Source organism: Amphiura filiformis, chromosome 7 (assembly GCF_039555335.1).
Source record: "Amphiura filiformis chromosome 7, Afil_fr2py, whole genome shotgun sequence".
NCBI lineage: Eukaryota > Metazoa > Echinodermata > Ophiuroidea > Amphilepidida > Amphiuridae > Amphiura > Amphiura filiformis.
Window position 1 is genome coordinate 11,557,862 of NC_092634.1, and position 118,149 is coordinate 11,676,010.

A 118,149-nucleotide genomic window follows, 5' to 3' on the forward strand; every position below is an offset into this window, starting at 1 on the left:
AAGGGGAAAATCTTCTGATGACCATTTCATGATTAAGCCCAGGATCGAGTCATATCGAGTTATTTGACTTTGCCCACGCCCAGTTGAGTTGAGTATTCTTTTTGTAGATGTAGATAAATGTTTCCGAAAAAGACTATAAAAATATCAGTACGTGTCCGATGTGTTCAAAATCTGTTACATTTTGAAGGTATTCAAATTGGTTCAGATTTAAAGGGCTATATAGGCCTACCTTTTCATAATAATTATATGGATATCATATCATAAACGTGTAATGAATGACAAATACTAGTAGCCTAATCATTAACTTTCAAAACGCAAAAATCAGCCCACTACATCAGACAGAAGAAATGTTCTATGAACATGATGAAGATGGTACACTGTGTCTTAATATCTTCCGATCTCGTATAAGAACCCGTTTTTGGTTTTCTGACTTCGTAAAGTCAAACGCGGTATTCCACAAGGATCCGCACTTGGACCTCATGGTTATACAACAACTAAAGTTCTTCTTCAAAGCATATTCCAAGATCATGTGCAATATTTATTTTGCCAGCACAGGACTTGACTGTAAAATGCACATTTTGATCAAGAATGATGATGATGATGATGATGATGATGATGATGATGATGATGATGATGATGATGATGATGATGATGATGATTCTTGTTCATGATGATGATGATGATGTGATGTCGATGATGATGGTGTTAGTGATGGCGATGAAGCCGACGAATGATGATGCATGATGATGATGATGGGTAGCACCAAGCACAACGATACTACCGAACGTTATTTATTACTCAAATATTAATTTTGGAATGTGTGTATTTTTGCATAAATCTTAATTTTTGCCACCATAAAATTCAAAACTTTACTTCAGCACTTGGGATGCGCTCAGGTGAGCATCTCGTAAATACGCCCCAAGACGCTTTCGCCCAATATGCATCACTATGCGACTTTACCAAAGCGATGAAAATAGAAAAATATTTAATTGAAACAATAAAAATTAATTACAGCAGCCAACTCATGCTGCTGTTGATGATGGTTATCTCGCAAAAACGGAGACTTGCTCAATTGTTCCATCAACAAGGTGTTTTTGCTACCAAAATTATAAAAGAGAGGCACATATAAATGCCTGAGGGTTCGAAGACGGTTCCTCTACGCATGCTCGTTCCCAAAGTGTCGGTATAGTGTGTATGTTTTAATGCAAGGCCACTTTACGTACACATGGACGGACACTTATATGGCATTGTACACACGTTTATATTGTTACCATTGGTGGTGCTAATTACCCTCTATCTGGTGTATTGATACGGCATTGTAACCCCAGTGACATTATTCGCACATGTATGATTTTAAGGAGACAAACCGAGGAACGGGAGAATTAATCAAGTTATCTTATGCGTCAGATATGAGATCTAAAGGAAGGGCCCGTAAACTCGCCAAAAGTAAGTCACTTTGATTTCATATTGATTTTTGTCTAAACCGATGAAAAAGTTTTCCGTAGATTTGTCGTATCATCGCCAGTGACAGCGAAAAGTGGCGAAACGAATGCGGGGACGATAGCGATAGTGAAATGCTTGAACACTCGTCTCGCTTTTACGCATACATAAATGTACCGTTGTAAAAAAGATGCATGCTTTCTTGCAGTAGTAATAGCTGACTTTTTGTGCCAGCTATGTAGGAAATTAGGAATAAGTCCAAAGGCCAATTCGAGCAAAATATTGTTTTTCATAACAATAACAAAGTGTAAGTCATACATGATGATTTGACATGTAGGGCTTGTGATGGGAACACATGGACATATTGCACGGGTCTTCGGGCTGGTGGACCTGCCTTTGCGGGCAGGTGTGTTTGCATACGGTGGTAGCAAAATTTGGGCGGACGCTTCTCAGGTGTTTTTGTTGCCATTTCGGAACATTTTCTCAAAAACTTACAATTTATTTCCGTGGATATCAAATTAGAAATGTATGGCAGATAATCATTGTTTTTAATATGGTCTAGAAGGAGAACCTCTTGAAAAATTAATGAATCGATAAGCAATTAATAACTTTCGTAATAATTATTATACCACTTTAATACCAGGTACGAACCACCATGCTAATCACATCGTTATGACGTTTTGGAAGTGTGATTGATGACCGGCATTTATCATGCATCGGAAATGATCAAAAAACATCATTATATTATCTATCATTTTTTATTGGCATTTAAGATTTCTATAGGAACAGTATTATAAATGATGTACATCTATATACAAATGCTGGCCTTTATAAAAGAAAGCTATTAGAAATTGTCCTTTTATCATTCAGAGAAAAATGATGTCCCTTTTAGGTGTCCTTGATGGCACGTTAATATCTAAAGTGATCGAAATTGATGAACTATAAAACCAAGATGTCCTTTTCAAAATAGAAAATGCATTGAATGTATAGAAAATTAAGAATACAATACATGACACAAATGATATAAAGGGTAATTAAATTAGTTCACAGTTACACTATTAGTAATTTATTTAAAAGCGTAATTTTGGCGGTAAATTTGGGAATCATCATCACCAATTATCATAAATATGAATGGTGGTAAAAAATGTTCGCTGTCATGGAAAAACCAAGTGACATGCAACTTGCAAGATTTTCATATATATTGCTGTAGTTGCTGTTGATGTTGCTGTAGTTGTTACAGTGATGTTGCTCTCTCCCTCTCCCTCTCCCCTATCACTAATCACTAATCTCCTCTATCCAGAACTGTTTGCATCATCTTGAAGTCTACTTTCTATGAAAATACGCTTGAAATTGGAGCTATATACATGTAGATATTAATTGTTCATTTGGTGAATATAGTCTTGGTAACATTATTGTTGATAAATACAGAAGTACACCATGGGACCGTTTGCATGTGTAATATAATAAACGTGAAACCACGTAGGCATTTTACCAAGAAATATGTCTTATTATACGACATAATATTTCTGTTTCATTCAACATTCATGTTCAATGTTGCTTTGTCAGAAATTATTGCCCAAACTCGAAACATTTTACCCAGAACTTGTTTATAAATAAGTTCTGGGTAAAATTCTTCCGAGTTTGGGCAATAGTATTAACTGTTTTATATCATCTTTTGTTGCATAATATTAATTCGATTCTGTGCATTTCTATCTTTTTCTGCAAATCTGTAAGCTGACCATGTAGTATATATGAACTGACTTTATACATTTATTATTACCACGATGATGATCAGAATGATGATAATAATAATTATCACTATGGTAATGGATTATATCCATTGAATGTTGAAACTATTGATGATGGTGACAATAATGATGAAGATGATGTTGATGATGATCACTTAGATGATAATTAAGAGGATGATAATGATGACATTCCTAATGACTATTCTGTTCTCCTTTCTGATGCTGATGCTGTTGATGACACATACAAAAATGATGATGATGATGGTGATGATGATGATGATGATGATGATGATGTGATGGTGTGATGATGATGAGCAAATGGATCATGGATGATCATGGTGGAGGATAAGGAGAAGGAGGAGGAAGTTGATGATGATTTTGGTGATGGTGATATATGATGATGAACCCTAAATGATCATATTTGAATAATTTGCATAATATTTAAGTCCTATTCCTGTCCTATAAATTTGAGCCCCTGGAGGCATTACCCCCATGGCACTGGATGTAGTCAACCGTGAGTTCGTGTGTTCAATGTGTTTATTAATATGACGATGTAATCACCAATTATGAATAGCGTTATTAAATATTGGCGAGAAATATGATTATTTAATATATATGACTCTTTGATAAGAGCCCAACGACGCTTGCCATATTACACGCTTGCCGAGTGTCAGTGGTGGGAGGAGCATTGCGCCCGCTGCATAAGCTGAAACTTTTTTCCGCATGCTTCAACTGATAATTATTCCTTGATGCCCATTCATGGGTGTTCAAATTGAGGCAAAACCAGTGACAATTAGTCAAATATTAACCCTTTATCAATAGGAATTAAACAATTAACATTGATCTGATCGCCTAGATCATTTTTTTTGTCTCCATAAGTCAACATTGATACCCTCTACACTTTATGAAATTTCATTCTTTTTAAATCGTGACCCCGATATAGGGGAACAAAAGAGTCGTATTTGCTTTTAATTTACTTTTTAATTTTATTTTAAGTAGAAAGACATTCATGGTGTATTTTTGTATTAAATAAAACCAGTGGGAAAAAGGTTTGTTTATCAATAATATGAATAATGGGGAAATAATGAAAAGAAAAACATGAGAAGCATCTCTCATCATGTGGGGATGATGATTACATGCCTGCATTGATCATGTCTGTCTTTGCCGCGAGGTAAGGATGAAAACACTTATCAGCCTTCTTAATAATAACTTTGACTAAAAAATATCTTCTATATCATGATTTATAGACTTGTGAACATCTTTCATTTTGGTAGCAGAGGGGAGAAAATTGAATGCTTTCCTCTGTCGCCTTCACGCGCTTGTCTCGGAGTAGCACCCGTGTTGTGAAGGAACTACGGTGTGTGGCAAGACCAAGCATGGTCGAGTGTGCATTTTGTAACTCGACCCGAAAAGGAAGGGGGTGTAGGGGGAAGAAGAGATGCTCTCTGTTTTTACGGTTAATGAAGAGCTGACGGGATAAGAGGGGATACGGGAAATATTGCTTTGTTCATACTATAAGGTTGCTTATCCGTTTGTAAGTGTGATACATCCGCCTGGCCTAATATAGTGAAAATTAAACTGAGCCTGTGCTGCAGGCACCCCCAGTCATGTTTTTCATAAAGGTAGCGACCCAGGTCATTTGAACTATGAAAGCATTATAGGAATATATAGTATCAACTTAGCCATTTCTAACGAGGAACTTAATCCAATGACTAATTGGGGTATTTTGAAATGAACATGACCAATAATAAAATGCATTCAGACAGTCATATTTAAACCCAATACTTGCTAGTATAGAGTTGACAAGGATATAGACATTTCAATTTTTACTAAATTATAGCCTACACCTTTCATTATGTTACGTTAAACCCATTGTAATGGTTTGTAGTGGCATAGCCATGGCAAGGGGGAGCGGAACCCCCTGTAGGACACCTTGGAGTGGGGACCATGATGGCCCCCCTTCGTTGGGATGCTAGCCGCCATTTTGGATTTTTATTTGACCTTATCAAACTTTGTCCCCTTGTATAAAAAAACGTTGCCTTACCCCACATAGCCCCCGGAAAAATCCTAGATACTCAACTGATGGTTTGAAATAGGGACTTTTAACTGGACGTTTGATGAAGAAGGTTTTGTTATAAGTTCATGGCTTGTTTAAGGATTCATGAGATGAGATTTCAAGCGAGATTCAAAACTGTTTGATACTAGTAGTAGTAGTCCCAATTCTATTGAATATTTATGTTGAACTGTTTGCAGTATAAAATCTGATTATCTGAATATCTTTAGACTATTTGAAAACAACATTTGTTTGAGACAGCGTGCTAAATTTGATAACAGATTTGTGAAAGTCTGCTCCTCTGTTTTGACATATCTTGTCTCATTTGAAAAAGAATAATAAATTTATTACCATCCTATTTTTATGGCGGGGTATTCAAGTTCATGTCTCGCCATGAGATCTACATAACACACGCTTCCCCCGTCCCACACTGGATCACCTGTTGCACACAGCCGTCAGTTGTTTGTCTCCAATGCAATAAGATGAACTCTCAATTGACAATAATAAATTTTAACCATTCTATAGCAACGTCACAGATCTTTTCTAAATTTCTACGATGTTTGAATGTTTATGAAATTAGCTGACTCTGAGACTGTGACAAAATATATAAATAATTTGTATGAACAAATTATGAGTTTATATTCAATGTTTGGCGGTGTTTTGACTATCTTTACTCAGTACTATTTAACAGTTTCTGTTAACTCCACTATTCTTCCCGTCCGCCATATATTCAGGTTTCGAGATAGCTTAGCTATTTTTCTCGTGATCATGTGCCCCCAAGGAAATGGTGTCGGCAGTAGACCGGTTACTCCCTAGCCGATTGTCATGGTACAAACATCGCATCTAGTTACCCCATTGCATTGTCATTCCATCCTATCAATTTGCTCACTTTTTCGTGCCCTCTCCGCCACCCGAAAAAAACACATCTTTTTTTTTCTGATGCTCTATAAAAACTGAGAAAGTTGTGCAGTATTTTAGCAACCGGCTGGCTGAGAAAGGAATGTTGAGGAATTATTGGAGTGGGGGAGAGAGATTTTCGACTTGGCTGCTGAGATTTTGGGATCGGTAGCTAGCTCGTGTTATAGGCAGGTGAAAAGTGAGATGATACTGGAGTTGTTTACAAGTTCACTGTCATGACGGACATGTTGGAAGGATCCATTGATGTTTTCTCAGTGGGAGACAAGACTAGAAATAATCCTCACAAGCTCTCAGACATTCTGAGGCAAAAATCGGCAGCCATTTCGATCAGTGCAGTTTGAAAATTTGAGGTAATTATACTCACCCAGAACTGTCATAAGCTTATTCAACATCATAATCATGATTCACTGTGCATGTTAGTACGTGTTTAGACTTTAATGCAGCAATTGTATCCTGATTGTTTTACAGCCTGAGGGTGCTCAATGTCCTTATAAACATCAGAGTCTAGGGAATTGACCCCAATATAAGGACATGCTTAGCCTGTGGCCAAGTCCTTAAAGCCCATTTAAGTGTACTTTGTACAAATCCTGACTTCCTTGTCCAGTTAAGTCTTCGTCAACAACTAAAAACAACTATGCCCCAAAACATAAAATGCCCAAAATTATATATTTTACTACTAATAGTACTTTTCCATACTGATATATTTGATCAGACTGGCTCAAAATTTGATACAAAAAATTGGAAAAATTATAACAAAGCAATAAAAAAAGTTCAAGAAATAAATGCAGAGAACTTGTAAAGTTTAGTACATCTTGAGGGCATATGTATAGGATACCGAACAGGAAATACCCCGGTTTTGCTCCTTTTCGCCTCATTAAGAATATTTGCTGCGGGCTACTCTGAGGATTATCGGAGGGACAACCACAGGGACCTATAGGTTCTACTTTTCTTCAGTTTTAAAGCTTAACTATATTGTTTCAAATTCTACAATTTGAGTAAAACTTTTATGATTGTGGCTGCGTGTACTGTTGGGTCAGGTATATTGTAGCCTGATTAGCTGACTGACACCCTCTGGCTTGATGGTAAATAAGCTATCATTAAGGTTCTTGTAAGTTGTGTAATTATAATCCCATGTTTCAAATATAAGCCCGCAACATTGTGCCCACAAATTGACTGAAATTCGCCAGCGAAGTGCAGTGGTTATGTAACTCCCTAGTAACTGGATCACACACCTTTTGGAATTGATAGTACATGTCATAGACTATGTTGCGATCATTTCGATCGTGGTGCAGAACTCAAAAGTGTGATGCAGTTGGCATAGTGATAATCAGATTACACATAACACTTCGCTGGCGAACAGGCTGTAATGTTGCAGATGTTCTTCGCTCCTCCTAGACCCGCCATTGGAAATGCTCATACATCACTATAGTTGTAGGCCCTTTAACATTTAACTTTGAGGATTCCACATAATCTTTGATGGCTGGGACTTGTAAACATTCATAATTTATCAAATTGATGCTTACTTGCTACGCCTACATTCAAACATAAGTTTTTGATCAAAAACTTGTTCACAAAATTGAAAAAAAATTGTCTTTCCCCAAGCCAGGCGCCTGCATGTAAAGTTGATTGTACAGACAATCTACAAAGACCATCTTAGTGTGAATCTTCCATGTAATTGTTTCAATGTGTGAAAAGTTACTTGTCATTCTCCAAAAATAAGCGTTGCAAATTCTCTTCAATTATCCTAGTCAAAACTTAACTGTTTCCGACATCTTTAGCAAGACATACCCCACCTAAATCCATGCAATGCACCCATATTTCAAATCCTTTAATAAACTGGTAATAACAAGATAATAACTAAACATCAGCTTAATCCTACCATTAAACCCCATTAACCTAGTAGTAACTGGTACCGAGCTAATGGGGAAATCAACACTTATCAATCCTTCAACTAGAGTTAGCACTACCTGGACAGGGGCTTAACTGGAGTTAAGATAGATGCAAGCCTTTCCTTCCGATCTACCAGTCCAGGAAACTATCGTAAGGCACTGGAGGAAATCGCACTGATTTGCCACTTGTCAAGTTGGTGTCTGTATATCAGCGTTATCTCTGCAGACTCTTGAACAACCAATGAAAAACAGCAGCTTTTCGTCAGGGGGTAGTTCTTAGTGAAAAGGTGGTACGGAATGTGCCGCAGATGCATTTTTTGCCTTTTTGGTATAATAAGTTGCAATTTTTTGAAATTTGGCTGAGAGATAGGTAGGATGGTTTTTTTCTCCAAATTTTCCACCAAATTTTGGAAGTAGGGGCAGATTTTTCAGTAAAGTTTTAGCACATTTGCTGAACATTTTCCAGAATGTTGCAAATTTACCACAAGTTTGAACAGAAATAATTGAAAATTAGTGTATTTTTGGGTCTCTTTTTTGTAAAAAATTGGGTATATTTGGGGGTATGGTTTGAAATCCCAGTCACATTTCCCTACCTAAACTAAATCGAGAACCCCCCAGCCAGGCTTTTCACTAGCTCCTGATCAATTTAGTTGTTGAAAACTGTCCACCAGAGAGTCACCATAAAATTTATTTTGAGAACAAAATTATTAGCAATAGTGGAACTTCAAGATGAATTTAGGAAAATGAATTATAATTTTTCAAAATTAATTTATATTTGGAAGAGAATCAGTAAAAATAAATATGCTGGATATTAAGAAGTCAAAGTTGAAAAGGATGTTTTTAAAGGGATGTTAAGATAAATTAAAAATGGAAATACTTGTATACTAAAAACTTAATAATATTATTATTTTTATGCAAATTGTCTAATATTTGCTGATTTACAAAATTGTACAAAATTGCATCGGTTCCTTACCGCATTGGTTACATTATGAGAAGTCAGCCATAATTTTAAAATATTGAACTGAGCAGGATGCAATTTGAAAATTTGTGAGAAGTCACTGTAAATCCAGAAATCTAGCCGACTTTATTAATATGTATACAATCAAGAAAAGTGAAAAGTCACCACATTAAAAAGTGATTTTGAAAAATGGAGTCTCGTCTAAAATTGCCTACCCCTAATTATCCAGTCAGTGCATTCAGCAGAAAATACTGATGAATTTATTTCATATCTCGTTACATTGACCTTCTAAACATGGCTGCCAATGTAGTAATGTGAATATTATGTGGAACAGGAAAAGTATAATTCAGGCTACTTAATGTGCTTAACATGCTTAAGGAGCTTGCCGTTTTATAAGGAGTCGTATCAGGCAGGAGCTGTGAGAGGCTTCTCCTTGATTTTTCTGTGATCTAGTTTTAGCACCACAGAATTTGACACATATTGGCCTAAAATCAAATGACAATAAACACTAAGTTAAGGAATCAAGAATATGTGTCAATCCCATTACCATACACTCAGGAGGGGGCAAACATGGATGTGCCACAAACATAGGTTGCATTTTCGGCAATTTGCTATATTTAATAATCAACTAATTACAAGACCTCTTCTGCATTGAGGCTGGCCTTCCCTTTTAAAGGGAATTTTTTATTAAGACCAATTTTGGAATATGGATGGGTCATTTTGTACAAAAACTGTAGCCCATTTTTGTCAAACTGTAGCCAAAGTTTATGAAATTTTTGGAAAATAAAACTTTGGGAATTTGCATTAAATTTGGCTGAAAATTTTGAGGTTCATAGCAATGGGTCCAAATTTCTGGGCAAATTATGATATTGATGGATCCCCTGGCTGAAATTTGATACACTTTTGATACACCACTTTTGATACGTATGAAAAATGTATGAAAAAAAGGTATTTGAATTGGAACCCTCATTTCATACACTTTTATGTATCAAAACTGTATCAAATTAACATTGCATACACATTTTATACATATCAAAAGTGTATCAAATGCCAAGATAATGTATCAAAAAAGTATCAAATGAAATGTATCCTTTCATTTCATACATATTTGATACATAATTATATCAAAAGTGTATCCAATATGTAACTGTATCAAATCAGGGTTCCAATTTAAACTGTATCAAATGAGTGTTGACATTTTTATCCTTTCATTTCATACACATTTCATACATAATTTATATCAAAAGTGTATCGAATATGTAACTGTATCAAATCAGGGTTCCAATTTAAACTGTATCAAATTAGCGTTGAAATAATTAACCTTTCATTTCATACACATTTCATACATAATTTATATCAAAAGTGTATCGAATATGTAACTGTATCAAATCAGGGTTCCAATTTAAACTGTATCAAATTAGCGTTCAAATTTTATCCTTCCTTTCATATCATACACATTTCATACATAATTATATCAAAAGTGTATGAAAAATGTAACTGTATCAAATCAGGGTTCCAATTTAAACTGTATCAAATTAGTGTTGAATTTTTATCCTTTCATTTCATACACATTTCATACATAATTTATATCAAAAGTGTATCGAATATGTAACTGTATCAAATCAGGGTTCCAATTTAAACTGTATCAAATTAGCGTTGAAATTTTTATCCTTTCATTTCATACACATTTCATACATAATTTATATCAAAAGTGTATCGAATATGTAACTGTATCAAATCAGGGTTCCAATTTAAACTGTATCAAATTAGTGTTGAATTTTTATCCTTTCATTTCATACACATTTCATACATAATTTATATCAAAAGTGTATGAAATATGTAACTGTATCAAATAAGCGTTCCAATTTAAACTGTATCAAATTAGCGTTCAAATTGTATCCTTTCATTTCATACACATTTCATACATAATTATATCAAAAGTGTATGAAATATGTAACTGTATCAAATCAGGGTTCCAATTTAAACTGTATCAAATTAGCGTTGAAATTTTTATCCTTTCGTTTCATACACATTTCATACATAATTTATATCAAAAGTGTATCGAATATGTAACTGTATCAAATCAGGGTTCCAATTTAAACTGTATCAAATTAGCGTTGAAATTTTTATCCTTTCATTTCATACACATTTCATACACAATTTATATCAAAAGTGTATGAAATATGTAACTGTATCAAATCAGGGTTCCAATTTAAACTGTATCAAATTAGCTTTCAAATTTTATCCTTTCATTTCATACACATTTCATACATAATTGTATCAAAAGTGTATGAAATATGTAACTGTATCAAATCAGGGTTCCAATTTAAACTGTATCAAATTAGTGTTGAAATTTTTATCCTTTCATTTCATACACATTTCATACATAATTTATATCAAAAGTGTATCGAATATGTTACTGTATCAAATCAGCGTTCCAATTTAAACTGTATCAAATTAGCATTGAAATTTCGATCCTTTCATTTCATACACATTTCATACATAATTATATCAAAAGTGTATCAAATATGTCATTGTCACTGAAATCATTGTTCCAATTTAAACTATCAAATTAGCATTAAAATTCTTATCCTTACATTTTATACACATTTTATACATAATTATATCAAAAGTGTATCAAATATGCTACTGTATCAAATCAGCGTTCCAATTCTAATGCTGGCCAGCGGGACCGCCCTATTTTTGATACATGCCATTTGATACACTTTTGATATAGTGTTTTTGATACACTTTTGATAGTTTTTTATACACTTTTGATAGCTTTTTGATACACTTTTGATAGTTTTTTGATATACTTTTGATACAGTTTTTGATACACTTTTGATACAGTTTTTATACACTTTTGATACAGTTTTTTATACACTTTTGATACAGTTTTTCAAATTTCAAAATTGGTCCAATCAAGCTTAAAAACAACAAGCAAACATTAATGACCCCAAAGTGACGGGGTCAAAGGTCAAATTTTGAAATTAGTCTAATCAAGCTCAAATTCAACACTGCCCTCTACTGCCAATGCTGACCTCTAGCACTTTCCCCCATCACGGAGCAGCTCAATGCACTTTCCCCTATCAACGTTCAACATTACAACACAATAGGATAAATGTGTGAGAAACCCAACCAAAATGAAACATACATACACTGTACATCAGAGGGCCTGCTTGGAAAGCAGTGCTTGTCACTGAAGTTGTTACCCTCAATAAAGAGACAAAAAAGGCTACCAATAACAAAAAGATCTACTATACAGGCATGTGCTATATTCATGCTTAATACATATATACAATATACATAGAGGCCCTATATATAATATATAGTAAGCTTACCTTATCAGAACAAAGTCAGATATTTCCTCTTTAATCACAGTCCCTGATTACAACTACATTGTAACCTAATGTGCAGTCTACAAGCATGTTTGTATCTTCATCATGATAAATAAAACACCATAATTTGCTCTAAAATACAGTACATTTCCAAATGCAAATCCTGGTGTTAACTGCATGCATGCCACATGGGCAAATTGGAAAATGATGAGTCATTATCTAGACATGTGATCAGTTATTGATACAGTTTTGATACACTACAAAAGGTCAGTTTATGAAAGCCCAATTTGATACACTTTTGATATACCTCTAGCCACCCAAAATAAACTAAGTCCAATTTAATACGCTTTTGATACACTGTAGGCAGCCAGAATTTGACCAAGTCCAATTTGATACACATTTGATATACCTCTAGCCACCAAAAATTAACTAAGTTCAATTTGATACACTTTACATACACTAAAAACAGGCAAAGTCCAATTTAATACACTTTTGATACACTGTATGCAGCCAGAATTTGACTAAGTCCAATTTGATATACTTTTGATATACATCTAGCACCAAAAAGTTAATTTTGATACACTTTACATACACTGAAAAACTGCAAAGTCCAATTTGACACACTTTTGATACACCACAAGCATGGCCAAAATTAACTAAGTTCAAATTCGATACACTTTTGATACATTTTTGATACAGTTAGGTGGTATTTGATACAGTTTTGATACCCTATATTTTCAGTTGATACATTTTCAATACACCCTTTGTATATCAAAACTGTATCAAATTGCCGTTTGATACAGTTTTAATACACTTTGATACACTTTTGATACACTTCTTGCTGTATAGAATTTCTGCTAGGGTCCACTTTCAAATTGTCAGTGGCACACCCCCTACTCAAATCAAACTTGAGTACCCCCCCCCCCCCCTGGCGTTGAAAACTTTCAAAGATCCACAATGGATTTGACCCAACAGATGAGGTGTTCATAAGCACAGTTGTAAGCAAGCAAGATATTTTGCTAGCTTCTTTGCTTACAGACTTGAATCAGTTTTGTTTCTAACTTATCTTGCTATAATAACTATAAGTATGACTCAATTCAATATCAAATATCAAGGCCTATGATACATTACCAGGCATTTTCCAGAATTTTGATCTTCCATTTATTGAAAGTTTGTTACCAAAGCTTGTCTTTAGTTAGATCAATATCATGAAATCAGAAAATCATGTCAATGAAAAATAGTGTTAACTTATCACCCGATATTCTTCATATTAGCGTTGGCTCATTGTTGACACTAATCATTCATTTTGGTTCGTCAAGTCAAGTTAATCAATAATCGCTGCTCATTGTTTCTTTGATTTCATCCCCAAATTTCAAATTTGATCCCGATTTTCCATTTTTCAGTACCAATATTTGAATGTCACTACTCATCAATCATCTTGATTTCCCATTGACTTTATTCCAGATTGTATGAGATAAGCATGCAACAATAACAATACATAAACCGTATGTCTTTTTAGCTAGCACACAAACCTATCACTAGCATCAGTAGCTTCTCGTTATATGCGTGTATTTTGTGCGGGGCTAATGACTGCAGAGTGCACCACACTGTAGCTATCTCATCGGTGATCTGCTCTATCTTGCAGGTGTTTCATGAGGGGTTTTGTTCGCTAAGCGGGTACAATTAACCTATGGGAGTATGCATGAAATTATGACAGGAAAAGTTGGTGTACCATCCTTTGTTTCTTGCAAAGATGTCCCAATTGATGGTTGTCTTTGTTGGAGTCTCTGCTCTAGGGTTTGGATATAATTTTAATTAGGGGAGGGGAGGGGAGGGGAGGTGATCAAAGGATTTGTTGATATTTCATCAGCAAGGTGTTTAAATAGAATCTTCTGTACATGTAATGTTTGAATGTCTAAGGCTGTGACTTGGGCATGGAACTTTGTGCCTTCTTCTGAATGTGCTAATAAGAAATGCTCAGTATGCTGAAAGCCATAGTTCATATGAAAGCTCATGAGCTATTCCAGTTGAAATCCATACACCCCCTGTGGAAGACAAGACTTAAATCTCCAACACAGGCAGTGTAGATTTCAAATGGAGTTACTCTTCTGTCAGGTAACCCCATTTGAAATTCACACTCACTGTCTGGAAGATTAAGGTCATATCTTCCATAGGGGTGTATGGGATTCAACTGGAATAACCCATTCTGCAGGTCCATTGATCCTAAGATTCATTCTAAAGCTAGATTCTGAACACAAATTCAAAAGGTTAATTATTTAAGTGGTTCATTATTTAAAAATCTTATTAATTTAAAGGTTCATTATTCAGCAGAAGGTTCATTTACTTCATAATCATTTATTATCCAGAAAGCTCATTGTGATGATGATAACACTATAAATTTGAGCTAATTTGAAAGTTTGTTATTCAGAAAGTATTTAAAGGTTCATTAAAAGAAGGTTCCAAATTTCAGGATAACATGCCTAATGATTAATATAGACTTCGTCAACAACTTGTCTGTCTAGTCTTATCTTGAACTATTAATTCTTAGTGTAACTTTTAATGGTTTGACTGTATTATTCTAGGTTCTGAATCCCAGGGTCTGAATATACCTATCTGTATTCACATGTCATTTTCGGAATAGATGTCTAAGTTAAATACCCTGTAATTTTGATAATAAAATTCACCTGCACATGGTTTGCTATCTAAAAAGCAATTTATTAATGTCAATTTTGTCAAATGCTTTTTGCCGAAAGCAAAACAATTGATAAAACAGTTGCAGAAAGTTCATGGCAATGATAACAGTGCTTACACTTCATTTACTGAGCATTATGGATGCTATATTGCAGATAATTAAACCAATTTACTATCTGTAATCATGATAATAAGATTCTTAATAGACTAGCAGCTTCTAAAAATCAGTTTTGCCAGGTAAATACACCCAACCTGGATTGGAAGGAGCCCAATTTGTTGATTGACATTGGTTTGAATTTCTACCAGATATTTGAATTTTTAAAGTTAGAAATGTATGTGGAAGAGCAGAATTGATCATGTAATGACGCCGCAATGGCCCAAATGTGAGAGTCATTTTCCAGATACTAAAACAAAATCAAAACTGCATAAAAAGTTGTTCAGATGTGTCACTTGGGCTCTTTCTTTACTACCCGTGGCAAAGCAAGTCACGCATTAAGGATTCACCCATTTAATCTATTACTATCTTCAATTTGTGACCACTATTGTGTGAAATATCTTCAATTTATACTTCCTTTAGTGTGCATAGATCTGTATCCCATTTCGATTTAGCCTCACAAATTCAGTGTCGCATTCTTAGAGAGATTCAATGGACCTAGGACTCGGTTTTACACAAACGAATAAAAACAGACTAACTTAATTGATTTTGAACACAAAGCTTCCCTGTCTTCTTTACAAAATGACGATACATTACTCCAATGGTAATAAATCACCCCTGCTTTGACATGCAAGAATAGTTCGTGATTGCAACGGGACTTTTCGCTGGCGTAAGTTAGGATTCGTATGGATTGTTTGTATTTGTTATTATCGAGATCAGTTTCATTTAAAATCATGATTCATCATTCATTTCTGCAACAATGCTTTCCCTAATTGTACTAATTATTATAATCTGTTCAATTTCAATTGGCATGATACTCTTATTTTTCATTGTAAAGAATTCTGAATTCTGCTGGTGCCTTCTCTATTGCTTTCAGAACAGACACTTTAGATACCTCAAAAATTCATAAATTTTAATTTGTTATTTGATATTTTCTTTCATTAGTTCATGTATTGTCTACCTTTGATTAGTTCCTGTCCTTGGTGGGTAATCTTTTTTCTGTTTCAAAAGATTTTGTTTTTCTGAAAACACAAAAAGAATTTCACTTGACATTGTAGGTAGTATTGGGTATTTGTCCCTTCTCATCTTTTAGACCCGATACTGAATACCTGAGCCTTCAAAACGTGGGTGGCGTAAGAAAACATCATGATCTTTCCACGATTCAATATAGCGGAGTCTTTTGTTTTGATCTTCTCTGATTGGTGAATGTAATTGTGTGTACATTAACTGTCTCCTTACCATCTCTAGAGGTCAAGGGTCACATGCGAGAGAGGATGACACTTGGTTGAAAGTGATGATGTTTAGGCGGCCATCTAAATGCTTTTTGATGAGAGATGGGCTCTTATTACCAAACCTGTTGATCTCATTTTACTCACACTATGGATCACAATGGTCTCATCCCAATGGCATAGTTCAATAACCTCAATTAAACAATCATAGTGTAAAATTTGACCCCAAGTTGCAGAGTATGAGTTTTTGTACCCAAATTGTCAAAGGTCATTCAATGAATGTGCAAATGTATTGGGGTTAACTAACTGTGGCCTTATAGATGAGCATATAGTGGATCCTAGCGTCAGAGTCTGGCTTAGTTGATGAAACAAGAGGGATTCATTACTGTACATCGTTGTAACTCCTTAGGTAATTGATAATGGTATTATGTTTAGACTTAAATTAAGAGAAAGTTTTTGAACTTGAGAGGTTTCCAGTTCAGAGATTGGTATTTCAGAATCAATTTGGGCTTATCTAGTAGAATGGTAATCTGCGCAGTTCCTATGCTTAATTAGATTGATGTTATCGGAGCGTAGAGTGCTTGACTGAGCATAGGATATGGACAACATTGGAATTATATTATGACTTCTTTATTTAGAAACGGACAACATGATTTCATGTTTGTAGAGTTACACTCTGTGAAAAAAGGGTTCTAAAGTATTCTTAACCCCATGAGAACTACCTACCAATTGGCTAAAAAGAAGTTATCATTATCAACTGGACCAATCAGGAACATTGTTAGAATAATTTCACCATGCAAAAAGTTGGGGTGAATTATTTGCAAAGCTCCATTCTGATTGGTTATTAAAATGAAGTTATCATTGAATTGACCAATCAGAGGTAATGTTAAATCGGCAGGTAGTGCTCAGGGGGTAAGCTGTCCTGTAGTAGAACTGTAAATGGTGCTACAAAGAACTGAAAAGGGTACTGGAAAGGCTAGAAAGAAGCATTTTAGACCTGACAAGTTCTGAAGTGTCAGAAAGAACTATTTTTGGGTTCTTTCCATTTTCAAGAACCTTTTTTTCTTAGGGGTTCTACATACAGGACAGCCAAGAACCATTTTTCTAAAGAGTATACATGATATCACTAACAAACATGAACTATTATGGGCAGACTTTTAGCTGTGGGTGATTCCAAAGTGTGTTCTTGGAACTGTTTTGATAAAAAAGTGCTTTATGTATACATTGATTGGTTGTTTGAGTACATGGACCATGGACAGAGACATGGGTGAATCCTTAATGCATGGCTTGCTTTGCTACGGTACCTGGTATATGTAGAAAGAGTCCAAGTGTGTGATTACAAAACACAACATTAAAGTTTTCGTACACTGCAGCCTGCAGTCGTATAGGTTCCCAAGACGATTTTCCACAATTTTAGCATGCTGCCAAATGGCAAACTTTCCCTCCAAAAACCAATATTTCTCTGGAAGAAGCTTCCTGATTTCCACACTTTCTTCCAGGCCTAAAACGTGTACATCCATATAAAATGTTTGTATACAATTTAACCTTAACTGCAACCACTGTGTGTGGACATTTGTAGGTATCTTGCACTGAACACTCACAAAATCCTTGACTATGTGTCGTTTCCTGAGACTCTTTACATTTCCTGTGCGTTCCCCTTCATCATTTTAATGTTTCCGCACTGTACCATAATTCCTGACATTTTGCATATCTCCCCAGAGTCTCTGGTGCTTTGTGACTGAATGGAGTACGAGCGAGACAGAAGCTGGTTGACTGCAGAGATTTACATCAAAAGCGGTTTTGCTTCAGTGCAATTTTCTGAAGTTTTTAGTCCAATTTTCCAGGAAAACACGTTTTCATGCATTCATAGCTTTAAATTGCTACTTTATCAATTCTTATTTCTGCATAAATTTATTTGCACTGAAAGACAATTTGAAATAGTTTGAATTCAATTTTGTATGAAAATTCAAACTTGTTCATCACTCATAGCGCTATTTTTTATTATTATAGGTTAGGATTAAAATGTTGGCTTGTCCACACCTTTGTCACCATGCATAGGCATCAATCTGGGGGTACAGAGGGACGTGTCCACTCCCAGTCCCCCACCCCACCCACCCATTTTCAGGCACTTTTTGACAATTTAGGCTGAACCCGCCCCACATTTTAAGACCGGTTTCACGCTAATACCCCATTGTATGATACAGAGTGCATAGCAGTATTCTTCAACTTCACTTTAGCAAGTACTGAAACAATAGCAAACATTGATGTGGTATTTGCAAAGAAATATTTCTTCCAATCCTTGACATGTTCTGATTCATATGGACAAACAATTGACACAATTGTCTTATTCTACAGAACAAGCTAATTGTTCAATTTCTGTGAAAGGGGGAAATAGGAATACATGTGGGGAAGTTCTAAAAGATGAATATGACCGACTGTGACTGACAAACAAACACAGACAGACAAATACTGTCATTTTGCTGTGTGGTTCTGATGTAGCCGCAGTTTGTAGCCCTCACAGACTTAGCGAGCGTCTAGTGCGAGGAACCGAGTGCGTAAGACGCAACCTCTCTGGATAGTATACTGATAGCAACGGAGCCCGAAAATAGTGCTAATTCTGATGTTGGTTGTGTATGTTTTGGTTTTGGTACTCTTTGGTACAAGGGATGAGACTTGTTGGGACACATATAATTGATGATCAACAGGGAGAAACATCTTCAAGATTGCTCAATTCCCTGCTCAATTCACTTTCAAAACAATCAATTCAATGCCATGTTCCAATATCTGTGATGCCATGCCATGTTTGCCTCCATCCATGCAATGCCAAGTTCAGTGTCTTGCAATAGGAAGAAGCCAATCCAAAACATTTAAATTCAATTTATTGTCCCAATATTGTTTCCACCCAACAACCATGACAACAGCAAGTGGTATTTCCACATATTTGGACAATTTACGACTATCATTTTGATGCTGATGAGAAAAGAAAACTGGCTAACATTGTCCCTCACAAATTATGAACTTGGCTGTGAGACAGGTGTATAGCAATAGAGTGAATTGATGACAGATTGAATGCCTCTCTCATGTCTGCAGTCAATGTGTGGGATGATTTATAACTGGGATGATATTTCATGTACAGTATCATTGTCATGTGCAACAGGTAGCTGCTTTTGGTATCTTGGTACCTGTATGATAATTTAATCACTCATAATCCTGACAAGTTTACTCCTCACAGATTGCAGTTCCTGGTACCATTTTAACTTGTGTTGAATGCATCCTATTTTATCAAGCTCACTAAAACTTACTCGACTTAGGATTTTAGAGGGTTAGCATTTTCATTGAAAATGTGAGGCAATGATGTCCCATTGTATTGGACTAGGCCTACAATATTTGTAACTGTACTTTAGGCCAAACAGCCAGAGTGATTTGAAGGCCTACTGCTCCTTGAATTACTTAGTACATGGATGTATGTAAAATATTTGTGTCAAATATAACATATTGGTATACAAAAATAGTAAATTTTATTGTATTCCACATTGAACAACACACTTGACTCTCCTACAGCAGTGTTTATCCAACTCTCTTGATCAATGGAACTGCTACCAGAGGATGGAGTTATTGAACTGCGCAGGGTAGAGTACTAATGTGTCCTCTCTAAAGTTTGTAGCATGTGCTTTAACATGAAAAGTAAGTCAGAGGCTATTTAGATTCTGTGCTATAATAACGTTGGCGTGCACATCAGCCACTTTCACTGTTGATCATATGGACTAAAACCAACAATGTGGACAAATTTCCAGAAAATATTAACAAAATACACCATTCAAGGCATCCGATTCATCAACATGAAGGCGTGGACCTAAAAATAAGCAAACTAAAGAGATGCGATTTCAAATATTGTGGTTGGAGCCCAGCACACATAACACTGTTTGGTAACTCTTCCTCCTCACCAACTTTCTACTTTCAAAGCTAATATTTAGAAAACAGATAAGAGAAAAGAAGGGAGAGTGTTTGACTTGCAGACAGGGCCAAGCCGAAACTCAAACAATACTGCAGTGAAGAGAGGGTTGGAAGAAAAGTTTGAAACCATAGACAACAGGAAACAGCTTGAAGAAGTGCACTAAAATGTTTCCATAATCCTATTGTTTGATGGCAAAATATTGACTTATTTCTTTATGCAGACCCATTTGGGTTTGCGATGACACCCATGGAAATGAAAGGAGGGGTGCAATAGTGATGCCACATTGAATGCTCAAACATTGAGTGAGTTACATGTACATGTATGCTCAAAGATGCATGCCACTATGGGCAGAGTGGGCAAGTCAAATTGCAGAATTTGATGGTATACTGTTTTGACATTATAATCATTCAAATTTATTCAGAATTTTTAGACTTAAAATTTTCAAGTTGGAGTTAGAAATGGAGTCAAAAGTAATTTAGTTTGAAAACGTGCATGGAAGTTAGAAGGAGCCATTGAAGATCAGATTGAACCTTCAGGGTGATTCTTAAAGTCAGATGAATCTAGACTATCATTAAGTGAATAAACTTAACCTTGGGGTCCTTTCACAGACACTTTGTCCACCCTGAAGATATACCACTCTTAGCCGGTTACCCCTGAACTTCTCCCCCTTCCTTTTATAGTCCTAAACCTTGAAGATACTTGAATGTTACTCAATCCTGACTACTGTAAACTTATTAATTAACCTTGGGGTCCTTTCACAGACACTTTGTCCACCCTGAAGATATACCACTCTTAGCCAGTTACCCCTGAACTTCTCCCTTCCTATATCAAAATCCTTGAAGATCCCTGTTACTCAAGTTCATAACCTTCCAACACCTTTTGTTCCATGACACTTGATCCAGTCAAACTGTTCAAAATCTTCAAACATTCAACAAACCAAACAACAAAACATAAGCCTAAAGCAAAGTTTGCTCTTTTCATCAAAATCTACCCCTCTTTTCTTCCAAAGCCACACATCAAGAAGTTCATACCGGAAGAAAGACCAGCGCTTCAAGAAGATTCTTTAAATAAGGTCCCTGACTCTGATTGCAGAGCTGATTAAGGTGCACAAAAGATACCCATTATCACAACAATAGAGTGATCAAGAATGTTTTGTCCTCATTCACCTCAAGTTTAAGCTTAAACAATTACCTCAATGAAATTTTATTCTTCTCTTTTGATTACTTTAGCTGATAATGTTTGGGTGTCACTTATTTCTGTCAAAAGTTTGTCAAATTATACCAAGGGTCAGTAAGCACTTCACACATCCATGTACCTTTTCAAGTTCAATGTGTTTTGTAGACTCTGGCTAAACTTGAATGGCCTTAGGGTATAATCCCAAGGGTGTAATCAGCTGTGTCAAGAGTCTAGTCCAGTAGTATTCTGGATTGATGAGTTTATGTAGTCTTCTGTTTTTGACAAGTTTGCGAAATTATTTTTCTGCAAAAGCTATTACTTGTGATGAGTTTTGTTGGTTTTATTGATATTATCAAGAACATGATGAAATTTTGTGGTTAATGGTTCATTACCAGAAGAGATTTTATAATCAGATTTGTTGCCAAATTTAATAAAAACATCACATTCCTGAAAGAATTGAATTTGTAAAAGAATTATGATAATAGGAGACAGGAATCAGTTGTTTTGGATTTAATATGTTATATTAGTTTAAAAAGATGGCCCTACAGACACATGTTCAAAAAATTAAAGTAATTATTTCACCATCTTTGCTTCACTTTCAATTTTAATATGACATAATTTAATTTAAATTGTTATTTTGTCAGCTTGCTTTTGCTTGTATTGTTTTGCTCACTTTCCCAATAAAGATGAATGAAATAAAGAAATGTTTGCTAACTGGTTCTTTTCACCATCTTATCAAAACTTTTCAGACTCATCAGTCAAAGATGTCACTATTCAACAAGCATATGCATATTAACGAAGATGCTTGTAGGGCAAACATCACTGAACATAATGGTCTTGTAATTGTATTAAAACAGTATTCATTTAGAAAACAGTATTGATTTCAGCATTCATAGATGTAAATCAAGTTCAAACACATAATGAATACTAAGTGGTTGCTATTTGGCAGCCATGAACCCAGTGAATGTCCCCAGTGACCATGTCGCAATTGGAGCATTGTCTCAGCTATTGTTTCATTTATATACTCATACATCAGGGCGCAGTTCTTTAACCCCAATATGTTTGCACATTCACAGAATGACCTTTGAATATGTTAGGTACAAAACTCATACTCAACAACTTGAGGTCAAATTTTGAGCTTTAATGTTACATTGAGGCTAATGAGCTTTGCCTTTGGATATGAGAATATGTTGTGGTAGTATTCATGATGATTTGATGGAGAAACATGATGGTGTTTGGTCAGTGCCCTGCCTGCCCCCAGGAAGGTCTATTAAGATCGTGCACCTTTTACACAAACTTCTTTCACATTTTAATGAATTGATTTGTAGTGACGATGAGTTAAATGCTTTTTGTTTTGACTAAAATGTTTTATGTTTGTTTTAGTTTCTTTATGCAAATTTTAGCCATAGTAATCAATCAATTCAAAATGGCTGACATTCTGAATCCCAATCATGGTTTACTCATTTTCATTTTCAACTTAAAAATTCTGATTATTTTTCATCATATTCTACTAGAAAGGAAAAATAGTAAAGTCAACAAAAATGACCGACCTAGTTTTAATAAATTTAGAGTTCATTTACAGTGTCTCAACACCTAAATGTAAAATAACCAACAAATTACACAAAGACCTCTAATATTAGTTCTTTTTCACCCCCATTTGGGCTTGTTTCTGATTAAATGACTATTTACAATTATTATATAGCTCTTAATAAAACACCCCACGGGCTTAAGTTGTTGTTGTAACTTAGCTGAAGTCATTTTCATAAAAAGGGTAATCAGAGAGAACAAGTAGCATATTTAAGCTTAACTTGGGTTAATTTGCATCGAAAAAATTTGTTCTGGATCAGTGTGTGAATTGAACTGATTTCATACTTTGATGAGCAGAACACGACCTGGCCTTATGCATGTGTATAAATAGCACCATGTATACTCTATGATATCTACATTTGTATCTTGTTAACTTAAAATGAATAATTTTCATGTGATTGACTATCGATACATATTGAAGAAAAGAAGCAAATTTCCATAAGATTGTAAACAGATCTATCAAAGTCAGACACATGCAAGAATTACTAGGTAAATCAACAAAATACATGTGTTAAGTCAGGGGTGTGAGAGTAGACTGTGTACTGCCTGTTTCAGCATAGACTTTCGGTTATAATTATATAAAACTATGTGACAGTGAATGTCCATTCACCCAGCGAAAGGGTGCATTCTGTTTTTGCGGAAATATGACCTGTAGTATCCACAAATAAAAAATAAATAGCATTATATCAAATCCATCATTACACTTCACATGGAAACATCATTGTCCCAGTCCATCCCTTTTTAAAGGGATTTTTTATTAAATACCCTACCATTTCAACATCTACTTCAAGTGTAAATCTTTGGTCATATACACTGTTTATTAAAATGCTTTTATACAAAACGCATTATTTCTTTCTAATAATGTCATGTGTGCATCGATCCACTTCAATTTTAATTTTATTTCAATGATTAAAAATCTAAGAGCAAACAAATGCACACCCCAACATACAAAATTGTTTTATGAAATCCTAAAAACATCTCCAAATGGAAAAGTCAACAAAATGTAGAAAAACAACACAACCAAATATTTGCCTCAAAAACATATCTTTTATTTATCACACGGCACTCAAATAATATGGTACTTCCGAAAATCTCCCGGCTTAACCTTCTTTACACCTCATACACAATATATTCAAGTCTTTGTATTGTTTTGATGTTCAGAAACCCAGTTAATTGCACTTGGATGAAGTCTTTATCTAACACACTAACTAACCAAGGCTACACTCTGCCGTTGTTTCCTGATCTCACATTTTTTGAAAAACACTGAAGCAGAAAATGATCTTATCAACTTGGTGGTGAGTTAGCACCTGGAATTCCTACGTATTCGGCAGATGAAAAAACAATTTCTAGCACTATTTTGAAAAGGACAATAACTATAGACAGTTGGTGTCATGCAATTTTAAATTATCAAAAGATTATCAACAATAGGATTATAGCGTATATGATAATATAGTTTGGCGCATGCATTGGAATGACTTTGAGCTTGTACTTGTTGAGGACCAGCCAAAAAGCCACAGTGTTTTGAATAGATATATGCGGGCAGGTTTTCTTTTCAAAAACTTTGAAGCGTAAAATGATTTTATCAACTACTTAAATGTAGATGCGACCGGCAGATGAACAAACAACAAATTTTTTGGCAATTTATTTGGTATATGGTTATTCAAGGTGAAGACAAGTTCAGAATTGTGTGGTGTCAAAAAGAAATAATATGTTGTATGATTGAGTACCTTCTTCCTGACAATAGTGTAGATATGTCTCATTACAAATGATTAAGTTGTTAATTATATTGGTGCGATAAAAATCTATGTGTGTTGGGAACCGTTTATTCTTAAATTGAGCAGTAAAGTAATCCATTTTAACTTGTGTGACAAGAAAAGAAACTAATGTTAGTGTATTCCTATGAGAACTTTAAAATGCTGTGTTTGAATTCCACACTATGCCAGTGTGTGGATCCCACTCTATACTGAAAAAGTACATAATTTAGGAGTATGGTACTGTCTTTTTAAAGACAATTCTTGTTTTATTCTTGTTTCAAATTTATTCTGCTCTGCTCATGAGGCACAACATCATACTTCCAAGAAGACACAGAATTTAATGGAAATGTTTTTCTTCATAGGGGGTGTAGTATTTTCTGGAATAGCCCAACGCATGCATGCTGAGCAGACAGCAACTTTACTCCTGGAATATTGCATATCACTATTTTTATGCATATTTAAGAAAGACCAATTGTTATTATTTCCCTTGAGTGGACTCAATCGCTAGACAAACTTGACTCCCTCATAGTCTGCTCATACACGCACATGGCATACTTATTTTCTATCATTTTTGTGTACCATGATTAACCTTCTGAAATCAACTGCCACATATTCAATTTTTGGAGAAAAATTTTCAGAATTTTGAATTTTTTTGATATTTTTGATACATAAATGGAAAAATTGGAAAATATATAAGAATAAGAACAAACAGTTTTAGTATAGGTTCAGTAGTTTTTTCAATTTTGCGGATTTTCGTGAAAAAATCATTGACAATGTGATGAAATATTGGTACATGCCAGAGAAGATATCTTACACTTCCCACAATGCATTTCTTCCATATCAATTTTCTGTACTGATTTGCTATCTAGTGCAACATGGTCGATAGTGACAAAAAGTACCTCAATGAACAGAGCACATCCAGATCTTGCAGCTTCTTGCAAAATATGTTTATTTCTTGACTAAAGGCCCATGTTTAGCCAGTCTATTCTTAACATGAAAACAAAGGATACCTGTACAAAGTAATAGGAGTGTCATTTACTGTAATGAGGTGATGCATCATATTGCAAAGGATTCTGGGAAGGGTAAGATATCTTCTCTGGATACATGTATGCAAAGCATCAATATTGAGAGAATTTGTACGTAATCCCTATGGAATGTCTACCAAATTGTACATTGGACAATACAGTCCTGTGCTATGTACAGATCCATTTCCTTGAAGGAAACAAGAAACATGACAATCTGCAATCAGACATTGCTAAAGAGACTCGCTCTTCAGAGTTAATTTCCTGATCTTGTCGTCAAAGTGGATAAGATACAAAATCAGTTAAGCATCTGATTTTGGATTTTTTTCAGGGGATGGTAACTTTATAGGCTATGATGTTTTTAGTAGGACATTATTGTAATGAGATATGGGTTGTTGTTGGTGATGGAGGATCATGAAATGGCAAAATGTGGATTTCAGACATTTTCTCAAAACCTCATGAAGATCATTTTGGTTGTGAAGATCATTTCGGTCATGAAGATCATTTTGGTCATCAAGTCATACAAATTTTCAAACTAGTTTATACAATACATGTAGGCCTATGTCTTGTGCTTGCCTTACACATAGGATTGGATTTAGCTGTTTAACAACCCCTCTGAACATGCTGCATAACAGAGTTCCCATTGGTTTCATCTCAACTACAGATATGTTCTACTGGGATCAATATATTTTGAAACTGATTTATAAGAATATTGAAGCCTACAGGTTTTGGTATCTGTAAATTTGTACACTGGACAGCTCCCCACTGAAAGACAGCACACTCTTGTGGTTCATCAGTCCAACTGCAAATGTACAACAGGGAGAGTTAAATTGATCAATGCTACAAATTTTAAAAATGAGTGGACAACCTGCTCCTTCTGCTCCAGATGGAGTTCTTACTGGGGACTGTCTGTGCTCTGCACAAATCCTTCAAGTACAAGCTCTTTGAAAAGAGGACACCAGTTCTGAATCTCCTGATAAAAGTACAGATTAAACATGTCTTACATTGTCAATCTTTTTGTCCTGTACCTCAATCATCAAATTCATGTCAATTAAACAAGAACCAAATGATGTAATAAGTACAGTATTTCATTTAAAATACAGGAAAAACATAATGTAAGGATTTAGATATTACTGATTTGCAGACAATCAGTATGAAATTAAGTGGGTAGATAAATTGCTTATGACAGGTAGAGGAAATGAGAGAAATGTAGAACTAGAGTCAATAGATTCTGAGTACAAGCCGCCGGCAGTAAATATAGGGGAAGGTGGGGCATAACGGACCCCCGGGGCAAAACGGAACCACCTGGAAAAATAGGCCTTCGCAATACTGCCGTCTATGCAAATTATATTGAGGAACACAAGTATGGCTACGAGGATTTACAACAAAAATTTTATCTGAAGCAATCCACTGACATTCGAGTAAGATCGAGTCAAAAAATTACAACCCGTCTGGTGTAAGATATGTAGGCTAGATGTTTAATGCGCTGAAATTTTACTTCATTAATATCGGATTCCCAAATAATTGTGTATATTGTAAACACGAAGGTACTAGCCATGAGCTGTATTAAGTGCATGGCCTATATGCTACGATGTATTATGCATGCAACCTATTTCTAAAAAATCGGGTATGGGGCAAAGCGGAGTGTGGGGCATAACGGAACAGGGTTCGCGTTTTTGCCCCGGGCGCTTTTGTCCCACAGATGGGTTCCGTTTTGCCCCAATTGGACATAACTTGTCTTCACTCAAGGAAATGTGTAGGCGTTATCTAGGGGCCTACTCGAACATGGTAAACACTTCGCTGAAACATAGACATATAACTAGACCTACAGATAGAATTAATGATTAAAAGTTAACCACTTACTCCACAGAGATGGTAGGCCTACTGAATATTTCTTTCTGATCAAATATTGGTCATACATATTATAGGCCTACTAGGCCTATAAGAAGTTAACTACTCACTCCACAGAGATGGTAGGCCCACTTAATATTGTAACTGAATATAGGCCTACATATAACTAGGCCTAGGGCCTACCGATGGAACAACTGATATAAGTTTACACCCAGGGTGCCGCTTTTGCCCCATAGGGGTTCCGTTTTGCCCCGATAGTGGGGCAAAACGGGTTTTTGTTGTTGAAAATATTTCTTCATTTTTATAAAAAATTGTAAGATTCAAGTTAATGGTATATTAAAGGTAAATACAAACTTCAACTGAACATATAATTTTTACAGTCATATTACTTATGGTGACGTCACAGAGCATCCTCAAAGTTAAGTGTTCCGTTATGCCCCACCTTCCCCTAACATTAATGGGTCAATTTTGACCAATTTCAAAATTTGACCTTCGACCCTAAACTTTGACCCCGGGGTTCTTCAAAATTTTGTACGGGGTGTGCCACGCAGACTTTCGGATGCTGACTTTCTCTATACCTACTTTTTGCTGTTTTTGCTACCCATCAGTAGGCCTATACCAATTTTCAAGAAAAAGCACCCAAAAAGCACCCACATTTGCCATAATTGGGCGCTTTAAGTGCAATTTTTCCAACATGCGCCCAATTGGGCGCATTGGTCTCCGCTGATAACCCACCCATCGATATACCAAAATTGCTGAAAAGGTACCCCAAAACCGTGGCACATCCCCGTATACCTTCAACCAGGAAGAACCCCCGGCTTTGACCGTCACCATTGACTTTTTGTTTTGTCTCACTAAGGTCTATCATATGCAGCATTCAGATTTGCCATACCTCGCTGTTTGAAATTTTACACATTTTGACCTTTTGACCCCAAGTACAAAGAGGTCACCATTGACTTTTTGTTTTGTCTTACTAAGGTCTATCCTATGCAGCACTCAGATTTGCCATACCTCGCCTGTTTCAAATTTTACACATTTTGACCTTTTGACCCCAAAGTAAGCATTGTACAAAGAGGTCACCATTGACTTTTTGTTTTGTCTCAGTAAGGTCTATCATATGCAGCACTCAGATTTGCCATACCTCGTTGTTTCAAATTATACACATTTTGACCTTTTGACCCCAAAGTAAACATTGTACAAAGATGTCACCATTGACTTTTTATTTTGTCTCACTAAGGTCTATCATATACAGCACTTAGATTTGCTATACCTCGTTGTTTGAAATTTTACACATTTTGACCTTTTGACCCCAAAGTAAACATTGTACAAGGAGGTCACCATTGACTTTTTGTTTTGTCTCACTAAGGTCTATCATATGCAGCACTATAACTTGACATATCTTGTTGTTCAAATTTAGTTTGTATTGCATACGGGGTCAAAGGTCAAGCAATGGTCAAGCTGTGAACACCCTGAATACCCATGCCACTAGTGACCAACATGTATTAATTAGAGTCAAGCATTTTGTTTGTAGAAGAAGAGGCAGATTGCCAGAAAGAAAGAAAGAAAGAATTAGCGTAGAACAGAACAAGCCGACTTTGTCGTCGGCTTGTAAAAATGGCTGAAGCATGGTCTAATGGGAGTTGCTTGCATGCAGAAATGACTGAAAACTCAACCAAAATCACTATCATTTGAATACTGTAGAATGTCAAGTTGCTGACTAGTAGTACTTTGTGAAGTTATGTTCAAGTTTCTGTTTATAAATCATCATAATGAGAGAAGGTATGTAGGCATTTTATTTGAATGTTGCAACTTTTGTAATTTTGTTACTTTTTTTTCAGAAAGTGTGTGTCAAAATGTTCACTATTGTATCGATGAAAATGCATGATTTTATCACAGCTTGTTGTTGACTGGGCTGGTATCCAGTTATTGGCAAAGTTATTCTTTCAAAGTAAGCCATAGAAGATCATAATTTTACAAATTTTGGGTAAGAATTTGATCCTTTGGACACTTTTGCATGTGAACTTCTTTGTATAGTAAACCAATTGGAAACCACACAGTGACTGAACATGTAGGTCTATACACTGAATAATTATATAATTATGTACAAATGGTTCATCTTTATATCAGGACAATTTGGCTCATCACAAACATAACTGGTTTTATCTATTGTGCACTTGTGGGTATTTACTAATAATAGAATTAGAATCCATTCTAATGATTGCAATGAGCAATATTTGTAGTGCCACAGCACAGATATCACATTCTGATTTCTGGGATGTGCCTTTGAGCTCATTTTATAGGATGTTTCTTTTAGATATAACACTGCCTACAAAGACAATACAACAGGCATAGCCAATGTAGTCAATTCCCAGTGTTATTTGTAGGGGAAATTGTTGTGTACCATCATGCGCCATTGAGGCGTACACTTAGCCGACATCCTTCGCTTACGAGTTTTGTTTTGCCAAGCCTTTCATCACCCCTACCTCAGCTCACTGTTCCTGGCCTGGGGCATAGGAAAAGTTTCTCTTTTGGGAAGAGCCAAGCTTACTTTATTTTGCAATCACCCTCGACTGCCCTTTGCACTCTTTGAATCGCCTGAAAATAAAGCGTACTACTACTTGGCACTTAGCTAGTAGTATCTATACTAGTGCTGAGGCTATACCTACTTGTACAATGATGTCTGTTTTGTTTTCAAAGACACTGGAAACGGAATGATCCCGGCTAAGAATATACTACACAGCCAGGAAAGGGGTAGCCTATTTAGCTATTTAGGGATAGACAGATCTTGTTACTTGAATAACAACAAATAATTATAGGTTAATAAATGGCATTATGGTTTCAGTTTTTCCCTGTTAGCACCCTTTATTATTATATTTAGCAGTGTTATAACTTGATCCAAAAAGTCAAAGGTATGCCCCCGCTATTTGGATAGAATCACGCCATGTTGGCTTAATTCAGCCTGGGTTCCTATTCTTTTTCCTTTTATCTTCCATTGTTGACTTTACTGGTACTCTATCCTTAAGAGAGTTCTGTTTTGTACAGGTATATTTACATAGAAAAGTAAAGGTTTATTAGTCTCCCACAAAGTCATGGCAGTTACTGTGTTGTTTCACCAAACATATTAGGATTTTGATGGAGACTATTAGAAAGTGGGTGTGTTATCATGTCCTATTTGCCATAGTCAATAAGAGGTGAATTTTAAAAAGTTTTGGACAAGAGGCGAGCTTGGGAAGGTAAATATTGGTTGGTTTAATGCTATCACATAACAATAGCACATCTTTGGCGATGAATTCTGGTTTGGTTTGCATTGCCATATCAATCAAATTTGTGCGCATTAAATTTTCAATTTCACTGTTGAATCAAAGGATAGACTTTTGGTCGATATTTATCTTTGTGCATAATTAGGAGTTTAAAAACCACATTCATGTAAAGTTCTTAATCCTAAGGGTTCTTCAGTATCCGCAAAATTCTAGTTACAATCTAATCAAATTGATGAAATTGTTTCAAATCAATATGTTAATTGAAGCCAAGTTTGATTAAAATTTTCAAAGCATTAAAAATGTCTAAACTTTTATTTTTCAAAATCCACTTGTTTATGCATACCATGCAAACAAGATATTTTGTTAGTTCTTCATCGAGGACCAATTCAAAATCCCACTTCTTCTCAACTAACCAGGTCAGACAATTCTGAAAGGTATCATACAAGTTTGCTTGATGAAATATTCACTATTTACACAAAGAAAAAAATTCAAACATTAAGAATCCCCAGAGACCCATATCATATTGATAAACTGGTATCATATCTTGATCTGCAGAATTCATCAGGCTTGGCTTTGTCCAGTTTCAGCTCATCAGAAAGAGAAATACTCTGCTTGACCTTATTACGTGTCATGGCTACAATTAAAACTTTGTTCTTTATGCAAATAATGACTAGAATGATGATTGTTCAAAATTGTAAATTATACCAAATGACCCAATTTTGTGAACCATTAATACCAAATGGACAAAGAATGAGAATAATGAATTCGCCCCCTCTTAATACTGTGGGGTATAAAGCTTATGATGATGATGTAAAAACCATCACATTTTTGTGTGTGGATCTGGATGGACATGATGATTCAGATAATATTTTCTTGGAATATTTAAGGAGGTGTACAACATTTATGAACCCTGGGGGAGTGTAAAATGGGGAGGGGTAATAATTTTGGTGAAAGAAGGGGCAAGCAATTTTTAGCAAGTTGAAAGAATACGAAGAATGGCCAGCAATTTTGGCACACATGCATGGGGCACCCTAACATAGTAACATGATAGTTGATACATTCTAAAAGGCTTAGTAAAACAGTATGGAAAATATTTTCCTGCTTGATTTGCAAATTGGGATTTAATACAAAAATTTGGCATGTTCAGAGGGGGGGGGGCAAATATTTTTTGGCAGGCAGGCTGATATGGGGAGCAAGCAATTTCTGGCACACCATTTGGACATTTTACCCCCCCCCCCCTCCTGTTCATAATACTCAGGGCAAAGTCTGGAGTCAACTCCACATAATTTTGCACCAGCTTACATTCAAGACACACTGGGAGTGGAGTCAAAATTATTATGATCAAAAAGTTATGCAACTTGTTGAATGCACTTGACCTACCAACCAATCAACATGATCAATGTGCATTCAAACTGGATATGACATGCTAGCAGAAATCAGCAATAAATGTTGCCCACATTGTGTTCTTCTTGAGGATGGAAGTGGTCACCTCATGTAACCCCAAAGCCAAAACAACAGCAGATTTCATTATGATAAACTGCTTTGTTTCAATGTCATCATAAAACTAGTTACAGGTAGGGAAACAAAAATGATATTTATGATAGGACCTTCATCTGGAATCAAGTACATGAGGTTATTGACTTTTCTCATCCTAATTTCTAAGATCTGCACACACATCTTTCAGCAGGGATGCAGAGCAGCAGTGGAAGGCTGTGTTGCCAAAAATAGTGTCTACCTTTTCTTTATTTTTACTTAAAAGCAGCCCAAAATGTGCAATAAGACTTAAAAATGTTGATACTGTTTTTACCTGAATCAGAAAGAGTGAATTGGGTTGAAAATATTTCAAATTCATGCAATTTAATAACTCAAATGGGTTGAAATTTGAAACATTTTTGACAGAAATTGTTTAGAAAGCGCCCAATTGGGCTCACAATGACATAGCTGGCAATACTGTCTAGATAACAAACCCACAACCTGATTGCACAGAGCAAGTCCAACTGTTTGTCCAATTAATTTTATTGCCCCAAATCATTGGCAGTGATCTTCATGGTGCCAATTTAGGATGACCTTAACTTGACCTTGTTGGGAGGACACAACATTGCCTCCAGCATAGTTGCTTCCTATTCTCTTTAAAAGTAAATACAAAATTTGATTTTCCCCCTTACAAACTAAATGTTTTACGTTTTTGCTAATTTTATGTACAATTATGACTTGAATTAATGACATAAACCTATCTCTCAGTCACAAAATAATTCTTCCAAAAAAGATCTTCATCAAATAGACTAAACTTGGGCTTTGGTATCTCAAAGGAGTTTTGATGTTTAAGTATGATGGAAAGAAGAATTTCATCTTCCATACTAGTTATTTTTTGGAGTCCAAAGTAATTTGCACGTCATGAATTTTAAAGGTCATTATAAATGTGATATGCCAGCAAGTGTTTAAAAATTGCTTTATACTATTATATCAATGTTTTCGCCCTCGCCAACTAACAAACTTATTAATCAACCAAAAATTATCACCAATTATGATATTATCACCCAATTCACCTGTATTAATAAAAAAGAAGCAATGCAAACAGACGATATTTGAAGATCAAGAAATGATAGTTATTATAGCAGATTACCAGTGGTTTATCGGAATCTGGTGTTGACAGGCTCTCGGTTTCTGTGTGTTTTGTCATTATGAACAAGATAACAGGTAGCTAAAAGAGATAATTTGCTCTATTGTTGATGTATCTGTTGAAGCGTTATCAATTGAAGCGTGTTAATTATTTATTCTTCCTCATCTGCTGAAAGAACAAAAAGAATTTTGAAATGTTGTGTGGAAAATTAGTTCATTTCCAAATTTTGGATAAATTGTAAACATGATTCAGTTTTGATTCAAGGATTTATCAGACGGTATCGACTGCTTCAAATAATCGTGCTTACATATATTTACATTTATTTGAAGATATCATAAATTTGAAATTAGCTTCTATTAATTGATTTACAAAAGTTTTTTTGCCAAATGTGATATAAAATATCCGTAATTCTTCAAATTTCCTTTCAAACACGGATGTACCCAGCCGAAATAGCCTATTATCTGTTCATATTTACACATCCAGTTTCTGTTACGTAGAGAGAAGAAGTGCACGCGACACTCATCGCTCGTTATCTTATCTAGGTAGGGTTACAAACCATCTCAATATTGTACGCATACACGCCTTATTGATTGTCTTGTTAAGTGGATCCGGATTCACTGCAGCGCAACTGTCGGCCAGCGGCTATAAGATCGTATGCACTTGTTGGCGTTGTCGTTATCTAAGCATACGTGTTATCTAGCGGCTGTGTGTGTTTTAGAGTCGCGGGGATGTACTACGATGAGTCAATATGGTTTTCAATATTGATAGACAGATGCGTAGTGGTTTGATACATGGATACTTGTATTGAGCATGTTGAGGGTAGATTGACACAAGACTTGTTGGCATTATCAAACAAATTACTGGATGATTTTGGGCTAAGCGTCCTATACCAATGTCATGATCAGGGCCATAGCAAACCCGCAGCTGGGGAGGTCATGGCTGTCCCACTTTTTGAGAAATTTGTTATGGTCTTCTTTAAATCTTTATTTCAATTTTGGCGCATATTTGAATTTTGGCTGCCCCACATTTTGATGGCCATCCTACATTTTTTTAACTTTCTTGCTACTGCCCTGGTTGTGATCAGAATCATGCACATTTTTTCCAAATTAATGTTTCTATACAGGTGGACAGGTCTACACACATGTTATTTTATTTCAGGATTACACAATGATGTATTTTTTTTCAATATCAACTTTTGTTTAAAATTTCCAGATTTTTGGAAGTTTAAAGCTAAATAAATATCTTCCATTTTTTGCAAAAAAGTTATACATTGTTTATACCATAGGGCTACCACTGTTAGGCTCCCACACATTTACATATTTTATTTGCCAAATCGGGATCCAATCAACATAATCATATCAGCGAAGCATAAAAATGATTAGGGGAGAGCAATGCGGAATTTCAAGTTTATAATAATATGATAACAATAGTAGCTTTATATGAAGTTGCACATTTGGCAGCAAAACATGCCCCAGATTACACCAACAAAAGAATTTGACATACCTGTACTGTTTGGCAGTGATGCCATTTAGTGCTTTACCCGCACAATTGGGTTACTTTGGAAAAACATACCATGCCTCAGAAAATGATATTGGGTCCTGCCAAAGAATGGGCAACTTTTACAAGTTTTAAGGTGATATACTTTCTGATGATCAATTCCTTTGATTTTAAAGTGTTTTTAATCATATGTTTATTGATCGATCTCAATCAAGCAATCACCCACCCAATTTCTTAGTTTAATGCATTTGAAGCACCCAAATATTTATGGATCGTTTTGGGTGATATTTCCTTTGAATATAAATTATGCCTCTTGACTGAACACCTTCATCGCCACCTTGATGTAGTGCTTGCCGCACCTTGATTTAGTGCTTGCCGCACTTTGGGCTGAAAATTTCTGGCAACTGTGCCATTTGGTACACAATCATATTGGGTTGCTGTTTAGAGGTGTTAAAATAAACCAGGGTGACTACCTGTTGTTGTCAATGCACTTTATTAGCTAATTCTAGCATACTTGTCATCAAAATTTGTTCTCAATTCATTTCATTTTATGTGATAAGAAATGAGTTTTGACACGCATAGTTTACCAATTACAAAACAATATCATCAGGTATTGCACAGGAAAGTAACTCACGAATGGTACACATTTATTGTTCACAAGCGAAAGCATTTTTAATATCCAGCGTGGTGTCCTTATTTTCCGTTTTCCTTATTCCAATATGGCAAATTTGAATCTGTTTGAGATGTGCTTGAAGTTAATATAGAATTGATGGTACATGAATTGGAAGGGTTCAAAACAAAGATATTATACACAAAGACTTTAATTGAGACAAAACATTTTGCAGACTATTCCATTTTTGCTCTAAGTTGTCAGTTGTAGATGGCAAAAGATATTTCACTCTCTATAGATGTAAACAAGAAATGTCTTTGAAAAAGACAACATCATGGATGAAGTTCATGTTTCATAATTTTACATTGACAAGCACTTGGAATGCTAGTAATTTTTTGTGTGTGACACTAATAATGACACAACTAACCGGATGGGAAATATCATTGCCACCAATGACATACTGGGAAATTCTCAGGAATTTTCATGTTAAAAGCTAGATTAAAAATGCGGGAAAAAAATTAGAAATAGGACAGAGGGTAGGTCTGTACTTTTTTTGTCAATTTTATCTTCCCTAATCAGTTAATAAGATTTGTATCAGAATTCAACACCATTCCATACAGTTTTGGATCCTGCAATGTTATGTATTGTCTGCTGTATTCCTGAATAGAAAACCTGACAAGATGTGTGTTGATTTTAATACTTCAGGGTCTGGATCAACAGGTTTTATTTTGAAAGCCAACAAAACCAGGTTATGTGAGATTAGATATCTGGTCATCAGAAGCTTAACATTTCACAAGTTTCTATTTCTTTTTGGTGTAAATAGTTTCCTGCACTTAAAAGTGTACTAAACAAATACAATATTTGTTGGTATTTGAGTTGGGATCAGTAAAATGCTATTCAACATGTTCAAGTTCAACCAATTATAAGAAAAATGTCAATGATCAGTGAGGAGCAGGGCTCAAAATAAGACTAAATGTATCCTCTGGTTCATGGGTCTTGTCTTTGACCAGAGCTGAGGGACTAATCTCACATCAACCAGGAGCTGATAAAAGTAAAACACATTGTGTGACTTTCTGAAGATGATCACAAGTGAAATGGAATAACCCATTGCAGTTTCAGCAAAGACAAAATGATCCTTGTCTCCTGCTTATTTACAGCTTGGCAAGGATTTGAACCAGGGGTCTTATTACTTTTCAGATCAAAATGGTTCAAAATGTGAGCTTGGAACTGTTTGAGCTTGTAAAATATTACCAGATTGAAAAAAGAAGAGTTGTTATCATTTCGCAAAGATTAATAGTAAAATTCTGCCCCTGGACTTGACACAGTCTCTTATAGAGGAAGCTTTGTTAATATCCATGTCATTATCAGTGTAAATTGACAATACAACAATGGTGTCAGTTGATGCGTCTTATCAACCACTCAATTTGAGAGATAAAAACATGGAATTTGTATTCTTGTCATCAAATTTTCATTTTGTTTCCTCATCCTCCACACACTCTGATGATGCTGTAAAGTCAGTGCAGTGTTAAAAATTAACCTGGATCCGCCCGGTACGCATTAAGTTTCTGCTTGCAACTTGCAAGATGGAGTTTTGAAGCCTGAATACCCAAAACTGTTTGTTAGCTTCAATTTTTTTCAAGCAAATGATGTTTATATTGATCACCCAATTCAAAGATTGCAATGTATAATTATCAAATAACTTTTTATCAGTACAGTTATCATTATTTCATATCATTATCAATATTTGAGGTCAACTAAATCAGCTGCGATCAGCAGTGAGTGAATCAAGTTATCCGGCATGATAAAAGAGACCTTATTTTAAAGGGGGGAAGTTGGGTCAGATTTGTAACTCAAGGACCAATTTTTGCCAGATTTGGCCTAATTTTGACTCCATTTAGTATTCAATTAAGACAAATGACATACAAATTAAATGCAGGCAATTTTGATATTTTAAATAATGCTTTTTGGGGTGATATTTTGATGAGCAGATACCCTTCTATCATACATGATTATAATGTCTTCAGCCTATACATGTCTCCTTTTGCTCTGTTGAAATTTTGCTGCTTTTCTCTTTTCAACATGCACTTACCAAATGGCACTACGTATGTTGAGGGTTATTCACAGCTGGCAGATGGGTCTGTGAGTGTAGCATCAGTAGCAAATAGACAGGGAGGATATGTACATCCATTAAGTATGTCTTATCTCATTTCCACTTTTGTCTCTGCTAATCGCTGCATTACGCCTGATGAATGGCTTATGGATGTTGATGGCACTACACCAATAGAGAGATATGGTGTCTGAGTGAAAGGGGGTAATGTGCTATAGCTGCTGTATTTTATAATTGAAACCAAGGAGTTGATGTGCACATCCTCAGTGCACAGTTCAGCATGCGCAATCACAATGTTTACATCGACAAAGAGCCTAAGTGACTTTTGAAAGGATTCTGGGAATTTAGGTGTTTGGAGATTAGAAATAGGTATTTGGAGCTAACAAGATCTCAGATTTGTGCCTAAAAATTAATCAACATTTTACATTTCGGGTGAAATTTTATGTACAAATGACAGGCAAACTACTAAAATTAAATTATGATCTGCAGGGGAATTTCAGCATCCACACTGTTTTACTTGCCCCCTCCCTTATCTGATCCTGGATCCATTTCTATGTGGAGTGCCACCTCTTGAAATCATGTCCCAATGATGAGCACTTTTTAAATGTACTGAAGGCAGCTATTATTTGAGCACCTATTCCCATTGCAGCACATGATAGGGTGTGATAAATGTTTCTCACTATTACAGCGATGAGTGCTAGGGGATTTAGGAATGCTTGTCAGAATCACAGAGTAAATTATCACTGTCTTGTCATACTTAGATACTAGTAGAGATAAAACGCTGTCAATTTGATAAAAGATGATACAAATAGAAAAGCAAATTTTGACAAAATCAAAAGGGTGGGTTTCAGATTATGTGTCAGCAGACATTGGGCGGTGCAGGCAGTGATGGAACCAGAACTTTTCTTCTGCTGTGATGCAATAGATAAAGGAGAGAAGAAAAATTTACATGCTTGATTCATGGATGGGGTGGCATTGGGTTTATTTGCTAAAATTGGGTTTATTTGCTAAAAAATATTGGCTGTTTTGGTGTTTTAGTGTAAGAAGTTACAGTTATAGTCTATAAAGTAAAAAAGTTTTCATATTGTTGGATTTTAAAAAAGTTCCAGGGACTGAATGCTTCACATTCTCTTTTTGGGTGCAGGATTTTCTAGGGAATGATCAATGATGTTTGATTTTTCAATTCCTGAAAGCTTTATTTACTAGAGCATCAGTTACATAAGCGGATGGGCTTGGGTTTAGAAGCAAAATTGATAGGGTTCTCAATATCTTAAAATTTGAAAAGCAATTGACATAAAAGTTGGTACTTTGTAAGTGTATCTGTTTTTATCTGAAGCCTATAACTACTACTTATTATTAGCTGAAATACAATAAATTTTCTTGATGTTCTGATAAAGATAAAAAGGGATACACTGATGAGTTGAGGAAATAAGAACAAATTAGGCCTGGCTGTCTGCTGTATATAGTGGTTTCTTTATTGCTTTCACCAGTAATTGAACCACAAATATCCATGACATGACCCATATTAGGAATTCAATAAATTTCCCCCCAAAATATTGAATATTTTCCCAAGAACTGTCAAATGGATACTCATTTAAAATACATTTGGTGCTAATGGGTGCTAATATCACATTTTTATGATAAATTTTGAAAATAATTTGACAATTTTGTCATAAAAGTGGTGTGGCATTTCTGTCTGCATAATTATGCTTTTATGCTTGAGAAGGTTAATGACATCATAGGCCTAGTTTAGTCTTCAGTGATCTCAAAGAATAGAGCCTCAAAATAAATTGAACCATTCTGTGGGTCAAGTTTTCCATTATGGATCCATGACCTTCCTTATTATAGTCCTTTACCTGGCTTTTATTCCATTTGATTTACCTGTATTGTATGTGATCAGTAACACTGCTCAAATTAAAGATACAAAGAAATGTACAAAAGAACCGATACCCATGCTTATCGCTTTTGAGTCACTAATTATTTTTGTCCGTTACAAAAATACCAAGGTGAATTTCTAAAACTGAATACAATACAGTGAATAAACAAATCCCACTACATTTTCATTTGCTTTGATCAGTAAAGAAAAAGAAAGAAAGAGGAGAATCGGTAAATCAAGTTCGGGAGATTACAAGTTAGACATTTTGATTGTAAACCATTCAAAACTTTGGCCAAGTTCTGTCCGGGCGTTGAGAAATCACCGCTATTGTGTCGGAGAGGTTATTGCCCAAAAACTATGTCAGCAAATCTTTTGAGCTGCTATTCAAGTTTTGTTAATTCTGCGAGTGATGTAGTGATTCATTGCAAGTTAACAATCGGCTTGTTATTCTTCCGTAATATTCTGATGAAATAATCTCTTTCTATAGATTTGAATACCAGACGACAAACAATCTATTTTTCTTATCATGGTGGTGCGAGAGGATGGAGGGAATTCATAGAGAATCAGATATGAAGTTCATTGCTCTTTACCGGTATGGGAACCAAAACTTTAAAAAGTTTTTAGTAGTCTCGTAAGTTGGACTTATAAGACCATGATACACCTGTATTGAGTTTTAGCGCCACCTCTCATCACAGCTTTCTGCCCTAAGCGTACAACATGAACACCCGACATGAACCACCCTTTTAATATGGAAGCGATGTTGTAACACTACAGTGCAAAAATGTACATTTTGTAAGACTAAAAATTGGCTATTCCTGCTAAAATCCATACACCCCCCGTGGAAGACATGACCTTAATCTTCCACCCAAGGAGTGTGAATTTCAAATGGGGCTACCAAAATGGGTGACTCCATTTGTAATCTACACCCCCTGTGTGAGCATGGTGTGAGAGATTAAGGTCATGTCTTCCATAGGGGTGTATGGATTTCAACTGGAATAGCCCAATATATGGCTTCTATGACCACACCCTTACCATACTAGTCACTAGTCTACCCACCCACAGTAGGAAATCCCTGCACAGATCATGTAGATGAGCACTGGACAAGGATGAAGCTGCAGATCAAAATAGATCTCCTTTTGGTTATTCGCTAATTTGATATTGATGGAATAAGACAACCTCAAGATATTTGTAAGCTTGCCTCTTGTGAAAGACCACATGTAACCGGGGTATTCAAAAATAAATAAACAAATGTTAATGAGACAATCAAAAAAATTTATACTTTTTGACAAGATACTGATAGACTTTCTCACTTAACTCTCTCCATGCGGTGTCGACTGCAGACGACAAATTAAAAAAAAAAAAATTAAAAAAATTCTGAATTGTTTTTTTTCATTACCATATTTGAAATCAGCATGAAAAATGCAAGAAAATGAGTACAAACAAGCCTAGTATTGGTTCAGTGGTTCTTTAGATAGCTCTTAATATTTTGAGAAAATATTTCAAAACTTGGATTTTTTATGTTGAAGGCTATGGCTAGCACGCAGAGTATTAAGCTTAAAAGTTCTTTCCCTTGGTTCAGATGTATTCTATCCAAGTTACATATTCTATTTGACCTGCAAAGCATACTAGAAGCAAGAATTCACTAGGATCCACAACATGCTCATCAATCAGGGGAACAGTTCTTAAACCCCAATACATTTGTACATTCATTGAATAATGACCTTTGAAGATTTGGGTACAAAAACTCATATTCTGCAACTTGAGGTCAAATTTTGCACTATGATTATGTAATTGAGGTTATTGGACTATGCCATTGGGATGAGGCTCTTGTGGTCCATAGTGATTTGCACAACTTAAACAGCCTTGAAAACTTACTGCAAGATTCAACAAATCACAAACAAGATTCCTGATCAATGCTATTTTTATGAAAAAAAGGACAAAATAAGAGAAAAGAAAGTCTGGGAGTGAAGCACAACATGGGATGGCGGTTTGCATGTTTTGAATAGATGTTCAACCTAAACCTGCAAGACTGGCCTAAGGGTATCGAGAAAAAGCATCAATAGTCGGGCGAGAACCGACAACAGAGAAATTGCTCACTCGCCAAAATGATACTGAAATTGCACAATAGCATTGAATTGTTGATTTAATGAAGCAACGCGTGCCCGTTTACCCAACCACCCTTGTAAGTTTTATATGCGGCTCTTCCGTGCATTCTTCTTCAACCATCCAATCTTGTTTCCATAAATATCGCTTCTATTTAGCGACAAACACAAATAGGTTTTCCTGAGACATGTGCCCAACCTGTAGAGTCGATAATTAAACCTCGTTGTAGCGTGGAAAATCATCACTCAGGGCATTATTCTCTCACTTTCTCTCTTTTTTTGGTCAGTATGAATGGAACAAACAAAATTATATCTTAAATAATGTGTTGCAATTTATTTTCAACCGGTGCAATTGGTTGATGAGGCATGATATGGACAATCGTTTCGTTTCTGATGAACCACGGTAACGAGTGCCGCGTGACAATAAGACGGTGTGGAAACTGTTGCATGCGCTATATAGCTGTTGTATCATCAAGAGAAATAAAAATCGATATTGAGTTAATGTTGTGATTGGCAATGCTGTATAATGGTTCAATTAGAACGTAATAAATCTGTAAATAGGTGTGGTGGGGAATTAACAGGAAGCACGCTTGCAGCGAAACAACATTCGCTTGCCACTCCGTTATAATAACGCTTCAAGCTTGCCACAGGGTTTTGTCTCGCTTCTCGTATTTGTAAATAGCGCATCCTTTGACAATTTTGTACATGGTCCATGTATTATTTTGACAGTTGAGTTATCTCTTGATAGTCAAGTGATGGCTCCATTGATCAGTAAATGTGTGTCTTTTATTTTGAGCAATATATGTTCTAACATGTCTAAAGAATGCAAATGTTGAGCAGATATCAATATAAAATGCGGACTTTTTGCGGTAACAAGTGCTAAATGAAAAGTAAAAAACAAAGCAATTGCCAATTGTTCAAAGATCTGTAAAAACATATGTAATTTTAGCAATTTTTCAGGGTTGTGTGAGATTTTTATATAATAGTTCAACAGAATTTTAAGTAGGCAAGTGGTGATCTACATGTCTCATTCTTAGGTACTTTGTCCTGAAGAAGTCAGTGCTACTCCTGACGAAAGCTTGATAGTTCCAAACTTGTCCGACGGCAAACCTTACTAATTTACTAAACTTATTAATTGTTATGAACTCTCTTCATTAAAGCCTATCCCACCACAATTAGAATTTTCTCTGCTGTTGCTTCACAGGGTGTATAATATACCGTATTATTATATACTGTAATGATCTTTGGCTACAGGATCCTTGGCTACAGGATCCGGAGGTGAATGGTTCAAATCCTGCTTCTTTGCTTGCCTCTGTTGTGAGATTGTAGATACCTTTAAACAGAATTACAATTTTGAGCAATTTATTGCAAATTTGCAAAAGATTGTAGCTAAATTTAGGACATGGATATCATAGCTTAATATCCCACTCCAAAGGTTTTGCAGCATAGAAAGATTTTGCTTATGATATTGTAAGATTTCTGATAAGATCGATCATGATTTTACAAGATGTCCGATAAGATCACGTAAAATGTAGGAATAACATTCTATGACATTTTCCTGTGCGCCTGCTGTCTGAGGAGACATGGAGTCGGACCTACACTATGGACCATAATAGCCTCATACCATTGGCATAGTTCAATAACCTCAATTAAACAATCCTAGTGTAAAATTTGACCTCATGTTGCAGAGGATGAGTTTTTGTACCCAAATTTTCAAAGGTCATGCAATGAATGTACAAATGTATTGGGGGGTTAAAGAACTGTGCCCTGATAGATGAGCATGTTGTGGATCTTAGTGCTAGGTGAACATTTTAACTTGAACTTTAGCATTCTCGTTTCCTCTTCAGTTCTATTCAGGTAACCAATGTGGGCTTAGTTTTTCGCTCTTGAGTAATAGATCTAAATCCCTATAAAGGCTATCAAAATATTAATGATACTGAAGGTAACCCTTCTATTGATAGAGTCATGTTATCGGCAGTATGGTCTGCACCGTAGTTTGTTTGAGGGGGTCAAAATGTCATTTGAGAGAGCCAAAAGAAAAGTTTAAAAAATAAAGGAGCAGGTCTGGAAAAAATAAGGAAATTGAGAAATTTCTACCAGGAAAATTTGGTTGAGGGAACTATTTTTCACAAGATTGTGGGAATTCCAAATTTGGCATGCTGTTTCATGTTTTTCAGGTCTGTGAGAGATCTGGAAAGCCCCTTATCTATGTGGAGCTGAAACCTGGAGGGGAAGGGTCAAAAGGTACTTTTAAGATAATTCTGGAAGATCTTCTCTTTAACCTCAATCCTCCATGGTCAGAAGTATTGGTTGGTTATGCTCATGGCTCACAGTCCAGGCCAGGTGAATGGATTGTGCCCCACAATTTCCTGGTCAAAATTAACATAGAAATTTTAAATGTGTCCTATTTGAAAAAAGGCGAGGGTTGAAGTACAGGGTTTAGACTTCACACCAATGAAAGCACACTTATAATGTCCAAATGTCCAAATTTTACACAAATAGTCCAACTAATTTTGACCGGATTGTAGTTTGTCCAAATATTCTACAAATTTTTATTTGAACCAGTGCTCCCAATTTGATATAAAAGTCTGTTATTGATGTATGTTCGTAAGTGGCCATAATGTAATGTATGTAAAATGTGGTGGTTGACCACAAATTAAATATTTTCTTGGCATCAAGTGAAAACACCCTTCAGCAGCAATAATGTGACAGAAATGATATAGCCTAAAATGAATAAGAATGTAAACTCTTTATTGAGAATAAAACTAAATTTTGATGAGGTTAATTTGTGGGTATGGTGGAAGCAAGTTTAAATGGTTCCCAGCTCTGGATGGTGTAATATGATTTCTATTGCAACATTTTCACTGATCATGCTGATTGGTAGTTGATTTAGACTGGGACTTTTTGGTGCCTCTTAGAACACAATGAGCAGCAATTCTTGTAGGTGTGCTGAGGCCTTATTGCTTGGTGTAGTACACCGTCCTTTTGACTTATATCCCACAATGCCTTTTTGGACCCCCTTTCAGCTAGGGGTACAATTTTGCCCCCCTTAAGCTAAGGGTATGACTTCATTCCTGACAAGTTGGGTTGTGCCCCCGGCTGTTGCCCATGTGTAGTAAATCTGTGGAACTGTAAAATAAAGCTGTTACAAGAATGTGGATGAGAATGTGGTTCCACCACAAGGTATTGCAATAGTGCTTGATGAGATATATGGGGAACAAAGGGGTAGAAAGGTATAGTTTTTAATTTTTTAATTCCTTGACAACTTCATACCTGTTAGACATTCGTAATCATTCATTGTGAACATGATCAAACAATTAAGCACCTCGTAAGAAAAAAAAATGTCTACCTCATGTTTAGGGAATCTGATCATATACTAAAGCTGTCAATTCATCATGCTAATAGTCTACTGGGAGTTTACATGATTAAGTCACTTAACTAATTTTAGTATAGTGCCAAGTGTTGGTCTATAGGGAGAAAGGGCAGGGAACATGTGAGGGGGGAAATTTGTTTGCCCCCTTGTTTGCTGAAAACACTTTCCTGAATTGGTTAATTGGACAGAGCTACCTGTTAATATGAGTGCTGAAATTGACTGTGATTTGAATGAGTGGTCAAAATGAATCCGCTTGCAGGTGGTTACGAGTTGCACAAATCATGAAGTTCAATTTAGTGAAAGAGTTATTTATTTACTTTAAAAAGTAAGAAAACTAGTTTGGAAATTTCTACCTAGCATGGTGTATTAAAGTGATTATATGAAAAAATTGTAAGATTTTAAAACATATGTATGGATTTCATGTTAGTGATTAAACAAAAGGGCTGCCTTTTAATAATCTGTGCATACCATGGAAAGTGGGCATGTTGCCTATGGGGGTTGACAATAAGTAAGGGGGCATTAGCAAACTCAAAAATAGCGCAAATGGCATGAGCGTACAAAAAGAGAGTTAACGCGTAAACGCTGACAAGTTGAGCACTCAGTGTACGTTCAGATGAGCGATATCGTAGGTCACGAACGCTGTACCAGCATCAGCTGAATTCAAGTACGCTTAGAGGACACAAACATGGAATATTCCAATCTAAGAGTTATTAATCTATGAGTTTGAATGAAGCAGTGAAAGGGGTAGCAGGCAGGCAGGCAGGGAGGGGGGAAACACTGGGACGGATTAACGGCTGTGTGTTTCCGTTGGATCGCTTGACTACAGCTGACAATTGCTCAGATGATCATCATGATAAGAAAGTCGCTAGAGTTCCAATTTGGTCAGCATTTTGTACGATGTCCTCCCGTGGGACTTTTGTAGTTTAGATGTATGGGATTTTCATCATTTTGAGCTAAGTTATGAATAGATAGTACTCTAATTGACCCTAGAAATCATACACCAACATCTCCAGAATATCACTCTGTTTTATGTGATTGTATTGTTGTGACAGTGTGTTTTGGAACTGTTCACATCCTCTTGACTCCTCTTTACCTTTTCAAATCCCATTTTCTTCAAGACCACCTTTTGGCACGGAAATCCCAGATCATCAATCTGAGCATTGCAGGTGTATGTTACCTTGCAAACGACAAAATACCAAATTATTAGATTTGAAAAATGTCAGTATGTATACTCACCAGATCAAGAACATAGTAGAAGTAAACAAACTCAGATATGCAGTGAAAAAATGAAAATTTCCCTGGAAGATGATCAAAATATTTCCTTTCAAAAGACAAATTCCCTCCCAATTCTTATATATTCTTTGTTTAAAGACCTTAATTTCCCTTCAAATTTCCACATTTTCCTGGAAGGAGCTCCAGCTTCCCACATGTTTTCCAGGCATGCTCATGATTTGGAGTGAAAAAATTGAAATTTTGTATTGCAAGCAAACTTTTAAAAATATAGCTCAATTATAAAATTTGATGCTTTCAGGATGCACATATGAAAGGAAGCAGGTCATAAGGTTAGTTCAAAGGTCAATTCAGGTGAAAATGTTTCAAATTTGTTGTACTCCACAGGTGATGAACACCTGGAGAGCATTTTCCCCCAATTTTTTAAAATGTCAAATGTTTCTACATATTATCATAGCCATGCAGGCATGCATCACTTATGTCACCATGATATGATGCAAAGGAATTTGCTCATAAAACTATTTTTCGAGAGGATTTTACATTTAAGGTGGTTCTGGACCCATTTTGGAAGTGCTCTATTTATGTTTTAAACATATTAATTGAGTAGGGCAGAGAACACTGATCCATATGCCTTTTGTTTGAAGCTAATCGGACATACGGTTTCATAATACATACATTTTAAATGTCTTTGTATTGTATTGTTTTTATCAATAATCAATACAGTTAATGAGCTAATATGACTTAAAAGTGCTCATTAATATGTAATTTTTGCCAATATTTTGCTGAAATCCAATGCATAAATGTTCATAACATTTTTATTTAACAGAATATTGGTTTCAAACTTGGTCAAAGTGTTCCTGATGACTTCCAGATAATTTATGCATAATTAATGAGCTAGCCGCCCTAATTTGCATAATTAATTAGCATTTATGCAAATTAGCTCATTAATTATGCAAATATGCAAATGAGGGGCGGCTTCACTATATAATACATTAGAACATATTAGAAACACTTTGACCAAGTTTCAGGGCAAAAGTATGCAAAATAAAAGTACCATGAACATTTATGCATTGATTTTTAGCAAAATATTGGCAAAATTACATATTAATGAGCCTTTACAGTCCTTTTAGCTCATTAACTATATTGATTATTGATAAAAACAATAAGATACAAAGAAAATATAATTTGATGTAGTATAGAAACCGTATGTCCGATTTGCTTCAAACAAAAGGCATATTGATCAGTGTACTTTACCCTACTCAATTAATCTGTTTAAAACATGCTCAAAGCATTTCCTTATTTCTAGAAAATGCATCCAATACCACCTTAAATGAAATAAAATAACTCTCCAAATTGATGTGTCAGTTATTGAGTGTTTATCACCTTAAGTCAATTGACACATTTAAAGCGAAGGGAAAGCAGTTTGCCTGCAGTGTCTGTGATTTGATTTCCTAATTCAATAGGCCTGTAAGTATGGTAAGACTCCGCATTACGGAGTGCAATGAACTGACGCACCCTCAGTAGCTATCTTCATGTCTGTATTTACAAACTATTTCTACACCAAAAATTAAGGCTGGAAAAATGTTTATTTTCTGGGAAGAAAGCCAAATTTCACATCAGGATAGCAAAATTAAAAGTATTTCTTACTCTTACATGAGGAACTAGGAAGCAAATTATTCCTCCAAATTTCCATCCAAATTCTGGAATGAGCTACTTTGAGTCTACAGGTTTTTGAGATATCATCTGCTCATCGCCACCTTTTCAGAAAAGCATTGAAATGAACATACCCTTAATCTATGAAATCATGTCATTTAATATGTTAAGTCATTTCTGTTTTGCTTTTTGCTTCAGAAGTGTATCCTTCATTTTTCTTGCAATATTGTATAAAAGGTTTCAAGAATTCTTCATCACAATGAAATGTGACTAACTGCCTATATGATGACTGAAATATCTGTTTTTAGCATTATTTTATGTAACATTTTAACAAAGCATATTCAATCCACAAATAGGTTGCAAAAGAGAAAGTATTTTCATGTTACATTGACAACAAGTGTTGTCTTTGAGAAGAGTACCCAGCTATTTGATATTCAATATGGACACCCTAGCGCTTCACTTAGCTCGTCTGTTCATCGGTCCGCTCTTTCAATTTACCATACACAACTTTCTCAGACTACTTGTTATCTTACACAAAATTATATAATTTGCTGCATTTTACTCAGGAGAATAGACATGATAGATGGGGTTTGTGTTTTGATGCTGTCAAAACTTTTAGGTGCCGTCTGAGAACAATATGGCCGAAATCAATCCGGGGATCAAATCTTTTCTCGAAACTTGTGAACAGAAGCATAGTCAGGGGGACAGGGACATCTTGTATCCCTCTTGCTCCCCTTGGGTGATGCTGCCTCAGTGGCGTAACATCATAGGGGCACGTGCCCCCAATCAATTGCAAAATTTAGAAAATCCCATAGGAAAATGGCCAAAAAACGGCTTGTGCCCCCCAATCAGACTCGGTGCCCCCCCAATATGATGTCCCACACTATGCCACTGTGCTGCCTGCCATGATTTTGAGGCATGTGTTGCCCATTTACATCAAATCTTGCTCCCCTTGCCCTCACCCCCTCTGAACATCCTAGTAATGCTACTGCTTGTGTATCCTTTTAAAGCTGTAATGTTAGTCTCTAAAACTTTCTAGGGTTTTGGTCTGACAAGTTGACAAAGACCAACCAGTATTAAAATTTAAAAGTTAGATTTGTTTGAAAGTATCCTTTAAATCATTTCTTGAAAGAAACCTGTACTGAGTTGATATTACACACAAGATTAGCATTAAATGATGCGCATGATAATGTTAACATGAAGTGTTTGGTAATGACAACAAGACAGCCCTAGTGGATCTTCCTGATTGACAACAGACACATCATTTAAAGGAGGAGGATGTTCTGGCTGGTTATGGGAAGGCTTGTGACAAACGGTTCTCACCACATATGATGCTACTTTGGGTTGGGCATGGAGGATTTACTCCTATGGATCATCTTGATTCTACTCCAATATGCAAATCAGAACTTTTTGAGGATGGGTATTTCTAGAACTAAAAAGGATTCCATTGCTTTTAACAGCACATTTTATGAGAACTTTGGAGAAGCAATGTGTTTCTAGAACAAAACTTGAACTTCTCAGGGATTCTTGAAGATGCTTGTTTGTAAAACTTCAGCTGATTTTTTAGAGTTCCTATTTAAATTTCAAGCATCGAAAAGTGAAAAATTGCCTGAAATGAGGGGATAATGTTGTAGGTATTGAATTTTGATATGTAACTGCAATTGGTTAGTAGCTGACAAGGGATGAGTGTTTTGACACTACTTGGTCGTCACCTGTTGTTATCGTGAAAATCAACTCCGGCATCAGGTGTCTGCTGCCTAGCTTCAAAGATGAGTCTTCTGTTTCTATGGTGATATATTGGTCACATGATAGGCCTATATCAAAGTTAGTATTTTGTCATCAATACTTGACTCCTGTGCAGAAGCACACATGCACACATCAAAAGAAACATGCATACACCCACACCCCCCTATATATATGCACACATTGAGCACACACATACCCCTCCTGCACACAAACAGGGACGCAACAGAGATGGTAAGATACATGTGAGGGGCATACCGGAGCCACCTAGCTGCTGTAGGCCTAAATGCTATTGAAAATAGGTCAAAATAAAACTGGGCCAAAGGAAGAATACCGAAGATGCACATTGCAATTAAGTTTTGGTCAATATTGTCCCGGTATTTCAAACCAGGGAACAACTTACCCGCCCCCGGCCCCCTCCCCAGGCGGTATGCTTATGCTTGCTAATATTGAACACGTGGGAAGATACGTAGCCATAATAGAAGTAACTTGATAGTAGTACTAAGCTTTTTCGTTTGATGAGTCGGCTACTCCTCCATCTATAGTATCCATAGATAGCACTATCTATATGATCTGAGCAGGATCAAGTCAAATCTACATCAGAATATAGGATTCCCAAAATTAGGTGTGCGGTGACAGAGTGGAATGTCAAGTGGGTGGGCTCTGATCCAGAGCACACCACTCCACGCCATACATAAATTCTGCCAGTCACATTTCCCTAATATGAAATTTTTTAAAAGTAAAATTTCAATTTTAATTTTACTTCATTAAAGTTTGGCGGAGGCGGGGTTCGAACTCACGGCGGCGGACTGCTTTGGATACACTATGAACCCAGCGCCTTAGACCACTCGGCCATTTGTCTTCTTGGAATTCATTTGAAACTTATTTGAAGGTATAATCGCAACTTCAACATAGGCCTACCACGTGACAAGCAAAGGCAGAAAACGTACCATATTTTGGAATTTTATTTGCCTAAAAACATTTATGTGTATTATTAGCGCTCAATTAAGTTAACTGCGTGTTTTATACAACAAAAATCCAATAATAAACAGTGATAACTGGGCGTCTGTATGGACAATACATTATATCGATTTTGACACGTGCTTGTGTCTCAGTACATTTCCATGGTCAGTAAAATACTGTAGAGCAAAACATACCATTTTCTTGTATACACGTTCGATGTTTTTATCAATTACATAAAAATTCCATTTTAGACCCCAAATGTTTTTTCAGGAAATAAAAGATTAGATTACCATAAAAACGAAACAGTAATCTTTTGCGGGTCTAATGTAATATTCACATAGGATTTTCAACGTTTTTTCTATCCTTATTTTTGCTCAATTAAAAAAATATTTTGGCGTATATAAAATTGAAATAAAATTCTCTGCTTCTTAAACGACATCAAATGTGCCACAATTGGGTATCACGAATCGTTATATATGATGTGCAGTTAATATTCATATTTTCTTTTATACAGAGGATGCTTCAGTTTTGACAGGAAAAATATTTTCTTGAAAACCCTCTCACTCGGTTATTTTAAAAAGGTAACCACGCTTCCCTAGAATGTGCAATAAATTAGCATTAAAATTTTTCTTATTCTAACAGCAAGCGTTTCTAGAATGTATTTTGGCGAAATGTGGTGTGGATCCAGAGTTGTCATTGCTGGGGTCATAAGGTTGTTGCTAGGGTCAAGAGGTCGGAAGCATCTTCACTTGTTTAGTCAAACTTTCTCACATCATATCATAACTGATGGAAGCTTAGATGAGGTGTCATGGCATGCTGTGGGTAGTCATTTGTCTTCATTTGCAGATGGGCTAGAAGGATGACATGCGTTGAATCCTCTTATGACATACACTCAGGATGGGAAATAGCAAGATGGGACTACCTGATGATGCAGGAGTCTGCTAGTGAGTGCATAGTGTTGAGAGCTGAGTTTAGATTTTACAAAATGTGACGAATTTCTTAAATTAAACAACTTCATGGTAAGTAGATATAAATGAAGAATAAGTCAATAGGTTAAAAATTTTGTTTTTACTCTTTCGGGATGATTTCGTACCAGATCAGAGTAGAACTAGTTCTTATTCCTGGGGGTAGCCTTACAGGTGACGATTGGGTGAAATTTCTAGAGCTGAAAGGGGTAGGGCCTACATTGCAAAATTGTAGAATCTGCTGGAGCCTCTCCTGGTGATGACCATCTAAAAACTGTTCAAAATATTCAAGGGAAGGAAGATGGACATAAATAAAAAGCAAAATTATAAATAGTTTTATTGATCGATTCATGGATCGATCAATCGATTAACCGCGATTGATTGATTGATTTTCAATATTTAGGTCACAATGTTTTTGGAAAACAACTGTTACATGCAAAGCTTGCAAAATTAAATTGATATAATTTAAACCACCTGACACAAAAATCTTTCTCATTGAGTGAGAACTACAAATTGATGTCCTTCTTTTCCAAAAGATAAGATTTTATTACATATTTAGAAGATTTACAACATCATCAGATCCCAAAACAGGTGGTAGACAATATCAGATCTCAGTACTCAAATCTCTGCATTAGAAACCGAGGTCAAAAAGTGATGGAATCTTCCAAATGTTTGTCATGATTTACTCAGATTTCAACAAACAGATCCACACAAAAAGTTGGTGATGATACAATGATGTGAGTGATGATGTCATATAAGGTCATTTATTATGAAAAGTGATGATGAGTACTGCCCTAATATCTCACTCTGGTTTAGAAAGTGAACAATTGAAACAGATGATGAACTTTATTGAAAGCAACTTTGTAGTTTGTTTTGTCACATGGGTGCATTTCCATGATTACAGATAATTTTCAGCAACTTGAATTATAATACATCAAATAGGATACTGAAGTAGTTCAGTTAGTCATTTTCAAAACCATACTCAATAAGATCCAGTATTTTGTTTTCTGGAAAAGGTAAGCCTCTTTTTACCTTGTTTTAACCCATTGAGCACTACTTGCCAATCTAACAATAACATTGCCTCTGATTGGTCAATTACATGATCTCTTCACTTTAATCACCAATCAGAATGGAGCTGTGCAATAAATTCACCCCAATTTATTTGCGTGGTGAAATTATTCTGACAATGTTGCCAATTGGTCCAATTAATAATGAAAACTTCTTTTTGGCCAATCGGCAGGTAGTTCTCATATTTTTTGTGTGCAAGTGCAGTGCACCCTGTATATTGATGTGGTAACCAAAAATTGTCATAATTGTGTTAATAATGTCGGCCCCTATTGTCAAAAAATAGAAAATAGAGGAAACAGATATATAGTTCGGTATTTGAATTTTAGTGTGTCTTTTGGGAAATATTTCATCATACGCAACCTGTTGTTCAGTTGGCTGTCTGCTATTTTTGGCATGAGACTTCAAGGAGAAACATATTAGCATGATGTACCAAATGTCTATTAATTATAAGCCACATATGTATTTCTATTTCTATTTATACCAATGTCATAAACTATGTCCATCAAATTTCCTCTAAGTGAATTATTAGGCTATAAAAAGTCTAGATGGATCAAAGAAATGTGGTGTAATATCTGTGGGAAAACAGCATGGGGTCAGTCAGCCCAAATGATCACTACCAATGTTTTGAGGATGAATTCTGTGAGACATGATAGGGGATGATGTCAAACTGATCTAGGGTCAGAGGTCATCATGATTTGCTCATCTGCTTGCAACATTGCTGTCTGATCTGATGGATGGATTGTAGTCCTGCTTTTGGGGACAGAAAAAATGAATTTGGATTGTAGTCCTGCTTTGGGTGACAGAAAACTGAATTTTAGTGAATTTGTGTTTGCAGTGTAAGGACCCCTGGTAAGGACCCCTACAATTTGCAACATTGCATGACCCTGTGTATGGCAAATGCGTAAACAATAACCAGGATGCATATGCATTCAGACAGAAAGACAGACAAAATTAGACTGATATAGAAATAGCAACAAACATACAAGACAGAAAGAAAAAACAGACATGTGGACACAGAGAGATCATGGTGAAGGAAAAATGTTCAGCCAGACTAAAGACGAGCACATAGTTTTACCCGAAAACCACAGACCCTAGAAAAAGACAACAAAAAACCCAACAATAAGCTCCTGCACCATCAATTAACTGTGGTAAATTTTGCCAAATCATTCAGAGTGCACAGAGAGTGTGTAGAGTCATTTCAGGTTTATTTCTAAGAAGACAGAGGAAGGGGCAAGATGACCCCAGGCTATATCAGTGTCAAACACTCAATTCAGTCTGCAGATCACTATGGTGAAGTGAATCTTCAAGTGACAGACCAGGTGATAGCTAGTGTGAATTCATAAGAGATGTATCTGCAGAATAGAGCTGCCCTGAGTAATGCTGAGAATAACCATTCACCTTAGACTCAGGGGTGGATTTAGGGGGGACCCAGCTGGCGTGCTCCCCTCTATTTTTGACTAACAAAGGGCGCCGGTAACTTAAAAATACAAAAATTGTAAGAAATAAAAAAAAAGGAACCAATTCAGCCATGAACAGCAAACAATGGGCCAAAACCGTTGAGTTTTCGAGGGTAACCCCTTTAACACATTTTTTTGTAAATCGACCAAAAGGCGCCCCTTTATCAAAAAATTCCTGGATCCGACCCTGAGACTTGCCCAGAAGCTTCAAAATAAAACTGACTATGGGGATATGAAGCTTTTCAATGTTATTTATTGTGGATATGCCTGTAGCCAAAAGTCACTTTAGACATTTGAATGAAGATTTTTTTCCCAATATGAGGTTTTTTTTCACATTTTGTTCTAAAATGTGTCCGATCAAAGAATCTGGTCTCAACAGGACAGTGAGGCAACAAGTGTGTGTCTGCATGGATTGAACTATTCAGTAATTAACATGATTAAAACTTACCACACTAGAACCCCATTGCCGCTCCCCCCCCCCCCACTTTTGAGGCGAACCCCCAAATTACGTAAACTTCCACTTTTTGTGGCAATTATGGGCAAAATTTGTTGATTTTGCCCCCCCCCTGAAATTCACTTCCCCAAAAAAAAATCCTGCCGCCACTGCACTGCATAAGCCTACCCATGAAAATTAGGCCTAGATGTGAAATGTTGCAGCTATTGCATATACACCATTGTTGCATTGCAATGATGAGATGGTCTAATTTAGACATCTTGATTCCATCACTTTCAGGAAGATAAGACAGGCTGATAGGCCTAGATATTGTTGACTACCTCACAACCATGCTGCTTGATAGTGTAGAGTGATATAGGAAGCGAGGGTTAAGACCACTGATGAAAATGCGCATGTCAGATTCATATTAAAAAATTATGTTTTTATAAATTTCGATGCGATCAGTGCAGACTGTTAGTATTTTCCCTCAAATCCAAAAATATTAATTTATAATTTTAGTACTGCAGAACAAGTAGGTGGGCATGTTTGTACTCATTCGAAAGCATTTTGTGTAGAGCTTTTATACTCGTGAGTATTGTTGTTGAAAAATTATTAAATTTTAGGTGATTTTTTAAAATTAGAAAAAAATGGTGATGCATTGTCTTCCAAATTTGGCACCCAGTGTGTTGAAGGTTTAGATTGACTTCAGATATCCTCCATAAGGAATACAGGTATTCCAGTAGGAATATGGGCTTTCCTATTGGTCATTCAAATCACTCTCTTGTGTATTTCTGATGGGCTTTTGTTTGAAGAAGGAAGATGGATTTGATAATATTAGTTGAAAGATTTCAAGGAAATGTAGACCTTTAGTTGACCAGGTAAGCTTACATAAAAGTCACCTTAGCTAAAGGTTTTAATTTTAGAAATAAAAAGTGTATTTGACAGCCCCCTCAAACCCAATTCAATCAAATCGATATGATGATCAAACATTTTAATGTAAAAGAGTGAACCAAAAGAGTGACATGCATCCATGTTCAAAATGAGTGAAAATTACTCTAAAAGAGTGAAATGTATGTCCACTCTTAACCCCCTGGACACTTCTGGTCATCTAACAGCATTTCTGATTGGTTGATAACTTGAAATGCTCATTTCAATTGCCAATTATGACTAGGCTTTAAACTATTTACGGTCAAGCTTGCATTTGCAGATGATCTTATTAATGCCCTCCTTGATTGGTTCAAAATTTGACACAATATTCATTTTGGCCTATCGGCAGGTAGTTCTCATGGAGTTAAATGGAGTTAACACAAATCTTTTCACTTATATGGCTTTTTGAAAGAGTAAAATTTCACTCTTTTGGAGTAATTTTCACTCTAGTATCCCATGAAAATTTGCACTACAAAGTCCCATGATTAATGCCACCTTTCTGTTGTCATCAAGGGGAGTAACATACAGCACATTGTTCACATTATTTAAAACATGAACAATCCATCGAGTCATTTTGAAATCTCACATAGCCAGGTTCACAACAGGATGCTCCACCATGTGGCCCGAATATGTGAAACCCTTCCACCTTGCAGATGAACGTCCTGCCTGTGTGACGTGTCGCAACTGACGAACATACTATTCATTTTTATTTCACCTTCCATTTTCCTCAAATTCCCACAGATGGTTATAAAAACAATTATTTTCACACGTTACTATGACGATGAAATTTGAAAAGTATAAATTGGATTATCAATGAAATGTGTTGCACATTGTTGCTTCTCTCTGCTGGGAGTTGGTATCAACAAGATTTTGTCGCAATTTGGTTATTAAATTGTGATTTTTGGTTCAAATTTTGGTTTAGTCATTGTATCAATTAATGATTTTGTGTTAAGAAGCAATTTGCACATGTCAGATTTAATATACCTATAAAACTACATTGATTGAATTTGATATGAAAATTGCCACTTTTAGAACATGATTAAATTTCACATCTTAACATCTGTAAGACTGATGTAAGCTTATATTACCTTTGAGTCACATGAGATCACTGATAATACCTGGAATATATTTGATAAAAGACAGAGTCGGAAAGAAAGTGCATAAGTACTTGAATATGATAGTCTCTTTAAATATTTTACGCCATCCATGAAGTTTAATTCAAAACATTGGCTAAATCTGTAGACTGTAGGGAGAAGTTTGTGTACACACTGCCTATTTAAATCTAAGGGAAATAATATTATTATCATTTTGACATTCGGATGAATATTAAGGCATAAAATTAGATTCCAAGTGAAAGTTCCCTTTTCCTAGTTTGCCCATCAATGGCAATACCAACAGGTGCTGGCATAAGGCACTTTTGTCTTCAAATTTAGATCAATAGTTGAATTAATAAACAGGTTAATAATTAAATGCTTCAGTCCATTAATCAAAAAGTTTGTTATCAACAAAATCTTAACAACAAAAGAGAATGTCAAATAGCCTTTGAACAGTAAATATTAAGACAATAAATTAGATTTTGCTTTGGGTACATCAGATGATTTCTGTTAGATTTCTGTCAAAATGAAGTTCTATTTTGAGAATCAAACCAATACTAATCAAATTTGACCTCTATTTCACATTTTTTCAAAAATACAAATTTGTGGAACTGTCAATTGAAGAGAAAATAGTCAAATTTGTTTTCATTCTTCAGACCATACAGGGATTCTTTTGGAAAATGTGGGAAATATTAACTTAAATCAGACGAAAAATATGACCAAAATATAAATGGAAATAATGAGTCAATATTTGAAGGAAACAATGTAAACCGCAAGATGGTTAAACTTGTGAATTTGCTGGTGAACCGTGATGCACATTTGATAATCAAATAATAAGGGCTTCAAATTATATGGCAAGAAATCATCTGATACCTGAAGGAAAGAACATTCTTTTCAACATCTAGTCTTCTGGGGAGTCTAACCATGTTAACACCAGTGTTGTAAGAGTGCAATTGAGTCTATGTCAGAGGCTAGACATTCTCAACCACCTGTGACAAGAGCCATCGCCCAAAGCTATATCTGTCCCACCAAGGATTCTGCCATGCGCTTTCTGAGGTCGCAAGGTTGCCAGATCGGAAGCCATATCCCCAATCCTTAAAAGGTCAGAAAAGTTAGCGTAACTATGTCAACCATTACCATGAAGCCCAGAGGCGTGAAAAACTCGCTAGTGCGCTAGGCCTATCTGTGAAGAGCCAGGAACAGAGAGGAAGACACTCGTTGGGAGTTAGATAAACATAGCTGTCGGACATATGCGTGAAGAACAGGAAAATAACGGAAATGTGACAAGAAGAAAGAAAGTTATAAATTGTTGTCAAATGTCTTCATATTGAGGTGATATTGTTATCTGTCAGACAGGTGGATTCAGGTAGTAAGGCATTGATTTTGTCTCCCTCTATCGAGAGGATAAGACTTATAATGAAAATATTTGATATGGTGGATGTCCTGAAATTTTCAATTTAAAAAATATGTTTTATCAGAAGAGAATGCATCCCTACAGGAAGACCAAGTGTGCAAAATGTTTCATGTTAGGGTGATACAAGCTAGGCAAACGTGAAACGCTTTACGCCTATGTGGTGTTGGGCTTCAGTTAATTTACACGCTTTTCCAGCAACGTCTGTGCACGGCAGAAAAACAAATTTAGAAAAGGACACCATAAATACCGTCGTGTACGTGTCTCTCACTGGTCATATTTTTACATACTCATCCTGGATGAACTTTGGATAATAAATTTAAAACAGACAAAAAGTCCCGGGCAAAAAGTATGGTTCTTTATGTTGTGAAATACTTTCAATTTAGCATTATTTGTAACATTTGTGATATAGGGTTTCATCTTGAGCCAAAATAATCTCATTTTAGTGACATAGTCCAGTGACCTCCTATTCAACAATCATACCTCATACATTTACCTCAAATGTGTGGGGATGAGCATTTGTGCGTAATGCATTCACAGGTCATTCCACAACCTTCTCCACACAGATGTTGTCGACAGCAGACGACAAGTTCCAAATTAATTAAAAATTTTAAAATGTCAGAATTCTACATTTTCATGACCATATTTGGAATCAGCATGAAAAATTCATAAAAATGAGTGCAAACAAGCCTAGTATTGGTTCAGTGATCCCTAAGATAACTCTTGATATTTTGAGAAAATATCTCAGAACTTGGACTTTTCATGTAGAAGCCTATGGGCAGCACGCAGAGCATTAACTATAGAAATATGTTAGGGTTAAAGAACTGTGTCATGTGGAGATGAGCATATACATTTATGCTGCCATTTTGTTTTTGGAGAACAAAGTCTTTTATGGTGCGATCACTATTTATGCCGGGGGGGACGAGGATTTTCATATATTTTAGCACAAACATTTCGCATCCCCCCTCATATCGAAGGAAAAATTTCACGTCCCCCCCTTGAATCTCCATTCCTTTAATATAATTTCATGTCCCCCTCAAATATTAAGGTCAAAATTTCATGTCCGCCCCTCAAGTCAATCAAAACATTTTGCGTCCCCCCTAAAATCCTCCATTCCTTCCCCTGGCATAAAATAGTGATCGCTCCCTTACAAAGATTCAAGTCTGTCTTATTTTTCAGTACAGCAAATGTCAGTTTCTAACTACTTTCAATATCTTCTTTTTTTCTTTACTAACCAAATGGCATTATCTGCTTAACCTGAATTCCAGGGATACACTATTTTAGTCTGAGTGAACTTGACTTTTAAATCAAATCAAAATTTGTGAGTCTTTGATGATGACAAGACTAACACCTAAAGACCTAGTAAGGATCAATCCAGGAACAACGCAAAGACACAACCTACTCTGCGCAACAGTTTCTTCACAAGCAAATAAATTTCACACATTTTATATTTTATCAAATTTAATTTGATTTTGTACTTTTATAATATCTATGTAACACTTGTGATATTTTTCTGCACTGGTAATCAATTTGTTTGTTCTCATACTAATTAATTTTGAATGTTAGCCACATTCTAAAGATGTTCCGAAAAAATGAGCGCTGCAAAATCTCAATGTTTGACTATAGACACTCTAGCTCGTGTAGCCTAATTAGGGCTGATCTATAGTAATGGGAAACATGTGGTGAGAATCAGTGTGCTAGCGCTTGTATGCAGCTAGCGGGAAAGATGTTGTAGAGTAGTCGTACGTACGCAGGCCTGTCGGTGCTACAAGAGTCACCGGTGGTCGGCAGTGCGGTCAAGCTGTTGGACCAAAGCGGGGATTTGCCACCGCCGAGGATTCATAACAAAGATGTCTTTTTCGAGGAACGAAACTTTGTCTAAAATTAGAAATGAGTGATTGGACGAGAGACACAAATATGATATAAAATGTCTTACTAATTGATAGAAAAAACTCCTCAAGGAAAACAGGAAGAGGGATTGTTGTTTTGAAACATAATAATTATCCTGGGGGAAGATACTCTTCAATTTGTTTAGGTTTCAAAATATTTGTCATCTTTGTGGGCAAAATTATTTTCGTTTATGGTACAAAAAGCTCATCAGAGGCTAGCTTGAGTCATTTGATGAGTATCATGGTTGAGTAGAGCTGGAGAAGGGGGCAGGTGCCTTCCGTATGGTCTGGTGCAGGTGGTGGGGGTGTTTTAGTTGCATGATGGACCAATTTATAGTATTTTCTTGTAAACTTTTTGTTTTGACATTTGACATTTTCAATGCAATTCTACTTACCAAAACTGGAAAGTCAAAGTCTGAAGTCTCATTTTGAATTGAACTGATCATTGTATATCTTGCAATTTTTCAGGTATTGTCTCCATCAAAACTTTTTATCTTATTGTAGATCTGAACAGGTACTCAGTATGGGTGTATAGGCCGAGATCTTATCACACAACCCCCTTATCTTGTTATTAAACATAGATTTTCTAATACTGATGGGCCGCTTCTGTCATTGCAGTTTCTGCAACATGTCAACTTAAGGGTCTGCAGACTACTACATATTCCGACCAGACATTCAGTCTAGTGCTTATAAAAATAGCGTGGTAGAGTTTGCGTTGGGGTCAACTAAACGGTCAGTGGTGTTGTCCACCTTGTTGTACCAAAACATAAGGTAGCTAATTAGATTAATTATAATGTACATTGGTATGTAAATCTACATCTAAGTTGTGCATGCACTTGACCTTTTGCATCATTATGTAGGCCTTGTGTTCTATAAATAGCCTGGATCAATCTGATCTGAATCCGGATCAAATACTAGTGTACCTGATCTCAGATCATTTTGATCTAGAATGCTACTTGATTACGATTATATATAACCCGATTATAATTGATCTGAAATGGATCAAATTTGAGTAGAATTCAGGATCAAATCAATCTGGAATAACATCAGCTCATATGTGATCCTGATGCAGATTAAAAGGCTAGAATAAATCCAGTCTTTTGTGGATGAAACGTAACACGGGCTCAGTCCAAATTCTCTGAAATGATGGCACCCCTCTAGCTTTTCAAATCTAGCACAGGGTGTGGTAGCATTAGCATAAGGAACCATAAGAGGATATGAATAACACTTTCCCATGATTCCCTCTTTTTACCTGGGTTCAGATCACTTTCTTAGCTTTTGTCCCAGTTTTTTCATGGGATTGTCTTTGTAAAGACTATCAGTGGCAGCACCATGGGGGGTGGGTGGTGTGGGGCAGTCAGAACTCTTGCCCCCCCAGTAAAAAAACCCAAAATTTCACCTTTTTGCGGTAATTTTGCACAAAATTTGTTGGTTTTGCCCCCCCTGAAATTCACTTTGTCACCCTGGAAAAAAATTCCTGGTGCCACTACTGAAGACTTTTCTTGTTTTTCATATTCTGCTGATGGACTAGTATTCCTAGGTAAAGACATGTGTTCCTATCATTCCTATCACATATTATACGCACCTATAAGAAATAGGTCTACAAAGTTGATAGTTCCTTCAAAGTAATTATCTCTGCTTCATAAGTTCATTTTATCTCTCCGCAGAGTGACTTTAAACCGAAAATAGAGAAATTGGCATGATTAATCGCATATTAAGATAATCTTCTGACTCAAAATAGTCCGCATTACATATGTGCCAGAACCCCATTTTATCTGCCTGCCAATCGTCATGGTAATTCAAACATTTCATTTTGAATTGGGAAGAAAATTAATAGAATATGGCACCTTTTGGGCATTTATGATGCCATCCTGGGATTCATCAAGACATTTTACTGTTATTCCTTCATAGTGCACTGCACTTAAGTAAGGGTGTGAGGTGTAGCATTGAGAATAGAGAAAAATGATAGTAGACCTAAATAATGTTAACGCTCTATGTGTTAGCCAGGTAGGCTTCAATATAGATATTTTCTCAAAATAACAACAATATGTTCGAATACTATTGAACCAAATACTAGGCTTGTTTGCACTCATTTTAATGGTTTTTTATGATGATTCCAAAATATTGTCATTCAAATGTATAATTTTGATATAAGGTGAAACTTTAAAGAACATTTGTGACATGTTGTCTGCAGTTGACACCCGCATGGAGAGAGTTAATTAAAGGAAATGAAGGGAATTCAGATGATAGGCTTGAATCAGAAACTTTTACACCTTTCTTATGTCAAGTATATCTAGGCATGTAGTGAATAAAAATGGAAAAACAAAAAAAAGTATATCTAGGCATTGTAAACAGGTGGAATCAGGGAGATAACTCTTGCAAAACTTCACCAGGCCGAGTGAACTGGTACTAGGAAGGGGGTCACTGTTGATAGGGGTTTGGAGCATTTTGATAGGACAGACAAGTGTAGCCAACAATCAGGCATTACCCTTATTGGAACCAACTGTGACAAGGTTTTTATTGTGGATCATCTGCCCCATCTTTTTCAAATGAGCCACAGGGAGTGCATTTTTTGACATGCAGGAGGAAAGAGCAACATTTTCAAAACATTTTATAGGAAAGTTACACTCATTTTATAAATATATGAATTTCTTTATTCAAAAGGAGAAGATGCAAGTACCTAACACTCTCATAATAAGCAAAAGGGAGAGATCCTGTTTAGAACCTGTTGTGATATTTTCCCAGACACCTGTGTGTATCTCAGCAGCATCTCCTCCTTGCTGATCAATTCAAGGGAAGGTCTTTGATGTAATCAGAGCCTTGAGATATGATTCAATTGGCTTCTCAACAGTTGGCTTCTTCTGATTGAATGATAGAAAATGTGTGAATGTTTACTAATAAGTCCCATGGGATGGTTATCTGAATTATCAGGAATGAAATCAAATTATTTCAATTTGTGTGGAGAGAAGTTCAAGATTTGTGCATATCAGACAAAGGGGAAGAAATCTTGTCAACATTTTTGAATAAAGGAGGATCTGTGATATATGGATTGATCGTGATATTTTTTTTTTCAAGTTTATCATGTAGTAGGGTTTTTAGGAAAACTTGAATTAAAATTCATATCGTTGTCATATTCTCGGCAGGCACAATCTTTTCCTATGCCAAATATTTTTGAAAATAGAAAATTAACGAAACATAGCAAAACATCTATGAACAAAAGATGATAGTGTCCACAGGACCCTGCCATCACTGTACTGCCATAGGACTATCATATCATGAGATCAATGGTATCTATGTTCACCTTATAAGGTCACCACCTGCCAATACAATGACATACTACAATGATAAGATGAGCTGATTTGCATAATCAAATAATGTCCAGGATATATCTCTCAGGACATGTGTCTGGTAGGCAATGGATCCACAGTAGGGGTCTCAGACTATTCAGGGCCACTACCAAGGCCAAAAATAGCCATTTCTCCCTCTGATGACCATGCAGCCACATCTCACCAGGCCTGCTGCTTGACCAGGATGTTGACCTCATGTTTGGGGCTAAATTTAGCCATTTTGGGTTATTAAGAGAAGTAAATAGCCTCATGGGTGAAGACACAGTTCAATGTGCTATATTTGTTACTGTTGGGTGTATTTTTATAAGGGCATGAGTCAAAATGTGTAATCTGTAAGGTTAAGTTCATGTTGAGATGCACAATTAGTTGGAGGCTAGTGAACTGTGTCCTTGTGTGATGGCATGTTGGAGCTTGTGGTAGATAATTGGATTGTCAAAACACGTTTTTACAACAAAAGTGGGTTTTAAGTGTTGCAGATGCGGTGACAACTTGTGAACTTAAAAAGTAGTATCTTTCCAGGAGTTTCCGGATTGGCATGTCTAGTATATTTTTCCTGAACAAATAATTTGTCAATTATATGCACAAATGAAGATGAGCAGAGTGCAACAAACTTCACCAAACTTGCTAAAGTCAAGGGGAGGGGGAAGGAGGAGGAACTTAGTAGGCTACATAGATGAGGATGGGTTCTGATGCTGAGGGATTCCATCTTTTTTTAACAGTTTAGTTATTGAAGATAATTGTTTAGGTTTCGTTATCCTTAAATTATGCATATATTTATAAGAAATTTTGAGAGGAAGGTAGATTTTACTTCTGAAATGAGTATAAAAAGTAAATCTCTCGATAGTTCTATAAATAACCCATCAAATTAACTTCCTTAAAAGGGAAGGGTACCACTGACTATTGTTATATCATATATGAAGGGGAACACAGACAGGGGAATAGAGTGGGCTCTCATGACTCATAAAATATGCAAGGAAAGAGAAATTCAATAAAATCACTCAAAACACACCTATTTAATCACATGTTTCACACTTATTTGTTCCTTTTGTTTTCATTTATCCTGGTTTCAATTATCAGCAATATTCACAGGTCTGATGTCTATTCTGTAGTCAATTTGAACCATGGAATGGCCGGCCACCTTTTATAAAGTTCAGACTTCCCTTGAGTGGAAGTTTTCTGGATATGTCCACAAATTATATTTCTAGAGCCCAAGAACATGAAAACTGAAAGATTCAAAGTGCCTGAATGGACCTGATCCCTGGGGGCTGAACCTCTCAGTCAGAACTGGGGCCCAATCATAGACTCTGAATTGATCCCACATACATGTACATCAAACTTGGTATCTGCCCAACCCACACTGTAGTTTCCTCTGCTTCCCCCTCAATTACAAGATGTTCTGCATCCCACAATGACGAAGCTTTTGAAGATATTACCAATGCTGAGCTGATGTTGCATTTTATAGCAGCAGCTGATCTAGAAGTCCAATGTAAACTGGCTGGCTTTTGGGCATCTGAAAAGAATGAACATAAATATATTACAAAGAATAGAGATGACAAAGAAGACATCATCCCACCTCCCAGCAGACTGAAGCAAGGAGGATTCCAACCATATGCATCATGATCCACAGATACATATTAAATCTAATCCTAAAACTCTGCAGAACATGCAGAATAGACAAAATGTATTACTTTATTACATCCTGTTTGTAATCCAGCACTAAAGATAACAGATGAGGATGACAATCCCACACTCATATTTCATTAATTTCTTTCATTTTTCTCACAGATAAAGGCCATGATTTATGATTAGATCAGAACCCATTGATTACATCTAGCCTTGCTTCTCAACATCAAAATGGTGCCTACAGGTGTATTATTGATAGCAAAGGGACACATTTATCAATTTTATTTTGAGACTAATTATTTCTCTTTGCACCTAGTATAAAGGTGTGAAAGATTCCCACACTATCAAGGCTGGCCTGTTTATCCTCTAACCTTGTCCCAAGCATACCTGCCATTAGGGACTAGGCCTGGCAGTAATTTCTGGGGGCCATGATGGCTGGCTCAGTCAGGAAGATCCCTGGTAGGGGGCCAAACTTAGGCTGCTGCTAGAGTAGAGTCAATGTCCATGGTCTGTCTGTCTGTCTGTATAGTGCTATGAGCTGTCACTTGGTTGTGTCCTGATAAGGTCATACTTGTTTCACCTGTGTAAAAAGTGTGAATAAGGAGATCATTACTTGATTACAGTTTACCACTGATAAATACTAGTGTTGCTTGCTTAAAAATTGGCTGGACTTCCTCTCATGTGCTCATAGTACCAAGACTACAGGACAGGTAAGGTTGCATCAGAAATCATCTCCTTGTATTAAAGTTGTATGTACAAGCCTCAAAATAAGCAGATCTGGACCAGAAGCCACACATTTGGAAAAAGCAGCTCCTGGTTCTGAGATTATCTAGTGAACACATTCATTAGTTTAAAAAGAAATGTAGAGCCTGGTTCATATGATTTTAGTGTGGACCAGGAGTCAAAATGTTATAACCATGATAACCATTGGGTAAATGGCTCCTGGATGCCTTTATGTTGACGCTTGTATATGTAGCTTAGATAAGTCAGGTTTGATGGTTTGGTGGAGAGGTAGGGGCAAAGGGGTGGGGTGGTGGTCTACTTTTTTAATGCCTTTAGACCTGTTGTGAGAAATATAGGTCTATATACTCAATTTATGAATTAAAACCTTATGTCAGGGTAGGGGAATGTTAGGAAACTGAAAGACTTCAGAGTCAGACTTTATGAAATTATGTAAGTTTGCCAATTATGTACGTTTGTCACTGGTACACATGGGTACAAGAAAGACCTCAAATATGTTCCTCTGCTGTCAAGGCTGTTGAATTCTGTTTCCTCTCAATCCACTGATTGATGAGTTGAACTTGAGTGTTCATGTGTTGGAAGTGACGTTATACAAAGTATAGTTGTTCACTTGATTTGGATCAAGTAGGTTCATCAGGGAGTACTCAGTGTTTCTTTATGCCAACATTTATGACAATGTATTTAAGGAAGATCTGCAGATTTAGTCTTTGAGTGGAGTACACTTGCAAGGATGAAGCAAGACACTTGTGATCAACTATCTAGATCAGCATCTGCGAAGTAGCTCTTTGAGATTTGTCACCTTTATGACTGCAATTGATGAAATTGAATGCACCTGCCTCACTCCGCTTTCAACATCCAATACAGCCAAATTACTATCCTCTAAACTGATTTACCATTTGAATTCAATGTGCCAGATAAGGTCAACATATGATATGTTCTTGTCATGTTGACAATGTTGCTATCATTTTGATAAGTTTGAGGAAGTTTGTCATTTGTCTGTCAGCCTGCCTGTTTGTTGAGGACCCAGCTAAAAGTATGGCTTTACTTTAGCTAGTATTGGTCTGGCCAGGGAGCCACTGAAGAAATTGGTGTAACTTTTAAGCTGCGCTTCCATTGTCATGATTGCTATGATTACAGATGAGAAATTTGTGGATAAATGAGCGCTTCCAGGACAAAGACTGAGAACTCTACAAATGGGAAGAAACAATGCATCTTAGATTGTATTTGATCTGAAATTTTGAGTAAAACAATAAAATATTAATAAATAAGCTTATAAAGTTTGAATAATTGTCCATCATCAACTTGTTTCAACGGTAGGTGTCAGGAGGATGAGAAACACAAATGTTACTAAATGTATATAACATTCTCTCTTGTATCTACATGTGACAACCCAATTTAATCATGTCACGGTTCGGTATGTAACATCTCGCGGCTTGGTATATCATTTAGGGAAGCAAAGTGTGCAAATACTGTAATATCGTTGCCTAAAACTTGCACCTGTAGCGCTCATCAGGAAGTTGTTGAAACTCTATGGAGGGAAGAGATGGATTATCAGGGCTTTAAAGTGACATCCAAGATAATAAGATTCTGTAATAAGCTGTCTTGGATGGGTATAACATGTTGTATTTTGTGAGGATATTCACCCCGTGGTGTTGTTATCGGATGGTAGCTTGTCTCCTACATGTATGGTGATGGGGAGAGCCGGAGAGGGGGCTTGCTAGGATGGGAGAGTGTGTGTGGGATAAGTAGTTCACAAAATAGGGTCATTATGAAGATAATAAGACTGTTAATCATGGTAATAAGCTGTCTTGGATGGGTATAACATGTTGTATTTCGGGAGGGTATTCACCCCGTGGTGTTGTTATCGGATGGTAGCTTGTCTCCTACATGTATCTTGTGTATGGTGACAGGGAGAGGGGGCTGATTGGGATAAAGAAGGCCCATAAGCTTTCGGATAACTAGTTTCACAACATAGTATCATTATGAAGATGTTGTTTATCAGATTGTAATTGTCTCCTTCAAGAAGACTGTTATAATGTGACAAGGAGAGGGGGCTGGATGGGAGATTGGCTTGAATCAATGGATAACTAGTTAACAAAATGGTGGCATTATATCAAGATGGAGTCTGTAATCCACCTTAGATGAATATAACATGTCATATTATGGAGGACATTCACCTCTGGATGTTTATTTTGATGAGAAAAGATTCTTTTCTGTTAAATATTAAGAGAAACAAGAAGATGTGATTATCATACTGTGTTATCTTGAATTTACTCTTCACACCCAATTCCCTTTTTGTTCACAAGGCAAAGCTAGTCTGCTTAATATCTGAAATTTGACTGATTTGTGTTTGTATAGCAGTCACATCATAGCTATATATTATGACCATTATTACCCCTATTAAAGTCGACATTATTACAGAATTGTGTGTAAATGTTACATTTAGCGAACTGGAAATGAACCAAGTTATCAAATTTTAGTGAGTCACATGTGGAAAATTATGGGTCTATTTCCATATCCTCTGTTGGGATGCTTTCTGGGTTGTCTTTCCCAGTTTTCGTAACAAAAGGGGGTAAGTAATGTTGTAAGAACGTAATGGGGGATTATCACAATGGAAGTGGATCAGGATCCAGACTGATCTTAATCCCTTAATCCAGATTGACTTTTTAGGTCCATGTGGACATATCTAGGCAGGTTCATAGGAAGATCTCATCATGAATGCTGGATTACCGATCCCAGTGTCCCAGATGGATATATCTGGAGCCAATAAAAGTTGGATATCATACTTTCTTTTGCTATTGGCTAGCATAAACCTCAAAGTGGTATTTTATAAGGTCAGTGATTACTGGTTGCTATGGGGTGTAGACCTAAATTTCATTAATTTTCTTGACAATTTACTTCCTTTTATAGCACTATCAGTATCATAAAAAACTTTCATATGATTTGATTAAAGAAGTAAATTTAAAAAACTTTCATACTGACAAATGCTCAACTTTCAAAAAGTATTTATGCTTCATAGAAATTTAATTTAAGATACAACTTTTTACCTTAAATAGCTGCATATTACACTAAGATCCAAAACATTCTCATCTAATAGTGCACAGTTCTTTAACCCCAATACATTTGTACATTCATTGAATGACCTTTGAAAATGTGGGTACAAAAACTCATACTCTGCAACTTAAGATCAATTTTTGCACTATGATTGTTTAATTGAGATTATTGGACTATGCCATTGGGATGAGGCCATTGTGGTCCATAGTATTAGTGAAATAGATTACAATATTGCTAATCACATTTAGATCTTTCCACATCTCATGAATGCTCCTTTTATGATCAAGATTTTGAGCGTGCTTCCCTTTGAATGGATGGGTAAATTGATCTAAGATGTCGACTCCAAGTCTGAACATTTTATTAGTCTGGCTCTAGCTATTATTGGTGACTTCAGATCATTGTGATGATGTAAAATTGGATTTTGAGCACACACTGGTAATTTCCTATCATGCAGGGTCTTATAATGTCTTTTGTGGAACCACATTTTGACAAATTTTGTCTCATGACCATGTATGGGATTTATTTGAATGATTGCAATCCAATTTTATCTCTGATGAATTTATAACAGGAAATTATAAATAAGATTCATATTAATACTCTAATTTTGGACCAAGACCAAATCGAGGGCACTGATTGGTCAAAAGTTACTCACACATTGCATTGTGGGAGTTATCAGGATTATCCATCATGCAATGGTGCAATAATAATGTACACAAAACACCCTGGACTATATCCACTATCTTTTTCTACACAATTGTATGATTGTTAAACAGGCATAAGAAGAAGCCATGGAGACATGGGATCAAATTTGTTCCCATTCAGGTTCCCTGCTAGGTTTCTAGTTAAGGTCAACTAAGGCCAACACTGCAGCAAATTAATTAAAGACAGGGTTTTGTGAACAGCATCCATGCCTTCCATATCTTGATACTGTGTTTGTTTATCAATTTGGTCAGGCTCAGCAGGCAGGAGAGGTGTCCTTTTGACACTTTGCCCAAGGAGCGATGTTCACCATTGGTTACTCATGAAGTGGCTCCCTGTGTCTGCTAGTTCCGTCATCTGCTCCAGCTCTGAGTGAAAGAATACAATGTGTGGGGGACTTTAAAATCATGGTTTTATGTAGGCCAACTTGATATTAACTTGATTCATGACTGTTTCATGTTTCAGAAGAACATGCTTAATTGCAAAACAATTTCCCTTTGAACAAAGATAACACTGTCTTTTAGGTTAATTGATTAGAATAAAAGAAAAGAAAAATTTGGTGTAAATGAGTGAATACTTTTTGATATGCACTATGAGTCATACTGGTACTAATGGTTCAAATTAATTGGTGGTTTTGAGCTTGCTGGTAACAATTGTGTTATAATTACACCAAATTTGTACGACTGCTAGCAACAAACCACCCAGTATAGAAGATGGTAGGAAACAGAGCATGGAAATAAGAGAGAAAGAAGACGAGAAAGTAAACTAAACACTGACGTGATATATTTGACTTAGTTAACGAAAAATAGAAGAAAAGTAGATGAAAACAAGATCGCCAAGGTTTTGTGTTACCATGGGAATGGGAGGAATCGTAATTACATCTTGAAATCTTAGTGGAGATGATAATACAGATAGATGGTTTGGGATGTGCTGGTATGTGGAATCATGGTGTAGTTTTCTACTTTGAACTAAACTTGACCTAGACTTTGTTATAGTTTAGGATATAGATAGTGGAGCTGGTTGGATTTGATGGACAGAGTGAGAGAGAGATTTGAGATGTTGGATCTCCCCAGATCAGGTGTCTAGATACCTGTCAATTAGGTTATCCTTTTATGTACGACTACTAATTTAAAAATGGACTTGTGGCCCCTGAACATGTGTAAAACAAAACTGCCAAGAGGTTGCATAGCAGATTTTGCTTTAAACATGTTCAGGGGCCAATGATACATAGGAGCTTTTTCTTGCCCAACAACAAAATATAGAATTGAACTTTTCCATTATGTCACACAGGTATGTAATGAGCCTGGATGTTTTGAGGGGCAAATTTTTGGTGGTTTAGAACTTGGTCCTAGCTTTTGATGGGAACTGGGATCCTAAAGGGCTGCCCTAGATTTTTTCAAGGGGACAGTCTACTCACACTGCCACACTTAGTTATCCCTATGATCATGCAAGTGCAAAATTTCTTGCCCGTGAGCCACAAACAGCAGAAGCCATTGATTATGGAAGATATGAGCAGGAACCAGCCAAAAGAAGAAGCTGGGAGAAGAAGAACAAATTGTGTCAAAATTTGACAAAAGTTGTGCAGAACGTTTTTCCATTTCTTTTTTTCTATCCATGTCAGCTACAGTCATTGCAAATCACAAATGGTTTCCAAGACAAATTGGTGTAAGCTAAAAACGTTCCCTGAATCTGTTAGAGTTGCACATTTGACTTCACATGCTAAGCAAACATAGGGAAGATCACGCTGAGTGTCTCTCAGTTTGAGATAAAACCCCAACCAAAGAAAATGTTTTCATTTCGTCAACGTAAAAGCTGGAGGGAAGCAGAGATTTTATTTTAAAATACAATGGTTTTATTGAAACTTATTGAGGATGAGAGATTTGATCAATTAAAAAATTCATTGATTCTATGAGGAATCTTCCTGTGGTAATATTGCAAATGTGCACTGTTCACCTTGCTACAAATTCACGGTCCCACTGATCAGGTGTTTTTTGTGTCACATCCAAATAATGTTCTCATGTCATTTAGAGACAACTAACATGGTTAACAACACAGCGAAAACAAGCCTAACTTTCTCAACTTTTCCTATCATGTTTCTAGCCGGACAAATTCAATTTAGTTTTGCAACTTGTAAGTTCATTGCCGCAGGCTTGTTTTGATTGCTATTACAGGAATTTAGCCTAAAACAATGGTAACAAGTTGAAGGTTGAAAGTTGGGATCAAAATGGTGTTAAATTTGACAAATTCTTATTTTTGTCAACTTTTTGTCAAAAATTACCTTTTAAGAAGGAGAATTGCAATAATATGAGGGTTCAATTTTAAATTTGGCAAATGTTTTCAAGAAATTTCAATATGCATTATTTTCACACTATGCCACACAAAAGAGTAGAATCCAGTTTAAATTTTCAAACAGACAAACATATTCATGAAGCAAATGAGAGCCAGTAAACAATTATTTAAATTGAATTGATTGTAAAAGTATGTGCAAAGGGGAAAATATTTGAAAATTGTAATTTTCTGAATAGCAAGGTAAAAAAATAATTGGGATCCAAGATTGAGGAACTCTGCGGTGGCACTGCCTTTTCCTGTCCCCTTGAGGGCATCATCAGTCCTAACATTTTCCAATGTTTTTACATCACTTGAATTATTTTTGTCTTTTAAAAAGCCTTTTGTGAGCCATTATTTTCAGCCGCATTTGCGTTTATTTTCAAAGTCAAGATGTGCATAGGTGTGGAAAAGAACAAGCGTCATTAACAGTTTCGTACAATCTGTAAATTTCAAGAAGCTAATATTTTAGCTAATTGTTTATATAACCCTGGTAAAGATCCAACGCAGGCAGAAGCCAATTCTACATCATCGATTACGTCCGCCTCCCCAACTCTCTTCCGTCAAGAAGGGAAAATTTGTTATTGTTATTGTCATTGGATAATAATTTGAGTCCCAAATGGCCGTCTGACAAAGAAGAAGACAAACATTTATCTCTCATTAAACATTGTTGTCACAACGACGTTTTTTAGTTATAAAAGCACCAATTTGTACGACTCGCGGGTGGGAGGTATATATTGGAACAGCAAGGCTATAGTTGTTTCATTGTATAGGAGGAGTTTATCAAACACGATGATATACTGTGGGGGTGGATACTGGCGTGCTGGAGGTAACAGTGGTCTTTATTGTCGCAATCTTGACTTGGAATGATAATAACATTTGGGTCTTCTTTTTTATGTATACACTGCGAGAGATTTCAAAGCAATTATGACAATTGATGATACCGAATAACAACATGTTATTAGTGGGTATCTATTGTTCAGCTACTGTTGGTATGAAATCTGAGACTTGTTAAAGATAATATTGACAAAAATGTGGAGAATTGTTCGGTTTGAGTGGATGAAAAGTACGCTGATGTTTGCAGTGCTTTGATGGAGAAGTTATTAAAATGTGTTTTTAGGATATGTATACTAGTTTGATTTGTTAGGGTTGGATTCTTTCTTTGCACAGTGGAAATGAAAATGGGACAATTCAATTCATTTTACTGACATTGTTAGCAGGCTTTGCTTGTAGGTGGATGCATTTATTGTCAATTGCTAATATATTTCGATCAGATAATATTTGAAAATCGCTAATAATTGTTGTACAAGATATATGATGCGGTGCAATTGTATTTTATAAATTAAAATTAACATTTGTATCATTTTTTCTTCTCTATTTCACAGCAGGTGAAGAAATGGCCGCATCCGATGAGGAGATGTACGATGCAGAGAAATCCTCTCCAGAGCACCATCACGAACCTCACTCACCAAGCTCCAGCCACCATCACTCAAATCATAGCAACAGCGATGCCTCCATGGAGGAGCAACCTCCGGTGTACATCCCAGAAGATGTGGTGTTACCCCCAGAGTTTGAGTTGCGTGAGTCAAGGATCCTGGAGGCAGGTTTGGGTGTGTTCTCTCTCGTTGCCATCCCGATGGGAGAGAAATTTGGACCATTTGTTGGAGAGGAGCGTATGGTAGCTAAGGACTCACAGTACGCCTGGGAGGTAAGGTTCTACTTGTTGTTTTTGCGGTTTTGATATTGGTATAAAGTTTGTTTCATATCATGGCTCCAGAGGAAATGAAACATTTGGACTCAAACATGGCCAATGTTTTAGAGTTAAATGGCAAGATTTTGATATTTTGCACATTTTTGACAAGTTTTTCTGATTTCTACTATTTGTGATCAAAAAGTCTAATTCTAAAGATTCAAAATTAAATTTGGCAATTGAAACCAACATTACAACCGATTTCAAGCCATATTTGGTGTCATAAATTACAAAATACTAGTACAAAGAAGTAGTTTGTCCCCAAATTTGTTGCAGACATCAAATTGGTGCTATCAGTGCACTATCATGTAAGAACATCTCGAAACATAATACGCAAAAAGTCGCTGCTATGCTCTAATGGAATCTGTTTATTAAACGGACACGTCCAATTCAATACTGCCTGTGGGAATGGCACAGCTTGAGTTTCATCCAACGCTAATTTTCATTGCAAGCAACACTTAATCTCCAATACCGATCAACCCAACCAAGCCGAGATGCTGCTAGTTTTTTCTCGTTCATGGCCGCCTATGTCTCTCCTGCCGGGCATCGATAGTCACAAAATGCCGTAATTACTCACTCAAGAAGTCAATATGGATGATTTACTCGCACCCATTCAATTAGACAACCTTTTCTTATTTAATATTTTTCTTGTAGCAAGTTTTGAAACTGAAAAGAGATAGATCAAATGACTGACCAGTGCTTACGCTATGTTTGACACAAATGTGCGTATAGTTTACAAGTGACTCGGTTGGTTTTGGTATTGATTCACGCTAATCAAATTTTGCAGTGTCGTGTCGGGCGTGAAGCGTTGGATGAGTCGGATGGGTAATTGGCAGGGAAGTTTACGTGGGGATGTGAAAAGATTGACAAGATATTAGTGGCACTTGATTGGCAGATTAGATGCCACAAATATGTTAAACTTGCTGCCGAAGTTTGTTGATTTCAGTGGAACTAGAACTTGTTGTTGGTATTAAGTGACAGAATAGTGGAATCCCGATGAGACACACTGGGTGTGATAGATACATGGGAATTTATGGTTTCTGCCCTCCCAAGGAACAAATGCAAGATCTGCCCTGTTTGTTAACTAGTAAATACTGTTTGTAAATTGTTACCTTTGGAGAATATGCGATTTTGGAGGCCAAAAAAACGCAAAAATCTGTGATTTCCCACCAAAAACACAAAATCTAAAAAAAACAACAATTCTTTTTTTTAGATTGTTCCCAAAATGTCAAAAAACACATTTGGAGGCAAAATATGCAAATTTCGCCCGCAAATAATGCAATTGCTTAATCCTAGCAGCCCTACTCTAATACAAATCAAGTTATCTGCTATTTTGGTTACTTGTTGATGCTGCATTTTCGGAGCAGACTTATTCAAAAATATTTGTCTCTCAAGTCAAAAGTTATTATCTTTTGATATGCAATTTATTTGCAGATCTTGCTTTTTTTACCTGGAAGGGCAGATTTTAGAACAGGAATTAAGGAAGAAAAATAAATGTGACAAAATGAAAGTTTTTCAAATATTTTTGAAGCAAAAAAAGAAGAAAAAAAAAGAATTGTCAGTTATAAATTTGATTTTCTTTGAAATCAAAATAATGATATGATTGTTTTCTTTGAAATCAGACCAATGAAATGGATTAACATAGAGCCCCAAATCTGACATGATAATTGCTAATATGAAATCGCTCTTGAATTTTGTCAATTTTATGTTTTTGTATTCTTATATCAAATGAAAAACTAGTAAGACAATTATATGGTTTTTGTTTTGAAAACTTGTTTTCAAAATCAATAATTAAAAAAAGAAAAGTGAAAGTCTTTTTCAATTAATTGAAATAAGAACATATCATAATTGTGGTTTAAAACCAACAATTTGAATTATCTTAGAACACGTCAATCACTACTCGTATTTACGTTCCAAGTTTTGAACATTATTTATCATTATTTGGCATCATCTATTTTTAATTGTTCAAATTATTGTGGCAGTTGGTTTGAAGGTTCATTTTTTGTTGGAAAAAACCACAAACTTCTAATAGACAGGTACAGTAATTAATAACCATACTACTATAATAATTTCTTGATTAAAATTCAATCAATATTTTGTTGCTTGCCAATCATATCAAGTTTTGAATTATTAAATAATTACCAATAAAAATCAACTTCTTATTTTGAATATTTTATTTCAAATTTCAGGTCTGGATTCAATCAGGAATTATTGCATATGAAGGAAAGTTTGCTTTCCCAGAAAGAAGTGTTCAAGAAATGTTGGGAAATGTTGTTATTTTTTGGGAAATTTGACTTATCTTCCTTCAAAATAAATATAGTTAATAAAATTTAGGAAAAATAGCAATCTGTGTTCAAACTGAGCTGAATTGACATCACATTTTAGTAGTGTATACATTTTCCTTGTAAATACTAAGCATACAGCAAATGATGCAAATGAGCGCATAAAGAAAATTCATGCATCATTTTCATCTTTAATTCAGTCGTATGTTACCAGTTAGTGTTACTAAGGACAAAATCCTCATTTATCATGAAAAAAGAACTATTGAATTGAAGAGAATTTCATTAGATATAGCTTGATTTCGCCGCCCCGTCACACGCGGCTCAAATTTGTGGTCTCACTGTCAATTGAGCATGCAGATTGAGAAGTCTAGCTGTAAAGGACGGACGGACGCACCACCAGCACTATTGTCATTCCTAGTATTTATGCGCCACTTTGCCAATTTTACTCCCTCGATTCAATTTATGCCTAAGGGCAAACAGCAATATAGCCTAGCCTGTCGTTAGCTTCTCTGTTGCATAGGGGCGTGATCGGAGCTTTTCTATTGCAAGTTTTTAATTATTGCAGGTTCCGTCTTTAATTGTTGATATTGTAATTTTATTTGCTTGCTAGTTGAGAATTCTATTAGCTTCTATTGCTTGCTGTATAGATGATTTCTTAAATTGCATGGAGTCATGTGGAATGCTAAATTTGTGGTAGAATTTAAAAACAAGTTCACGATATTTTCCTGCTTGTGCTTGAAGACCATTATAAATTAAAGATCATTATGATGACAATTTTTCATGTCATGCTTATGCAGGTAACTTCATGAAAATATACTAATTCACATAACGATAAAGAATCAAACGATGATGTATAAAGTACTAAGTAATGTTCAGAGTACATGTAGGCATTTTTTAAACAAGATAATGAAGATTAGGATTATTTAGGATGCACTTGATGAAGTTCAAATGTTTTACAGGTGCGGTCACATTAACAGGTGATCTGGTTGACTTTGACCGTTTATCTAGCAGATCTTTCCTTTCCCAGATCTGAACTCAGTTTTTGAAATATTCCGAGGGGTGCAGTTGTGCAGAATATAATAATACTATCCAGAAACTGTGATCTGTCTATGGACCCTCCCATCACTACCCAATCGGACAGATACTTGTGATTATTTAATCATCAGTTACCATGACAACCCTATATTTGTACCTGAATGAGAATAAAGAAAAACAATAAACTGACACTTTCAAGAAACACTGTCAGAAATCATTTTCGTTGAAACAAAACACCACAAAAGATAAAGATCAAGAACAGAACTGAGAAAAAGAAGTTCGCTGGCGTCATAGCCCCCATAAACCTGACAAATATTAGTTAGAAACAAAAGAGGAAAATAGCAGAGTGGTTATCAATTTGTGCTCAGGAAGGTGAACAATTAAGGACGAGTCTGGCTAATTTTGAGGGAGGAACAAAAAGGTGAGAAAAGTGATGCAAAACAGGTAATACAGGAAGGCGAAAGTGTGAGAGAGGAAGGCGGGTGGAAGCTCTCAAGAAATTGGATGCAGCTAAGCTTGGGCTGGCTGGCAAGCTCACTTGCTGCAGGCAGGCAGAGCTACAAGAACTTGTACAACCTGCTTGCTGGCTTGTGATGTCTGTTGGGTGGATATGAGATGGTGGTATGGTTCAAATTATTGGATTTTATGATGAGAGAGCTACAATTTAGGATAGTGTTCTAAATCGGACGAGCAGAGGATATGAATAAAATCTTCATATTTGACTTGAAATTTGAGATCTAAGAATCTAAGGTGAGATGAGGTGTTTGTATTTTGTTTGATATAAAAAGCACAGATCTTTTTTCAGCCTGGTTTTCGTTAATGTTACATGGAATTATCAGATCAGTCTGAGTCTGTGCAGTGTAAGTCTTGTTTCATTGAACTTGAGGTGGTGAGGATGATTCAATTATGTAATAGACTGACAGATGAAATGAATTAAACATGAAATGTTTTGATGTCAACTTAGCTATCGTCATGGGGATATTGAGGGAGTGGGTTTATAAAAAAATAGAACAAAATGTTGAAATCTAGAAATTGAAAATGGAATTAAGAAATATGCAACTACCGGTCTGCCATCCAACAGCAGAGGACTTCGATACCAGAAGTCAGTATTCGTTTGGTGTTATTTTCAACACTTTTAGTGTTACTTTTAACCTCTATGTGTTAGAATTAACACCAAAAGTTTTGAAAAAATAACACTAAATTGGTTCACAAGCATTTATTTTTGTTATTTTTTATTCTTTCAGTTAAAAATGCTTTTAAATAGTGATTTTTATTTTTATGTCATCTTTAACCAAGCTATTGTCAATTTTTTGGGAAAAAATCTTGAAATTTTTTGGATGAAACTAAACACTTGTAGAGCTCTTGTTGATTTGTCAGAGCTATTTACAAGCCCATATGTTGTAGATTTACAACACATTGATCACAATTGGCAAATGTTACTAACATGAGGTTAACATTGCATCTCAATGGAAAATAAATAGTATACTTTATCGTCATAATGGGTGTCCAGGGTGTTGCTAGATGTTTTATAGCCTCTGTCAGAATGCGACAAAATCAGTTGGTGTTAACAGTTTACCTGCGCTGTGTGCGCTTTATACTGTATGAAAGTAGGGACTTTTTTGGTAAAAAGTTGGAGCTTTTACTCAGTATTTGCTCCATTGACTATCTCTTCTTTCATAGTCATCTTATAAAGCTGCATGCCTGATTGTGTCACCAGATTTGAAGTCAAAGAATGTTAGTTCTTATGTCATCGTTTGATAAGCTGATGATGTTTTTGGGGTATTTTGATGGCAATAGCAATTGCTGCTGCATTGCAAAGGTCTTCAATTAGGTATGCATTGAAAAGGAAAGTGATGTTTATATTTTCAGAAATATTTACAGATATATGCAACTTATCAGTTTGTGACCTATTTTGTCTAGAAGTGCAGAGACAGTGCCATGGGGGGCATGGGGGCAATTCCCCCTCAGCTAGAACTCTTGGCCACCCAGCTTCTTTCCAGTAAAAACCCACTTTTGGTGGCAATCTTTGCACATAATTGATCGATTTTGCCCCCCTGAAATTCATTTCTCTCCATGGCATACCAATACCTCCCCCCCAAAAAAAATCCTGCTGCCCCCACTGTATAGGAACCAATTTGAAGCAGGTGCATGCTCTTAATCTTTCAGCTATCTGAACAAGTGGCAGCCATTTTTATTCGCACTCATTTCATGGCTTCGCCACACACTTGATTTTACAGAAGAGCAAAGTTTTGTTTTGCTGTATTAGCTAATTCAGTGTCAAGTTGACACAACAAGTTTTTTAATGCCTCGAGGTGCTTTGGGATTTTAGGAATGATACCGTTGGCTCCAGTTGTCTGTCCCGGTGCTTCTTGATTGTCTTGAGTTGGTCTCTCGCTATCTATCACCAAATCAATGCATCTGTTCATCCACATGCAATTCACCGATAAAGAACTTGGGATGATGAGCCCACAATTGCAGAGGAGACAAAATTGTTACTGAAAGAGAAGAGTCAAAACAGTGTGATTCTGTTGGTTTAGTTCAGGATGTTGTTTTCATAATAGGGGTGAGGGGGCTACTGTGTGCTGACAGGGTAAAACTACAACTGGCCCACTTTGCTCTGATGAGGATGATCATCGTGAGATCCAGTAAAACTGAGTGTTCGGCGTGAACATTCAGACTGAGTCGAAACTTCGGATTGGGCTGGTTTACTGGCAGTGGCGTAGCATGGGTCATCATTAGGGGAGGGGCACCGACCATAATGGGGGCACTGACCATGATTGGGGGGCACAATCCGTTTTTCGGCTATTTTCCTATGGGATTTTTTCAATTTTACAATCGACTGGTAAAGGGTCATGACTGGGGTGGGGCAAGGGTTCATGATTGCAGGGGTGGGGCCTGTTATACTACTCTCAGACAACGGTCTAATACTGAAGCCATGAGTTGTATGTTGGGGATTTCAATAATTTCTCTCTTGTACACAATCTGATCAAATTGAAATTCAGCTTTTAAAAAATGGTCTTCTGGTCCTGCCCAATTGAATTTGAGATGGTTTGTGCAGAAAGTTGCAAAACCTGATCCATGTAGACTTGTAGAGTCTTGGTTTAGTAAGCCTGAAAATATGATTATTTGAAATTAATATCAACATGAATTTGTAAATTTGATAATGTCAATGACCATTCCAAAACATCTGTTGGTTTGGTGAAGACCCAATAATTTCCACAAATCACAACCACTAAAACAACATCTCAAGTTCATCCCCCTCATTCACCTGTCCGGAAACTCTTCAACAGTGCATGTAAAACACTTTTGGTATAAGATCATTGAAACATGATTTCAGTATGTAGAAGAGACTGTTGCATGTTACCGGGATGTTTTTCACTTCATAGTCGCCTGTCATATACCAGGGGAGAGCAATAAATACATCATCAGAACTTCTTGAAGGAATCTCTTGCCGACCATGGCAGTGAACTAGTCAGGTGTTATCTCCGGTTGTGATTCTTGGGGTCAAATGGGGTCAGAGGTCAAGGTCGTCTCTTGGGATAGTCTGGAGGTGGCTTCCTGGCTCATCTGTGCAATATTGAACTTGAACATGTTGAAAGGCCTTGGGTGTAATATCTTTTGTTTTGGAGTAAATTGATATGATGGAGATAACAGGGGACAAATTCCAGGCATTTGGGTTGTATTTTGAAAGATTAGTTTAAATCTTGTCAACAAGTGTGGTATTATTTTGATTGTATGATATGACAGTCATCTGCGTGTTGTCTATCATCATCTTCAGTTTTGTATTGAGTTCTGTTCAACATGGGGTGGGTGTTCAGCAAAGTCAGGCCAACAAGGGAGGGGTAATATAAATAGGGGGCAACGATGTTGCTGCTGTATGGAACTCATATTACAAGTAATTACTTCCGTTTGGGAAAAAGAAAACTGCTGGTGGTATTTGCAGATGTGCTGTGATGGCATTGTTTAGAATATAAAAGCAGTAGATGCATGATAGATGGACTTTTATCTTTCCATTCTTTTTGGTGCCTGACATCCTTGGTTCCTGACCACATTGCATAACATTGAAATTGAATATCTCTTGATTTAAAGTGATTAATAAAACATCAAGTGAAAAGAAAAATTAAACCACCTAGGATCAAAAATATGCTTAGTCTTGAGACAGATAAGTCGTAGATCAGCTGTATTGATCCTCTTCACTAAAAGTTGATTAGGAAAAGAAGTTGGTTATGAGCAAGTTAAGCCAGGGGCAGGTTCAAGATCATTACTTTTATGGCATCTCTCCTGAGACATAAAGCAGTGAATCCTGGTGAGAGATGACTGTATGAATTTGACATGATATGATGAGAGAATCACTAGTTTGTTTATTTGAATCCAACAAGTGTCTGTTGTCATCAGAGTTTATGATCAGAGAAGCTATCCCATAATGCATTGCTTCCATTTCGATAATCTGCACTGATCTGCTATCCAGTACAACGTGGGTCTGGCCGGGGGTCGGGGGGTCTATAGTGACAAAAGCTGCCTCAATGAACAGAGCATATCCAGATCTTGCAAACTATGTTTATTTCATGTCTATCGACCCATGTGAGTCAATCTCACTCAACATGAAAATAAATGGATTTAATATCTAGGACTACATGTTTAAATGAGGTGATGCATCATGTTGCAAAGGATTCTGGGAAGGGTAAGCTATCTTCTCTTGTTAATGATGGTTGAGATGGGTCTATGAAAATGACTTGCAAGTGGTATAAACCTATGTGAAATGGATTTAATTGTGTTCTGTGGATGTATTTATGAATTCACACACATGTCATGTTATTTGTTTTATTTTATGGCATTTTGTGATGTTGCGTGATTTATGATCTATGATCAAAATGTGATAGCAAGTACATTATCTCAAAACTGTTAACACAGTGATACCATAGACACCGATACCATACAAATCCCAGCAATATAGCCACAAAGAGGGTTCGCTACACCGCCTTTTGATCTGTATAGTTGCTGCTTCATTAAAATTTGATTTCTATCGATCACTTGAAGTGAATTTGTCATGTTTAAATGTTTGTCTATATACGCTTTTGAGCGTAAAAAAATTGCAGGCAGAAGTCACAGTAAACATGACATCCTTTCACCTGCTCAGTAGAGGTCTTAACTTTGCCACTGTTTTCGACATGACACCATCAGCAAACAATGAAAGAGATATTCCCACAGTTTTGACACTTTGATATATAAAGATGTGACTGTTTGATTCCAATAATAGCAATAACCTTGTTAAAATCCCGCTGATCCCCTGCTGTCTTTTGTCTATAGGTGACTAATAATAACAAGATAGTCTAGCAATTCAATGGGAACCAAATTAGTCTCAATACCAAGGGCTCAGTTCAGAAACATGTATTGACGAATGTGAATGTGATGTGACATGGGTATGATTTAGGTTCAAAAATGTACAATAGCAGCTCACAAGTTTATGATAGACAGATATTACAAGATTAATTGAGCACTTTGCTTCCATCTTCAGGACTGATGTTTTACCACCAATCAGTGTTGCCATGTACTGTGATTTCACACACAATTTAAATTGGGCCATGTTCAAATGGTCAAAACAGTTTCAATCTTATTGGGCTACTTTTGTGAAAGTCTATTGGGGGCTATGTGCTCACAATGTGAAGTTGACTTCAATCAAAATCTATGCTTCAATCTAGTAAAAGTGGTGTATGGTCATTTGATTGGTCAATCACTTGCTTATATTAAAGTAGGCCTATAGAAAGGGGGAGTGGGAGAGAGCATTCAACATGTTCAATCAAGTAATCTTTTGGCAGATTTCTTTGCTGGATTCAGTGAAAGGCTGAAAGCACCCAAATGTTAGGATTTGGGTTCTTTTCCCCCCTTTGACCACCATTTGGGCTCAATTGAGTACTGCCAACCACTGCCACGACAAGGTGCTTCCTTGCACTTTGGGCTTTCATAATGATGGCAACCCTGTTTACCACTCGAAATTACAACAACAAAGTATTTATTGAGGATTACCGGAACTTAAAAATGGATGCACCTGGGCAAGAGACAATTAAGTGACACCAATCTAACCAGTATCAATAGAATAATAATAAACCTGTTGTTTGTTTGGCACGTCATCCTAGGGTGTACCAAACTTGCCATTTTCCGGTCGGCTGTGTCGAATATTCACGGATATTATCCTCTGGCCTAGTTTATACTATTGGTAGTTGAGTAACTCTTCAAGTTAATGATGGATCAGCAGGGTTTACATTCAACAAGCCATGTGTTCTCTACAAAGTCTGCATAAAATTGAACTTCTTTTCACTAATTATGCAAACTTTAATGCTCAAGTGCATCCTGAGATGTAGGGCCCTATGCATTTCACCAATAATATAGGTCTATTCATAATCAATTAAAAATTCAGTACCACTATGTGGGCTTGCCACAACTTCAAAAACATGATCTTCATAATAATAGGAACAAAAGCCTAGCGGAGGCTATGAAAATCCCATGGAATCAAAATACATTCATTGACAAGCGATCCGAAGCTATCCTTTTGTTGTAGGGATCTAGTTTGCTCTATTTATTTCTCATTTATTGCGTGTTATTTTGCTGGTTTGTAGGTTAATGACAATTTTAAGGCCATGGAAGAATTTGACTAATTTGTCGCTTTTCAGAAGGGATTTGCACATCGTCTTTGAAGGTACCATCAAATTTTCAACTGAAAATGATTTAATTTATGGGTGCATCATAAAATTGAATAAAGTAAATAAGTCATATATTTATGATGATGGAGTGAATGGTATCTATTGACGTATGTAGTGTTGAACAATTAATAGAAATTATTATTTTTTATTTTTGCAATGATCTGGATCATTGAGGGGAAGTTCAAGGCATCAAAAGAGAGGAAAAAAGATGAATATTTCAAAAGAGAGAAAAAAGACAAATAAATAATAAAAAATGAATTATGTTTTGGTCATAATGTAGAATATTTCTTGTATTTCCTGTTTCTTCCCATCAAAAAGACAAATAAGTCAAAAGAGAGAAAAAAGACAAATAAATAATAAAAAATGAATTATGTTATGGTCATAATGTAGAATATTTCCGGCTTCTTCCCATACATCATTGTTTGATCTGTTAGATGTGTCATGGATTATTAATCGTCTGCAAGTTTTTTTATGAAAAAAGTTTCCAAAATTGTTCAAATTTCTATTTTTGTTCAAATCGTCCAGTAAAATCGTAAACAATTTGTTCAAAGATAACTCTATAGCGACAGTGTTAATCTTGCATTCTGCAGCTGTGGGACACGTACATAGGTGTCTCAGTTTCACACATTTTGAATCTTGTGATAAAAATCAACATAAAAACGAAGAGATTTTAAAGTTGGATCAAGCGAGTAGCTTTCAATGGCATTGATGTTAAATAGAAACGATTGACGATCTGAATAGAATTAAATAATCGCTATTGAGGGAGTTCACCACATTCCGAACTATAGATAACAATGGCATGAAAAGGCTGCAAATAATATCTACCGTTGTTGACAGAAACTGTGTATAGTGCTGCTAAAGAATGTGTGTATTGTTTAAGTTAGTGTTAGCATTGGGGTGAGATTGACCTTTAACGTGCTCGAGTCAATGAAATTATTTAATCATGAAAAGATTTGATTTTAGCACTTTTTTAATGCGTAATCACTTGTTGTAGAGTGATACCTGTGTCAGAATTAAGCGATTAATTCGTTTAGGCTTTGATTTGAAGTTGATCATGGTTGATAAACTTTACTTTTAGGCTTTTAAAGTTTGGTATTGGTAATGGTGGTAGTACAGGTTTCGTTCAGCAGGAAATTTGTAGTTTTTTGGTCAAAATATAGAGAAAGTTGAGTATGCAAACGTGAAGTGTTTTGTAAGTGTTGGTCTATTGTGGTGATCATCTATTTACTTGATGTATGTGTGTGCATTCGTTTGAATACAGTGATTGGTGACAATTGTTAGGCAGAATACCCACCAATGAATGAAGGTTGTGTGCGTATGCATGATATGGCTGGCATCAGAGATGCCGATATTAGCACAGCGCCATCAAAGCCCTCTTTTGTCCATTCATTGTCTGCGCCTAGTTGGTAGTATCTTATTTCCAACATGTGTGCCGATCCTGTTTGGATAAAGAAGATTTCAGAAGAAATGGGAAAGAAGGAGAATTCACCCAAAGAAGGGCTGGGTGGTGGAGACGTCTGTATACTGTTTGTTTGTTTTGTTGCCAGAAAAGATCTTATTCTCTTTCTCATTGCCCCAGATTTAGTTGAATTCATGAAAGTTACTGAAATATATTTGGTTATAGCTAAAATGGGCTTATGAAACATGGTGTGTACCAAAAATGGTTAGGTGGCTTTAGCAAAACGGTAAAATCGCTGATTACCTCACATATCATTTGTGTAACAATTTCACATAATTGAGAGCTAGACCTGATGTTAACAATATTGACCCTTTCCTAGTTATTTTTACAAGAACTGAAACATAGCCTACACAATCATATCTTTCATCAAAAAAGGCAAGCTCCCATTTGAGATTTCATTCAAACTTACCAAAAACGATGTTTAGAAAGTTTAGAAAACGAAAGTTTGCCAAATTTCACTCCGCAACCCCTTAAGCTTATAAGGTTTGTGAATCATTTTGTATAGACTACCTATAGCCATTGAGATAAGAGGTACCATTCAACTAACAAAATACAGATAGAAGTTCAACTTGAAATGAATGGAAATGTGATCCCAGGTGTTTCACCCTGGGCTAAGAAAAACTTTCCTAAAGAATAGAAAATGGTTTGTAACAGACACATGCTTAGTAAACTTGTGACAATACAGACATAAGATCACTCCAAATAACCAATCTCTCTCTTTTTCAATCTTTTCCATCATAGACACCCTCTCGCTCATTCCCATGCCAAAATCTACCAATTGTCAATGCATTTTCTGCTCTCCGAGTCCCAGGTAAAAATGTAGTATCTACAAACATTAGGAAACAGATACTGAACTAACACTAGTGGAGACAGGTGTCTTTGAATCAGCTTTCTCACTGTGAGCAGCATGGCTCTTTGCCTTTGGTGTGAGTCCTGGGTTCAAATCCCTTCAGGACCAAATTTTTAAAAATTGCTCTCTCCGTGGCTCCTCTAGTAAAGGCGGTGTATATGAACCATGATAAGAGAAAGGCCTCGTTATGGGTGGATCTGATCAGGGTGATAAGCCCAATTGTCGCCTGTCCTGTAAAAATGTCCCAACTAGCAATCTACGGCGACCCCATTCACCAGGTCACTTTACCTGGCTGAAGTTATGTCAGCGTTATCTTCTAGATTTCAGCTGTTTGTAATGCCTAGATATTCTTGACGTAAGGCAAAATGCTGTATCTACATATCGGATACTATACACTTTCGGATTTGGGAGGCAAATATTTTGATTCAATCTGCTCTCAGATTCAGACGAGGCAGTATCTGTTAGAACTAAGCAGAGCATGTACTGTGTTTTTACTTGTGAGAGCAGTTTACAGGAGTGATTGTAACCTGGCTGACATCTTCTGAATGAACAAGAGAGAAAGTGGCTCCACGTAGCCACAAGATGCATAGGAATCATTACCCCTTGAGGTATCACCGCACAAAATGCTCCAACAACTTCAATCATTGTGCCAAAGTTACTATTGTCCTATTTTAAAAACACTTCTATTCATCATTCTCCCTTAGTGGTGTGTCCTCTATTCATCATTTCCCCCACAGTGATGTCTTTCCTAACACCATCTGTGTAAAGAGTAGAAAGATTTTGTAAAAAGTTTTATTATTTTGTAAAGACACTCTCTAAAGACTCTAAATCAATTTGGTTAGAGCACAAAACCATTTAGATCACAAAAAGAGATGAAAAGGCATCAAGAGTGGTGCCACTTTATGAAGTTGTCAGAAACATGGTAACTCATTGAAGTGTTTTCACTGAACCTATTAACATGTGACAATAGTCTAGAAACCACATAGGTGCGAAGTTTACTTAAACTTTTATTTTGGTTAAACTTGAGCATCAATAATGCGCTTTAGCCAATGTGTCAGGTCAATTGTAACTTTCACAAGTAAATGTATAATCAATCTTTACACCCAGGGTTGCCAAAATATTTCAGCCCAAATCGCGGGTCAAATAATCGAAAAGTCACCCCAATTTTTTTCTTTACCATTGGTTTCTATGGCGCAGGAAACTGTCAGAAGTCGAGGGAGCCAATGTTGAAAAGTCGGCCAATTTTTTTCTTAACCATTGGTTTCTATGGGACAGGAAATTGTCAAAAGTCGCTGGAAAAATCTTCAAAAGTCGCCTAATTGGGCTACCAAATCACGGGTTTGGCAACCCTGTTCACACCTAGAGCTGATTTTGTTGGTTTGAAAAGAAAGCTACTGGTCTTGTTTTTTTGATTTAGAGATCTATGTACTGATTTAGTTTGTTCAGTTGTTACTGAACTTGGCTAGTTTTCTTTTAAACAAACGATCATCGTTCATTCTGTTTCTTGTATGGTCCTGTCAGTGTGCTCAGGTGCGAGTCTTAATCATTCCACTTCCTCAAAGAAATTTGTAGAATAAATCTAGACTAGAATGCTTGCATTTTAAATACCTTCTTTGTCACTTGAATAATATCTTCAAAAATGAACTTCAAACTGTTTCAAGATTTCTATCATTTGACCGGTGTGTTTGGTTCTGTTAAATTGATAAATTAATTATCTGATTCTGGAATCTTCTTGAGATACAAAAGAGTTTTGGAATTTTGAAGATAATCCAAGACAAAAGTTAAGAACTAGAGAATCAATATAAATGTAACAGTCTCACAGTGATAGACTGCAGGACCACAGATCCTGGAAAATGAAAAAATAAAAATGTATTTATATGAGTACGGCAAAATATATTTCTAGTTTGACGGTGTAGTCATAGAAATACTTTGAATATACCGTTTAGAAAGCATCTTATTAATAAAATGTATTTTCTATGACTTAGTCTTGTAACTTTGAAGCATTGATCACTGGACTTTAAGGGGGGGGGGGGTTAGGAAGTTTTTGACGAGCCCATACCTAATTCCTTTGACTTTCACATCATTAGCTGCAAAGCTGACAATCCACTAGAACTTCATTGACATTGGCCTGTCATTCAGCAGTCAGTCATTCTGACACAGGAAGAGAATAGCAAATACAATTAGTGGTCTAAATAGACCAATAAAACATTAATAGCTTGTACAAACACAGTGTCATTAACACCTTTGTAGTATTATCATTGGCGTAATCACAGTCTATAGTGACTCTGAAAGCATACCTCAAGTAGCACTTCAGCTAAGCTTCCAAAGCAGATAATCCTGATCCTCTAGTGATGAACATGGTTTCATCTTGCACAGGTGTAGAGTTAATTGCCCCTTCCCCTTATGAAATTTAAAGTCAAAACTTATGCAATTTTCAGCCTTGTTGAAAGCATCATAGAGCAGACACACTTATTGGTACAATTTAAAATCAATAGTTACCTATCATTTGTGTGACAAGATCACAAGGAACCAATTTGTGTGACAAGATCACAAGGAACCATGTGATCTAAGGACTCGAGCCCAGTGACTGTAGCCTATTAGAAGTCTTTCCCCATGGGATGCCTCACCCCCCCCCCCCACTCAAGGCACATCCCCTGATTGCCCTATATGCCAACCTGAAATTGAGCTGAAGAGGAGGGGCTGTGTAGATATTTATAAACTTGGTCTTCTGGGCTTGGTCTTCACCTCTTGCCCTGTCCATAGATCATCCATTTTTAACATCCATCTAGATTTTAAGGTTTTTTATGAAATGCTGATTTGTCTTCAAAATTTAATTGTTTCTATGTATCCTGTATATGAAATGTTATTGAAATTAAAGAAACATATTTTGTCCTAGCATTTAATTCACAAAGCAAGATATGTCATGACATAAGCAGAAATCAGGACATCATAACTGAAGGGCAATTATTGATTCCTTACAGTCCTTGCATAACTCAGAGGTAGGTAGATTGTGTTAAAAATAACTGAAGAGATTGTCCAACTCACACATATTCAATAGACATCCTTTGTTTACCACCAAATTGCCTGTCTACCTAAATCAACAAAATCTCAATTTAAAATCATGTAAGTAAACACTTGGTGGAGATAATAGAAACACTTAGAAGAAGAGTTGGCATCAGTGATGACAAAACAGATTATTTATCCATTTTAACAAGTAGTTTGACAAAATCCTTGTCTGGATTGAAGGTAAACATTGCTGTGTCATCATGGTAAATGGTTGCCAATGTAGCACCTATTTAACCCAAATATTAGATTTCTATGTGTACTATTGGGCCACATGGTAGGGAGGTGGGAAGCTGTGTCTGAGGATGCAAAATGAAGGTTTTTCCCGGGGTTTTTTCATACATGTTAACCAGTTTTATACCTGATAGACCCCCATGGGATGGACCCTGATTCAGTGGTTGCAGTTTATGCGCATGATTGACTACAGTTGTATATGTGGAAAAAGATAAGTGCTCTGGAAATGTATATTGGTCTCCCGCCACTGCTGCAGCTGCCCCCCCAAGTTATAAAAAAGTATGATCTTGTTATGCTAAGCACCTGTTGACTAACAATCCAGTTTAGGCCACAGATCTTCAAAGGAAGCTCGGAAGATCATTGGGTATCCTTTGGAAGGTCATGTGGGCAGATAATACTGATAGCTAGAGTGCAACCTCAATGTGTTCCCTGCTTGTGCTAGCCATATATAGGGCCTTTTAAACACACTATACTACCCGCGAACCGCTATTCATCCAGTGACCGCTCCATCCGAAAAAAAAAAAGCTTATGCCACCCTGAAAGTTAACCCCATTTCTATCTGCTGGGTGCTTGTTTGGTTTCTGGCAAAACAGCTCCACATTCAACCAGAAGGATGTTCACAAACAACACCTATGTAAAGATTTGTGCGTTTGCTCAGAGCTGTTTAGTAGCAACCTGTATGCACAAGATCTTCTTCATTTAAGTGCTCTATTGTCCATTTATCATCCAATCTCTCAAGGTACACCAATTACACCAATGCAAACACAAGATGTTTTATTTTCCCTGTATTTGGATGAAAAGAAGAAACATTTTGTAGCCTTGGTGTGAGAGGTGTCACTTTCTTTGGGGTTGTTTCTATAGAGAGCTTGTCCCACAATAGAAAGAACATAATACATCATGGTTTGGATCTAAAGCTTACAATATAGAAGAGATACAGTGCACAAGGTTGTATTCTTTTCCATGTCTTACATGAAGCATAATCATTGTGACCATGTACTGTTAATTGGACATAGACTAATGATAGCCAATTGAAGTGAAATTCCAAGCCGATGCTCATTTTTGGTAAAATTAAAGGAATTTTGAGTTGATTACAGGTAAGGTCAAAATTAAAGTAAATTGTTTAAGAATACTTGATACATGATAAGAATAATTGCTGTTGTATAGTTTGTCTATTATGTTTGAATCTTGGTTTCGATAAGGTAATCATGGTAATGACCGCTAGGCCATTTGTGCTAGCAGCAGGTTGATGTACCTGTTGGTGAAAAGCGAAGTATATGGTGATATCAAAAAGATAGATATTAAATGAAAATTGGTAAAAATTTTAGTCACTTTTTGATGTACTTTTAGCTTAAAAGCAAGATCAAGACGAAATCTAATTGACTTTTTCGGTAAATCCCATAAGCCTTTGCGAGTACACCTGAGAACTCATCATTTGATGTCATGCCGATCTATGCCAATGCGCACATCGTTAAACGAACATTGTTACTGCGCATTGCAAGTCAGTCAAATGACGAGTTCTCAGGTGTACCGCAAAAGCTTATGGGACTTACCGAAAAGGTCAGTTGAGAAATTTAAGCAACAAGTGTGAGAATTTCTGAATGAAAAATTGAAATGGTGAGAACTATCAGACAAGGGCTTACTTCTCCCATGACTCCTCCCTTTTCCAACATGTCATGGATTTCTAGAAAGGACTTAACTTTTCAAAAGTTATCCAAATCAGTATGCGAATGACCTGATGGAATTGAATTTATCTTGGCTGAAATTATCACAGTCTGTAAAAACTTTCAAAAGAAATATGGAAAAAGTAAACTTTCTAGCATGACATGCAAAAACAAGATATTAATCCATTCTTTTTAACATCTTCATAAAGCTTTCTCTAGGGGGCTTGTTCTCTAGGGGGGAATCCTGAAGAGCAGACCCTGGTAAGCAGAGAGGATCGGAAGTGGGTTTTCTAGTAGATAGACTCATAAATTTGGAAATCAGAGAGAACTTGTTTTGACTGTTGCCAAGAGCTGCTTAAATCCCTGCATTCCCTATGGGGGTGTTTAGATACAGGGTCACAAAGTGCAGGTATAGATGGTAGGCTAGGATCTCAACCTCTTCCACCCCTTTTCCGCTACACTTAACCCCGTGCTGGCTAACAATGTCCAGTGTATCAATGTCCAGTGTATCGCTATGTGAATATAATGAATTAGCCAGATTATGATCCAGGATTATGATTATTAACTTGATGTTCAAATAGTTGTCAACACATTTTGCCCTCGTGGATAGGTTTAATACAGGAAATTCTTAAGCAACGTTTTTATCTTTTTTGTATCAAGTAAGTTTTCATCACAAACTTTTTAGTCTAGGTCTTAAGTTGTATCTAAATTTGATTTAATGAAAGGAGGCAAAGTATGCAAATCTTGTTAAGTAAAATGGGACAATTTTTAAACCTATTAAATGAAAATGTTGAGAAGGAAATCCCTAACCTAAGTTATCTTTGAAATTGTTCAAAATTATAGTTTGCCTCTATGTTGGCATTTTGATGAACTTTAAAGTGAGAGTATGGAGCATATTAATTAAGCAGAGCCCATCTCCCGCCAAAATTAAGAAGCTATTCTACTGATAAATTTAAGACACAAAAGATTTTAAATATTATCCTAATCCCCCTACTTAACACATCCACCGCAAAATCCTGTCCATTTAAAACGATCCTCATCCAGAGCAGGTGGGGACCAACCCATATCAACCTCCTGACCACACCCTATTCAAACCTCCCAAACTGCCCGTGACCTTCTTAATACTAGGGTCGGTCAAGACCACATTATCAAGTTAGCTTTTAATTTCTTACAAGTTCATAAGGCGGAAGATGATGCATAGAATCAGATGTTGTCTTACACCGAGTAAATCGATAAGTTGCTATTGTCCCCCCCAAAAAGGTCAAATTCAAAGCTTAGAAAGCTGGATTAGCCCTCCTGGTCATTTTTGGGATAATTTCTCTTTTTTAACTCTCTAAATTTTGTGGTGTAAGTGGACTTAGCTACCCTATCTTATGGTTTTGTGTTAGGAGAATAACCTCAGCCGAAGACGATCAAGCGGCATTATCTTAGCCTAGAGCTACTTTGGACAAAACTCTATCAAAACATGTCGGACTGGATTGTCGTTCCTTATTTCCTCCAGCCCTTTCATTTTAGCTTCTTCTATTAACTGAATCAATTGTAATATAATGTCAGTGTTAGGGGCATTTAGCCACAAATCAATTGGTCAAATGGCTTCAGGTTAAGATCGTATTGACTTATTTGAAAAGATTCATTAACACTATATAAATGCATGGTGGATTTAAGGTTTTTTATTTTAAGATCAAATGAAAAGAGTAATTAGATCTTGTTATCTGATGATCTAAGACTAAAACGTGGACAATTGCTAATTTCATCGTACATGGCGCGGGAGTTTATGTTGTTGAATCAAGCGAAGGCATGCCCACTTCTTTTCAGGAGGGAATTAAAAACTTTATCAGATAATTAAATTTAGACGTAAAGTTTTAAATTTGGCAGCGTCAAGAATAGTACGAGTGTATTTATGTATTAGAATAATAAACATGTTTGGTCTTCAGTGATTTGGTATTTACCATGATTTTGCTGTGTTGGAATGACAAAAATAAAGTTTCTATGAACCAGGGAAGTAGTTAAATGGGAAATATGAGATGAAATTTCATATTGGGGAACAGGATTGGAAACATCAGTAACATTGAGAGAAAAATTGTCAAAATAGGGACATATAATGAATTAATGATGCAATATTTGTATCAAAATAAACTACCAGAACATCTGACTCTACAACACCTGTCAATGAACTCTAGCGGATATTTTATCAATTTTAATAATATGGGATATCTCTAGCTCGTACCAGTCAGAAATTGACCAATTATTTCTTCCCAGACTACCAAAAAGGCGTACCCAAACTTTCAAAATTAACTGATAATGATCGTTAACCAAATCTCCTTGGCAGGGAGATGAGATTTTTTTCATAAGTAAATTATTTCTAAAGAAAACTTCCTGATTCACACAGGGGCAATGCCCGATGGAATTTATCTCAAAAACATCCCCCAAAAATATTTTCTCTCTCATTCCCTCATAATAAATAAGAAGAAAAAAAGCAAATACCTTCGGTCAAACTTTGTTTTGTGTCCGCAACACAAAAGTTGTACTTTTGTATGTGACATCTGATCAATTGTGCATTGAAAAGACTCATTTTACAGCGGTGTAGTTCAATTGTGTCGAAGGACCCCAGAGGTGAATCGCCCAAGAAAGAGCTTTTGATAAATGCAACCGAGTAAAGTGCTTTAATTCTCTGCTCACAGATTAGGATGTGCAGGATTTGCCTCCGGCATATTTTTGCTTCTTTTCTTTACCAAGTTTGATATCAAAAAGAGCCACAAAAGAGTACCAAGTTCCAAACCCAAATTGGTCTCTAACTCAAACCATGGGTATGTACTTCTTAAGTCTTTCCTTAACACCTAGTGGTATAAGGTGACAATGATTTGTGTTATGGAGATGGTTTTGGATCAAGTTTTGCGGTCATACCTTGAGGGTCAGTCTTACACTTCATAGCAATTTTGTCATTCATTTAACCAATGAGATAATTGTATTGTTAATTCCTCCTCACAAACTGTGGAGTTATTTGGCCGAGTGAATAAAATGGCCTTTTATCAGTTTATTATTTTACCAATAGTGCAGTCTACCTGGGATTAAATGAGCACTGATCTCTGCTAATTAATTTTGTTTTCAATGGAAATTGTTTTTCTGTGTCCATTGAACAGACATGGTGTCAGGGGTTCATAGCCATAAAGCTATCGGGGTAACTTGATCGCTGACCAAGATTCTGCTTTCTGCGACGGTCTTAACAGCCCTACATACGCGTCACCCCCAAAGTGGGAGTGCCCCCCCCCCCCCCGGATTTCAGCACATCACATCAAATCTCCCATTAGGCGCCCCATTCCTTTTTAAAGGAATTTTATTAGTCCATGTGTCATTTATCTCCTATGTGCCATTTGACCCCTCCAGTTTCCCCTATTCGAGCAAAAATCATGAAAATTTTACTTTTAATATGGGTTTCAAAATTCTCAAATTTTAGGTAACTATTCATGTGCTCAAATGCCCCCCACCGATAAACAAATTTCTTATGCCGCCATTGACTTTTATAATACTCGCAATGATAACATTTAGCTTTGTAATAATTCTATTCCCAACCTAATAATAGAGACAGAGTGATGTTTATTTGTGTAGTGTTTCACATCAGATCTGCTAGATGGAGATTGGTCCCTGATGTGCAGAGGATTGTAACGGAAATAACCATGTCCTCACAACCCACCAGGTAGTCATAGCGACAGATGGCCTACTCAAGGGGACTTAAGATCAAATCTTTGATTAACCTCAACCTCTTGATATTTCTCATCTTCTGCTGTTTTTGATCGTAACATGTGCACAAAATATGTGAGGAAGTTTCAGTCTTGGTATAAAGAATCGGATGATAGGAATGGTGGTATAGTAGGCCTGTTGTACTTGGGAGCTCATCTGGAGAGCAGGATGGAATCACTAGTATCATTTAGGGAACTGTTGAGCCACTTGAGATATCGCATCCTATGGTTATGATTTCACATGTGCAAACAATATGTGGGACAATTTGTTTCTAGTTCTTTGTCATGATAGGGAGTTTTTGGTAGGAACGACTGAGCTCATCTGGAGAACAGAATAAAGAAATGTTGTCTTTTACTTCAAGTGATGTGAGCATATTGATATTGGTTAGTTTTGGTCATCAATGCATTCCCTTGTTACCCAAAGTTCCACCTGGTCAACATACGTTGATACTAGTAACGCAAGTGCCACCAGGGGGTACACAATAGTTGTATAGATATGCCATTTGTAGGCCTATCGTACTAAATTATAGGCCACACTTAGCTATCTATGTAGTGGCATGAACGTTCCTATATTGTCATGTCAATTATGGAATAATAATTTAACACCCCCGGGGGAACCACCACCCTCAGCACTAACCTTATAGGCCTACCCTATAACACCAAACCCTAACCCTAATCAATTTTTATAACAACTTCAAGTTCAACAACCAATGCACAAATTAATTGGAATCAAACAGATATTACTTTGAAGTAGCAGTGATTTGGATGAATTTTGATACAAAATAATACGAGTAGCCTAGGCATGATTTAGACCAGAGGGAGGGAGGGTATCTATCAGATCCCAGTTTGCCCGGGAGTGCCGCTAGGAGCCTATGCTATCAGCATCCTGTTGAGATCAGTCGCTAGGCAAAGAGTAGCCTGCGGGTGCGTAGCCAGCCTGGGATGTGAAAAGTGGCGAAGCAGAGAGCTAGAGACTGAAGAAAACGTAGCTCATGGTAAAAAGACAGGGATGCTAGGACTATTGGGGGTTCACGACAGGTCAAATGGGGTCATCAATACCAGGCTTGCTTGTTAATTGTCTTCCTTTCAATTAAAAAGAAAAAATGCCTCAGGCCACGATTGGGAGAAGAATAGCACTGAGTTTCGTCCGATGTCCTGACAATACCGTGTTTGAAACAGATAGCAAGACAGCTGTGGGACCGGCATAAGAGGAATCGTCAAGCAGAAAATCAGCCAATAGAAATTGGTGTTATTATTTTGCGTATTTGTAGCCTTTGATGTCAAAAAGGTATGCTGAATTATGTACCCTTGATGTAAAATGTAAACTTTCCAGCGTGTTAGACTTGCTATATAGTGGTCAGTTCGGCCAATTTGGTGTGGTGATCACGAATTGTATGTGTAATTGGTGAGCGGTGAGGCGTAGTAAAATGAACAAGCCAAGAAAAGTTTGAACTTGATGTCTATTGAATAGACTAAAGTGGTGTTAGGTAATGAGGCAAATAATAGCCTGGGCATTGGAACAGGTCAGGTCATCAGGAGTTGAGGGTGTGCCCAGAGCAAGGACGACAACGACTCGGGCAACTGGGCAGAAACTCGGTTGGATTCCGTGAAATAATGAGGCGCGAGAGAAACAACCACTTGATTCCCTGAGGCTTATAAAAGTCACAGTTTTCAGCTCTTATATTATTTGCTAATTTGTTACAAACGTCGCTAAGTTACAAAGTTACAAAAAAGATATTTCAGTGTTTAAAAGTCGTATGATGACACAAGCTATCAGTATCAAGTTTTCTACAAACTTATATGCTTGTGTGATTTAAGAAAATTCAGTTTTGAAGAATACAAATTTGAGGAGATATTTTGAAAGATCATGGAAAGATACACAAGTCCATCAAGCAACAACAATGCCTCTGGACAAAGTTGCCCCCTCTTTATGTCCACTTCGCCAAGGTCAACAAGGTTCATTGTTGCTATTCTTTGCTAATGGCAAAATCTCACCAGACTCTACTTGTCAAAACCTTTTATAAATTCAAAACTTTATTGAATTTTTCACATATGAAATCAAGAAATTGAGTAATCAATTGAAAATTTGTAACACAAGGTAGATATTTTGTATGCACTGCAGTTGATTCGGTTAAAAATAGTTCCATAATTGTACGACGACGAGGAGAAATGACTAAGCAAGCTTCAACGACTCATGAATGTGATAAAATGCCAGAAAAGTTACGCCGTTTGTCAGCTTGGTTTATCGTTTACCCATAAAGCTTTAGTCCTTAGCAAATCCTTCCCCGTCCCTCATGGGGGCTGGCGCATCGGTGCTTCAGTTACTAACCACCCAACGAAATAACATCTCGGGCATTTTACCATGTGTAGTGGCACTTTGATTGTTTGTTTGTGTCTCTTTTCCCTCCGGCATGAAAACAGATTATGGCACTTCTTTTCTATTTTTTAAACATTCTGTCTCTTGGGATACTGTGAATAAGGTGCGTATTCTATCGCTGGCTGTCTGCACCTCCATTCTTTCCAACAGTTTCTTGCTCCTCTGTTTGCCCTTTTCTTTCCTCACGTATCATCTGCTAGTAGCATCTCTGTGATGATGGTTACAGCTGTACAGGAGTCTAGGATTAAGTCTATGAGGGAGTCTAGGTTACAGGTGCCTAGTCTCTTGTGGAGACTTAAAAACTACCAATACTTGTAGACTGAAACTGTCACATGATCTTGGACCAACTTGTTCATGCTCCTTTTCAACCATTTGGTTTCAATGTCCTATATGATATATTAAATTGTTCCTTTTAAATTATATTTTATCATATTAAATAGTAATGTTCCAATAATAAAATAGTATATTTTATGACCAGAAAAGAATTGAACTGCGCTCCAATTAACTTTCTCCCATTTGCCCCCATCCCATCATCGTTACCATGGTAGAGGGCTGACTGACTGCCTCATCTCCATGGCATCATGGCACCCAAGAGACAAACTATCTTTCTGCCAAGCTAACAGGTGTATGGTGCCAGGATGCTGCCTGCCCTGCAAGAGATAGCAATAATTCATAAAACAAAAGGTGGACAGAAAGACAAGGTGGTTGGCCTTGTCTTGACTACAGGGGATGGACACAACAGGTGAGATTGACAAACTAAAGAGGGAGCCCTATAGGTTGGATGATGCACGTGGAAAGTTAGGCAGAAAAAAGGTGTAGGCCTATGTTTGGCTTGAACTAGCCCTGCCCACAAACCGTGACACCTCTTAAATAGCGAGCAAAGCGACCACCGAGCGGATCGTCATAGGTATCAGAGTACAGCACAGAGCCTGTGCTAATGTTTGGCCACAATCGACCAACCCTAATTTTGACAAATGGGGAAAAAGTTTTTTATACTGTACAAAACAATATCGACCCAAATTCTTTTTAAATCCAGAAATACTTCAGTTTTTTTCAGTCTATATTTTTGCATTCTAGTTGGCCCAAAAAAAGGCCTACTGTAGGCCTACATGTTTTAAAACCAAATTTATCACTTAAAACCTGCTTTAACATGTAAAATATCAATCAACCAACCTTTTTCAAACTAAGGCCAAACATACACTTTTTTGCCTTATCTTGCTATATGTTTCCAGCTTACATAAAGTGCAAAGTTTGAAACTATTTCCTAAAATTCAGTTATCTAATGCTATTTTTGTATTGCTGCGGAACCAAAATTGATCATTTTATGTTACTGGTAAAATGATGTTGTGCACCGTATTGTTTGCTTTGTGGTGTTAAATGCACCTTATCTAATGCACAATACAATAATTTTAATAAAATAGTTCAAATGCGCACCTGTGTAAATTGAATAATGATGCTTCAGCAGATTCTCCAGTAATACTAAACTAAATAGATAAGTCTCATTGCATAGAACCTTGACAATCACATACCAACCTATTCAGAAAAATAATGAAGGTGTGAAATCACTTCTTCGCGCTGTCTTTTGGCTCATAATGGAAATAATGTGAGCTTTGGTGAAACATTTTAAGCTCCCTTGGTGAAATTTTTATGTGTAAGCTTATTGGTGCAGAACTGACACGTAGAAATACTCTTTACTTGCTAAAACATTGAAGACATATAAATATGTTTAAACAACTTACAAAACTGATCCAGGGATGCAAGTATGACCTTTTTATTCTTTACATTCAATAATAGTAATAATATCCAAGTCATTGCTTTCGTCATGGCAACCAAAAAATTATGCAAAATAAATAACACTAAATGATATAAAAAAGACAAGTATGTGACTTTGTATAAAGGTTATGTCCACTGTTGAGAGTCAAATGTAGTCTGAAACTCAGGTAACGAGGTAGAATTAGGAAGTCAAAATGGGAGAATAAACATATCGTAAGTTTACCCATAATGCTCTTGGGATCCAAAGCAGGAAACGGCTCTCATAGATATCCTTGTAAGGATCAAGTAAGAGTTGCTAAACGGGTGGGATAATAGTCCTAGGCCCCTCCTGATATGCAAGTAATGAGTATTAAGACATTATTTAAAGAGTCTTATCAAGTGGAACATCTAATGCGTGTTTTTCAACAGCCATGTATGCCAAATTCTGTCCCTCGTGCCAAATTACAAATTAGACGTTGTGGGACGGGGAAGGAAACCAACGGTGACATGCTACCGCAAGTTTGCTCGTTTTTCCTCTCTACGTTCTATGCATTTTTTTGTTTCTTTTTAGTCAAAAACAAGGTGTATTCCCACCTGAATCTCGCATACGTCTGCTCATTTGGGGTTTCCTCTTCTGTGACCTTCAAGTGAATTTTGTGTGTTAAAGACATGAAGTAGGAAACGCTGTCACTAACATGTCATATTGATAACGTCGGCGCTCGTTTGTTGGCAGCCATATTATGATAAAGTAACATATCAATAAGTTTACCTACTGCAGACAGACTGATGCTGGGTATTAGATCTCAACAAGAACTGGAAATAGCCGTCTTAATTGGTGACTCACCTGCCCGCATTTAAATTGAAAACAAGAGGTGTGCTGAGCTACAGGATTGATCACAATTTCACTAAATTACATGATATGATGAAGGGATAAATGGTTTGAAATGAGATTAGAATGGATTCAATTGCTTGGGATTTATAAGATAATTTGTCATATTGATATTTAGTTTGGGAGAATATTTGCAACAGGTGGATCCAAATTAAATTGATATTTTGTGAAGATGAAATTGGTTGACTTACAACTTACTTACAGTTGCATTCTTTATTACTCAAGTGATAATTTGGTTGAAGTTCAGCTGGCCAAATTCACCTGTGAAAAATGTGATTGGTTGACCTTACTGGTGGTAACTTGTGTACATCTTCTTGTCAGTTTTTCACACGCCTTAAGAATGTCAGCTTAGAAGCAGGACTTCGTCTGTTCAAGTTGAATTTGTTTGTTGTGAAGTAAAAATAGATTATAAATGTTCAAAAATTTTGAATTTGGCACTTGTACTTGTAGGTGGATAAGCTTGTATGTGAATCCATGACAATTGAATTTGAAGATAAAAAATTGAAATGATGTGTAACCAAAATAACGCTTATTTAGCAAAAGATTTTCGATTCATTATTGAAGAGATTCATCAGGAATACAGTTATCAGATATCAAAGTTTTCATAGTAAAAATTCCAAGAAAAAACTCACAAAAAAAAAATTCTTGGAATTTTTACTATGAAAATTTTGATATATTTTTGATTCATGTTTTCAGAAATTTGAACATGTTCAGATTTTTTTTTCACTTTCTTCAAACCAGATTTGTGCAATTTTGCAACCCATGGTCATACCACAGATATTGGAACTACTGGAAAACCTGAAAATGCAACCCTTTCTCAACTGCACATCCCTGTATCCACCTGCCCACTAAGTCCTCCTCCCCCTGGACCCCCTCCCCAGTACCTGAATCAAGGCAAATATGTTAGGTTACATACAGGTTACCCATACATGCAATAGATACAATGTTTCTTATCTCAGGTAGATGCCTTAGTATGTTGTTTCAGGCCTCAAGCTGCACAAAGTCTACAGTTCACCAAAGTTCAAATGATGGGATCCAAGTGCAAGATAAACCCATGTTTCCTTCCTTAATGTGCATGTATTTAACTAAATGCGGTGTTGGGTTACGCTTCGCTAAGATTGTCTTGTAAATGTTGCAACCCGATGTTGAATATTGTATGCCAGACAGGATGGGGGTCTTCCGAAACTTGGATGATTCTTAGGAATTTTATTCTTAGCATCTTTGTCTATTCAAAGATTGCAAGGTTGATAAAGCTTGCTCCTGTAGGCCCTTGTATAGGATCCATTACTTACTTGCCAGCCCATATCCAATATTACATACTGCTCCTTGAACTAAAAATGAGCTTCTCATTTGAATGTTAGCCTAAAAGATTGATATTTTGTCTCATAATTTGGCAGGACTCGACTCTCTAACTCATATGGCTGGTATTCTTAAAATAAAACTTCTTCATTCATCTTATTCATTTTCTACATTCAGCTTCTTCAGGCTTAAAAGGGGTGAAATGAGTAAATTTCATTCTCTTATTGCCCCCTCCCCACACTAATCAGATCAAATCCCACAAGGTGCTCTGTTACGCAGATACCCCGGCTTTCTCCGGCTAAGGCAAGTTAAGCTGTGACAAATTCAATTTGTCAGTGGAATGTCCGTGTGAACACACCTTTAAAACCAGTGTTCATTTGTCAGTGGAATGTCTGTGTGAACACACCTTCAAAACCATCCAGTGTTTACAGTCGGTATCTGTGTAAATGTCCGTGTGAACACACCTTTAAAACCAGTGTTCATTTGTCAGTGGAATGTCCGTGTGAACACACCTTCAAAACCATCCAGTGTTTACAGTCGGTATCTGTGTAAATGTCCGTGTGAACACACCTTTAAAACCAGTGTTTATTTGTCAGTGGAATGTCTGTGTGAACACACCTTCAAAACCAACCAGTGTTTATTTGTCAGTGGAATGTCCGTGTGAACACACCTTCAAAACCAAGGAGTGTTTACAGTCGGTATCTGTGTGAATTTCTTCCCCTTTTGATCCAAGCTGGAAATTGGCCTTATTAAAGGTTCATATCATGTTTCTCTATCATGTGTAAGTTTGGCCGATGCAACATCTGAGTACAGTATCAAACAGATGCCAGTCTGCTATCGGTAAAATGATGATAGTTTTTCACAAGCATCCAAAACTTGCTTGTTGAAAGAAATCTACAAGCATTTGTAAGAAACATTAGGCGGAGGTGCCCTATTTAGCGTTTGCTTTGGACATTTAATTATTTTATTGATTTTTCACCCGGGTAAAAGTCAGGTGGAAATAAAGAAAATAATTACCAGGTAAATGCTAAACCTCCACCTAATGTATTCCAATTAACATGATTAACTTACAATCATGTAATATTTCATCAGCTCAGACTGAGTAAGTGATGAGGAATAGTGAATAAAATAATAAGAATGGTGTCTTACAAAGCTGAAACTGCAATCTTTAATAAACACAGTTCCAAATTTTTTTTAGTAATTAAAAAAATTCAGAATTTTACATATGACCATATTTGGAATCTGCATTACAAATGCATTAAAATGAGTATAAATAAGTCCACTATAGGTTCAGTGGTTCTTGAGATAGCTCATGATATTTTGAGAAAATATCTCAAAACTTGGACTTTTTATGTTGACGCCAATGGCTAGCACGCAAATCATTATTAAAATTTGCAAATAACAACAATGACAATATGACATTTTGCGAAAGTTATGTAATATTTGAGAAAATTTAAGCGCTTTTTGACTTTATCAATATTTAATGAAGACAAAGGGAACAAAAAGATGTGGATGGCATCACATGTCAATAATAGGAAGAAGTGTTCTGTGGTAAAATTACTCAATTTATGCTGACAATACTGGTGATAGAAAAGCCATCAACTATTAACGAGAATATAATGGCTGGCGATGATCTGAGCAATTACTGTTTCACGCACGCTGCACAAACAGAATGTTCTTTTATACGCGATGTCTTGTGTTTAATTTATGTCACCATCTCATCATCTTTGTGATGGAAGAATGTAATATCTTTGTATTAGATGATGGAATAATTTAATATTTGTAATTTATCATAGCGCTTTTTGTTGTAACATGTTGTTGGAAATAGGGTAAGTAATTATTGACAGAATGTTTTGATGGACAATGAAATATTCATGATCTTTTAGCGATATGGTATGGTTGACATAGTTTTTGCACAAAAACAAAATTGTCTTTTAGTATTCTTTGTCAGTCTTCTTTATGTTGATAAATAAATAAAGGCATTCACATCAAATTATGCATTATGTTGTACCTAAATAGTAACACTACATGTATCATGTGAAGAAGTCAGCTCTTGTGTCTGCTCTGAGCAGCAATGTAGCCAAGGGAGGAGGGGTAAGGGCAGCTGCATCCCTTTAAGAAGGTTTGGCCCTCTTTCCCCACATGGGATGCTGGCTGCCTTGATATTTAAGATTTGTAGGCCTTTTTTGTACTTTTTAGCCCATCTTGACCTCTCAAGTTTGTCCCCTTGAAAGTTGCATTCCCCCCTCAAGTTTTGTCCCCTTGAAAGTTGCACCCCCCCTGAAAAAGTCCTGGCTATACCACTGCTGAGGAGGTATGAGATAGGCAGAACTTCATGATAAAACGATTTCATTCCTTGGATTGCTATGCTCTTTCAATGCTTTGCGTGCTGAAATGGCGAAACTGGCTTGTAGATCGAGTAGTGGTTGTTTTACCTCTTGCTAGAGCCAACAGTCAGGGGCACATAGTCTTCAAAAGTGAAATTCTTAAGTGTATCCATACATTCATATTCATATTATTACCCATATATTCATACCTCAGGACTTGAATTAACCCTCTCAAGTTTCCTCAATTTTTTTTTGAAAATTCAAACATTTCAGAATAAATTGTACAATATCATGACCATATTTGGAATCAGCATGAAAAATGCATTAAAATGAGTACAAACAAGCCCAGCATTGGTTTAGTGGTTCTTAAAATATCACAAAACTTTGACCTCTTATGTTGAAGCCTATGGTTAGCATGCAGAGCATTAATACATCATCAAATGCAATATTACCATCAATTCAACATCATTTCATGGATATACGCAATGTTCCCTATGAATAATTTAACAATGACGGCATCTGATCGATCACCTTAGTCCAGAAATATTTACTTAAAAGGCCATCATTTTAATTAATGCGTAGTATGCTGTACTTCTCATCATAAATTATTTACACATAAACAGATGATGGTCTTTTGTGAGAATTTAATTAAAATGAGCTCTTTCGCTAATTTTGGTAATCCTTGATACTTTATTGATGTCTATGAATTCGTAATCATATCATATAATTTATATTAGAGAAACAGACACACCCCACCTTTGCACACAAATACACACATAAACACACCCACATAAATGCTGAAGAACAACAACAACATGCTGTGTAAAATTGAATTTTTAGACACATTGTAAATCATAAAACAAGCCAAACCACACTAAATCCCCCAAATTGAAGTTCATCACATTAGGCGTTAAATCCATTAAGATGCCATCACCAGAAAATATGATTTAACTTGTTTCCGATTTACTCCGTTTCTTCCCCGAGGCCGATCCCTAAACACAAGAAGACCACACAGACAAAATAGCAACTCCATCCCGACTATCCATTGCGGATTTTATCCCGATTCATAGGGCATCATAGGCGATTCAAAACAGTTGAATTAATCTCGGCAGGAAACGCTATTATCAAATTAACTTGGCTGTCAGCGCCCCCATTGGGTCGCTACCAGCTGTGTACAGGGAAGGAGAGATGTTGTTTTGGAGAGAATACCGTCACTGACACCTACTGCCCCCTGGACTAGGCCTGCCCGGACAAAATTCCCAGAATCATAGTTTATTGAGAAACTATTGACTAGTATTTTGGTGAACAATAAAACATGTTATTGTAAGCTTCGTATACGCCAATGGGCACAATACTAACCAATGGATGAGAACTTGTAATAGTATCTTTTTGGGAAAATTGGCAATCTTCTCTTGATACAGATACAGAAGATTTTGAGTGGCACAAAATACTATAGGAGAACTTGTTTGGGAAAGCTTCAGGTTCTTCATTGTACGACGTACTACTACTACTACTATAGTTCTAGCTCAGACAGACACGTATTCATCCACCTGTACACATACCATCACATACAAACAGCTTACATCTTTTGTATCAATGTTCAAGGCAAATAAACAACAAACACACAACAATGCATAAATATCCTTATGGAATTTAGTTAGTTGAAGATTCTCCTTAATTCGCTTCAAGCAAATAATCAGAAGAAGAGTTCATTATGATTTGTTTGTACATATCAATATTAAGATTCACTTCAGATCCTTATTTAATAATTACAACTAATCTGTACTATACATGTAATTTAAAACATTTTTATGTAAAACAGGTCATTAAAAATAACCTTACTGTAATCAAAATGAGTTATGCAGATAAAATGTATCAATTACATTGCAAAATTCTTGATAGTATAGCCAATTTCGTTAAATTTAGAAATGATGATTCCAATTCCCTCAGTATCACTCCACACAGGCAGATGATCCACCATGTCCACAGACATGATAATCAAGTGTTGGAATTCACCCGGGTAACTCATCCACCAAGTCATTAGCCGAGCCAAGCTGCCACCACAGCCGACAGCAGCGGCTGGCAAAGACGCAGGGAGACACAGGGAGAGCTTAAGATGCAATTTACTATCTGTCAACAAGCCTTATTGGCAACTGTGGTTAGACATACATGCTTAGACAAAATTATCTGCTTGTTGAGAAGAACGGCTTCCCTTCAGCGAATGAAAAGCTTACATATGTTAAATTGAAATGCAATGTCTTTTCCAGGCTTTTTATCTAGGGTTTTATGAAGATTTCCTTGTTTTCGTGATGAATTTGTCATAATTTTAGAAATAATTGTGCAAGGATGGGGTTAAATTACATAGAAAGTAGTCAAAGCACTTATCTTTGTGGATGTGGATATATATATATATATATATATATACATATGTATCAGTTTCAACTCATATGTACGGGAACTAGATAGAGAATAGAAAATTAACAAAATAATTGATGACTTGATAACCACTATTGTACATTGTGTCATGCCTAGAATGAACAATTAGTAATTACATCGTACCAGTACTCTGATTCTTAGATTTCCATTAATATCTGGTATGATATCTAACCATTCATATATGATGGCGTCAGCTTGACCGTGCTCCGATCGTATTCTCGTTACTTTCAATCTTACCTTGTGATGCACTTTTATTTAGTGTCGGACAAACACGGGCATCTTTTCAAAAGCGTCAAATTATCAGTTACAGGTACCACCACACGTAGTAAAAAGTACACCCTGAAAGGGATAGAATAATAGAATAATATTTAAGACAAGCTTAATAAGCATTCATTTCTAACTTGTCTTTACATCCTCTGAATATCATGCATCATTTTTTCTTTCTCGTTTCTTTTTTACGTGCTCCAATTCACTTTATTTCTTAAATTCCTGTTGCTTTTGTTTAAGTCATTCACTGAAGTTAGTGTCCCATTCAAGATGACCTTAATTTAATACCGATTCTTTTTCATCCAAATTGGTTTTTCAAAGACATATTTGTCTTTTAATTTTATTCACCTTTATTCATTCTTTTTTTAACAAGTTAATTGTATAATGCCTTTTCAGATTTATACTAAACGTGGGCATTCTAAGATGACTTTGAATTACCGCATACGACCGCTTGTCAAATCCAATTGTTCTGCTGCGGACATTTTATGATTATATTAATCTCGCACCATATTTCATTTGATATTCTTTTATCAAATTTTAATTTGCGTACAAAACACTTAATCCAGTTGTTTGCTTACATGTCAAAAAAAGGATTATACTTACTTATGAGGTTTGTGGATAAGATACTTAATTCTTTTGGTTTTCCTGTTTGATTCATGATATTTTTACAAGAAAAGAGATTAATTTAACATGTTTTTTATCTTTTTTGTTATCTCTATCAAGAAGAACAGATTGAAACAGGAAGTGGTATAATCAATTAAAATTTATAAAGATAAAACAAAATAAAAGTAATTAAAACGATAAAACAATGAATCTTGAATATTAGTATAAAAGTTTAACATATCATCTGAAAAGGTAAAGTTTCAAGTTTTATCAATTATACAGAACTTTGTACTTATGGACTAGAATGAAATATACGAAATATTGAAATGAAAGATGGTGTTAGTCCAAGAAGGCCTTATCTGAAATAGCTGCCTTATAGATATTTGGCAAATTCTGCATTCTTTATTGTATGCATATGACATCAGGCAGCTATTACAGATGGGAGCCTACTAGCACTAAAATCCTTGATACATGTATGTTAACATAGAAAGAGGAAGATGTTACAAAGTCACTGGATTTAATCAGCTTGGAAAAATATAAAATGGACAGAAAAAGAGCAAATGATTAAGAGGTATTGAGAAAACTAATTATTTTATCATATTACAATTTGATTAAGAAAAGTTAACTTATGAAGTTTAAATAATGAGGTTTGAGTTCAAAAGCCTGTTTGCTACATTATATTCTTTAAATTTCCAGATGAAATGGCACAGTGACATGTACCAGTCTAAAACCGCCAAAAACCTCTGTGAAAGATCTGCTTATCACCTCGTTAAGTCGCTGTAAAAATAGCAAAACGGGGACACTTTTTGAACAATTTTTGTTGACTTACTGTGTATACAAGTAGAGAGCAAAAGGCTCGCATATTCTTTCTGGCTGTTTGAATCTAATCTATGCAGATTATCGTCAGGATAGTTAAGTTTGCCATGCCACAATGAACTTGCATTAAGTTCTTTCTCATTCCGATGGTATTTAGCGGGTGTTTGTCACCCTAATTCACGGACAATGGCCCTGTGCCATGCACATTGCATAATTTTGTTAGGTAGTTATATTTTTACCAATCAAGAGATATTTTTGACTTGATGAATAAGTTTACACTTGTAATCAAGTGAGCGTATCATCTGGTATGCGCAAAGACCTACTGACAAGTTGTAAAGATATAACATGCATGAGTGTGCCATTGTTAAGCTTACCAACTATAGTTGAATTTACTTGAAAAAAGTTTTTCTTTTTCTTTTATTTTGTAACAAACCATGAAATAAGAGACACAAGGAATTTGTTTGGCAAACTTTTAGCGATCACAATGTATCTGAATGTGGCTGTTTGTGGCTGTGACAGCGGTTGATTGGCCCAATCATACAAACCATTGTAGTAGGTAAAGAACGCTGACACTTCATCAATACATGCCTGAATTGATGGTCTATTAAGACGCTTTCAAAAATGCCAGTGGCAGAAAAACACCGGTTCTTTTTAGCTTGTTTTGTTCTTTTCTTATAGTGGTGTGTACTTCCCTTATGTTTGCCATTGGACGACAATAAAGTTCATGGACGCGATGTTCTCAGAGTGATCAATGCCTGTGTAACCATCAGATTAACGCAATGAATAGACCATGCCACTGGATGAATTCGATAATGTTGAACCGGGGTTCGTTTAGATCATTTGGTGAAATTCTCGCTGGTCACGTTCAACTTCCTGTCATAAGAGACTCTATTATACCAGAGTTAGTTGTGAAGATCCTATGCAATGCTTGGAACCTGTTTACCTGTTCTTAGAAGCAGTGATGAATAAAGCCTGGAAAATTACCCCGATTTATCATATTCTTGGTTTTCATTAATATAATAGTGGTAGACTTTATAAAAGACACCACCGCTATTGTACTGCTTGTTTGCCACATATTACAACAGATCAAAAGCTTAAATATTCACGTAATTGGAATTGGAGCGCCGACTCATAAACGGTGGCGCTTTCACCTTCATCCTTTTTCCTCTTTCTCAATAAGATGCCATTTATGATCCAGGGAATCTATCAGGATTTTTGAAAAGCATATTCCCTTCTTTTATTATGAATGTCACGGTAACGGAAAAGACGTCCGTAGCAACAGAGTCATTTTGCAGCACACGGGCATCTTATATTGGTGTATTGATTTATCAATTTGATACGGTGATTGAAGCTTTTATACTACTCACACTCCGATATGTATCTTTGATTATGATGTGCGTTATGTCACCTTCCAGTCTGTGCCAAGGCTACTCATAACCACTTCATTATCAACTTAGCGTTTATCACGTGTGATTCATTTAGATCACTGATACCTGCCTCATGAAACGTTTTTATATTTCAGACTTGGTCGTGCGTTTTCCACTTCTTGATATTAATTTTTTGCTTTCCAGTTTTCGACATTGTCACATTTTGACTTTGTCTGTCACTTTTTTTTATCTGTATGTTGGCATTTCAAGTTAACACCTTTACCCACATCTACCTTTTGACAGTATTTTCTTTCCCTTATTTTGGTTTTCCAATTTTGTAATACTTTACCTTTCACCCTTTGACTCTGCATTTATGGTTTCTGACTTGGCCAATAACTTTTTAACAGACTTTTATTTCAGACTTTGCCTGTCACTTGTTGACTTTGCCCTCTTCAGTACAAATGTACTTTCTGACTTTGCTGCCATTTTTTTACCTTTTGAGCACTTTTGCATTTGAGTTTACTTTTCACCTTTGGGCTTTACCTTCATGCCTACCTGTACCCTTTTACCTCTCACCCTTTGATCATGATGTAGACTTTTGCCTGTCACTTTTGAAAATCTGCCTTTCTCTTATGGACTCTATTAGAAGGCCAATATTTACCCCCCCCCCCCCAAAAAAATGAGATGACAGGCTAGACAATTTGTAGCGAATCCTAATTAATAGTTATAATGCCGTGTACTGCCATATCAAAGCTACTACAGCACCGCTGATATCAGTTTCTCTATCAAGAGGTAGATTCAAACAATTTCAATATTTTTGCCTGCTTTTGGTTAAAAATAATCAGATTTTAAATGCAGACTGCACAGTATTTATTAATTTCCCTCAAGCACTAAGAGCATGAAGTTGCAAAAAAATGCACTTTTGCATAAAACAAATCTTTCAAGTTTGAAAAAAGTAAATCTTACTGCTGGAAATGTGTTAATGTTGAAAGCTTAAAAAAGTAGCATGTTTCTAATTGGACCTTCTCCCCAGTTCATAGTCGGCTTATGAATTATCAATGATGATGCTAATAAAATTATGGTGATGTAACATTCTCCATATGTTGACATTATCATCACGGATTGGCTGCTTGCGAAAGTAGTCAAACGGGCGGGTGTATTCAAGCGGGTGGGAATGGGAAGAGATCTTCCAAGCAGTAACCGATAAATGAGAGAATAATTACACCTCCGGGGTACGGTTTACTCCGCTCTTTTGCGTAAAATTTATTTATAATTAAAGATATAGTACTATCATTGTGAAAGCTTGTATTGAAGCGTACCGAATGGAATCAAAAGCAGACTATCAGAATTAACGAAAGAAAGAGTTTTATTGCCAAAGGTGTTCTTAACAACCAATTGTATGATGGGAAAAAGCCTGAATTGAATTATGGGATTGAAAAGGAGTTTGCAAAGGATTATGGTTAATTTAAAGTTATCTTCAAGATATAAACCTTTCAAATCAATACTAGTCACATATGTGGTTTTGACTACACAGTTTCAGGTGAGATATCAACAAAAATCTGTCGGCATTTTTTAGGGGTCAGAAATGGTGGGTTAATCGAGAATTTTGTTTTTCGGTTTTTATAAGCCGTCTGAAGCACCGGAATGGCATTTAGTTATTTTGTTTGAATTCCTGGCCTGAACCTGTGTGAGTTGATCATATCCATCTTATTCTATCGGTAGAGTTCTATTGTCAAGTTTCTAATCCAAACATCAGAGTGGCTGGCAGCACAGGATCTTTCATTGTTCCCCCGTCTTATTGAACCAACCATCGAGACTATTCATCTGCCAGCTCCGATTTGACGAGTTCACGATCACAGCAAGTCTTTCAAAACTTGCGACGGATGCTGCCCTCGATGTCAGCTAGAAGACAGGGATAGGCATGGTCTGCCATAGGCAATCCTATTACTTCTACCCCAGTTAACATGGAACAAAAAAAGGAAGGTCTTCGCCCGATGTGACTGCACTTTTATGGGCCTAAAGGGGGCGATAGTGTGTGTACATTGTGTTGCTGTAGAGTGTCCGCCAAGTGCCTTAATAATATATAGATAGAAAAAACAAGCCCTGTATTCACGCTGCATTGATTTTGAATGAGAATGCACTAAATAGCAATAAGTACAACTTAACAGGTTCTTCTTACGCATAACAAGAATTACAAAGCATGATGGGTAATCAAATATAGAGACTTGAGTCTTCTTTGAAAACTTTTAGTCAAGAACTTAAGATATCTCTGGATGTTTGTAGGAGTTCTAAGCTGTTCCTAAGAAGTGAGGCATTTTTGTGCCTTTTTAGTACTTTTTGCCAACATGTATCCAATTAACTCCATTTTTGGTGTACTTTTTAAGACCCCCCTTAGGCTGTTCTTAAATAAAGCTGGACAATTGAGAACAATAGAGGGCTGTATTGCAACTCTGTTCAATCGAAATTCTTCGTAACAAAGTACAGGAAGTTGATTTCTCGTAAAAAAGGAAATGATGAGAAGAGTGAGTGGTATTGTAAGAGAAGAAAAAGTTGGCAAAATGCATCAAAATTTATTGTATTCATTGCGGATGTGATGACACATGTTTGAAAATCATTGAACGTTGAAGATTTTAAGAGTGAAATAGTCAAAATAGATGCATGGTATTTTGTTTTGAAAGAATGCATCTATGGACAATCATGCTTAATTGATTGCTGAAAATAGCGATATCAGTACGCTTAATTTATACTGTTTGTTCTGTAAGCGTTGCTGTTAGAGTTCAAATTTCTAGCAATTAATAATGCTCACCGGGTCTTTTTAAAAGAAATAGAAATAAAAGAGAAAAAATCCATAAATGGATTCACTAGTGATGACACTGGGTGGAAGTAGATGCAATGTGGCGCTTTGTCAATCGCAAAAATAAATGGAACCGCCGCTAGATGATGTGCCGCATTTTCTGTTTGTGTTTGAATCATTTATAATGATGAATTCAATTAATTTAAATAAATAATTGTTGCGATAAGGTGCAATGACAATACTAAGCGTCTTGTTGTTCCCAACTAGGTCAGTAGAAAGTTATTTGACCTTTATTTGAATTTCACACAAATTTGAAACCCTGTCTCTAACTGCAACAGCATCTAATTTCATCAAAATCCTGACTTTAAATATTAGTTACTTACAAAAGCATATCTGTAGATTTGGAAAATTAGCCTAGATCTCAGGTTTGGTGGCGCACTTCCAAATTAAGAATCTTGGCAGCCTCATTGATTCAAATGCAGAGATCCCTAGTTTTGAATAAAATGAGGACTGAACCATAATCAACAAAATAGGCATTTAATGGATCCACTAGAAATTGTGATGCTAGCACCAAATGGTTTTGCATAAATTATCATAACTAGAATTTGTGTAATTTTACTTGTAACATAAGATTTGGAACTTTCTTACCAAAGCATGCCCAAATTTGCTAATCAATATTTTTCTATCATCCAATAGTTGCATCGTTTGTACCAAAAGCTACAAACTACACTGGCCTATCGCTATGGTTACATACTCATCTGCCAGGACACAGTTCCTTAACCCCAATATTAAATACATTCTTGTAATGACCTTTCCATGTGTCCGATACAAAAACTCATACTCCACAACTTGAGATCAAATGTTGTGCTTTGATTGTTGAATGGTGGTATATGAACTATGCCATTGGAGATGAGGTCACTCAGTATTATATCTGTCGTCTGCAAACAATTCAATATTCCTCATTTTCCAAAATATTTCTACAATTTCTATGACAATATTTCTGTGTAGCATCAACATTGGTACTCTTTATTGGTTTCATCTGTCTTTTGAGTGCCATCTGCAAAGTCAATCGTAATTTCCCGTGCGTTTGTTGTCAGTGAAAATACCGGTAAATGTCTCGCAAAAAACATCCTTTTGTTATCTGCAAATATTGATTCATAAAATGACAATCAAATTATATGACATTATGAAATAATAATATGATGACAATATTATTTAATAATAATATGATGATGGCAAATTATTGACATGTATTGTCATTTGATGCTATTTCTAAATGATGTTTTGATGAAAACAGTTGGATAGTCACTTGGGTTTTGTCAAGCAAATAGAAATATGTATATTTAATCAACAAACCTAATGAATCTATTCAATAAAGTTAGATATTCTTGACACTGTTTAATGAGAGATGTGGTTATAAATATATCATCTAGGAAATCGCGCCCAGCCGAGAACTGCCAAATATGGGTAACCGCCTAGTAAGGTTATAATAGTTATATCTATTCTAGGTATGGCAGGTTCTTGAGACAGGCGAAGGGAGAGGGATTTATTTGGAAGAGAAAATGGGGCAAGTAAGCAAAAAGATCAAACAAATAAAATTCATATTTACAACACAACAACAAAAAAAAAGAAAAAAAAAGAAAAGGAAATTTATTACACTTTATATCAGCATCCATTTTGTATATTCTGCTATAGTTGTTTTATCAGCAAAACAATATAATGTCACTACAATTTGTAATTTTTAAAAAAGTGTTTTCTTTTTAAAAGTAGCAGCTTTACATTTTATCTTTTGATGAAAACCATTTGCTCAAAATGAAATGTATTAGCATGGAAATAATTCAAATTAAATCTCAGGCATATTCTTAATACTATATACCGGACTCAGTCAGAGAAGTCCTTAGTAACCTAGAAGACAAAGAAATAATTTCAAATTAACAAAATCATCATCACAACCTGCTCAAATGTCATTTCTAGAGAGTCAATGTCATACCACTAATGGATATGAATTTTGAAACCAAATCAAACCATTCTAAAACCAGGCCATATAAAGATGAGTAGTGCCCTAAATGATGCAGGAAATCAGTTGCTATCAGATGCTTTCAACATACCAATGTTGCTATAATGTTTAGTGTGTCATCTATTGGCTGTAAATTAAGAGTAAAAGCTCTAAATTGGTGATAGCGATCAGTGGGATGAGTTGGGAGGAATGAGATTCAACAGTAAGCAAACAAAACATGGACCAACCTGTCAGTTTTCCATCATCGTACATTTGTGATGTACCACTCTATAACCAGTCAAGATTTTTGTTCATTGGGCTTTCTACACTAAATTGGCATCAATGTTGGACCCGATTGACATATTATCATCCCCACACTTTCCTTCATCAGATTACAAATTTTGATATCAGATGAAAGCTTATACTTTTCTCATAACCCCAGTATAATTTAAGGCACAAAAATATGTATCTTTAAACCTGTGTGAACAAAAATGTGTTAGTTGGGCGGTTAGAACCCTGGAAATCATGTACTGCTCTATGGACCACTGCAACATATATTTATGCTTCTGGAATCCAAACCGCTGAAGCAACTGAACTCAAAACTTGGAATAAGAACGTTTTGGAGATGGGCCTCAAAGAAGGGTAGAAATACCGTTACAATTGCACCCCAACCTTTTTTGCAGATCTTCTCTCCTGGTGTGTAGATTGCAGACCATGAGACTAATTCTTCAGTCAAAAGTTTTTTGCTAAATTCTATTTTTATGGAGAAAGCAAACGAAATATTGACCCTAATGTCTCCTTTTGGAAGACAACCTTTGCCAACATGTGATTCATGACGTCTGCCAAGAGCAGAACAAAAAAAAGCCCTCCAAATGCAACCGTTGTTTCTCTAAACAAAATCACAGCACTTTTTTGACTTGAAATAACATAAAATTGACAATTGTCGCCGTAAACTGACAATCGTCCTCATACTTGAAAACGAGAATTTGTGACAACCTTTGAAATGTCATGTCAGTTCTGCTCCAGTTTTCAATTTTGGTATGCTTATTTTACTCAGATGAATGAAATTGTTTTCTTTGCACAGTGCGAAGTGCATCCATTACACCGCTATATCTTTTTATCACTTTCCGGGTCATCTGTTCTGTCTAGTCCCTACACGCTCTTTCTTTACACTATTTGTGTTGCGATTGCATTTTACTCCCCTAGTAACAAAACAATAGTTATTTTCGATGCAAACTTGGTAACATCCCAAAAATCAATATAAAGAAAGTGCAGGTTAGAGTACCAGAAACTTTTGTTTGCAAGCGCATGTTAGTTTGCACATGGTGCTTGCATCCGCTCATATTCGTTAATGTATCACATGATTTACACAATTGACAATAAACTTATCCTTGTATGATAAAATGTGTCATAAAGTGTAAATAATATTGATTTGAAAAGTAACAAGAAGAAGAAAGGATCATACATCGTAGTCATAAACTAGAACATGGGGAATTGTTAGTGAAAAGTACATATTTATTTGCTGATTTTCGTTACGGAAAAAAACTAGGGGAAAATGAAATATTCCCAGAAATGAGTCCAGCATTTGGATTTCTGCTGATCAAATAACAAGGAGAAGGAAGCAACATGCATCATAATCATACACTAGAACATGGGTACATAATGTGAAAAGTATCATTTTTTATTTGCTGCTTTAGAGAAAAAAATGGGGAAAATTAAATATTCCCCAAAATGAGACCAGCATTTGGATTTCTGCTGATCTTCATGTGCAGCGGCAAACTGGTTCACTATGGTTGTCATTTCTTTATCAAGTGTTAACAATCATCTGACAAAATGACTAGTGCACATGTCGTATTAGATGAGGTGGAAAATGCCATTGTAACCGGCTTGTTATGGGGCGTGGGCTACCAAATTTTAATCTACTTGCAGCATACAAACCTACGTTTTCTCTCAGGAAATCTTGGATTTATCAAATTCTCAAACTATACTGAAAAACATACCGTGTGTTTGAAATATACAGCCTACACAAGATCTTAAGCTTATTGACTGAAAACTTGAATGGGTAGGTTTAGATCAAGACAAGGTGGTCGTTCTATGAACGCATGCAACTGGTAAGCTTAAAGACGCTATATGACAGAATTTTCACAAAATTGATGTCAGTATTACAATGAAAACGGAAATTCATATCAATTGTGGTTAAGATATAGGACAGCAGCATAGGATTTCTTTTGATTAATTAGCACTGCTACTATGGATACAGCTGTCTGGATAGCCAATAGGCCATCTTCATGACACAGTTCACTAATTTTATTCTAACTTACTAACTTTGCATTCTGGGTTTGAAATAATTAGACCTAAAATGCACATGAAGCTTGGAACATAGTCCCATCTATAAAATGAGCCTTCATAAAACGTCCATGTTTCACAAGCCCTTCTGTAAATTGTGATGATCTTATGTGGTGCTATCTTCGTACAAATATTATACAATATTTCTATTAAATATTCTCATCATAATCATAAATTGTAATTCAATGTTTGTTTGCTTTGTTTGTTTGTCACTACCTATGATGTTTACCTTCTATTTCCTCTCTGACTTTTTCATAATTTGACCCAATTCTTATTAGTTTTGATACAAAACTATGCCCTGTATAAAGTAGGTCTTTTTCAAAATCGATTAGAGTGTGTGTAGGTCAACGTACAGGATTCCAATGTTCTCCTAATGTGGTGTATTGTAGTGTCTTTGTTATGGATAGGGTAGATCCTTTCTTTCAAGTTCACAATTAAACAATTGTGAACTGCCAAATCATTTTAAGATTTCCAAATTAATGCATTTTAACAACTGCTTTTCAACCAATTCTTCCTTTTTACTCACCAAAAAATTGTGCGAAAATAAGAATGAAATGGAAGCCAATTATTTGATTGCAATCTTGTTTGGAGGGGGTTTAAAACAAGTTGCCCTGTACTATTCATGTCATCACATATTTCATCAAATAAGTTTGTTTTCTGTTGTGATAAAATCAATAATAAAAGAAGTTGAGAATAAGCCAATATGGTGAGTAATCTTAATTGTGTATTCAATTCCCTGTGTCCCGATGGCTTCTTTTAAACCCCCAATTCTTAATAATACAGACAGTGCCCCATCGTCATATATCTGGTATAAGCTGGCCAAAGGGTCTTCCGATCTGGCCCACTTTTTTGTTCAAATAATAGACTTTTGGGGTTCAAATAATAACTTCCAGTATCTCAAAAACTTTGAGGAAAAGCACTACTAGCTATGAGGTCATGATTACTATTATAAAGCAAAATTTGTGGAGATAAAGAAGTTGGATTTAAAAAGTTAGATAAATGAAGTATTGAAAACCAGTAGAGTTAAGGGTATAACGGTTGATAAGCTATTCATGGGAAATATAAATGGATTAGTGTAGGAAAAGGCCTGGGAAAAGTTGACAAATATGGAAGAAAAATGCAGCTACTATGGTAAAATATATATGGCAAAAATGAATATGATCAAGAAGATAAATAGGATTGTAACGTTTGTAGAGCCAATATTCAAGAAATTAATAGATGATTGTTCACTGTAACAGTGGTCACTGTAATGATCATGGACATTGTATAAATTTTGTGTGTTATCAATATCAGAGCTCTGGTATTGGTAGAAAGATTACCAAGGGTTTTTGAATAACTCTTGCAAAATTCTATGGATGAATTATGTTTTGTGAGGAAGATTAATTTCATAGTAAGTAATGCCAAAAGAAGAGCACCAAACTGAATATTTGAATGATGATCCATCAAAGTTTACTAATATTACAGTGTGTTTTGGGGAGATTAAAACATGATTCCTAATCTTGGCATGAAGAGACAATTATCATCTCCATGTCTGGTGAAAATGCCTCAAGAGGTTAAAATAATTATATTTCATCGATAAATCCTTTGATTGTTAAGAACATGTTTTTGATGATCACAGCAAGTTTCAGTCCTATTGTTTTGTATCAGGGAGGGGGGAAGATGAAGGATTCATAATGTTTATTAATATCATACATGACAGATGTACCCAGCTTTGTCCTGAAAACATAATAGACTACATTGTATTGTCACTATAATTATGATTATGAACCTCAAGTAATTCTGACAAAACACATTATTATATTGTTCATCAAATTTGATATTAAATTTGGACAACAAATGAAGAAGCACACTTTCATAAGAAGGGGGTCAAACATGATAAATGAAAAATGAAACCCCTTGAGGCTGATCAATCCCAGTTTGCATTGGTCAACAATGATTTTATTAGTCCAAATCTCTTATGATATTGTTAGGGGATGAAAATAACATTCTGGAAATGTTGAAGAGTGTGTCAAGAAGATGAGGACAATGATAATAAGTGTGTCCAGAAAAGATTAAAAGTGTGTCAGAACAGTCAAGAATAACACGAAAATAATAAGAATGATATAATAGTGTTATATAAATAAACTTAACACTCTCAAAACATCACTTAATGATTTCTCAGCTGCAAGTCTGCACGTTCTGAATTTCAAATTTATTAATATATATATTTTTTGTCATAGATATTAATAAATTGACTCTGACCTAGTGAATAGTGATCATTCAACATTTAGTAAATCAGTTT

At 36.1% G+C, this 118,149-nt stretch overlaps 1 protein-coding gene across 1 annotated transcript; it reads left to right on the top strand.

The window, feature by feature from the left end:
- The first annotated feature begins 1,214 nt into the window (after positions 1-1,214).
- Positions 1,215-74,273, top strand: LOC140157635 (histone-lysine N-methyltransferase MECOM-like). The gene is made up of 3 exons (XM_072180873.1): positions 1,215-1,446; positions 73,216-73,538; positions 74,235-74,273. The coding sequence occupies exons 1-3, from the start codon at positions 1,344-1,346 to the stop codon at positions 74,271-74,273; spliced, it is 465 nt and encodes a 154-aa protein (XP_072036974.1). The 5' UTR covers positions 1,215-1,343.
- The last annotated feature ends 43,876 nt before the right edge of the window (positions 74,274-118,149 follow it).

Excerpts from the sequence above, each read along its gene's own strand:
- LOC140157635 (XM_072180873.1), top strand. The coding sequence starts at position 1,344 with ATGTATGATTTTAAGGAGACAAACCGAGGAACGGGAGAATTAATCAAG. Across the intron at positions 1,447-73,215 it reads GGCCCGTAAACTCGCCAAAA|CAGGTGAAGAAATGGCCGCA; the intron begins GTAAGTCACTTT and ends TCTATTTCACAG. Across the intron at positions 73,539-74,234 it reads ACTCACAGTACGCCTGGGAG|CAAGTTTTGAAACTGAAAAG; the intron begins GTAAGGTTCTAC and ends TTTTTCTTGTAG.